The 143,359-nt window shown below is 42.4% G+C and overlaps 11 protein-coding genes across 16 annotated transcripts in view; 5 read left to right on the forward strand and 6 right to left on the reverse strand.

The window, feature by feature from the left end:
* The first annotated feature begins 2,625 nt into the window (after positions 1-2,625).
* Positions 2,626-6,997, forward strand: ncmap (non-compact myelin associated protein). Its single transcript, XM_079286996.1, has 3 exons — positions 2,626-2,717; positions 3,139-3,223; positions 6,433-6,997. Exons 1-3 carry the CDS (start codon positions 2,630-2,632, stop codon positions 6,710-6,712), a joined length of 453 nt encoding a protein of 150 aa, XP_079143122.1. The 5' UTR covers positions 2,626-2,629; the 3' UTR covers positions 6,713-6,997.
* Positions 6,998-7,950: 953 nt separating this feature from the next.
* Positions 7,951-11,432, forward strand: tmem234 (transmembrane protein 234). The gene is made up of 5 exons (XM_079286963.1): positions 7,951-7,982; positions 8,259-8,410; positions 9,902-9,968; positions 10,346-10,438; positions 10,765-11,432. Exons 1-5 carry the CDS (start codon positions 7,970-7,972, stop codon positions 10,872-10,874), a joined length of 435 nt encoding a protein of 144 aa, XP_079143089.1. The 5' UTR covers positions 7,951-7,969; the 3' UTR covers positions 10,875-11,432.
* Positions 11,433-12,156: 724 nt separating this feature from the next.
* dcdc2b (doublecortin domain containing 2B) lies at positions 12,157-16,534 on the reverse strand (the record flags this gene model as incomplete). Its single annotated transcript, XM_079286136.1, has 12 exons — positions 12,157-12,288; positions 12,391-12,462; positions 12,762-12,815; positions 12,955-13,064; positions 13,185-13,353; positions 13,495-13,560; positions 13,687-13,723; positions 13,883-14,017; positions 14,114-14,245; positions 14,685-14,755; positions 16,019-16,070; positions 16,251-16,534. The coding sequence occupies 12 exons, from the start codon at positions 16,532-16,534 to the stop codon at positions 12,157-12,159; spliced, it is 1,314 nt and encodes a 437-aa protein (XP_079142262.1).
* A 1,049-nt stretch (positions 16,535-17,583) lies between these two features.
* Positions 17,584-19,768, reverse strand: iqcc (IQ motif containing C). 2 transcript variants are annotated; one of them, XM_079286506.1, is made up of 5 exons: positions 19,702-19,768; positions 19,340-19,483; positions 19,012-19,264; positions 18,268-18,368; positions 17,584-17,713 (listed from the first exon to the last, which is right to left on the reverse strand). In XM_079286506.1, exons 1-5 carry the CDS (start codon positions 19,741-19,743, stop codon positions 17,678-17,680), a joined length of 576 nt encoding a protein of 191 aa, XP_079142632.1. In that variant the 5' UTR covers positions 19,744-19,768; the 3' UTR covers positions 17,584-17,677. The 2 variants fall into 2 exon arrangements, with proteins under 2 accessions (XP_079142632.1, XP_079142631.1); XM_079286505.1 differs by having other exon boundaries at positions 19,012-19,483.
* A 352-nt stretch (positions 19,769-20,120) lies between these two features.
* On the forward strand, positions 20,121-54,081 carry fancm (FA complementation group M; the record flags this gene model as incomplete). The annotated part of the gene is made up of 24 exons (XM_079287132.1): positions 20,121-20,817; positions 20,905-21,077; positions 22,079-22,156; positions 22,288-22,446; positions 31,629-31,760; positions 32,431-32,563; positions 32,742-32,834; positions 32,995-33,099; positions 33,385-33,557; positions 33,780-33,986; positions 34,117-34,357; positions 34,471-34,619; positions 43,296-43,460; positions 47,937-49,821; positions 49,929-50,017; positions 50,547-50,609; positions 50,797-50,916; positions 51,375-51,537; positions 51,675-51,781; positions 51,885-52,345; positions 52,420-52,513; positions 52,630-52,981; positions 53,133-53,427; positions 53,535-54,081. The coding sequence occupies 24 exons, from the start codon at positions 20,121-20,123 to the stop codon at positions 53,659-53,661; spliced, it is 6,261 nt and encodes a 2,086-aa protein (XP_079143258.1). The 3' UTR covers positions 53,662-54,081.
* On the reverse strand, positions 23,997-28,760 carry soul3 (heme-binding protein soul3). The gene is given in 6 exon segments (XM_079287133.1): positions 23,997-24,875; positions 25,021-25,204; positions 25,342-25,483; positions 26,275-26,369; positions 28,311-28,337; positions 28,340-28,760. Coding segments are annotated over 6 exon segments (819 nt in total). The 5' UTR covers positions 28,539-28,760; the 3' UTR covers positions 23,997-24,703.
* A 211-nt stretch (positions 54,082-54,292) lies between the features above and the next one.
* On the reverse strand, positions 54,293-60,422 carry slc25a29l (solute carrier family 25 member 29-like). 3 transcript variants are annotated; one of them, XM_079286473.1, is made up of 5 exons: positions 60,099-60,422; positions 59,532-59,590; positions 59,133-59,176; positions 57,878-57,961; positions 54,293-56,999 (listed from the first exon to the last, which is right to left on the reverse strand). In XM_079286473.1, exons 2-5 carry the CDS (start codon positions 59,560-59,562, stop codon positions 56,229-56,231), a joined length of 930 nt encoding a protein of 309 aa, XP_079142599.1. In that variant the 5' UTR covers positions 59,563-59,590; positions 60,099-60,422; the 3' UTR covers positions 54,293-56,228. The 3 variants fall into 3 exon arrangements, with proteins under 3 accessions (XP_079142599.1, XP_079142598.1, XP_079142600.1); XM_079286472.1 differs by lacking the exon at positions 59,532-59,590; XM_079286474.1 differs by lacking the exons at positions 59,532-59,590; positions 60,099-60,422 and adding an exon at positions 58,256-58,299 and having other exon boundaries at positions 59,133-59,163.
* A 2,735-nt stretch (positions 60,423-63,157) lies between these two features.
* wars1 (tryptophanyl-tRNA synthetase 1) lies at positions 63,158-67,017 on the reverse strand. 3 transcript variants are annotated; one of them, XM_079286693.1, is made up of 11 exons: positions 66,967-67,017; positions 66,530-66,665; positions 66,073-66,289; positions 65,801-65,909; positions 65,531-65,650; positions 65,249-65,431; positions 64,989-65,089; positions 64,642-64,754; positions 64,378-64,551; positions 64,156-64,296; positions 63,158-63,970 (listed from the first exon to the last, which is right to left on the reverse strand). In XM_079286693.1, exons 2-11 carry the CDS (start codon positions 66,641-66,643, stop codon positions 63,812-63,814), a joined length of 1,431 nt encoding a protein of 476 aa, XP_079142819.1. In that variant the 5' UTR covers positions 66,644-66,665; positions 66,967-67,017; the 3' UTR covers positions 63,158-63,811. The 3 variants fall into 3 exon arrangements, with proteins under 3 accessions (XP_079142819.1, XP_079142818.1, XP_079142817.1); XM_079286692.1 differs by having other exon boundaries at positions 66,865-67,001; XM_079286691.1 differs by lacking the exon at positions 66,967-67,017 and adding an exon at positions 66,750-66,832.
* Positions 67,018-67,951: 934 nt separating this feature from the next.
* On the forward strand, positions 67,952-81,564 carry wdr25 (WD repeat domain 25; the record flags this gene model as incomplete). The annotated part of the gene is made up of 6 exons (XM_079285975.1): positions 67,952-68,644; positions 72,334-72,481; positions 77,749-77,879; positions 79,084-79,254; positions 79,580-79,720; positions 81,025-81,564. The coding sequence occupies 6 exons, from the start codon at positions 67,952-67,954 to the stop codon at positions 81,244-81,246; spliced, it is 1,506 nt and encodes a 501-aa protein (XP_079142101.1). The 3' UTR covers positions 81,247-81,564.
* Positions 81,565-84,946: 3,382 nt separating this feature from the next.
* begain (brain-enriched guanylate kinase-associated) lies at positions 84,947-104,986 on the reverse strand (the record flags this gene model as incomplete). Its single annotated transcript, XM_079286035.1, has 6 exons — positions 84,947-86,485; positions 89,414-89,494; positions 91,601-91,708; positions 101,743-101,809; positions 102,976-103,137; positions 104,916-104,986. 6 exons carry the CDS (start codon positions 104,984-104,986, stop codon positions 84,947-84,949), a joined length of 2,028 nt encoding a protein of 675 aa, XP_079142161.1.
* A 37,523-nt stretch (positions 104,987-142,509) lies between these two features.
* dlk1 (delta like non-canonical Notch ligand 1) overlaps positions 142,510-143,359 on the forward strand; it is a gene marked incomplete at both ends in the record, with an annotated part of 6,544 nt that continues 5,694 nt past the window's right edge. Inside the window, 3 exons of the mRNA XM_079286496.1 lie at positions 142,510-142,561; positions 142,757-142,820; positions 143,315-143,359. The exon at positions 143,315-143,359 is cut by the window's right edge and continues 86 nt beyond it. Of these exons, the coding sequence (XP_079142622.1) occupies positions 142,510-142,561; positions 142,757-142,820; positions 143,315-143,359 (161 nt within the window). The remainder of the gene's footprint in view (positions 142,562-142,756; positions 142,821-143,314) is intronic.

Consider the following 143,359-nt stretch of genomic DNA (forward strand, 5'->3'; position numbering starts at 1 on the left):
GGAGAATGCTGCAGACGGCGATCAGGCTGTAATGTAATTGCTCAGAGCGACTCCTGGCCCTCTATGTACGTCCACTTAAAGTGCTGACAGGCTCAGCATCTTATTATCAGTGTCTGATAACATTATGGAAATAACACGCTTTTCTTTACCTTTCCCTTGATCCGGTCCGTTTGTTGTTGTTTAAAGTGTCGTTCTGATATCTTGCATTGCATCCACATTTTTTCAAAATCCGCTAAACATGTCTGTCATGACATTGAAAATCATTCCCTCTTCCCTCTTCCACTCTGCCACCTATCACTAACTGTCACCTCTGCAAACAGAAAACATGACATATGTCTTTACGAATCTCTACGCCTAATACGCCTAACACTGGGAGAGTTGCTTGAGCAATGCTTACCGTTGAGCAGGAAGCTGGTTCAAATGTACAGTCCACACACAAGTATCGAGTAATAGCGTCAAGTGAAATTCTGACTCATCAAAGCTCAATTCTGTTCTTTTACAAGCTTTCAATGTGTCGGTAGGAGATTTTTTTTTCTCCTCTACACCGAGCCATGCTAGCTGTTTCCCCCTGCTTCCAGTTTTTATGCTAAGCTAAGCCCAACGGCTGCTAGCTTTAGCTTCATATTTACCTCACTGAAGTGAGAGTGGTATCGACCTTCTCTTCTAATTCTCTGCGAGAAAGCGAATAAGCGTATTTTCCAAAATGTTAAATTATTCCCTGAACATAGGCAGTATGTGTGGCAGAAATTAATCAGGCTATTGTAAGTGTGTGTGAGAGAGGGAGGAGAACGTGTGTCGGCTTATCTGTCAGCAGCCAGGTGTTCATTACAAAACCACTGAACTCCCACTTTTTCATTTAGAATAACAGATTCTTTGTAACAGCAGCAGCTATGTATAACATTAAAATGTTACTTGAAAATTACTTGAGTTTTGTACGTGAACTCATGCAGTAAAGCAAAAGCAGGGCTACTGTATCTCCGTCATTTGTTCCTTTTTTTGAATGACAGCAGTCTAAATTTGAACTTAATCAATGGTTAGTCAATCTAACTTTGCTGCGTTTCCTTGTGCCAGGGTTTACAGCTTTTTATAGCCTATACACTGTCGCTGTTGATTGTAAAGCCTGACATTTCTCTGACAGTTTGACGAAATAATAATATGTAAAACACACTGGATGATTTTTCGGATGAGTCATTGAAGCCGTTACACGAGAAACCAAAATGAACCGGACGAAAAGACAACCTCCCGAGCGTTTCACAAGGTTTACAAAACTGCCTAAAGAAATATGGTTTGACAAATCAGGTGATACAATTGCAGAGGATCATTCAAGTAATAATGATCCGCATCTCTGGAATCCTGCTTCAATGACTCAGTGGCCTCGTCATCGGTGAGAAAAGAGGATGAGGAACTCCCTTGATGACGCTTGTTCTGTTCTAGTGCGGTAGATGTGGAACCTGAAGTAGGAGTGAAGAACAAAGGCTCAGTGTAAATTATAATGAACCTACATGTAATCATAATGTATTTCTTCTGGAACTTGAAAGTGTCTGCATGCGTGTTATCCGGACTCAGGAGGGAAGTATCAGTTACAGGGACAGGTCTGACCTACATCTGTTTCCTCAACGGTATCAGGGATCCTGCTAAATATGACAGAGGATCTCTGCGTGACCCATAACAACAGAGATAGACGAGATCAAAATTACAGTTGACATCAATGAAAACACAATGACGCATGCCTTGAAGCAACATAACGTCTCTGAGGATATGCATTGTTGATGACGCATGGCTAAATGAGTCATGATTGACAGAACAGACGTCACATTAGCGCAGCTTTATATTTGGTTCATCGTGACGATTGTGGGTATCATTGTGCGTTAGTCTGTCTTTTAATACTCTGCAACTTCCCTACCCAGCCCGCAGCACTCAGCACCAAATCCATCTGCTTCTCCTAAAGACGCAAATCTTTGAAAAATACTTAACTTAAAGAAATGGTGCATTTGGTGGGGACTATTTTCAGCAATAGTTTGATGGTCAAGTCAATATTTGTGGCTGGGTATGGACTCAATATAAGACATGCAATGAATTCAAGTCCAAAAAAAAGGAACTGCAGCACTATTCGGTACTTATCCGACTTGTTTTAACATGGTTTCCTGGTGTGTTGTGGCTGATGATGCACATCTACAACCACAAATGTTTTCAAAACGCTTTAGCAGAAATGACACGGAAGATTTGAACCTGCTGTGTGACAGCTGATACAGATTAAACACAAAGATGTTCAACCACATTTCCAATCTGTTTTATATTGTTTCATAAAACAATTATTCATCGGTGCACTCCCTCTGCTATGCCACCTGTTCACTGTTTATGAAGAACAATCTATCACACTGGTAATTTAATCATCGAATCCCATCTTCTCTCCTCATTCTATTCCTGTCTCCTCGCTTAATCTGTGGTATTGACGGCAGCAAAAACTGTTTCAACCTTGAAAAATATTGCCCTCACATAAACGTAGCGCTGTGTAGTCATGGTTTCAGAGAATATTCAGTTGACTAAAGTAGTTTTTTATTTTTGTGTGTGTGTGTGTGTGTGTGTGTGTGTGTGTGTGTTTGTCCTTCTGTGCAGGTTATTGCTGAAGATGCAAGCTTCAACTGTCTCACCTGTGACCAACACTACTTCAAACACAACCACCATCACAAAGACCAAAGAACAAATACTCATCCAGAGTAAGTACATGTGTGTGTGCGTGTGTGGGTGTGTGTCCCCGCATGTCTGCTTTGTCTCCTTGTCCTTTTGAATTGGATATTGATAAAACACGCCCTTGTGAATGAATTGTTTGCTGTGGACACCATCAGAATTTAGAGTGTCCCCTATGGCAGTGATTACAACATAAGAAAAAGATAAGACAAGCCTCATTAATACTAACCTATTGCGTCATGCAGTCTAATCTAGATGCTTTGTACAGGAGTGGCCCCCGTGCATTTTATAGGACATATTTGTTCTGTTTGTCTGTCGCTAAGCTACGACAAACTACTTCTGGAGAATACACAGAATGAGTTGCACGGCATGAAGCAATCTTAGAAGAGACGCACTTGACTTGAAAACAGCCTTTCAACATGTTAATTACTCATTCTCACTGTGTCTCAGGTTCGGGGGCAATGATCGCTGTCATCGTTTTAGGAATCATCGTCATTCTCGCCATTCTCCTGATAATCCTGAAGACGTACAACAGGTAGGGTCTCATTTCTGTTTGACAGGACAAGGCAAGGCAAGGCAAGGCAAGGCAAGGCAAGTTTATTTGTATAGCACATTTCAACAACAAGGTAATTCAAAGTGCTTCACATGAAACCATTAAAAGCATCAAAACATAAGGCAAAAGAAAAGGAGATTTAAAAACAATTAAGAACATTCATTAAAACATTAAAAAACAGTGTAAGAAATAAAATGCAGTAGTAAAATGCAGAAATGCAGGAAATTGATTAATATATGAATTGAATGTGGTTCAAGTAAAGGCAGCAGCAAACAGAAAAGTCTTCAATCTTGATTTAAATGAGCTGAGGGTCTCAGCAGACCTGCAGCTTTCTGGGACTTTGTTCCAGATATGTGGAGCAGAAAAACTGAACGCTGCTTCTCCATGTTTAGTTCTGACTCTGGGAACAGAAAGTAGACCGGTCCCAGACGACCTGAGGGGTCGGGATGGTTCATAAGGTAGCAGCAGATCAGAGATGTATTTTGGCCCTAAACCATTCAGTGCTTTGTAAACCAACAGCAGGATTTTAAAGTCAATTCTTTGTTGGACAGGAAGCCAGTGCAAAGACCTCAGAACTGGGGTGATGTGGTCCACCCTCCTGGTCTTAGTGAGGACTCGAGCTGCAGCTTTCTGACGGACTTTTTACAGAGACCTGTAAACACACCGTTACAGTAGTCCAGTCTGCTGAAGATAAATGCATGGACAAGTTTGTTGTTAGTCTGTTGAGACATAAGTCCTCTAATCCTTGATATATTCTTCAGGTGATAGTAGGCTGATTTTGTAATTGTCTTGATATGGCTGTTCAGGTTGAGGTCTGAATCCATAACTACACCTAGATTTCTGGCTTGGTTTGTGGGTTTTAACATCAGTGATTGAAGCTGAGCGGTGATTTTCTATTGTTCGTCCTGGGTACCAAAAACAATTACTTCTGTTTTATCTTTGTTTAATTGAAGAAAATTCTGGCACATCCAGTTGTTGATTTGTTCAATGCAGTTACCCAGCCCTTGTATGGGATTATAGTCCCCTGATGACATAGTTATGTATATTTGTGTGTCGTCTGCATAATTATGATAACACACTTTGTTGTTTTCCATAATCTGAGCTAGTGGAAGCATGTAGATGTTGAACAGAAGAGGCCCCAGTATTGAACCTTGGGGAACACCACATGTCATTTTAGTCAGCTCTGATGTGTAATGAGCTACAGACACAAAGTATTCTCGGCCCTTCAAGTAGGATTCAAACCAGTTAAGTGCTGTGCCAGAGAGTCCCACCCAGATTTTTAGTCTTTCTAGGAGTATGGCATGGTCGACCGTGTCGAATGCAGCACTGAGATCTAGTAAGACTAAGACTGAACTTCTGCCATTGTCTATGTTTAAGTGGATGTCGTTGAAGCAGTGAAGTAAACAATGCTATTTGTATCCACTGCAAGGAGCACTGGGCACTTGCTGCTGTTTCTAATCTTTTCATCAGGCTAATAAAACAATCATACATATCAACATATTTCTACAGTTTTCAAAGGACGCATTCAACCGGTGGCGTTTCCTTCTCCATGATGTTAGATTGCTCTTTCAATTATTTACCCTCAGGAGGTAAAACTACAGCCGCACAAGGCAAGCGGGTAGGGTCGCGTTGGTAGCGGACTTGCCTCTCAGGCCAATGGTGGCTACTGGGGTGAGCTGGCGGCTTGAAGTGGCCTCGGGGGGGGTCAACGTGGGACCCCTAGGGAGCATGTCCCTGCGAAGACCAGAGAACTGCTGCCTGGTCTGACGAGCTTGAACAGTCCGCTGAAGCGCCTGTAGAGCAGCTGAACCGAACAGCTGAACCGAACAGCTCCCCAGGTTCCACTGGGATAGTACGGAGGGTCCACCTACACGTCTACAAGGGTGACTGCGCCGGCAAAACCTGGCTAAACCAGAGTGGACATCAGACGCCCATGTACCCTCGACATGAGCGCAAATGTCTGCAATGACGCATCACTGAGGCTGGTGGAGGAAACGTCGAAAGTAGCCTGCTGGAGAGAAGCTGAGAGGCCAACTTTTGCTGCATCCTGCATGGCTGTCAGGGTTTGGTCATCTGTTGTAAGACAGGAGAGAGCCTTGGTGTCCCTCCATGCATGCAACTCCCTCAGATGTTCTTCAGAGGGAGGAACAGTAAAGGTGGCGGGGGTGGGAAGCCGCCTGAAGAAGGCACCAGCAGGTGGAGGTTCTGGCTGCCGTATATCTTATGCAGGCGTGCCAGTGCCATGCCAATGACAGACCACATGGAGCTGCCAACAAAATGGACTGATTTCAGGGATGACACCGGAACTTATACCCAGCTGGAGTCATCCAAGGTCTCACGTGACTTTGTCGGTATAAAGACTCGACCCGCAAGACGGACGACATTCAGTGTTATGTCATCTGCAGGTCATGTCGATATTATTCATGAAGCTCAATATCATGAATCACATATTTGCCTCAAGAGGCTTTACAATCTATAAAGAAAATGACCCTTTGTTCTTTAACTCAGGCTGCAGATAAGTACAAACTTAAGTGCAAACCGCCCAAAACTAACTTTAACAGGGAAAGAGTGGAAGAAAGCTCAGGAGCAGCAACTTTGGAGGGATTTCTTTCCCTAGACGTACAAACATAATAACCAACATAATACAATTACTGTATAGACAATCCAAATGACAAAAATTATGTAAAGAAAATTAGATTCATTTTGTCTTACCTTTCTACTATTACTCTTTCGGTCATCTTAAAGTTATTAAAATAAAATAATTTAAGAAGAAAAGACTTTGGAAAAACTGCTCACAATTGATAGATATGTCAAACTTGATATGAGGTAAGAAATGATGAATCTACTCTCATGTAGACATTCATTTTAAGGGGACAAAAGCCATAAAGGTTGGGACTCAGTAGTGAAGAGTGGGTTCTTTTATTCAGTTTTCACAAAACAATACCCACACCTTTCTTTCTTATTCGTCTTCTTATTGTCATTTTATATGACCACTGTGTCTGGTTGAAGTAATAGCCCGACTAGCAAAATAAGATTAGAAGGTCCGAGGGAATATCTGCCATATTTCTATGCAACTGCCGAGTACAACTTATGGATAAACAATGACTGAACATCACATGCCACTTTGCTAAATGACAGCTTACTACATAGCATGTGAGTGAAGTAACATCATGGTTTTTATTTGTTGCCAGGCGGACACATGAATCCAGGGTCCTGGGAGCCAGAGGGGGCTCCAAACCCCGTCCGAAGATGTCACAATCCACAGTTAACACCAGCATTCCGCTGACCACCATAGGAATCAGCTCTGTGTCGAGCAGCATCTTCAGTTCAAACCCAGTCTCAGAGAGCGACTTGCAGCTGACCAGAGGGGAGCTGAACAGCGCGGAGGGAAACCACTCAGAGCAGTTACGCACCATCAGTGAATCCACTACGATCACCACAAATGAGTCTCCATCAATAGGAAACACATAGCAACAAGACTGTGCTTTAGTCTCACAACAAGCACCGAGCGATGTGTCATCTTCACCCCTGACCATATACACTGTGTGCTGACTGAATCCAGTGGAAACTCGACCTGGGACGTTACTGTCGTCACTGTCGATCTCCACCAACTGAGCCACTGCTGGTCACGACAACGATACCGAGATGTACTTGTGGTGGGCATGAACAAAATGGTACCTTAAACAGACATGGTGGATTGCATGAAGGATGTTGAATGATGGGAAACTGTGATTGCTTTTTGGCTACAGTCAGTGTTCAGAGTATAGATGCCAGAAGTTTCTCACTGCTTGTAGTCTTTGCAGATCACTACTAATACAATGAAGAAAACGTGTAGTAAAGACTGTAATGCCCTTTAGTGTGTACATTTCTGTATTAACGATGACCACATAGGTTCATGAGTAAATGTAGGATGAGTATAGACTTCAGAGAAGACAAAGACAGTATGAAAGATCTCAGTGTGTAATGGATACCAATATGTTTGAGAAAAATGTGTTGATATTGCATACTTTATTTTGCTTAACCTTGCATTATACTGTCTTTGTCTTCTGGTCACAGATTCTCTCAGATTAATTTTCGTTAAAGAAATCTATAAATTGTCAGTGTGTTTTGTACTTTGTATAACAAAGAGACCATAGAGATATTTTCAGACATCTGGGTGATGTAAAGCCTTTTTTAGTTTGATGCCAAATGGTTTTGCACTTTATTTGCATTGCTCTCTGTATTTGTATTGTTCTTTAAATGAAATGAGATGAAAATAAAATATTATATTTGTAATTGTGGCAGACCTGTTTGTTAAAATGAAGTGTCATTTGTACAGAGGACAAAATCATATGATGAAATCATATGAAACCTCAAAAGAGTGAAAGGAAAAGAGGAGTGAGGTGTATGTTGCATGTTATGGTGTTATTGAGTTATTGTTAGTTTTTGCTCACTCGTTTGGTACATTTTGGTACCATAACATAAAAAACCTTAAGCGGCATTCAAGGTGACAAGAAACGTTGCAAAATGTTGCAGTTAACAAATGAGTCATCAGACCAAATCGTCCGGTGCTTTATTTAATACATTTTTAACTCTGATAAAACTCTATAAATAAATGGTTCCAGGTCTGGTAAGTGAAAGAATGAATATATTTTAAACTGTTGTTTAATCTGGCCATTTACGTAATGTTCACTAAAAACTGAGTTGAAGAGTCTTGAATGCGTCTTGACGGTGAATGTCTACATTACAATGGTGACCGTAGGTGAGTGTCCCAACAATCCGATTTACTCTCTAAAAATCACAACATTTGCCAAGTATGTTTTGTATTTTGAGACCGAATATATAAATACTCTTAAGCATTAATCCCTCTTGAGCTTGAATAATAACAGGACTGAGCCAAACATAGCTAACACATTAGAGCTAACGCTAAGGATGTAAGCTAGCGTTAGCATCATAGGCTGTATATAAGACGTCTGTAGCAAGGGTGCTAACTGCACTACCGGGTGTTCTGCGACGTGGTGATTGTTGTGTATTCCAGTGGAACTGCTGAGCCTTCTGTTGGTGTCGGTGCTGTGGGGCTGCACCAACCCCTTCCTGAAGAGAGGCACGGAGGGGATTGAACACGTGCAACACAACAACAGAGTCTCTCAGCTCCTGGCTGAGGTCAAGTTTCTTTTCCTAAACCTCAAGGTAAACCCTGAGATCAGTTATTGTTGGAACGCTGTTAAGCATTCCAACTATTGTTATCCTGTTTCTTTATTGTTGGAATGCTGTTATCCTGTTTCGTTATTCCTCTATTTCTTCCGTCCCCCCCCTGTTTTTCGTCGCAACGCTTCTTCTTCTTCATTTTTTTAAGCTACAGAAACCGTTCAACTATCAAAATGTTCAGCTCCTTCAGCTCATCGCAGCAATTTAACTTTTATGATTTTTCAGCCCTTTTCTGACTTTATAATGGGTGTGTATTGCGCAGCTTAGAGTGCGTGATGTCACCCCTAGAGTGAAGAGCAGCTTGAGATTCTTGTGAAAAAAACACACAATTTTTACAGGATCTGTTCTTCAACTCATCCTTCCTCGCACTTATTAATATCGGAGCTACGGTTATGGGAGTTTTGAGGATTTGTTTGAGAGGTGTTTCCCTGTTTTATCTCCATGAAATGGCTTCAGGCACACAGGTGTTTCCGATTGAGCCAATTAGTGATGTTGATAAACACACAGACTCACAGACACATGCGCACATACACTCCTCCCTCTCTCTCTCTCTGTGTGTCTCTCTCTCTCATACAGTCATTCAGGTCTTAGGGATGAAGCCTGTCATTTAATAACCTCTGTTTGTGTCAAACATGATGATTATGTCTCCCCTCCCTCACCCAGTCCCACCCTTTCAAAATAAAAGCGTCATGGATTAACTGTATTTAAACGTTTCGCTCAAAATTAGGCTTTTTTGTTGAAATAATGAATGCTCTTACTAATACTGCGACAACTACTACTACTGCTAATATTTCTAGTATTACCACTACTACTACAACTTTTGCTGTTGCTACTATTACTACTACTGCTACTGCTATTACTGCTACCATAAATATTATTACTACCACTACTGCTATTACTACCACTACTATTATTACTGATACCACAACTGCTAATACTGCTATTCCTGCTACTACCAGTACTAATAACCAGTACTAATACTACTACAGCTATTAGTACGACTGCTGATACTACTACTTCTACTACTTCTTCTAATTACAAATACTTCGACAACAACTTCTACTACTACTGCTACTACAAATATCACTACTGCTACAACTCGTACTTATTCAAATGCTACTCATACTTATACTGCGAATAATACTTCTACTACTACTACAACAAATATCACTACTGCTGGAATTCTTTTAAGCTACAGAAACCGTTCGAATATCAAAATGTTCAGCTCTTTCAGGAGAGGGGTGATATAACTTCATATTTGTAATCCTTTTGGATTATTCAGCTTTTTGCAATTTTTTTAAAATTGGATATCTATTTTCAGCAATGTTTTTGAGATTCATTTCAGCTTTCAGCATTCCAACGCATTTTCAGCAGGAAATGCATTTTCTAGTTTAGTTTGCCAGTGTGCATGTTTTGAAATTCTGACTTTTTTCCCCTTACAATTAGTTTAATTGAGCTTCTTTCTCCACACAGTACCTGGTCCCATTTCTCCTGAACCAGAGTGGCTCTTTGGTCTACTATTATACACTTTCCACCACAGGTGAGACACACACACACACACCTCACGACAATCTGATGGTGCCAGTAAATCATCCCAGCGAGCTAGCATGCACAATAACAGCCTACAAAAACAGACAGAGAACGTCAACTCTTACCGAGATAAACTGATAAACATGTTTTCTAAACTAGCACTAAAATATTACCTCTTCGTTCTCCATAACTTCCTAAAATATATCATCATTAATCATCATTGCGGAAGAAAGACAGAGATGCATACATTCTGTGTAAACATTAGTTCACGTGCCATGAAAGTTCAAACGAATCCGTTTAACTGACCCAGTGCTGCAACTAACTAACTTTGCATATTCATTTGGGAGCAGAATATGATACCCAGTTCTCGCCACTTCTCTTCTGCAGAGTTATCGCTGGCTGTTCCTGTGGCCAACTCTCTCACCTTCCTTTGCACTCTGTTCACTGGCAAGTTACTGGGTGAAGAGTTTGGAGGCAAACGTAAGTGACTCATGTTCATACACTAGCTTGTCACACACAGCAAGTGATGCTGATAACCCACAAGGACAAATCTGTGAATGCTACAAGCTTTAGAGTCAAACATTTTGCTTCCGGAACATGTTCGGAGGTATCGCATCAGCAAGACTCTAGTAACATTAGCTCAACGTTACTTGACTGGCATGCCAAGACATCACTGAGCAGTTAATTCCCTCATCTGCTTGAAAAATACTGTACTGGTTGTGTTCTGATGTTTCATTCATGTCCTACCCCACGCTCCTCTCTCGCTCTCTCTCTCTCTCTCTCGCTCTCTCTGTGTGTGTGCGCAGAGGCTGTGGCTGGAATGTTCCTCACCATGGCGGGCATCGCTCTGTGTGTCATAAGCTCCATTGATGGCAAAGACGTTGAGAAGCAGAATATCACGCAGGCTGCACACTAATGGAGATGAAGATTGAAACAAACTCTCCTGTACGTTGAAGTGATTCCTCAGCCAGGGACGGAAGATGGCCGGAGCAGAGTTTGATCAGGGCTAGAGGGGGGCCATTTAGATTCAGACAGTGACTCCTAAGAGTAACGGCTCTGGTGAGAGAATTGTGTCTACATTAAGTCAGCGTGAGCTTCTAAAGACCTGTCCAGAGACCCTCACACCAAGTTGAACGGGAAGTGGGTGCGTGTCGGGTTCACCTCAAGGCCAGACTAGATTTACGGTGCTTGCATAGAAGTTGGTGGCTGTTAACTTTGACTTTTAAGCCCCGCCATGTGACTGGCATCTGCATAAATTATATGGAGGCCACATACAAATAAGGCTGGAGCTTTAAATGGACCAATGTGGTGTAACTTCTTGGTGTAACGGGGATATTTTACTGCGGCTGCCTGTGTTCACCGTAAATATGTCCGAACAAATTGTACAGATTTCAGGAATAACGGAAATGTACATAGTAATATATATATATATTTTTTTTTATTGTCACAGTATTTAATAGACACATAACACTGTACAGACGACTTTGTTATTGTTTCATCTATTCAGCTTGTGATGTGGCTGATATTTTATTAATAAATTGTTGGAAAAAACACGATTATCTCCGTCACTGATTTCTGCAGATCAGAAATACATTCAGGCTTAAAATGTACCAAAAATATTGTATTGTATATGGAATGAACAGCTACACACGATCTGCTTCAGAATGACCCGTGTCCTATAATGTCATAAAAGTACAGTTTTGACTGACTGTATTGAACTACAACTCATGATAGTGTCCATCTTTTGTATTCTTTGTTATAATGTTGTGTGAGCCTCTTTACATTTTTGACTCTTACTTTCTCTAAAAGAAAACTTAAATTAATGATGTTGCTTGTTTCATCGCCACAGTCAAAGTATTACCAATTTAATCAAACTATTCATTCAGCCGCATAAGTCATCTGCTGTTATGATGATGTGACCTCTTTGATGAATCCTCCGTGCTCGTTATTCACTTGTCCTCCTGATGATGGGTCTGTAGGCTCTCCTGTTCAAGCTGATTATTTAAAACGGAGAAAAAGAACAAAAGAAGCAATCAAGCACACGTTCTCATTGGACCCGGTCAATAGGCTGCGAGGTAAGTACACTTGCCTTTCCTTCCCCGCTCTGTGGCTGGGAGGCTGATGACGAAGGCCTTGACTTTGAAGACGTCTGCTTCGGCTCAGGCTCCTTTTGAAATGAGACACGCATTGAATTCTGACTAGTTTCCGTGTCCATGTACGTCTGAATGGAAGCTGACGGCAGTGTGTGTGCATCGGTATACCAGTGTTTCAGCAGCAGACTCCTCAGTCGTAGCAGAATGTGTAACACCATCTTCTTCAGATGACTGAGTCTGTTACAGGAAAATAATATATATTGTTGTGAACCCATTTAGAAAAAAACTAAACGTTTTCCTATTAAGACACGTAAACACCCACTCAATTGTATACTGTACCTGTTTTCCATTGTGTTTGTGTGGGTGTTCGCTCCCATCGTGCTGCTCACTCTCTATAATTTGTGAATGTCTCTTGAGAGAAACAAATAAGGATTTATGTGATTTGTTTTCCCCCCACATGCAGAATACAGTATCACGTGTCACATATTCATATTTTAACTGTCGACTGTAATTTACAAAGGGCACCATAATGCACGGATACATCAATTCATTATCATGGATCCATGTCTTTTCCAATTTATACCCTCAATTTATTTCCACTTTGTAGAGAAATTGTCCTTACATTGTACTTTTAGAGTGAATGTAAACATCTCCACTTAGATAAGAAGCTAACAAATTCACTTGGAACATGAAAGGATTGTTTGGTTTACCTGCTGTGTGTTTCGGCTGTTTGATTCCTCATCCTCCACTATCTCTGCAGCTCTCTTTAGACAAACATGAGAGAGACGGGTGTTTAGAAAAACCTCTGCTTTGAACATATTTTGAACTGATATTTTTGCCATTCAATTCACGCATCGCACTGTGTGGTTATAAGGCCGAAACGACACGTGAGTTACAGCAAACCTGGTCAACAGGCAGCTCTGTAGCTGTGTTTTCATCCTCGTGCACCTCCTCGGCCCCTCGTACCTCCTCTCTTCTCTTCCGTGCTGCTCTTTTAAACACGCTGGGCTGGACTGGAATGAACAGAAATCACAACGCTGCTGATAGAACGATTAACACAAAATGCCTCATACTCATTGTGAATGTGAAGAAATTAGATTTAAAATCAGAAGTATAAAGATGGGGAGTCTAACCAGATCCATGGCTGGGTGGTGGTCTTGGCTGTCCCCTGTAGTTGCGGATCTTGACCGGCCTGGCGAAGAACGCGGAGGTCTCGTCTGCGGCCTCTCTCCTGCTCCTCTGCTGTGCGGCTGCTGGAGCTGCAGCGTCATCTCCCGTCGACTTCACCCTCCGGCCATCTGACTGAAATTCATGGAATGCGACTGAATCAATATAATATCATGGACGGGCACAAAATACCCTCTGCACAGTTTGTCTCAGTGGTGCATTGAACGTGTTGGGCAGAATATGCCAGACAGAGGGGGGGGGGGGGTTGTTTCTCACCTCTGGGGAGTCGAGGAGGGCTGAGTCACTGTACTGGTCTTCTGGACCGCTCCTTGCGTTCCTGTCCTGAGAGAAACACACAAGACACGTATACAAGACAGCATGTTGCTCTCACCTGACACATGTTGCAAATGAACTGCAGACTATTTTAAGACATGGGGGTGGGACAATTACATGATCAACTAAAGGTACCTCTTTTCTCCTGAGCCTTCTCTTTCCTTGGTTATATCTACAAAATAAAGAAAGCCACTTTCATGTGAAAAGATGTTTTTGTTCATGTTCCGTCTTGTCTGACAATCATTTCATGTTAGAGTGCAGAGCAGCCAGCAACGGAGCACACAAACACACGTCTTTACAGACGCTCACAAAGGGCCGTGGACAACAATACCTCTCTGTGGCTTTCGACACCAACAGCTCCACATATGGAAGTTTCTTGAACCGCTCGGTTCCCACAGCAACATAGCAGTGGCCTGTCTCCAGCTCCACAGCTGAGGACACAGTCGCTCCTTCCAAAGAGCACAACCTGATAGAGCACAGGAGTTAGGGGTGAGATTTCACCTCCTCGATTTGTATTCCACAGAGTGCATGTGCATGTGACTGTCTGTCAAGTGTCACTGACCTGCGCACAGCTCCGGTTCGTATGCTGACCTTCTCTGTGATCAGACTCAGGATCTTCTCCAGGTCCTGCTGCATGCTCCGAGGAATGATGAACCGGAATGGAGGACACAGGAGATCTCCATTGCGGAAAACGCTGTACAGAAAGGGTCGTTTTTTTACATTTCAGGCCCATATGTACAATGAAACACCTCCTTCTGTCTATAGTGGCCATGACAAGATACTAATGCCATACCAATGTGAGAGATGGGGAACAAAATCTATAATTGTTCTGAGAAGAAATGCACGCTAAAGTTCAGGCAAAGCTTTGGGACTTCAGTAGGGCATCTTCCAGAGATAAAGTCTTTTTATTGCAAAATTTCGCTGGACAAATAAAAACTTTCATCTCATGTTGTGGCACTAAATGAAAAGGCAGAGTTATTTCCAAAGTTATTCCAATTCATCCTTGCTCCTCTGTCAGTGGACTGACATTGCATCCCAACAGGCATGCAGCTAGCATGGTTAAAAAGGGAAAATTGTACTAAAAACACAGTGATTCATTGTGTGTGTGTGTTTTCATAGTTTGTCCAACTCACTGTAAAATGCAAGGCAGAGGTATAAACTTCCTCCATTTGGCTGAAACATTTGGCCTCTGGGTTACTTTGGCCTGCAGAAGATAATTAAAACAAAATGACATGCGTGGTACTGCAAAACGTTACAATGCTGGCATTTTCTCAGAGACATTTGAAAATCAGTTTTACATCATTCATGTCGTGCACATCAATTACACTGCACGTCCATCACAGAAAAATCAGTCATCCTAATTGTGTAATGACTGACTAACTATTCCGCTCATGTCGGCTCAAGTGCTGCAGCCAAGGAGACAAACGTCGCTCCAAGACTCCTTCAATCGCACATTCACGGCCTGATCTGAAGGCTGCTGTCGAAGCCCATGTCGTCCCATATCAATGGCCTCTGAAGCCGATATCCTTGTCTGCCAGCTGGACTAAATCAATCAAGTCAGAACAAACCAGACATTGATAATCTTCCCTGGGCATTAGGCCTGTCCGGACAAGCACATAGCCCCGATAACACTGCGTGGAAGCGTTACTCTTTGTTCCACCAGCGGGATCAAACACAACTCACTCACGGACACACTTCCTGCATTGCTCCACAGCAACCACAACACAGGCATGTAAGACTTTAAAACCAAAAGAAGCAAAATGGCAGACACCCAAGGCACAATTACTCTCCGCTCCTTTCATGTTCTTCAGAAAAGTAAGACTGATTTCTTAAGACTGAGGGCACACTCTGCGTCTGAAACACCAAGCGCTCACCTCCTGCCAGCTGGTCAGAACACAAAGCCAGCACTTGTCAGCGTGAGTGTTTGTGTGCGTACTTGTTTCAAATCTATTTTTGTGTGAATGTTAAGAGAGCACCTGCCTGCATGATACTACCATCACCATCATCATCAGACAAGCAAAAGAGAAAAGACTTCAGATTCTCGGTGGAAATGATCATAACCTCTGATACTCTGGGAATTCCTGATCGATGACAATATCCAGCTGTAACTACGGAATCTAATGTCACACAAGACCTTTAAAAGGGCCGATGAACAGCACAATCATTATACAATTGTTTCCTGTAATTTACGCAGCAGTGACATCAATGAGACGGTCAGCACAAAGGCTGGTGCTAATCTAACTAGCGCTAACACAACGATGTGTGCTCACATTTAGAGGCAAATGATAGCTTGTCTCGATAATGGGAAGTCCTGTACACATTTTCACATTTCATTTGGCAGAAGTTCAAACAGATGAAAGTGATTTGAGTACAGTGCAGCCTGCACGGTGGTGCATTCCTCCTGGTTAGACTGGGATTAATCAGTGATGGACTTGGAAGCAAGACACATCACAAAATAAAAGCCTACCTGGGTTTCTTCACGGGCAGCAGGCTGCTTTTTCGTTCTGGTGTTCGAGTAACTAAACAGCGAAACAACAGATACGACAAAAGAAAAAATATATATATATATATATTCACACCTCTTTTCCAAACACCAAAAAGTATTCATTCTAAATGAATTTCATCGACGAGACAAAAAGTCTGCGACTAGAGGAACTGTACATCACATTGATTCCACAGTAAGTAGTTCTTGTACTCACTCCAGTTTCTTGAACCTTTCAAAGCCAGCAGCAACATACTGGGCTCCTGTCTGGAGGCCCTGGAGGTCTGTGACCCTGTGGCCCTGTCTGGGGGTGTACAGAGTCCTGACGGCGAGTGGAGCCCCGACGCCCTGGGTCACTTCAGTCAGAAAGGCCTCCATGGTGGCCACATGCCTCTGGTTGACCACGAACCTCCGTCCGCTGTAGAAGGGGTCTCCATTCTTATACACCACCACGCTCTTCACTGGAGGCAGGGGAGTCGTGGCTGCGGTGGTGGCAGCCATCTATGAGCCGGCTGTTAGTCACAGACAGTTTTAAAAAGGCTGTTTTTTTGAATCCACGTACCTTATCATTCTCTCCCACATGCATGTAAGTTCACTCACTGAGCCTGGAGTGGCAGTTACAGACCCTCTTCATGCACCAGGCACATTCACATGCCACATTCTTCAAGTCACACATTAACACAATACTCAGTGACTCACAAGCCTTAGTGGACGACGAAGCGAGGAAATCGTAGAATTTGAAGGCAAAGGTGAAAATCAGTCCCCTGCGTTGTTGTGGTCCGTCTGGACTCCGGCTCACCACGTTCTGCTCTATCTATCCCCCTAACACACACACACACAAACATTCACACACTACTCCACTGACGGTGGTGAGTATTTCCTGGTTGCTATGGCAGCGTGGCCAGCAATGACTGGCTTTGTGGGCCAAACCATCGGCAGCAACCACAACAAAAGAGACGGACGGGAGGAGCAGAGAACGAGTGGGTCACTGTGTTGTGAGCTGAATCAATAAGATAACCTCTTCACCCAGTTGTCTGTATTTTCCCCAAAAAATAATTGCTAAATATGTCATGCGTATTAGAATTATCCAGCAAGTGCAAGAACCAGCAGGCGATAAAACCGTTACTGAAAACCTCTTAAGAACATTGAAATAAGACAGACCTTTTTTTTTTAAAGTGCAATTTTAGGAGCAGGGCTGCAATTTGTATTGTTTTTTTTGTATTTAAAAGCTTCCTCCTGTGGGTGCTCTATAAAGACAACAATACCAAAAGACAACAGCAGCTTCATAGGAGACTTGTGAATATTTGTAGGAAATTTGAGCTTCTTTGAGTCACACCATGCGTTGTCCCGAGCCGAGGATCTCCCCCCCGAATGAGCCGTCCCACACAACAGTAACTACCGTATGACGCAATATCAGCAAACAACAGCAGAAAGGAGACTTTTTTTTCAGAAAAATACAATTTATTAATGTATAAAATTAGCAAATAATATATACAATGTACAGCTTTTTGTCAAACACATGATGAATACCACTGAAAGCAATCTATTTACGGCGTCTTCGCTTATGTGTAAAAGTTCAGTTAACAGACAGCAGTCAGGCCTTCAGTCCCACATTATCGAGTCCAGTTCACATCACTGCTGCTGTCAGGATACGCTCAGCCTGTCCTTCAGTGACAAGTACTGTAGAAGAGAAGACAGAAGGGAAAAACATTCATGAAAACGTTTGAGTAAATCCTGCTTTCTCTGACATCAGCTGCATTCTTTTTTTTTTTTTTACATTAAGTGTTCTTCGTGCACATGAATCCACATCTTGGCACCTTTACACCCCCTGGAGCTGCAGGGTGCTATGTGGGAGCAGTGATGTAGGATTCATGAAAAACATTTTGTTGTAAGACAAATTAAGGGATTCAACTGGTCTGTGTGCAAAGGGTGCAGGCTGCTGAATATGCTAAGGCACAGCATTACAGATGTATGCACTAAATAAAAAGAAAAACAGGCTGAATCATATACATAGCTGTTCAATAAGTAGCGACTGGTGCTGCAGATACACAATGGTTATTATTCACAGATACCTACAATGTAGGTATTTTTTCGGATGCTTCTTGGAACGACAGTACTGACTTCTTTTTGAGGTCACTGAATAAATTCTGTCTTGAAGCAGAGGCAATTTTCTTACAGCAGGAGACCGCCGCTGCTGAATAAATGCAGGGAACCAATCACTTCCTCTGTCTCACCTTCTTCCTGCTGCCAATAGCCTGTTGTAGCCAGACCAGCTCCATGGTCAGGGTGTTTCTGTGCAGACGCAGGGCCTCTGGGGCACAGGACTGCCGGGGAGCTGAAGGAAGGATGGCAAATTCAACATGACTGATAAGGCATCTACTCTACAGGAGGAGAATCGGTTTGCAATCACACGAGTACAACATGTGTTTTACACAAAAGTCCAACTTTTACTTCATCCTGTACACACAGATTCTCTTTTTGGTTATTCTTCATTGAAAACCCTCAAAATGTGGAGAGATTAATTAACTTGTGTGCATTGATATAGCTCCTCTTTAATGCTAATGTAAAGGTTTTGAAGCAGATCCCTGTTTTAAATAAGTAAAACTGTTTTTAAAATCTATTTTAAGCAAACCAGAGCCTCTGTATTCCATCATCAACTAGATGGATATTGTTCACAGTGTTTACACAACAAGACTGGTGCTTGAACAATTCAATGATTCATCACTCAACATTTGCTGTTTCCAGCTTTTCCAATTCTACTTTCCAGTATCATATAATTGCAAATTGCACATTCAAAAAACAATTTTTTTTTTAAAGCATCTCATTGAGTGCTTGGAAATTGTGATTGTGAAACTAATTGTTCGTTGAAGCCCAACATAGCACGCAATCTACCTCTGTTATAAATAAATAATGATAAATGGAGAGTAAGCGATCTCATTTCATTAATAAACTACTACTGTTGTGTGCACAGCTCTCACCTTTGTGAGAGTCACCATAGTTCATGTCCAGCTCCAAACTGCTCCACAAGGTGGTGGAGTCTCCATCGTTCTCCAACTCTGTGCTTTCTTTCTGTCTCACTACAGCAGCTGTAGCATCGCAATCATCTCTCTCTGCTTCTATCCTCTCCTGGAGGACATGAGGATCTCCTCTCTCCGCTGATGATGATGATGAGGGTGATGATGCATTTGAAGGTTTGCTTGCAGAGCTGCTGGTTCGTACAAATGGGCCCTCCTGAAGATGTACGAGCACAGGCATGCGAGAGGCACCGATAAGATGATTTACAAAGTTCCGGTTAAAGCTGCCTACATTGTCTGTGAAGTGGGGGATAGCGATGACCGTCTCCCTCCACTCCACGTGGGTCAAGCCTCCATCAATCTCTCTCACGATGTCCTCAAAGTCTTCTCGCGTACGACGGACTTCGTCTCGCACCAAGTATCCACGCGCAGATGCCTACCGAAGAGAGGAGAGTTAAAAGTAATGTTAACTAACTAACGTGACAGTAACGGCGACGTGTTCGCCCACCTAATGCTAACGTCAATGCTAAAAACAATAGCAACGTTTTACTGTTAGCAGTCGTTTTCCAGAGTTAGAAAACAAGCTAAACAGCCCGAACTAGCAAACAAAAAACAACTTACTTTATTAACTTTAGGTATACATGTATAAATTACCTGAAAGCAGGTGAGTGTCTTCTCCCACTTGCTTCTGTCCATTGCTATGGTAACGTGACAGCCTTTACTCTCGAAGAGCGCGGGAGACGAGCTCAAACGTTTGATGTTGTTCCGGTGTCACACACAACTAAATAAAAGCCTCCTCGTTAAATGTAACAACGCACGTGTGTCCATTGAGCTCTTATCTTGGTATGTTGACGTGAATACAATACAGAGATTGTGTCATCATTGAAACTGTATTTAAATGATCGAAATCACTCTGGAGTAAACGACTCCCTTGTTATATATGTGGTATCTTATTTTGGTAAAACGTGGGCGGAAGTGACCCATTGTTTTTATACCGGCGTTCAGGCTACAATGTTGCTGCTCGTGCCAGGGGCACTTTTTCCTCACATCTCTTCCGCCACAACGAATGGAAAATGAGTAGTGGTTCAAATCAGAGGACGTTGTTCCAGACTTGGGGTGCACCCGTCTCTCAAAACAAAGTTCCTCAACCGAAAAAAGATGTCAAGAAAGCCGCTGCACGGCGCAGAGCAACAACCCCGAGCAGCACTGCGCAGGAAGCTAACGTTACAACTCACCTTCCTCAAAATCCTCTGTGGGCTCACATAGGTCATGGGTCAACAGTGAACCCGGTGAGGACAGAGGACCCTGGACCTTTGTATGAAGATGAAGATGATGATCTGATGTTGGTCGCTGTTTATGAGGCTGAAAAGAGCCTAGGACTTGATAATGCAAACTGTTTTCAACATGACAACCCTGAAGGAACAGAGAGCACTGCCCTCTCTCCCGTACCCTCAGCTGGGCAAACCTATCCAGACTTCCCTGGCTTCGACAGCTCCTCGGCTAAGGTGTGGATTTACCCCACCAACTATCCCATCAGGGAGTACCAGATGAAGATGTCAGAGGCTGCTCTCTTCCAGAACACACTGGTGTGCCTCCCCACGGGTCTGGGAAAGACCTTTATCGCCTCTGTGGTCATGTACAACTTCTACCGCTGGTATCCATCGGGGAAGATCGTATTCATGGCTCCCACCAAACCTCTGGTGGCACAACAGATCGAGGCCTGTTACAACGTGATGGGGATCCCACAGGCACACATGGCCGAGCTGACGGGTAACAATCGCGGCACAACAACTGTGGCACCCATCTTTCTACTTTTTAGCCCTTTTATTAACGAGAGTCGGTCTCTCCTATCTGCAGGCTCCACGGCGGCAAATCGTAGACAGGAGGTGTGGAGGACCAAGCGTGTCCTCTTCCTCACCCCTCAGGTCATGGTCAACGATCTGTCCAGAGACACCTGTCCGGCCCAGCAGGTCAAGTGTGTGGTGATCGACGAAGCCCACAAGGCGCTGGGCAACCATGCCTACTGTCAGGTAGATAAACCTGTCACTAATGATTACAGCGTGTCATGTTTTCAGGTTATATTTGACTTCCAATTCTGCTTGTGAACCTGCAATAAAGTGACTTTTTAAAGTGATACTCCATCCAAAAGATGTTCTCACGAAGTAGCACTCACTCTTGAAACATTGTTGTAGAGAATAGAGGCCGTCTTGACAGCAGTTTGAAACTTTATTCATTTCATATTCATTCATTTCCTTTGAGTTATGTGACAAAATAGCATACCAAGGAAGCTTTCCCTATAGTATGTCTGGTTGTACTAAAAAACCATTGTGGGCAGATATGCTCATGGACATTTTATAGTATATCTTTCTTTAATGTGATGAAGTACCTTTATTTGTCAAGTATTTTATTCACTACCTAAATTGAACGTTCATATCTGGTTATTTTGCCAAACAAGTTACTTAATTTATTTTACAGATCATTGCATCGATAGTAATGAGTGGGGGAAGAAGTACTCATCTTAAGTAAAAGTACTAATACCAGATTGTAGAAATACTCTGAAGTAAAAGTCCTATCTTCAAAATTCAAAAGTACGATATGATATTATAATTATTGATGCATTCAGGTTTTATCACTTTCATGTTGCAGCTGATAAAGCCGGAGCTGATTTATTTACTTCATATACTGCCAGGTAGTTTTATCTGTAACAAAACATTTTTATTTTGTATTAATCTGAATCTGCAAACTAACCAAATAAGTATAGTTCATTAAAAAGTACAATAATTGCTTCCAAAGTGTAGTGGAGTAGAAGTATGAAGTTGCAAAAAATGGAAGACTAAAAGTACAAAGTACCACAAAACTGTACTAAAGTACAGTACGTGAGTAAATGTGCTTTACTAGTTGACGGTTACCGAGGCTTTTAACTTGTCTCTTACTCCTATTTCCGATCACGGGCCTCTTTAGGTTTGCATTCTTACACTTTTAATCACTAAACTGTTCTAACTATGTTGTGTACTATCCTTCTGTTACTCAGGTGATCAGACAGCTCTGCAGCCAGACTGTGCAGCTCCGCATCCTGGCCCTCAGTGCAACTCCAGGAGGGGATTCAAAGGCAAGAACAATAACCTGCGTCTGTGTCTATCCGTTGTCTCTCTAATGTGACCAAATGATGCAAGTCCTCCGTCTCACTATTCTACTGTGAATCCGATTCAAACCGTCTCCTCTCTCACTCCCTCCCTGCAGTCGGTGCAGTCGGTGATCTCTAATTTGCTCATCTCGCACATTGAGCTGCGTTCAGAAGAGAGCCCGGACGTCCGGGCCCATACCCACCAGCGCAGTGTGGACAAAGTGGTGGTTCCTCTGGGAGAGGCCCTCTCTGCTCACCAGGCGCGCTACCTGCAGGTAGGACACAAGCAATCTAGCATCATATTCATCAAAAACTCCTCCCGGTCTGTATTTCACCAACAATGCATTTCTTTCTTGTTGACTGCTAAGTCAATTCATTGCCCGTGAAGTGTTGTGTTTCTGTGGTTGGCTGCCACCTTGTGGTCACAGTGTGCGTGCTCCTCGGCTGTAATCCTTCTCTGAGCATCACACGTCTTTTCTCCGGCCGTACCCGAACATACCCTTCATACTCGTTGGTCTGGCTCCAGTGCCGGACCTCCGTTCCTCTCCTTGTCACGGGTTGGCTCACTGTCTGTGTGTACTGTTCTGTCAATGTGCAGCAACACTTCATCTGTCTCCGCTGGATGGACAGCTGGAATGTGACACCTGCATCCGAGAGTTTAGACCCGGTGAACACGAGCTCCGTTGGGTCTTCTTCGTGTCTTTTTTTTACGCTCCTTTCTGATTTATTTTTGGATTGTTTATAATAATTCATAATTTCGCTTTTCTTGGTTGCTTTAATTGCTTTTGACCGGCTCATTATATTACTCCCCCTGACCGGATGCCGTCTGCAACCTGCTCATTAACCTCCATTTCACTCTGCACTCCCGTGATTTGACCGGACAGTACACAGCATCGAGAGAACGCTGCACTCGGGTGTAAAATGAGCATCGCCGCGGTCATTCAGGCAGAACTTAATGATTGTTGAGCCAATCAGAAAAATGAACCAGTCATGCAGACAGCTTTTTGGGGGCTCAGCTGTATGCGTTTCCCTAGCTTGTGGCACTCTTGTTGTGTTGCAATGGACGTCGATGGTGTAATCTGGAGCTTAAGCATAGAATCATTTCTGTTCTTTACTTAAAACAAATGCGCTGAAGTTTATGAAGAGCAATTTGTACTTAAAAAAATAAATAAAAATGTCTGTTTTCATATTAGAATAGTATCTGACACCTTTGCCTCACCTGCAAACTACAAACTGTCAGATACTACATACAGAGTAATGTATTGTGCAAGAGGCTGCACTCTGATTTACCACAGTGTGAGAACTCATCATGTTCCTGCGCTTCAGTAGCGGAGCAGCAGTTCTTGTGGAATGGTATATGTGGGAGAACAAAGTCAGGTGTGACCCCTTTTGTTTTCTACATTTGAGTGCATAAAAAGGAAGCAATACCGTGAAGGGATATTCTGTAGCACACAGTATATAGTACTTCTTTGGTTGGTATGTATGTATCAGTGTGAAAGCGGACATATTATTTTTTTTTTATCATACAAAGTAGCTCGGTTGTTGCTAAAGTAAGAATATGAATTAACTACATTTATATCCTAAACATCAAAAACTGTGGGGATTTAATTCACTATGAAGAGATTTGATCTCTTTCCCAATAATTCAGATTCTGTTTCCTAAAGGAGATGATGAGCTCCTCTGTACCATTTGGCTTACTATCTATATCAGTAATACTCCCAGAATCATGCAAACTGTGCATAAGAGCCCAATAAAAGTCAGCATCGCTGTACGTTCCACAAGACGGGAGACAAGCTCGTTTTTATTGAACAAAGAAAACCACAGTAGCGCTCGCTTTTGCACTTGAATTTTCACAGAACAGCACACGTTTGCAAAACACTAAAACAATAAGCGTAGAGAAAGGAAAAAGTCACACTTGATGTACCCATATAACCAAAGGGAAAACCAACCCAGCTATAGCATGGCTTTGCAAGTGTTTATGCTACGGTTGTCTGAGAGTATCACATCAACTATACAATCATTTAATGCAAAATACATTCCTTGGATGTCTTGACGTCAACCACTGGGCAACCTTTCCAACCCGATGCTAACTTTATTAACTGTTAATGTCTTTGTTTAACAAGTGTATGTGAATTAAATAAGATGAAACCAACTTCCTCACACTTAAATATCAATTTAAAGTATTAACATTCCTATATCGAGGTGAACTCTCAGAGGAGGGGCCAACTTTTAAACGTTGTGTTTACAAACCGCAACCGACAAAATCCTACTCAGTGTGTCTTTAACATCTGGGTTGTGGGGTTGAAAGGAGGATCTATCTAAATTAATGAGATTTGAGGGTGGAGTAATGGCTTTTATTTCAGGCCCCAAACTGCTCTATAGTGTGGGGGGGGGGGGGGGGGGGGGGCTGGTGGTCTTTTCAGGTAGAGGAGGTGAGTCAAGATGGAGTTGCACCTGAGGCTGAGGCAGTGTTATGGGAGTCTTTATGAGGGTTAGGGTCACAGATAAGATGACGCTCTATCTTGTCGTCGGTCAGGTCCGCTCCAGGAACCAGATCTCATTCTGGCGGTTGATGTGACCGGGGTTGGTGTAGCCGGCCACAATGAACGAGTCAGTGGCTCTCAGGCCGGGGGAGTCCAGCTGCTCGGCCAGGGCGTTGATCTGATTAACGATGGTCACTTCATTGGTGGGGCCAGTAAAGGACCTGAAAGAAGGAGGGAGTGGCGCATGAGCACGTGGAATCACATTTCATTACCTCATCAATCGTTGTTTGCCACCAGTGCTAACAAGAAGAAGGAGCTGATTTAGGAATAGCAAAAGTGTAATTTTGTATTTCGTTCTCTACGGACCTTGTGTATACGGTAGTGGCGGGCCAGATCTCTATGACGATCTCATTGTCGTGAGGTTGCGGGGGCTGGGCCTGATGCTCGACGGGAAGGCTATACGCCACAGTGACGTTGTGGGAGATCACAGAATGGTTCTCGTCCGTGCGCACCACTGTGACGATGGGCACCGTCATGCCCAGGTAGGCACCTAGAGGTGTAGAGGAAATGGTCAGGCTGGCGTGGGGATTATCATCAACCAATGACAATGAAGACAAAGACTGAATTTCAAAAGGTCAGAACCTTTTCTATTTATTTTTTTTAATGGTTGCTTGCTGCTGTACTTACCCAAGGAGTTCTGCTGGCAGATATATCTCATTAGCTTCATGAAACCATAGCAGATGCTCTGTTCGTAAGTCTTCTCGTGCATTGTTACACAAGCCCAGTGGCCCTTCTCGTATTGCCGCTTCTCCCACAGCAGCTCCCCACACTGAAACGGCAAAGACGAGTGAAGACGAAGTTAGGACTGTGGGTACTCGTGATTACTGCGTGAAACAGAATCGAGGCTGATGAAACTGTGTCCTGTAACAGCTGATATTATAGCTGGATGATGGAATTGAGAATGCCGGCAAATGCTCGGACTCGCCGTCAACGAAATGTGTAAAAAATACATTTGTATGTGACTTTTTTTTCCCCCTCACACATTTACCAAGCTCCATTTGAACATTTACATTAACTTTTTTACTTTTAAGGGGAGTTAATGTTACTGATGCACCTCTGATGATCAGTGTGTTTTACAGACCGTCAGTAAATACTCTGTTGTCTGTCGCTTACAGCAAAGCGTCCAATCTCTGAACTTTCCTAATTATCTACATCGATGAATCAGTGATGAAAACCATGCTTTTGTTTCGCACGTACATTTGTATTTGATCGTTGCTTCCCGTCAACATGCTGTCCTTTCACACGGCACGGAGACCTGCTCTAAGAATAGGGTGCCATGATTGTCCTTTGTTTAACCGGAGTCTCCAGCCAAGTTTCAATGAACGAATGAACTCAAGTTAAACCAATTAGCCCTCTTTATTTATACAGCCCCCTGAGGAGTTTAAATGGCTTATTGTATTGGGGGACACAACCTGTCAAAAATAAATATCTGACCCATACTCACCAACCAATCTGTGAGCTTTTCTCTTTTTATATAGACCATAAAAATGTCTAGAAAGGTGTGCGTCCACACCTGTGCAGTATGTGTCGTGGTCAAAGTAGTAAAAGTCTGGTAGATACCTTCTCTTTGCGTTCGAGGAGAGTGAACGGGATGGCTTCTCTGTTGCCGCGTCCTTGGTTGTTGCTGGTTAGCTGTTGGATGGGCTCCGCCATTTCTGTACACAGACAAACGACACTTGATCAGTTTAAACGGCGGTAGAGAAGTAAAGTATTGTCACAACGTACAGACGGTACATAGGCACTTTGAAACCTTTCGTTTTGATAAGTGTCGACATATAAACTCGTATCTAGACTCGCAGCCTCCCCGTCTAATCTGTATCAAACATCCTCTCTTCCTGTAAGCTACCGGCAGGTCATGCTGGTAGTCTCTGTGAGAAAAGGCAGCCAGATGGGCAGACGAGTGTGCCAGGATGTGCCAGGATGTCGCAGAGAGTAACGTTTGTTGGAGCTGATGGAGAGAACACTGAGTAAAGCTGCCCCAGGGCCAGATATATAGACTATTAACAGAGAGGGGACGACAGCAGTTAGCCAATGCTTTTGAAATATTCTGCAGAACTTTGGAGTTTATGTATCAAAGTAGTTTATGGAACTGCGGTTAAGTTACATCTTCTATCCAACCACAGGAATTTAAACTTGTTATAAATCATGTTATTACACGTATGTTGCAGGTGTAATTTAGCCACACATGCTGAAGTTAGTGTGGACCTTATTGCGTAATACTACAAGTGGCCCACGGGAGCAACTCATCTCCTATGTTGTCATTGCTTTCAACTTTAACAGCCGCGACACAGCACACTCTGTTGTGATTGTGCCCATGTTGTCAGATTAAATAATGCCGCTGTGTTCCATTGTTGAACTGTCGAATGCAAGTCACTCAAGGTGAAGCCAATTCAATCAATAGTCAACGTACAGTAGGTGAACATGTGTGTACAAGTAGGAAATTGTGTACAACATTTGAAAATGTGTCACGACTACGGTCTTTTCATGGTTTCTCATTAGATCGGTTCATTGAGTTTCTTCAGTTGAAACCTGGGGTGTGTGTGTGTATTTAGTGTTTATTTTTTTTAACCATCGGGGCACTTTGAACACAAAATTACAGATAATATATTTGTTCTATTTTATCATTTATTTTCTATTGAGGTTATAACTTGCTGGACGCAACACATTCTCGTATTACTATATTATTACCCGTACTATTACTGCTTTAGTGTTAGACCATATTTCTTGTTAAAGGTTTTTTCGGGGGTGAGTGGGTCCACGGATAGAGGACGCCGTCTGTTCTGCAGACTGTAAAGCTCGCTGGCAAATTCGTGATATTTGGGCTTTACAAGTCAAATTTAATTAAATATTCCTACATCAATATCCCCGTCGTATTTATATATTGCCTGTGAGATTGCACTGTCCCAATATAATATTTAAAGCCACAAGAGGAATGTGTATTTGCTATTATTACATGTCTGATAACTTCATCTGAGTGAAAAGCTGACTTAAAAAACACTCCCTGCACTTGTGATCCCTTGTCTTCTGTGCACTAATAAGATCTCCAGATATCCATGCAAATCACAATACACACAAACGTGTTTTTCTTTTTGCAGTTAAGTTTGGCAACTATTTGTAGAAAAAATGGGGTCAGTCTGCAATGTGTTTTCTGACTTTGCAGACTTCTAGCTGCTAAAATGACAGACTTTCTCCTTTTCTGGGACCCAAAAGAACTTCTACAGGTCCAACAATCACACTTGAGGAAATGCAACTTGTTGTTATTGCTGTAGTTTGGCCATTTAAATCACTACCCATCACCATGCAAGCAGTTTTAAGAAACGTACTCATCTGTGTTTGGCCTTGCTTAGTGCATTAACGATACAGGGAAGGTGGTGTCCTGGTTTATCTATAGTCGTGCATCACTGGAAACTAGGTCAATGGGTTGAGGAAGTTGAGCCCAACATGTCTTTAGTTGTTGTTTTGACTTGTCTGTACGCCACGCCTACGTTTATGCGAGGCTAATAGACTATAATCTAGTATTGGGTATTACCGAGTACAACATGAATCAAGACAACGTCAAACAGAGTTGTATGTCTCGTGACGTGTTTATGTTGTACCTTGAGAAAGCTCCACTTGGTGCCCCTCGCTACGTCCTGCCAGTACTGCAGCAGCCGGTCATCGTCTATGGTTTGCTCCTCTTCTTCGGGGTTGCCCGAGTCTGAACGCCCGTCTTCCGAGAAGGACTCCAGGTCCTCCAGTGTGATCATCCCGCTTTGGTCGGGCCCGCCGCCGTCGTCACCACCTCCGCCGCCACCGCCATTCATTTGGCAGCCACCGTGGTCCATCTCTGCTCGTTAGACTAGCAGCGACCTTATCGAGGACAAATAGGACTGAAAATCAAAACAAATGCTCGTTAAAGTAAAGTGTTTTTTCCTCCTTCGGACCTCCGCGAGTTGCTCGTCCAGTCGTTACTTTCTGGTCAACAAACTGCGAAGCTCTCCTCCACACATTAAGCCATATTCATATTCACAATGTTACATCGGACTTAAACGAGACATATCCTTTCGTCCGCGCACTTAATATTCGCTTAAAAAGCAACAACAACAACCCCAAAGGATGAAGTCGACTCCCTCTCTCGCCCTCGCGGAGCAGAGTGACTTCTCTCGGCCGTAACCAGAGGTGAATGCGATGTTTACAGGGGATGAGGGCGGAGCACGTGACACTGCGGGCTCGAGACTATAAAGACCCGAGTGTCCCCCCCCCCACACACACACACACACACACACACACACACACACACACACTCGTGCGCAGACATTTCATCCAATACGAATCCAAGAAAGGGCCAAGATGTGCAACAATAACAAAATCATTGGTCTTGAACAGAAGCATCTTCACATTCATATTTCAGCCTGCTTGTTATATGCCAGCACAGATGTCTATTTATTGTGTGCTGTGGCTGCAACTCTTAATTATTTTCATTATCAATTCATCTTTAGATAATTGTCTTGTCTCCCCAAAAGCACAAGGTAGCGACTTCAAATAGCATTTCGTTTTTTGCACAGTCACAGTGACTGAGGTTGTACATGTAGCTCATTATTATGTAGCCTCACACCCTGTGTAGTGACACCTGCTTGCATCCCGACCCTTTAAGAAATGAATGAATGTCTTAACAATAGGACACCCAGTGTTAGAGGGCAGCAGGGTGTGTTAGAGTGTGTGTGCATATGTACATAGGACAGCCATGACTGTCCTAATCTACAGTTTTTATTTTATTATACTATATTGATCCCGTTGAGGGGGACATTTGTCTCATTTGACCCATCCCTGTATATAGGGAGCAGTGGGCTGCCCATGACAGGTGCACGGGGAGCCGTTAGGGGTTCAGTGTCTTGCTCAGGGACACTTGGACACATGACACGTCCCAGTCAAGGATTGAACCGCCCCCAAAATGTAATAGGAGAGAGAATACAGACTTTAAATACATGATGAGCTATGTGGACACAAAGACCAGAATCGCTAAAAAAAGAGGGATGATAATGCATTTAAAATAATTGCTTCAATGTTTCATTATTTTAATAATGTGTCTTTTATTGTGGCAGATGGTAAACAAACATGTCACCCACCCATGGGAGGATAATAACCAAACTTGAACTTGTGTGCTCGGGGACGTGGTCTACAGGCCACGTCACTTAGCTCCATGCCCCTCAACCAATCAACTGTTTGCCACTGCTGAGCATGCTCTCTTCTCTTCTCCAGATCCCTTCCCTCTGTGGTGGTTCATGGTAGTCTTTCTTTTTTTAAATATGACCTTTTCTCATACTTTATACAGTACAATGCCAGGTATTGTAGGTGGATAAAAGTATGAAATATACATTTTTGTCATCAATCATCAGCAGCCCTAGCTAAAAGCATCAGACGGGGATCAAATCAGGAGTGCAGGAAACATGCAAAAAACACCAGTTATGAAATTGTAGCTGAGCAGTTTGTCTTCTTTGTGCCCTTTGTCCGCATTCCACTCAGACAAAAACAGCAACCTCAGTAATCTGGTGCGGAGAAATCTCATAATCTGGACCTGACCTCTGCCTACGCATTGCCTCATTGAGAGCTCCGTGTGTGTGTGAGAGAGACTTTATATTATCATACAAATAAATATACATTCACATAAGAATTTAATAAAGATAAATCAAGATAATCATATTTTCAGTCCCACATATATTATCCTCGATGTACCTTTTTAAGTGAATAAACTCTTTACACATCTCAACACTTAACAAACAAAAATAGAAAAGTGTCAATACTTTGAATAATGGCATCCTTTATTTGAATTAGGGTTTGTTAAATGTGTTTTAGTCTTGAGCAACCAGCCGTTTATTGATCTGTTATCGAGTTGTAACCGTATCGTATGTGATGACGCCCCATCCGGACCAGATGGGCTGGACGAATGTTTCGGTGTAGGTGATATAGCTGTTGATGTTTTCTGAAAGGTCAGTGGAATTAAGGGTTGTAATTTAACTCTTTGCTTTTTGTTCATATAAGCTCCATAATGCACATTATAGAATCAGGCGGACGTTGAGCAGATATGACACAAGTGGTACGTCTCAGTTTCCACTTTAAGAGGAAAGCCTAATTCAAAATATTTTTCACGTAACAGGGAAAGTAGGTTCTGTGTTACTGTATTACGTGTTGTTCCAGTGTGGCGGTCCGGTTAATATATAACATATAATATATTGACATCGTAAGCACAGCTACTTCTACCTCTATTGGTTCATGGGAAGATCGAGGAGTGGCTGTAAAATACTTTGTACTCGTATGATCCATCACGTTCTATCTATATCTTTGATTTATATATATATTTTTTAAATATTTCTTTCTCTCCTTTCAATGTGAAAAATGTAAGATTTGTATGAATCCCTGCTGACGAATATCATTTGGCCTACCTTGCACATCTTATCATCAGTATTTATAAATAATTACAACTAAATTGCGTCTCATCTGTCCATATTTTTTGACCAATTTATTTCAAAGGGCTGCCCACTTCTTCTTTCAGAGACTTTTTTTTTTTTTTCCAGTTTCTAGAGCAGCCGTTCCACACGGCTGAAATTGAAATTGTAATGACTCAGCCTCCCATCATCTGTGGTCGTGAGGATGAATAGATATTGTTAAAATGTCCTTCTGACAAACTGCTTTCATCTCTCCTCCCATTATAAGGAAATGATGGCAGGAGAAGGAACAAATCCAACATATTTCAGTGTTATTACGTGTATCTTGTTGAAGTAGTACCTCTATTCACGCTGTGAAAGTCTGTTTACCAATCGAGGTGTGTGTGTGTGTGTGTGTGTGTGTGTGTGTCAGAATTATGCACGACCCCTTAGCACAGGAAATGTCTGTGCTGTGCAATTATCGATGATCTGTGATGTTACTCTTCCTGCCAGGTGCTGGAGAAATTCATGTCTCGTCTGTTCCAGAACCGGGTCATGGCACACAAAGACCTGCGGACTCTCACCAAATACCAGATCATCCTCGCCAGGGATCAGTTTCGCAAGAACCCACCGCCATGCATCAAGGCACGGATTGTGCAAATATACTATGTGCAGCACAGTTTTTACATTTTATGATACACAGCCTTGCATAATTACTGGCAAACTGTCATCAAAAGGGTCATCAGACAGGTCAGAAATATAAATGCATATATGAGGAAATCATTTAGTTTGTTAAAGGAACAGTAGTATTATTTTACAGTCCTTTTACTATTTTTATGACTATTTGTTATTATTTCACGAACAATATTAATGAAGCCAGTTATTTCTGATTCGTTTTATTCGTTGTATTAATTGTTACTTGTACTAGTTTAGGGGCTCCATAAAGATGTGCCCAAGGCTGAAGAAAATATTCAACCACACAGTGAGTGCTAGCTTTATGAATATGACCCATCTAGATTATTGGATTTGTATTTTCTTTTAAAGCTTTTAGACCATTGTCTGGTAGTTGGATGAACATTTATGGATTTTCTGTCCAAAGTTGAGATATTCCAGATAAGCATCAAAATATTTATTATACAAGATTTAAATAGCATTTTAGAATTATTTATTCATTTGCAAGTGACAATCATGCAGTCATGTATTTTGAAATACATTAGAAGCAGGATATAATCTGGTATTTATTTTCAAAGCCTTTTTAAATCAAATTCTTCTTCAAGATGAATTTAGGGACTGACGTGCTCTCTCTGCTTTCTAGGGTCCGCAGCAGGGAAGGCTGGAGGGCGACTTTGCCTTTTGCATCAGCCTGTACCACGGCTACGAGCTGCTGATGCAGATGGGGCTCAGATCGCTCTTTTTTTACTTCCAGGGAATCATGGACGGATCCAGAGGTCGGTCACATTAGTTCCACGGCTTGCAGGTGTATTCGGTTGCACATTTACCCGCAGACACAACAGCCTTTCACCCGCCGGATTGATCAGTAACCCCGGGTGTTCTGACTCTCGGTAATGTGTAAATGTCTGTGAATGATGTTTGATATGAGTGCTCGCATTGCCCTGTTTGTTTCAGAGATGCCCAGAGCCAGAAATGAGCTGCAGAGGACCCCCATCTTTTTGGACCTTTACCATGAGATGGAAGCAATGTTTGTGAAGCCATCTGCTGGTACCTGAGAACTCATTCTTACCGTGCCAGTCAAATGCATGAGTTTTTCTTTATTCAATGAGGCATTTTGATGAGAAGTTCTTGATTTGGTTTGTGCAGCTATCACGGTGCTTTGAGATAAAGCTATTTGACGAATATCCGCTATGGTTAATACTTCTAGGTCCAGATGACCCATTCGTTTACAGTCACCCCAAACTGGAGAAACTGGAGGAGGTGGTGGTGCAGCACTTCAGACGGTGGAGTGAGAGCTCGGCAGACAATAATGGTGATATACTGAAATCAAACAAATGTCTTCGGGTTCTAAATACAAAGAGAAAGACACTGGCGCTGTGTTAAAGCTGCTTACCGTAAAGATTTAACGTTGTAGTTGTATCGTGTGATGTTAACAGTGAACCTAGACTTAGCAGCAAATGCAAAAAATAACGTTTACCCTTAACATACAAAGGATCGCAGAACAAAGTCTCGCTGCATCCGAATCAAACGGGCACAATAAACCGACTGATGGCGACTGAAGTCATTATTATTTCTCTTCTGTCTCATTAATGTCCAGGTCCTCAGGAAGTGAGCACGCGTGTGATGATCTTTTCATCGTTCCGGGAGAGCGTACAGGAGATCGCAGACATGTTGACCCACCATGCTCCGTTGATCAGAGTCATGACCTTCATGGGCCAAGCTTCAGCGGGGAAGGGAGTCAAAGGCTTCACACAAAAGGAACAACTGGAGGTAGACTGACTTTATATTCATCAAGTGCAGATTTACAGTAACCTGCGGCATATATGCTAAATTAAGAAGTATAAAAATGTATTATGGTGGTAACATTCTCAAGAACAAACTACTACATTTATATACTGAAGGGTATATATACCCGTCAGTTCAGGATGACAACATAAGATTAAAACGCTTTCACTATTCAAAGCTTTTTTTTTTTCCCCACTTGTGTTGTAGGTGGTGTCCAGGTTCCGTCAGGGAGGCTTCAACACGCTGGTGTCGACCTGTGTCGGGGAGGAGGGGCTGGATATCGGAGAGGTGGACCTCATTGTTTGCTTCGATGCGCAGAAGAGTCCCACCCGCCTGGTGCAGCGCATGGGGCGTACTGGACGCAAGCGGCAGGGACGAATTGTTGTCATCCTGGCTGAGGGACGCGAGGAGAGGGTGAGTGTTTGAGTTACATCTATAAAAGCAAGATGAGCCGCGGCCCCTCGAGTTATATATGTTCTACCAAACGCACATAGCCACACGCATACCCACCTATTCTTAACTTTGAAGCTTTTTTGTTCCTCAGACATACAACCAGAGCCAGACCAACAAGCGCAGCGTAGACAAGTCCATTATCGCCAACAGAAGCAGTTTCCACATGTACCCCAACAGTCCCCGCATGCTGCCCGAGGGGGTGAACCCCACCATGCATAAGATGCACATTACCTGTGGCCAGTTTGACCATCGGGAGAGCAGCAGGAGGTCCGTCAGGGGTCGACGGTCCCGCTCTGAGGGCCGGGCCTCACTCATCCACCCTCAAAACCTGAGTGAGTGATCAGACGGGCAGATTTTGCTCATACAAAATGGAGATGGAGAAGAAAAGCTAACCTTGATTGGAGAAACTGCACATTGCTGAGTTTGTCTGTGCCTAATGTGGTAGTTCGGCAGGGCAGTGCGACGTCGGATGGGTTTCTGAGCAGTGCTGAATATTCCCTGTGGGCGTCCACCATGAGGCTGGAGGACGATGAAGCTCATCCAACCCTGAAACAGTCCCGTTTCCTGTCCCTGCCCAGTGATCGGCCGCCTCAGGTTTCTTTCTTTCTTCTGTCTTTGTTTGTTTCCTGTGCAGGTCTGGAAAAGTACCAGCCAACAGAAGACAATCTAAATGGAGATGATTAAATGATTAAATAAGACAAACTTCTGTTGGGATCTAAAGGAGCGTGTTTGGGTTATCAGCATTTAAGAAACTGAATTCTTGACATCAATAGAATTATTGATGTATGTAACAATTATTAATGATTATTAATATAAACGGGGCACCACCCTGCGAACAGGGACCAATAACCAAACGATAAAACTAAGTCTCATAATTCGTAGTCACTCATAATGTCAATAGTCTGCGTATGACTATACATTCAGTGACAGTGAAGGTTTTAAGTTCGAGCACAGGCTACTACATACAGTCTTATCAAATACATATGCACAAGTAATCACAGACGACTGCTCCTGAAAGTATAACAGAGTTTATTGAATCAAAATAATAAATGATCAAATCAATTAATATTGCAACCAACAAACGTTATCATACAATTTTATATGCCTAAACTAAAGAATGAATAAAATGGATGAGAGTGTATGTCTGTGTGTGTGTGTGTGTATGTGTGTGTGTGGGTCTGTGGGTGAACAGGAAGGAGTCTTACAGCTACGCTAAAGACTACAAAGATGGCGGCGTCGAGTGACGCGGGCCAAAGGGGAGGGGCCTTAAGAACTACAGCTAAAAACTACAAAGATGGCGGAGTCGAGTGACGCGGACCAAAATGGCAGTTAGGCTGCTGTATGTACTCACGTGTGCCTGGGCAGCACGTGATGTGAGGCGCTCGTTTGAACGAGGTTCCCCAGGGGTAGAACTAGGAGCTATGTGTATGTGTGTTTCGTGAAAGGAGGAAAGAGAAAAAAGGTGGGGGCTCATGAATCAGACTTCTGCGTGCGGTCCGCGTTGTAGTGATAATGGGGGTGTCTGGCGTATCGTACATAACGTGCCGTTGTCGGTAGAACTGCCAGCAGTTATGTACGATAGCCGAGATTCCACACTTCACTCACAGAGCTGATTTAATGAGCAGAGAATACTACACGAAGTGTAGTAAAACCAATGAAAAGAAATCAAATAAATCCAAGCAAACAGTCACAGTTAATACACGAATACAGCGGAGCTTCTCTCGTCCGCGAGGAGTTGCGTAATATCTCGATATCACGCAACAGTAATTTAAACAACAAAAACACGGGAATATCAACATATAAATGAATGGCCTGAATTAAACTTAAGTTAATTTAAGCTAAGCTATGCCCAAATGCCAAGAACCTTACTTGTAGATGCTTCGTTGCAACGTGGAAGTGTCCGTGGCAAAGCTGTCCGTTTTCCTCGTCGGGAAGGGGGACAGGGGGGGAGCTTGCGGGTCGGCGCGGCTTTGCAGCGGGCGCTGTGTGTCGCGCGGCGTTGAGCTGGCGCTGTTTCGGTCCGTCGTGGAATGGCTCTGGAGCAAACGCAGACGTGATCTGTCCTCGCTGCAGGGAGGACAGTTTAACTTCGGCTGAGACGACGTGGTCCGTAGGTCTCCCGGTAATCATCGGTCAGGAGAGGAGCCTTACTTCGTCGGGCTCCTCTGTGCCGGTTTGTGCACAAAATAAAAAGAAAGGCGGAGAACGGATCGCTGATGCGGGTTCGTCTCGCGGGCTGGTGGAGCCGTACTCAAAGTGGAACACTGTCGTTTCGTCCAGCAAAACGGCTCGTGACCTGTCAGGGTTTGATGAGGGTTTGAGGGGCTTCCTCGTGGCTTTCACGTGGCCAGCGTTGCGCTGGCGGGGAAAGTTGGTTCTTCTGTGGCCTGGACGGGGGTGTCCGAGCGAAGAGAGCGTGGTGTGCTTCCTAACTCAACCGAGGTCGAAGGGGGAAAAGCTGGATTCTCTGTGGCCTGGACGGGGGGGGGGTCCGGGCGAAGAGAGCGGTTGTGTGCTTCCTAACTCAACCGAGGTCGAAGGGGGAAAGCTATGAGGTGGGGGCAGCAGATAGTTTTATAGAACAGGGGTCGAACCACAGGGGTCCTGGGTTCGCCTGGCCTTCGGCCAATGAGATTGGACCATAGTTTTTTGGGGGGAGGGGGAATTCACACCTGAGTGTGAAATTTCACCCAGAGGAGGCTTGCTCTCATCAAACTACAAGTCAGGATGAGACCTTTGCTTGAAAAAGTTAAGGCCTGATTTTCTTTGTCCACAGCACATGTTTAAGCCATAGGCCAGAGCCCAACATCCCCCCTTTGTTCTGAAGAGCGAGGTGTTGGCTTCGGTCTTTAGAGCAAACCAAGGGCTGGCATGTGCATCCATGTGGTGGGGAAACCTGAAGAGGTGAGACAGTCCAAGTGTTCCTGAGACCAAAAGCAGTGGTTAAAACAGGCAGTGTTCATTGTTCATAGAGTTCAAGGTTCATAGTGGTCAAGTTCATGGTGTTCAAGTTCAGAGTTCATTGGCATCTGGGCAGATGACTAAGGTGGCATCTGGGCAGATGACTTTAACTACTTCTACCTACATCTACTATCATACACAATTCAAATCATAGGTGAGCAAAACATTATTCCCAAATAATTCAATCGCTATTATGATGTTGTGATAATCTAGCATTGCGGCACAGTGTCAAAGAAAGTAACAACCCAAATAAAACAAAACAAAACACAAAGAGAGAGAAGGAAAGAATAGAAAGACAAGAAGCAGGTGAGGGGCAAACAGTGGTTACTGGTTCAACTCCTAGACAGGACTGGAGTCCGTCGGCGGAGCAGTCGTAGGTTGGCTACGTGGTGTTATGAATAGGAGGGAATCCAGTTAGTCTGTTGCTTCTGGATCTATTGGTACATGATATGTGCGTCTATCTCTCTCTCTAATCGGTAGATTTAGAGCGAGTCCTGTGTCTAAGTTTTAGAATCTATCGATATTGGAGTTGCGTTGCCAAGACTATAGGCCAGAGGTACCTGTGAGGGTTGCATAACAGTAGTGGTAGCAGATTTACAGATTTCATTAGCACGGCTAGTGTGACTAGCTAGGCTGGTCTTTCGCTGCTCCCGCTGTTGACAGCTGAGCCTTCTCGGATGAGGTCCTGGGTTAAATCTGACTGCTACGGCAGAGGTGATGTCCTCTTTGGTTACTTCTGGTAGAGTCTATAAAGCATGCAAAGGGTTCTCTATGAGAGTGGAGCATCAGTTTACAGTCGCAATGATTTGTCAGGTCATGCAACTGTTCTGGTTGAAGTAGGCTGTGTTAGCGGTTAGTGCATGTCTACAGGGTGAGTTGAAGCATGCAGTTAAACGTCAGTAGTCAATAGTAAGCTGCCATTCTGCCGGTTGGTTTCGGCACTGGCGAGATTAGAGTGTACTTCCTGTGAAGTGCATCTCTCTAAGTTTCTGTTGTCAGAGATCCACCCCCCTCGCGCTGTTTGAGTGGCGAGGGCAGATATCCCACGTTACCGTCAGCACTCAGGGAAACGTCGCGAACAGTTTCACTCTGGAGTGTGTCATGACGGGCTGGTGATATCTCCCTCCCCCCACCCTCCTAATTAGAGATGGAGACAGGTCCGGCGCACAGGTCAAGTTCAGTTACCTACGGCACTGGCGACTTGACAGGCCCGGGCGATGACTCGGCTGAAAGAAGGCGGTGGCTTCGTTGAACAAGCTGGAGGTGGCTCATGCTGACAGAGCAGGAGAACAAGGCTTAGTTGACGTAAGATTTTACGAGCTAGGGTGCTCGAAGGGCCTCTAAGGTTGTGGCACCCTAGAGGTGTATGCGAAAAGGTGGGGGAACACATGAGGCTCGTTTCTGACCCGGAGTCGGGTAGAGCAAGAGTGTTATGACCCCCCAGTAAGACTGAAAAATATGTATAGATTTATACATACCGGGCATTGCCTTTGCGAGCAAGGTCGCCCAAGAAGGTTGAAGAACGAGGTGCGAAAATGGGAGTGGTCGTTTCCGGAAGTGTGCTGAGTTCTCTTCCCCCCCCCTACCACGTCGACTTGGCAGCAGGGGGAAAGGTCACTTGGCTTAGTCAGGTGGGCTGCGAGTCAGCGTTACCTGATGGGTTGCCCTTGAGGGTGTCTTTCACCCCCCTGGTTCCGTTGGTCTTTCGACCGCCAGGGTCGTCTGTTCCTCGGGGGTGACCAGGGCTCGCTAGGCCAAGTCCTCTCGTCGTCTTCCGACGCTAGGTCGGAGTCGCTCGACTGTTGGATGCCTAAGACTATGGCGGTGTCTTCGTACCGATTTGTCGGCCGTCCGCGTGTCTCCCATGCAAGTTGCGCGTATTTCCTAATCTCTGGCATGGTGAGGTTACTCGTTCTGCAGTGCATAGTAACATCGTATCTCACGTTGTCGTGGAGATTGTGCAAGAAAAGCGACTTGAAGGCATGGTCTTCTTCTAGACCTGGGGCGTTACGTCCTTGGAAGTACGCAGATCTCAAGCGCCTGAAGTAGTCTCTCGGAGACTCTAGCCTTTCCTGGGAAATGGCAAAGGCGAAGAGGGTGGCAGAAGCTGGGTTAGAGTACAGGGAGTACTCCTCCCTAAGGGCGTGACAAAGGGATGAATAGCAGTCGCGGATGCTCGGCTGGAGCGTTTCAATGAAAGCGTGGACGCTTCGCGCAGTGGTTTTCCACACTAGCTTTAGCTTTTCGCGCGATAGGTCGAGGAGGCAGCGATCGATCTCCCTTAGGTAGTCATCGATGCTCGAGTCGTGATTATCGGGATTGAAGCGCTCTACGTCTTTTGCCAGAGACTCGATCTGTCGAGTACGCAGGCCTCCAAGGTTGATGGGGCCTGGGCCGTCCGAGTCTCCATACTCGCGATGGTGGTAACGACTATCATCCTCCCTCCCTGAGGGGGATGGGGTCAGTTCTTGTCGCGCGCGTGAACTGCGTGGAGGATTGCGTTCGCCTGAGGTGGGTTTGAAGCCACCTGGGCCGACTAGGACCTGGTGTTGGTCCTCTCTACTCCTGGTTGGGGAACGCGTTTTCAAGAAATGCAAGGTGGTTCGGGTCTCGGGGAATGAGGGAGCCGAGACCAAGAAATGACTGGGCTGAAAGGCTCGGTAGGGGGTAGCAGTACCTACCGGGGTTGCTGGAACACCTTGAAGCGCTTTCAGTTTGTCATCACTCTCTAATGCTTTAGAGAGTTTTAGGTTGACCTCTCTGAGGTCACTGCGCAGGCTACTATTTTCTGACTGTAGGGCTCTACAGTCACGTGACAACTCCTGAACCTCTGTTCGGAGTGTCCAGATCTCGCGTTGCTGCTCGTCGCTCTGTGCCCGGGTTCGGGCAGCTTGCAGCTGCATTTTCTGATGGTAGGTGAGCAGTATTTCGCCGATTACGTTCTGAATCAGGCGCTCTCTGTTACCTGCTGGGTTATTTACATAAGCCACCAGCTGCTCTAATTGCTCGTCGCATAGGACAGCAGTGTATTTTGCAAAGTACTCTCTTTCCTTTGCTGTGAGTCCGAGGACATCAGCCACCGCATCTCGTAATGCGGTGTCTTCTGGAGCTACAGCTCCAGGAATGGGGAATTTCTCGTCGCTCATTCTCTCTGTTGAGTGCGACTCCCAATGGTTGTTAATTCCCTAGTGTTAGAACGGAAACTGTTAGTGTTTACGGTTCTCAGTGAAATGTCTAGTTCTGTAACTTAGGATTTCTACTGTTAGGTGTTAATTACTGTTAGTGTTACGGTTCATGCAGGCGCACAGTGAAATGTCTAGCTCTGTGACTTACGTTTCTACTGTTGCTGCTCTGAGGTATCACTACTGCTTTGCAGCCAGAGGTGCGAAAATGCTAATGTGGTTTAGCACTTTGGGCCTGTGACAGCTGTGTGTAACTTCTTTGAGGGATTTAAGAAAGCAAGCAAGGTATTACAAATAACGATCAAATCTACTACACAGCTGGCTGTTAGTTTAAGAAATGAAACGAACAATTAAACCTGGAAAGGAAACGAAATAAAATTTCGAGAAGGGAATTAAAGATTAAGATTAAAAATCTGGATTTAAAATCAAAAATTTAATTACAATAAGACAAGATTTTGAAGATCAAAGCCTACCTATTTTGGGAAATAAGTTTCAGGAATTTGGATCATTCAAAAGAAGAAAAAAAATAATTTTTCGAAAAAAATATTTTTTTGGAAAATTAATTATTCAAAAATAATTATGGATTAATGTGCATATATATTGTAACAAAACTGGAATAACGTAGCCTCACACGGGGCACCATTATGTTGGGATCTAAAGGAGCGTGTTTGGGTTATCAGCATTTAAGAAACTGAATTCTTGACATCAATAGAATTATTGATGTATGTAACAATTATTAATGATTATTAATATAAACGGGGCACCACCCTGCGAACAGGGACCAATAACCAAACGATAAAACTAAGTCTCATAATTCGTAGTCACTCATAATGTCAATAGTCTGCGTATGACTATACATTCAGTGACAGTGAAGGTTTTAAGTTCGAGCACAGGCTACTACATACAGTCTTATCAAATACATATGCACAAGTAATCACAGACGACTGCTCCTGAAAGTATAACAGAGTTTATTGAATCAAAATAATAAATGATCAAATCAATTAATATTGCAACCAACAAACGTTATCATACAATTTTATATGCCTAAACTAAAGAATGAATAAAATGGATGAGAGTGTATGTCTGTGTGTGTGTGTGTGTATGTGTGTGTGTGGGTCTGTGGGTGAACAGGAAGGAGTCTTACAGCTACGCTAAAGACTACAAAGATGGCGGCGTCGAGTGACGCGGGCCAAAGGGGAGGGGCCTTAAGAACTACAGCTAAAAACTACAAAGATGGCGGAGTCGAGTGACGCGGACCAAAATGGCAGTTAGGCTGCTGTATGTACTCACGTGTGCCTGGGCAGCACGTGATGTGAGGCGCTCGTTTGAACGAGGTTCCCCAGGGGTAGAACTAGGAGCTATGTGTATGTGTGTTTCGTGAAAGGAGGAAAGAGAAAAAAGGTGGGGGCTCATGAATCAGACTTCTGCGTGCGGTCCGCGTTGTAGTGATAATGGGGGTGTCTGGCGTATCGTACATAACGTGCCGTTGTCGGTAGAACTGCCAGCAGTTATGTACGATAGCCGAGATTCCACACTTCACTCACAGAGCTGATTTAATGAGCAGAGAATACTACACGAAGTGTAGTAAAACCAATGAAAAGAAATCAAATAAATCCAAGCAAACAGTCACAGTTAATACACGAATACAGCGGAGCTTCTCTCGTCCGCGAGGAGTTGCGTAATATCTCGATATCACGCGACAGTAATTTAAACAACAAAAACACGGGAATATCAACATATAAATGAATGGCCTGAATTAAACTTAAGTTAATTTAAGCTAAGCTATGCCCAAATGCCAAGAACCTTACTTGTAGATGCTTCGTTGCAACGTGGAAGTGTCCGTGGCAAAGCTGTCCGTTTTCCTCGTCGGGAAGGGGGACAGGGGGGGAGCTTGCGGATCGGCGCGGCTTTGCAGCGGGCGCTGTGTGTCGCGCGGCGTTGAGCTGGCGCTGTTTCGGTCCGTCGTGGAATGGCTCTGGAGCAAACGCAGACGTGATCTGTCCTCGCTGCAGGGAGGACAGTTTAACTTCGGCTGAGACGACGTGGTCCGTAGGTCTCCCGGTAATCATCGGTCAGGAGAGGAGCCTTACTTCGTCGGGCTCCTCTGTGCCGGTTTGTGCACAAAATAAAAAGAAAGGCGGAGAACGGATCGCTGATGCGGGTTCGTCTCGCGGGCTGGTGGAGCCGTACTCAAAGTGGAACACTGTCGTTTCGTCCAGCAAAACGGCTCGTGGCCTGTCAGGGTTTGATGAGGGTTTGAGGGGCTTCCTCGTGGCTTTCACGTGGCCAGCGTTGCGCTGGCGGGGAAAGTTGGTTCTTCTGTGGCCTGGACGGGGGTGTCCGAGCAAAGAGAGCGTGGTGTGCTTCCTAACTCAACCGAGGTCGAAGGGGGAAAAGCTGGATTCTCTGTGGCCTGGACGGGGGGGGGGTCCGGGCGAAGAGAGCGGTTGTGTGCTTCCTAACTCAACCGAGGTCGAAGGGGGAAAGCTATGAGGTGGGGGCAGCAGATAGTTTTATAGAACAGGGGTCGAACCACAGGGGTCCTGGGTTCGCCTGGCCTTCGGCCAATGAGATTGGACCATAGTTTTTTGGGGGGAGGGGGAATTCACACCTGAGTGTGAAATTTCACCCAGAGGAGGCTTGCTCTCATCAAACTACAAGTCAGGATGAGACCTTTGCTTGAAAAAGTTAAGGCCTGATTTTCTTTGTCCACAGCACATGTTTAAGCCATAGGCCAGAGCCCAACACTTTTTTGTCAGGTTTGCAGTGTAGAGAAAGAGATGACGTCACAGCGCGCTGCCATCTTTAAATATACCGTGAAGGCACATTGAAGGTGGTGAAATTTAAGTGAGACCATAACGTCTTGTAGGAAAACTAAATTTAGATATTTTTAATGGATATCTACACGTTTTTATATTGCTCGGAACCGGTCATTTCACTGCATCTTATGGCTCCCGTCTGTGACAGTGAATGGTGGCAGCTTGCTGTGATTTCAGGTCTGCTGAATCCTAACCCCAAGGTTTAAGTACGTGCAAGAACCTCGCGATACTTTCCTGTCTTCTGTTAAAAGCTTGAATATATTGTTCGTATTTTACTTACCTTCATGATGTAATTTCATGTCCCGTAGGAGGAAGATTCCAAAAGTGGACCCCCGTCCAGGGACCTATCTTTGTGGGAATGGAGACACTGGCAGCACAAAGCGCTTCCTACACATGCCGTTGATCATTCCCCCCGCTGCCACCACTTCATTAAGGTGATGGAGCTCATAGACGGCATGAGAGAGGAAAATGAGGTGAGAAGAACAACAACAAGTTAATGTAGGATGTCTTTGTGTTAAATCTGTGAGCACCAAGATAGAAGCTGATGTAGTCCTACTCTGGCATGAAGGAAGAAAACTGAACTTTAGTGTCTCAACAGCTCGATAAGTTAGTCAGACGAGCACGTAACCACTAATTCAAGGTATGTGCAAATGAATCAAACATCGTGCAAAACATTTGCAAACATTTTTCATATTTTCATTCAAATAAATACAGTAGTCTGTGTCTTAGAAAGGGAGAGCAAACTGGATAAACTCACCAGGCTGAAAGGAGTCAGCTGAGTTTAATGAGAACAGATTGTGGTTTGTGTTTCATCATTTTGAGCTGGCAGACAAATTCCTAACATGATAAACAGGCTCCGTCGTTTAAAAAAATGAATATATTCAACTGGTAGTTTTTGAGCTGCTTGTCTTCTTTCGCTCTAATTATATTTAAGATAAAAACTGATAAAATAAAATATTTATTTTTGGAATGTCAGTCTGAAATCTGACCGTGCAGCACTAGAAATGTAATGATTTACTTTTACTGATGAATGCCAAAATATTCTTTGTCGTCGGGCGAACTAGTCTTTCTCCGTCTGTAATAAAGCTGCTACAAGAGCCTTCTGCTTTCTGCTGGCCTAATAGCAGCGCGGCTCGTGGTCTCAGCTGCTGGTTGAAAGCAATCTTTTCCGCTCGTTTGAATGGATCAGTTGTATGAGCAAGGACATCAGATCTAGTAGAAGTAGTCACACAACAGTCGTCTCATGTTGAATCTTCATAATGTCAGCAGGAAATATGTTTTACAGACTCAAAAAGCATGCCGTTGTGGTTTTATAAGCAGTACCTGTTTTTTTTTTATTTAGCCACCATTACGCTCTTCCTGACTTTGCTACCATTAGTTACTTTTTATATTGTTGAGTTTAATATTTTAGAAACTAATCATTTTCTTATCTGAAGTCTTAATGTGTAAAGTACAGAGTAGCTACAGCTGCCAAATAAATGCAGTCTAGTAAAAAGTACAATATTTGCATTTGAAATGTAGTAAAACTACAAAATGGCAAGAAACACAGTCAAGCACAATTACTTAAGTACAGTACTCGAGACAGTGTACTTAGTCACATGCCTCCACTTCCACCGGATTTAATCACAGTAAATGTTTAGAAATGTTTAATCGCGTTATGCGTAAATATGATGATTGGATACCTGTGTCTGTCATTTTATTTTTATTCTAGTGAGTGCTGCTGTATGAGACAAAATCTTGGAAAAAAAAACCCCGTTCCATTAAATTGAATTAAAATCTGTTTTCAATGTCTGAGATGGAAATGGGACCGAAAACAAACCCTCTTTTGAAGATGTTATTAGTAACAGTAATTGCATCCCTGCGGTGTCTCGTCGTTTTACTCTAATATGGCGATATTACTCATTTTTCCACATGGTTTCCACATTCACTCTCCATTTAGTCATGATGAATTGAGAAGATTGAAGAGGTTGTGCTCGATTGTACTGTATTGTTAGTTTTGCTTTTTCTGATCATGAAGAGTAAAGAAGTCAAATACAGCAGTCATGCACACACGCAGCCTCTCCTCCAGCTACACTCATCTTTACTCGGGGTAACATCAGCCACGGCTCACTTGCTTGGCCTGAATGTGCAGACAGGCCCTCCGATCCTTCGCTTCTAGAAACTAAACAAAAAGATAAAGCACCTGAATGACAATCCAAACTTTATTCTTTTCTTATAACTCTTGCCGACACAAGTGCCCCTCCAGTTAATAGCCTTGCACTCAACAAAATCCATTCATCTAATTTGAGGCTATTTTTCTGTCTGGGTGGGTTCAAAACAATGCTGTGTTTTTCCATGTCCTGCCTCTTGTTCTGCATGAGGAGGAGACACGAGGCAGGCCGGCCTCCTCTCCTGTGATTATGTAACGCTTCTCTGAACTGTTACATGAAGCCAGGGAGCTGAAAGTAGGCTGGGCAGAGACGACCTACATATGTAGCGTACAGGGCTGAGGAGCGGCGAGCAGGAGTTACACTTCAAAGAGAATTAAAGCGACGCTAAATTATAGACTAGACTTCACACATGTTGATATATAATGTAGAATAGTTTAAGTTTGATTATAAGACTTCAAGGACCTCAAAACAGACCATGGCTTTAGGTACATGAGAGCTTTTTATGCAGAGGTTGATATACCATTTTGCACTGTTGCAACAAAGACAGAAGTTTGGGAAATATTACGATGATGAAATCACACTGCAATGCATTTTTTGTGACACAAGTGTTGTGTCTCGTATTTGTTTCACTCTTGCTTGTTGTTGTTGTCTCAACAGCTTGACGTTGTTGCTCGTCTCGTATCTCCAGACGTCAGAAGTAGCTTTTATAAAAGCCTTGAACTCTTCGTCTGCCTTCAGATCATCCTTTTTATCTGAGACTTACTCGGGTGATTCTTGGGTTGTCGTATAACCAGCAACTTCATAGCAACGGATGCCAAAGTCCCTCCAATCAATAGTTTGCAGTGTTTCCCAATCGAGTGCCATTTGAATTAGGGCAGCTGGTGTTGTCAGTTGATCTGCAACTTCCACATTTTGGAACAAAGGAACTCGAGGATTTCTTATTCTGAGCCCGAGCAAGTTTGGTAAACAAAGTCATGCAGACTGATTAATACAGGTGATGCATCATGAGCATCCCATTCCTTTGATCCTTTGAACAGACAGTTCAGAGTTTCCACGAGGCTGCTTCCTTCATCATGCAGTCTGAAAAGTGGACAAAGTGGACAGCTATGAACACACTGTGGCTGTGGGATTCAGCAGTTAAAGATGGATTCCTTTTTATTCATCAGATTTAGGGTAATACTTTCAGAATATTTTACAACAGCAGCTGCAGTACAGTAACACCAATCTGAGCATGTAATATAAATACACCTGTCTGTAGAGGCCTGCAGCTCATAAAAGAAGTTCTGTGTTGATGCTTTTGTTGAAATAAATATTCGTCAATTCAAACAGTAACAAGGTTGTTAATAACTGTCAGAAAACAATATAATTATCATTGAATGGACAAACAAACTTAGTTATTAAAGGCACGATTTCTTTATGCAAAGGTGAACAAAAGCATCCCCACCATCAAAATTCAGAATACACAACTTGAAACCACTTTCTCTCCAAACCTGATGTGCAGCTGTTGTATTACATAAACTAGTTATAGACGAGCACAAAGTTATTTATATTTTCTGACGCTGTTGTAAAAATTCAGATATATTCAACATTGATCATCGATGGAAACTACAATATCCTGATTTTACTTTCTGTGTCAATTTACATGGTCAAAAAGTATCGATTTGGATTTGTCTAAATAAAGGAGGGCGGCAACAGAATAATCAGAAGAAGATGAAATCAGGGCGTTCCTCATTTTAATCAGATCAGCAGGAATGATTTGATTCTACGGATACGTCTGTCTTGGAGTTCATCGAGTTGGTGTTGAAAGAATGTCTAAGAAAAGTAAAACCTCAGTGCTTTGACAATGAGTTGAATGGGTGGTGCAGTAGGCAGGTGACGCCAGGTAATACTTCTACACTTAGTCACCTGTTGGTGTGAAGACACAGCAGAGTCTTACCAGCTCTATCTGCATGAACAAGCATGCGTCACCTGTCCAAGCGGCATACATGGAAGCTTAGTCGTCAGTTACATACATCACAACATCATTAATGTGGAAATGACCAGTTTCTCATTAATAACCATGCTTAGTGCCGTTTGTTTCCATTCAAATCATCCCCACTCTATTGAGTGTGAAGCTTTATTTCATAGAGTCAACTCTAATCTAGTTGTATTGCCTTCTTTTTCGCCCAAAAGCAGTAATTTCCTCTTCTCCCCCTCGCTCCACATTCGGCAGCTTGTTCTTGCTTATCTGTTCAGTGAGCATCTTCGTCCTGCTGGTCACAGGTTCGATTGCACCCCGTCGGCCCAAGCAGGGAACCACTCGAGATGAATCACTTCCAGGTCATGTGGCTCGCAAAGGTGACAGGTGCTGGATGATTAGGATGCGTGCACGTGTGCTTAAGGTACAACAAGGAAGAGATGGAAGAGAATGGGAGGGAGTCTTCATTTGGGGCAGATTCTTAGTGGATTATTCTTTTTAAATGATCAACTTGGGGAACAATGGTTTAATTGCAACAATACTTTCCCGTGTTTGTCAGCAAAACAAATAAATATGAGACGTTACATCAGACTTTTTTGCATGTGCTCCATGTGCTGCAATGTGAGAACTCTTCATAGGACACTTCCTGATTAGATGACTGTATGAGCATGAACCGACACGCTGTTTGTTTGGTGAACTGGCTTGTGTCACATGTCTCGTAAAAGGGTTGGCAAGTCCAGAGGCTGATTACAACTCACTGACCTTGGTTTTCCTGCTGAGGGATATTTCTTATACAATTCTCGTGTGTGTGTGTGTGTGTGTGTGTGTGTGTGTGTGTTCAGGGGGAGTGCCGTTATGAACAGGAGCTTCTCCCTTACTGCCACGAAGCGGATGCTGTTGGCCACGTGAAGAAAGGCCAGAAGAAGCAGAAGGGCACAAAGACCGGCACTAAAACCACCAAAAACAAAGCCAGACCGTCTCACTCTACGTTGTCCGATCTGGAACACTTCGACGACGAAGGAGATTGGGAAGATACACGAGGAAAGACCACAGTTTCCACACTCGCTGTGACAAAACAGAGACTTCTTGTTGCCCATGATACTGAGGAGGCTTATGATGACATCACAGATCACCCAGGACCAGTGTGTCCTCTTCCCTCAAACAATGCCTGTCCCGAAGCTGACACGGATGATGACTGCGTCATTATTAACGAGGATGTCATGAAGCCAGATTCCACGGTTGGTGAGGCTGTAAATTATGAGAAAACTTCACAGTTGATTACAAGGTTTGATGAAGATGAAGATGTCGAACTTCAGGCCATGTTTTACCTTCCTAAATGGGATTCAGCGCCTCCTCTTTCCTTTGCTAAACTCCCAGGAAGAGACCAGAGTCTGAAGCTCATCCTGGCCAACGTGGCGGAGCTCCTGTCCCGATCGCCGCCGGTTTTAGATTTAGTGGCTGACATGGCTGCTCCATCACTTCCTCCCTCTCCTCAGCGGCCTCATCTGCCATTCCAGATCAGCTTTACCCTGGATGTGGACGACAGTGATGATGAAGTGACGATGAGGGACGCTGACGATGCCCCCCTGAGGGCGGACTCCGACGAGCCTCCAGTTGATAAAGAGGACAGTAAACCGTATCGTCATCGGCCTCGTCAGGAGCAGCAGAGTGCCAGCAGGAGCGGCGTGGCGGCAAACAGTCCGACCTGGGATGAAGTTTTTGGGGGAGAGGAAATGAATGATAAACAGGATGTAAGGGATAACCGCACGGAGACAGGCGATGAGATCTACAAGGAGGAAGGGACTGGTGATGAAGCTGAGAAGTACAAAGAAATAGATATTAAGAACGATGGCACGACGGAGGACAAAAAGAGTTGGGACGATGTGAGGAACGAGGAAATGCCCGACTTAACACGTGGTGGTGGTGTGGAAGATGACTTTCAGTGCAGAGCTCAGATGGACGAGAGCATGGATCTGTTTTGGGATGACGAGGCCTTCCTGCAGATGACCATCCCAGACATCTCCACTTCTGGCGTCACGGCCGACACATCCGGAGTCATTGCTGATCGCACAACAAAGACGTCCAACGCTTCACACACATTTACCCCAACAAAGCTATGTCGCACTACGCACGCCGCTGAAAGCACACGCAGATTAAACACCGCACACAGAACTCACCCTCCAAATACCCCGAGCACCACAGCACACACAGCAGCACCAAGTAAATCTGTGCCAGACAATTCAATGACGGACAAGGTAATCGCAGCTCCATGTAAATCTCCGTCATTTGACGGCTCCCATGTCTACTACTCTGTCAACTTTGACCTCGGCTATTCACTGGAGGACTCTGACGAAGCGGAAGAAGAGGCAGTTCCCGCCCCGCGTATATCGACCTCTCCACAGCCGAAGAAGCTGGCTGACCCCGCTGCGCCTTTGCCGGCCGTCTCAAACTCTTCCACTCCCTATAACGGCTTCTTCAGACAGAGAAAGCCTCCACAGTCCAGTGAATCCACGATATTAACGCCAGAGATGCTTTCAGAGCACAGGAGGAGAGAAACGTCGTCTCTTCTAGCTTCGCCTTCTGCAGGTGGTGCACTCCCATCTCCCATCACGTCACCAGGAGTCAGGCGGATCCTAATGCCCGGCTTCACCGGGCCTCGCACTCCGTCTTTGGTCCCCAGCTTAAAGCAGAGACGACCGGAGGAGAACCCCGACCCTCCTCATCCAGGTTTGTTTACCTTTTCAAAAAATGTGATTCCTAACCTTAAAACATCGTCACACTGGTATCATTTGTCCCGCTGGAGAGATTTCTGAATGTTTCACCTTCTTTCTTAGCGGAACGCACCAGTGACAGTGAGGATGAGGTCGTGGTTCATAAAAGAAGACATCAGAATAAAGTCAAACCCTTGTCGTCCCCGGACGTGGTGAGCAAGGCCTGTCGATATTCGAGCTGCAACTGATTTGTGTTATGTTACTAATATGGTAATTGTTTTCTCGATTAATCATTTGGTCCAAAGGATATTGTGAAAAATGCCAAATATATCCAGTTTATTCAAGACAGTTGGTCGGAGAGTTGCACCTCTGATTGATGTAAATTATCTTTTCTTTCTTTTCATAAGATCAATGAGATAAAAATATGGTCACTTGAATTTTAACCTTTTTGGATGTAGAATACAAATACCAAGTACCGGTAAATACAAAAAAAACCATCAACCTCTGTGTTGTGGTGCAAACAAAACAAGGACTAATGCAGGAGACGTCTGACTCGGACGACTCTGGCTGTCCGTCACCTCCGAGGTACCTGCAGTTGTCATGGCAACGAGCCTGCAAGCAGCGAAGAAGCATTTGCAGCTCTTGAAATGTCAAAAACACATCTTGATGAATTGAGATGAGACACCACGTACCTACTGTTTACGAGTGACGTGTGACCCGTTTTGTCTCTGCTCGTCGAAGACGTGCAGCGGCGTGGACTCCCCGGTGGTGGCGAAGAGGAAACGTGCAGTTGCACTTAACACCGTAAGGTTTAATTCATTCGCAGCGATTAAAGCCACATGGTTCAACCTGTTCCGCACAGTCAATGCGATTTAAATGATTTCACTCCACGCGTTACTTACACTCATTTCCTAAATGCTTTTGATGAATATGCAGCTTCATAAAGCGTTTCACAGTATTTGACTCATTTGTTCTCCTCGCTGGTCTCCAGTCAGATGAAATGGAGGGTGAAGCCGTTTCTGATGATGATTTCCGGAAGGAGTCCGTGTTCACACGCAGAAGCACAGCACCCGGAGCCGAGAGGCAAAGCGTCCAACGAGGCCAAGCCAAGGTTTGTGTGACAGATGGGTCTCTGCAGAACGCTGTGATCTGAATCTGAATCGTATCATTTATTCGTCATGTTTTCTTGTCACTGCATGCAATGAATGGCACCGGTGTTGATGCAAACACAGCTCTGGTGCCGTGTTTGTTTCTGGTTGCTGGAAAAATTAGAATTCATGTTACCGTAAGTGCAGAAACGTGAATGTACTGTGTATCATTTTTAGTGTGCGAATGTATTTCTGATGAATATTAGTCAAAGATTTACTTTGTTCTTGGTCTCCACAAACTCCTGAGGGAAGTATCTGGTTATTTAGCTACAAACAAATACAACCATAACATATTTCAGACCAGTTTTTGCCCAAAAATGACACCTTTCCTCCCTCCATGAAAATGTCACGTCTATAAATGTCACTCACAGACGCATGGAGCATCCGTCAAACTTGACATTATCCACTGTTTCTTTCTCAGCATCCCAAACGTCGAAAAGGCCGCCATTTCCTGGACGAAGAAGCAGAGCTGTCGGGGGAGGGGGCGGGCGACGTGTCGTCTGATGAAGAGGATGGAGAAGAACAGGACCACTCTCTTGAAGGCTTTGTGGTCGACAACACACACTTCTCACAGGGACTGAATGGTGCGGCGCCGTGTTTAGTCCAAGAAATGTGATTTGATTGTACCCTCAGTGGATTGTATTTTAAACCTAATTCCCTAAAGTGAGCGGGAGGATTTGTGCCATAACATTGAGGCTTTGTTTGTTCCCCTCTATGGCAGACTCAGAGATGCATGGCGTTTACCTGAAGTCAGTGAAAAGCCCTGCAGTCCAGGGAAAGTTCAAAATGTCCCACAGAAATCATCACAACATGGACATATTTTCTCAGGTATACTGTATATTATATTGTCTTTACTCAATGATAATATGACTTACAAAGAAACCAAATACAAGGCAGTTAAGTTACCTTCTGGTCTTATTCTTGACTCCAGGTGCCTGAGATGGATGAAACGTATGCAGAGGACGGCTTTGTGGTGGGAAATGAGGTGGAGGAGGTGGAGAGCAGCGTGGAGGACGCTGAAGACGTTGAACTTATGCCCGAGGAGTCGTATGTGGGGGGGCGGAGGCAGTACGCCACCAGACGGCGTGTATTCCTGCACAAAGCAAGAGCTGGCGCCAAGCTTACAGCTGGAGCTCCACCAGAGCAGAAAGCCGGGCTGAAAACCAAGCGCGTCCGTGTCATACGCCTTGAGGATTCTAGTGAGGAGGAGACGGAGGAAGTTGGTAAAAAGAAAAGTCTCACAACAGAAGCGGATGTTGCTGTCCCTCTGTGGCCAAAGGCAGTACAGCAGAAACCCTCCTCCTCCTCCTCGTCTTCAACCGCAGCATCCAAGGTCTCAGTACTGAGCAAGGCACAGAGGTGCTCAGTGAGTGAGGACCGGCAAAAGGAAAGGTAAAAGAGATTCTCATATGGTAGCACATAAACTTTCATCAACCACTGGAGCATAATCGTCTTTTATCTTGCAGGTGTCGTCAAAGGATAGAAAATCAGCATTTGCTCTCTGATGAGCTGGACTTTATCGAGACAGAGTTGCCGTTATCCTCCAAGAAGCAACCCCAGGTACGAGCAAAGATGGTCCAGATACACACTTGTCCTACGGTGTGTGTGTGTGTGTGTTGTTGAACATGGCCACTAAAACATACAAAGAAGCTGACTTCATTGAGGTTTTCTTCCAGGCACCTCTTGCCACCTCCTCAGTTCCACAGACGTCCACCGCACAGGGTCCATCATCAGTCAGCGAGGCCCCTGCCCCCCCCGCACCTGTTTGCATTCTGGTGGACAGTCGCTGCCTCAGTAGCGGGGTGGAGCTGATGACCAGCCTCCGTCAGCGCCACGCAGCCACCGTCCACGTCTGCTCGCTGGATGGCAGCTACTTCATCGTCAGCAACCGCACGGCGGTGGAGAGGCACAGCCAGTCGGACTTGGCGGCAATGCAGAACCGCAAGCGACTGGCTGAAAGAGTGAACAGCTTGCAGGGGTTGTTTGAGCGCGTTTGTCTGATAGTGGAGAAGGACCGAACCAAGCCAGGTCAGTAGGGAGGGGCCGCTGATTTGATGACTTAATATGGGTGTTGTGCTGTGTATTTTGATTACAGGATGGTTTAGCAGCTTGCACAGCAAGTTGATATACTTTGAGGTATCACATATGTTTCAGTTCTTTGTAATTGTCGCCGTCACAGGCGAGGCGTCCCGTCCGTTTCAGCGAACACGCTACTACGACAGCACTTTGACGGCGCTGGTGCGCACCGGGATGCGCTTGCTGTGGAGCGATGGCACCGAACAGAGCGCCGGCTTGCTGGCTGACCTGGCACGGCTGGAGCAGCGTAAAGGTCAGGGCATCACCGTACCGATGGAGGTCAGAGGGCAGCACAGGCAGCAGGCTCTGCAGCTCTACTTGAGCCTGCCCTCAGTCAACTACATCCAGGCCCTCAGCATGAGCCACAACTTCAGGTCTATTGGCCAACTCATCAACAGGTAAAGGACGTGTGTGTGTGTGTGTTGTGGCAAAGGAACAGATACTTTCTTTCCCGTTGTTCACACAGTACAAGGTCTCCTCCCGTCTTCTTCTGTTCCTCCCACAGCTCCATTGAAGCCATACAAAGGGGCGGCTGTATGAGTCGGTCCAGAGCCGAGGAGATCTACCGCTTCCTGCGCTACTCCTGCGACTCCTTCTTCTTGAACACATCAAAAGCAGGAAAAACCAGCTAGCGGCGCAGAGGAGCAACCCTGTAGGAAAACAATCTGAAATCTATTCCGCTCTTCCTTTATTTGTCCACTACTTCGTCTTTCTTCACTTCCCCTGCCCTTCTTTTTGTTGCTCTTTGTTTTCACTCACCAGGGACCAAAGGGACGACAGGCACTACATGTACAGTGACTGAGCTATTTGAAGTGCCTCGGGATAATAATCCAACCTTCTTGCACAAGTTGAAAGGGAAACACCACACAACTCAAGTTGTTTGTTATATAATACGATGGGTGTCTTCAGGCATAGGACTTGTTTCATGCAGTGTCTTTGTCACAATTTGGGTGAAGTGTTTCCCTTTAGACTCGAACAGTAATCTAAGTTGAGGCAACACTGTGATCATAATCAATATTTGATTGATACTTAACTTATTTTTGCCAAATCATGTATCCATATATCAAATATCTTGAATAAACTGCTATTGTTTTTATACACAACTGTCAAAGTATTTGTGTGTACAGGAAGTAGAACCTGTGATACCATCTGTCACCACTAGATATCAGTCTTTCATTTCTTTAACGGTCACTTAACACAGCCGTCCATTCTCAGATATTGTGGGAATAGTTGATCTGCACCAAGAACAGTCTTTCAGAAAACAATGATTTTTATTTCACCTTTCTCTCAGAGTACTACAAACGAGCACAGAACATGAAGGCAACAGTAGACGGTTAAATCAGCCCTTTTACAAAGATGTCAACAGTCGTGCATAATCCACCCGTACAGTCAGACAACTTGAGACAAAGAGAACTAAAATCTTGGAACCAAAAAAAACAATACAGGATTGGAACTAAAGAACTAAACTAAGGAACTAAAAAAAAAAAGATTCACAGTATGTACAACATTGTCATTGGACAACCCCAAAGCTCTTTCAGACCAGCCAAACATCTGCCACTCTTTAATAACAAAAACCGCAGCAGCAAGAAAATGTGTGGAAGGAAAGTAATAGCGCCAGCAATTTGAATACTCGTCACCTGCAAGTAGGTTTACAAAGGGATTTTTTTTTTTTGCACGACTGCAGTTTCACTGTTGGATTTGTTGTAGTTTACACTTCAAACCTAGAAAATGTAACGCGTCTGTGAACTCGGGCAGCTGTTCACTGAGTAAAGTACTGAGGTCAAATTCCTCTAGGTCACACTGTGTCCCCCTGTCCTACAATGACTATCCTGGTTAATATTGAGGGACACAGAGCTGTCCAGTGACTTATTCTCGTAACACTTGTGTGGTCTGATGGTCAAGCGTCTGAGAATGTTATCACAGGTGCATAAATGACAGAAGTAATAATGTGCCGTCTGAAACTCGCAAACAGCAGCTACACAATGTTAAACCTGCAGCTGAAAAGTGTTCAAATTGCCGGACCCATTCCTTCCTCTGCCTCTAGGTGGCGCAGGCTAGTGCACAGAACCGTTCTGACAAAACCACACCTCCACCTTGAGGAGGAGGCACAAGTTTTAAAATTACATTTAGATTGTTTAAAAGCCCACTTTCAACGAGCCATCAGCAGCCAACAGAATCTTGCCCTACTTGGAAATACAAAATTAAAAATATTACAAAATGGACAATGTGATGGCAGAAAATGGTTTCTAACCGTGCGTGTACTCACGATACCATAAGGTGCTTTCTTTGGACACTGTCCACGACAAAAAGATTAAAAACGGCATAATGGCTTTGGACAATGATTGTGTCAAATAATTACATTCTTTAAATTAAATGAACACACATGCCTTTGTATCTGCGTTTGTCGTACTGCAACGGTACGACAAACGGTACGACAAACGGAGCCTGTAATATTTCCACCAATTAAAACTTTAAACAGCATCAAGACTTTGGCTCAAATTCTTATGACTTCTCATAGGAAAGCTGAACTATATACACACAATTATAACCTCAGAAAAATAATATTTAGAGGTAAAACGCTTTCTTTGTCTCTGTAACCATTGTGAAAAGATGCTGCGTTCACACTATGTGGGGGTGGACGTGACCTGAATATCATGGAGGTAACAATTGATTGCTTAAAATTATTTAATTGTAAATTGAAAATCACATTAATTTTATCGATTGACGTTTGCAGAATGTAACAGTGAAAATGCATTCATGTTCACAAACATGCTGAACTTTGTAGACTATTTTTGGTAATCAATAACTATGTTTAGGCATGTCTTAATGTCTTATAGTAGAGATACATACTCTATGATTTGAACACAGCATTAAAGACAGTCTCACTTTTAAGAACATCTGTAACTACTGTAATCAGTGACAATTGTAACAGTTTCCTAAATTACTTGAAACTCAAAATGTGTAGAAAAGCCAAGGACTATTAGCCATACTATATTTACAAGTGCAACCATCTTAAAATATATTATTTAAATAATGCACAGGGTCACTTGGCTGTAGCTCCATGGGCTTACCTCGGATCAGTTCACCTCTCTCATAATTGACACCAGTGAACAGATCATAGACCTGCATTAAGCTGCAGCTTCCCTCCAGAGAAACGCTATATAGACTTGCTGATGACTGTAGTCACGCTCTCTGCAGCTCACATGTTGGTTGGCTGTGTCTGGGGCTGCAGAGGCTGCAGCTGGACTGACGGCGGCTCAGAGTCCTGAATGCGACACTCCTCTCCCTCGCGCATGTACAGTAAAAATAGAGTCACGGTGGCAAACGTGGTCGCATTCACTGGAAATGCGCGGAGCAAAGTGGACGTGAGTCCGCGCGTGAACACCCTCCACCCCTCTTTCTTTAAGCTCTGCCTGACACAGTCCATGATGCCGCTGTACTGGTGGACGCCGCCCACCCCGTCCGCCTGGAGGCGCGACTTGATCACGTCCACGGGATAGGTGGAGATCCAGGAAGCGATGCCGGACATCCCGCCGGCAAACAGCAACTTGAGGATCATGTAAGGATCCTCCGGCTCGCAGCCGAGGTAACGTGTCCACATGTCGTAGGCGAGAAAGTACACGCCGAAACCGGGTGTCTCGCGCAGCAGGGTGGTCACCATGCCGCGATTGATACCTCGGATCCCCTCCTTGTTGTAGATTCTCACCAGACAGTCCAGGGAGTTCTTATACAGCTTCCTCGTCGACTTCTTCTCTCCGGTCCCTTGCAGCTGCATGCGCGTCTTCGCCAGCTCCATCGGGCAGCAGATGACACACTGGATGGTTCCTGCGGAGGCGCCGGCCAGGAACTGGTTGAGGGGCGTGTCGCGGCCAAGCTTGCGCATGGCGTTGCCCTGGACCCCAAAAACTATGGCATTGATGAAGGTGAGGCCCATCATTGGAGAGCCGATGCCTTTGTACAGGCCGAGCATCTACAGACACAGAGACAGATTACCGGGACATCAGAATCTCTACAGAGCCCAGCAGCTGTGAACATTATATGATCATTTCTGCACGCAAGTTGAACGAATTAAGCTCGTAAGGATTTATAATGTAGTGTAGCAAACCGAGAGAATACATTTTCAGACAGGAGCAGTGACAGCCAGTGTCAGTGACAAGCTGGCAGCAGTGTCCTCAAAACCTTCAGCTGCTAGGCACACACACACACACACACACACACACACACACACACACACACACACACACACACACACACACACACACACACACACACACACACACACACACACACACACACACACACACACACACACACACACACACACACACACACACACACACACACACACACACACACCAGTGTGATACATAGCAGAATGAAGAAAGTCAACAGGTCAAGGACAATGTAAACAGATCATCAGATTGATTTTGTTTTGTAAATGAATGCCCACATATATGAATGTGTGGGAACAAATTGCTGAGAACAACTTAAGATTTGCATAATGTACTGTAGTAGAAATACAATCCGATGCCTCCATGTGAAAACAGCCACAAGACGTTCACCGAGACCAAGCACACACTTAGCTTAAATGGCCTGATGTGCAAAGCTTTATTTAGCCCACGCAGAAAAAAGATCCTCACTGACCCCCCCCCCTATGTTAGCAACATGCTGGCTGACCATGGGCTGATGCGTGTCTGGAGATGGGACTGTAACTGGACACTTTGATCAGAGCGGTGACCATTCTCACAGTAGGCAGCACACGGTGAAAGACATGCACATTATCTAAGCAGCCATGACGGAGAATATACAAACTAGTAAAAAACATTGAGACATTTACAACAAACTTACCGACTCTTGCCGTATGATTGACTGGAAGCAGTGATATGTCCCGCGGTACAGAGGTCTGTCCACATTTTGAACTTGAAGCCTCACCTGTGGATGACGGCCGTCATGTTAGTCATGTGATAAAGTAACATGGCCGTCAACAGGGCCACAACAACTACAAGCCACATACTGTAACACGGAGTCAAAGGGAAACAAGCAGGCAGAGCTTTGAAATGGTTCTTTGAGGGTAAAATAAATCTATTAAAGGGTGCAACATACAAGGGGAAGAAATTAACCGAGAATGAAGTTGTATGAGAAACTAAAATATCTTCTGTGCTTTATACTTCTATAGAACAAGACATTGAGTGAGAGAAGACAATAAAATACCTCGACCATACTTACTAGGTCACATTTCCATCGAGAGGTTGTTTATTTCTCTCTCTCATCTACAACACAGTGACACTGTTGCTGTTAAGACAACCTCCCCGAGACACGAGCTCAGGGAGAAATGACATTGAGAGCAAAGTAGAAAAGAGCTACAACCAAACCATCAACCACCTCTGTATGCCTCCCATGTGGATGCTGCAATTTCACACAATCGTGTGCTGTATTTAAACCTTCCTCCTCAGTCCTCAAACAAATAATGTGAATGACAACAATGTATTCATTGTAATTCAAAGTTTTACAGAAATGGTGAGATGGGAGGTCAGAAAACCACACCAATGATTATTTTGCCATTAAATTGACTTTAACGAGTAGCTTCAAGCCGAAAGTGAGTACGGTAAGTCTACTAACGACAGTGATAACAATACTTCATGCGACTGTGTGCGGTTAGTTGAAAACAATGACTGTAAAGGATAAGAGAGCACCAGAGTTATTCAGCAAAATGCCAGTAACAGAAGCAAATGTCCCCAAATAGCCTCTGATGAATGACAATTTTATTTTAAGGGGAAATGAGTGTACGTTCTTGTTCTGAAGTTCAGCACAATACTTTATAGCATACACAGAACTTGGTTCTATTAAAACACAATCTGCATCAGATAAAACACAAGTATTTCAATAATAATAATAATAACAATAATAATAATAGCAGCCCTACAGTCATCTAAGATCCCATTAATCGTGCTCAAGTATCTCAGTGTATTGCAGCATGACTAACTTCAGATTATCTGGCTTCATATTCAGAGTGGTCTGATTTACAACACCATAACAGCAAAGTACTGGATCCTACCATTGCCCAACATGAGCAAATAGTGTAGAAGACGGAGCAGACACTCACCTTCACAGTGTCAAACGGATGTCCAACCAAAACACCAGCTGCCCCTGAAAAAAAAAAATCATACTAATTATGAAACTTTGTATTTTTAGAAAATGGCATAGTAATCTTGCGGCTCGTCTCTCAACTGCAAACAGCCTGAGCAGAGTAATCACTGCATTGTATCGGTGTTGAAAGCTCGACGGTGCCCTGTCCTTGACTGAGCAACAAATCCATTATACAGTAACTTGTGACCATGTCATATCAGGACATATTAGCCAAGAGAGGTATTCACTCATCAGAGGTATCTAATCCTCAAATGTGATACATTTATAATGCTGATTATAAACAGTACAAACAGTGTATCTATATTATAATGTACGGTACTTGTTTTGAGGGTCTAGTTACAAATCATGCACATACCTGTTATTACTAAGGTGTGACCAGCTTGCATTGGGATAGGAGTACAGGACAGGACATGTCTGAATCAGTGAATAAACAAAATAAGTCGATAGATGTGTGGGTGTAGCTTTAGGGGAATATATGACCATGAGGAGCACAAATATCACTTCATTTCAGGTACTAGTATCTCTACATAAAGTACCTTACATCTGGCTTTTCTGGACAACACTCTTATCTCACCAGCTCTAAAGTGAGACTATCTGGGGTAGTTTTGGGGAAGACCTGCCTTGGATTTTCGCCTGTGAGTTATCGGTTCGGAATGTCATTTCCTAACTTTAACCTACACCCGGGATTTCCATAGAAGTTCAGAGAAACCAAAAAACAACAACTTGGATTTTGAGTCTCTTAATTGTAGTTTGTTTGTGTATCGTTTCTCGGACGTGGCAGCTGGAGACAAATCACCACGAAGTGTGAGCGGTCCACGCGCTCCTTGAGGAGACAAACTGAAAGCTGGCTAATGCTAACGCTAGCTTCCGCTCGTTAGCTTGGCAAGCTAACATCAGTACCAGCTCATTAACAGTTACTTACCTCCTATACAGCCCGCAGCGAAGTCCAATGCCATTCCTTTAAAGAAATCTAACGGTGGAAATGTGTCAAGCTAACTTGGTGGCTGACAGACGTAATTCACAAGTTATTCAGTAGGTACTTTTGTTATAAATCTCCCCGGAAAAGAAAGTCAGCACTTCGATATTTACAAGCTCAGGCTTGGTGTTCAAGCCAAGCTTGGTTAGCGTTTAGCAATCTCCTCTGTTGGGTTTCTGATGCTGAGCAAAGCGGACGGACCCGGAGCGTGGTTGAAACTGTGACAGGTTTATTTCGCTGATGTCTCCGCACACGCTCACTATTTTAAGTGCCCTTTACTGCCAAAACGTTCTATATATATATATGTACCGCAGGAGGAAGGAGGAGGCGGCACTGGTTCAAAGTAGAGAAGAAGAAACGTGTATGCGCTTATTTAAAGGACACCCAATCGGATTACTTGGAAGTAGACAACTCCCCTAGCCGGGTCTGTCCGCCCCTCGCACCCATTGGCTGCTGCCGGGCCATAGTCTCAGAGCCGCAGAGGCGTGTTAGAAACCATCGCTGCTGATCCTCCGCACCTTCAAAATCAACAGTGTTATCATCATGGAGGTCGTCATCAGCATGTGCGAGCGTCCCAACTGGGATACTTGAACAGAGTGACAGGGGAGCTATGAATAGTGTACTCAAACTAAACTAGTAGTGTGGTGAAATACAACACAACGGCCCTGCAAACAGTTGTGGAAAGTACGCACATGTACTATACTGTTCATGAAGCAATTCTACTTCACTTCAGTATTTCTATTTTTTGCGACTTTATGAAGCCAAATGGGGTTTATTTTTGACAATTTTGCAGAATCAGAATATTAATATAAACTATTTAATCAACTCATAAACTATGATGTAATATATGGATAGAGATACCACCAGGCAGTACATCAAGTAGAGTAGCCCCACCTTTACAAGGTGCAACATTAGTGCTAACACACTAACTAACTAGAATCCATGAAAAGATAATATATTATTCTGAACTCATTATGCCATTCGGCATAATGAGTATTCCTTTTGACACTTTAAGTATATTTTGATGCTGATACCTTGTGCTTGTACTGAAGTAAGATTTTGAATGCACGACTGAGTGTTTTACTCTGTGGTATTATGACTGACTGACTACTTCTTCCATCACTGAGCGTAGGGACAGTCAGAGAAGTGGCGATTTATCTCTATAGTCATTTTGACCACATAGTCTGTAGTATTGTACTGGTTGTAAAGCATACTTTCCCCCATAGAATCTATGGGGACACAAAATATGAACTAATCTAATTAAAGATGGATTACCAGCTAAGCAAAGTGGGCAATCATAGCACTGCAGCGACCCTGAAAGCTTTTTTTTGGTTTGAAGCACGTCCCAAAAAGTCTTCAAATGCTTTTATATGCATCCAAATGATTGGAGGATACAACACACCAAACAACCAAAGCAAAGAGGCAAAAACGTATCCAGACGAAATCTGTCCAGTGGCATCATTGTAGTCTTCAGCCGAGAAGAGCGTGGAATTGCATTGTTGTGCTGATTTGTCATAGTTTAAAATGTCAGTCCATATCTCTATTTGTCAATTACTTCATAAGCTTAATTTCTGTTCTTCAGGTTGTATTGCTGTCTCCAGCTGACATGGTGAAAAGATGTCAGCAGTGTGAGGGGGTTGCCTTCTCAAAATGTACAGTTTTTATAGTATCATTTGAAACATGTTCAAACGTGTCCTCTTCTTACAGAGTGGAAAGTGGTGCTTCTGGCAGGTTTGTCAGGCAATTTGGCACACCCATGGTCTCAATCGGAGCTGGACTCTGGATGGACTGGTTTGTGCAGCGCATACCGAGGCTTTTTTCACTGTATCACACGAACAATATCATCTGAGCAACTCGGGGCCTTCTCAAAGGGCCCGACTCTCAGCCTTCAGTCAACATGTCTCCTCCGTGTATGAAACAGTGATGTGCCTTTGTAAACACTCAACTTACCTCTAGCTTTTCTTTCTCTTACGTGTTAATAATTACTTTGGATGACTTACAATTTGGTCTTCATTTTCACCTTTGATTATTCTCTCATAGTCTGACAGGGGGACACATGGAAAAAAAATCATACTGAAGTTTTTAAATAATGCCATCATGAAGGATTTTCCTTTTTCAATTTTTATGTATAAAGTATGTATTTAAGACGGCTGAATTGTTTTTCTACAGAACATATCCTGTGGCTGTAGGTGTGGAGTTTACAACTGAAGCTGACAGTGTTTCTGTTTCTGCAGCGGTCTTCAGGTACCTTTAGTACCACTTTAAAGTGAATTGTGAATTTTTGGAGAGTTGTAAAACATCAATCTTTTCACTGTGTTATACATATACATATTTGTTTACAATTTTCCATTTCCCCCTCAGTGTTTATACTGTGACACAGTTGAGGATTACTCCCACCCTTGAGAACAGAGTCAGGCAGCCAGTACAAATATGCTGTACTCATAAACACATTTGTTGTCTTAATTCTTTTTTAATCTTATGTCTATGAAAAATGTTTTTTTCTGTATTATAGCAGTTCATTTTTAATTGCAACATCTTGCACCCCCCTCCATGTGACTGATACATATACAGTTCACTGACACAGTTTGTCTTGTGCTCTCAGACACTTGGCCGCCATTTTATCAGTTCAGGAACTTCATATTGTTTTCTCTTATAAATTACGGCTATATTCAAATTACATGTGAATGAAAGACCTGGCCTTTAAAGGAACATTATATCATGTAATATGCATTCATTGTTCAAATCACTTCTATGACAACAGGCATGTTTGACTTGTCATGGCAGGAAAAGCACAGGTGTTACTCAGAACATGAATGATTTAAGTGTCCCAGTAAGCCATGGCAGTGTGAAGCATGTACAATACTAGGACCCTGAAACTGATGGACTTCAATGGAATACAGCCATCGTCAATTATGTATTTACTGTGACATTTTAAAATGTCTGCTGTGAAATAAAAAAGGCTGTGTAACGCAAAAAAAAAGTTTTCAAAAGATGTTTTTGGTTGTTCAAGTAGTTTATTTTTTAGTCGTTGCATAACCTCTCCACGTAGACCATGCTTAGCGAAATAGTTACCTTGAGTCAACTCCCTTTCGCTGATGAGAAATACATTTTACACAGATCGCCTCCTTATTGACATGCTCAAACTCTTCAGAGATTAACGTCTCATAATATATCCCCTGTTATCATACTCTCACATCATTATCATATCTCTTCCAACACATCTGCTTCTGTTTATTACAAAGTGACAGTTATTTTCCCTCAAGTAAAATAAGACTTCTTGACCAACGTTTTTAAAAGGTGGATGTGTAGCTGTGTTGTAAGCAGATTTTGCAACAATGTACACTTGTTAATTTTCATTCATCCTGAACGGTTTTCCAGGTTTGGAGTAGGGCTCATGTGACATTACAGCAGCGCTGCAACCACAAACACTTCATGAGAACAGACGTGTGCATTTAGCGCAGAGAAAAGCTAACACGCAGCATGAAGGTGAGGGTAATGCAATGCTTAGTTTGACACAGAGAAGCACACCGTTGCTCCAGTCCTGATGCAAAATGTCTGTCTTCTCGTTGCAAGTTAAATTGAAAAAGATGGATAATTATTTGCTCTTGCACAGAGATTAGTGACATGATGAACCTTGACATCTCAGTTGCTCAAGGAGGCTAGACGTTGAAATTTAAAGGCCTGGGTGTCATGAACTGCTTGACTGTCTCCTCTGTGACTTGTTTGCGTTGCTCTTGATGCTGTGTAATCATTGGCTGCAGTGTCTCAATCAAAAGCTTCTTCAGTTCTCCCGTTAGCAGAGCTCCACTGGTGTAATCCTGTAGAGGGAAGTTTTAAAGGAATGGGAGGAGTGTGCAGAAAGGAAGTTGAAGGGAGAATGCAGAGAGCAGAACGAGAAGTCGTAGAGAGATTAAGGAAAGCAAAACAAAGAAAAGAACATGATTAGCAAAATAAATAAAGTTTGGAAGGTATAATTTGCGTTCTCTGTCCTCCTCATCCTCACCTGTTTGATCTTCTCCAGCTGTTCATCATCCTCCAAGAAGAAGGTCAAGTACATGAAGGCGACGTCTACATCCGGGTTTCCGCCGTACTTCCTGTGCTCTTCCACTGTGTCTTTTCCTCCCGAAAATGCATGTTTGTTGACCTGTGAGTAACGATAACACTGGCCAGTAAGCAATTATAGGCAATGTCAATTTGAACGAGCAATAACTAGTAAGAGCGGCACCTTGTTTTTGATCTGTTTGGGTGTGTCAGTGAGGAAGATGGAGGAGTTGGCGTCACTGGCGCTCATCTTGGTCTGCGCCCCCTGCAGGGCTGGGAAGAAGGTTGAGTGCAGCAGGGCTGGTTTGTGGTAGCCGATCCTCGGAGCCACATCACGAGTCATCCTGAAGTAGGGGTCCTGGATGAGGGAGAGGATAGATACAGACACATGTCATTGTGAGATAGGACACTATTGTGTTGTCATCGTTTACTGTAATGCTGTCCTGACCTGGTCTATGGCACAGGGGATGAGACATTGTATATCCTTTCTGCCTTTGAAGATCTGTGGGAAAGAGCTACTGAACGATGGGGCTGCCTGGATGGCTGGGAAGCTGATCTTGCCTAGAAAATAATAAACACCATAAACAACCAACAAGGTATTCACACAATTACACTTCAGGGTCAGGAAATCATGTAACAAAACCACAAACACAGGATTACACCGACATGTTTTGTAAATCAAAAGGAAAACGTAAATGTTTCAGCTGCTGGGCTGACTGAAAGCAATCAAAGAATGATCCGTCTTTTTTTAATCATTAAGTATGACTTAGTCATCAGTTGTTTAAGTTGCCTTACCGATGCAGTCGCTGTCTGTAAAGCCAAAGATGCCTTTGACCTGGTTGAATGTCACATGTTTCTGGATCTTCACCACATTTCTGTAGAATGCAGGGGATGCACTGCAGAAGGTAAAATGAAATGAACACATTTAAAAAACAAAATTCTGACCAGATTAAGAAATGATATGCAGTTATGTGAACAAATAATAAATATGGCAGGGCTCGTATGTATCCAAGGAAGCCTCAGCATACGGTCTGCCATGTGGGAATATACGTTACCCCATGTAGTCAAGGTCAGAGAAGATGAAGGTTTTGTTCACATCGAAGCCACAGGCAATGATGTCCTTGGCGTTTTCCACAGCGAAGCGGTGGCAATCTTCAAGTGATAGATCCTTCCACAGGTACTTCTCATCATCAGTCAACTGGATCACCAGAGGAATGTCAAATACATCCTGCAACCACCTGCAACAAGGAAGTAAGTTTGGGTCTCAACTTGATACTTTGAGATGGTGCCTTCAATAGCTCTTTGGTATTAATAAACATTACAGAGGGAGAACTCACTTGGTGAAGATGAAGGGGATGAGGTGACCAACATGCATGGCCTCTGAGGACGGACCTCTGCCAGTGTAAAGGTAGAAGGACTTGTGCTTCTCATACCCATCCAGTACCTGATGCATATCTCTGCCAGGTACAGAGATCAGAGGAAAGTGATAAATTGATTTGTTAACTCTCACCAATGAATGCTTTACTTTGAATGAAAGGTCACAGAGGTTGACGCCACACAATAACTTGTGAAATTTCCATACACAAAAAGTAATGAATGAGGAAAACCTGTGTGAGAAGAAAATTCCTCTTCGTAGAAAGCGATGAGGCTTCTGTCCCGAGACCTTTTCTATTCTGTCCACCAGCTCCTGGTCAATTTTACTGCTGCCAAACCTCACTAAGGAAACACGTGACACAATGTGAGCTGTGTTGCTGTTGTCTAGCATAAATCACACATGGGTGGAAATATATCACTGTCATAAATGTTTATCAGAGTTAATATTATTCCGAAATATATATTTGCCATACAAATCCAGCTCTTTGTGTGACGCTTGTCTTACCTATGAGTTTGTCGTAGTCCACTCCCTTGGCGTTGTTGGTGGAGACGTTCCACGGGTCAACTGTGTCGTCATCATTAGCGCCATCTGTTGATGGCCCGTTCTCGGGGGCCACAGATGTTTCTGAGGGCGGAGAGCCTGCTTTGTAGTCCTGACCCGTCAGCTGTTTGTAGTCTACTTTCAACTTTAGCAGCAACTGGACAGCAGCATCGATTTCAGCCTGAGGAACCCAAATCCCTACTGTCAGATAAAGCAGCTACATCACAACAGAATCAAGGCGCAGTGTAAAATAAATTCTCATGATATTTTGAAGGGTTAGTTCACCCAAAATACAAAGCTATGCAGATAGTTTTTGGCTTCAGCTCAATATTTCTCTTTCCCCCTTAGACAATGTAGGTGAATGGAATATCATGTGTAATAAACCAACACTGTTATTACACATTAGATTTCAACCACCTACTTTCTCTGCTTTAGCTGTTTTCAAGGCCCTGACTTCGTCTCCTTGTGATGCCAAACTCTCGTAGAGCTCCATTGGACTCTTGGCTCCTTCACCGTCTCCTTGACAGTCTGTCATCCTCTTCACACCGACCAGGTAACTGAATAGTAATAAAGACGTTAAAAGGAATCAGCAAATATAATGTAACTGAAAGATACATGTTCTGTATAGCATCTATCTTAACTGCTTAAGCATTACTGTATCTCCTGCCACAGTAGTTGAACATCTTCCCATATGTTAACCATAGCTAACTTGATAAGCTACTGAGCTAGCTCATCTAACGTTACCTCTACATTTACCTCAAGCGTCCATATATCATAAATGATAAAAGCATTAAAATCACATTCAATAATAGAGGGACTAATGTTATTTCTGATTAAATAAGTGACTAGCCGGCAGACCGTATATTCTTCACACACAGCTCATACAACTTGCATCAGCCCGGTAGTGTTTGGGTCAAATACTTCCCCAGGCAAACACGCTTCTTCAAAGTTTCCGCTATTAATTCATGATTAATTAATTACTTTTTTTGATGCGTTAAATGCGAATTAGGTTTTCTTTATTATGTCAGCTTGATTTCATACAAAACCCAGGCGTTAAACTAACTGTAAATACAATCTGTACGGTGTATATCGGAGGAAAACACGGAGCAGGACAGACACTTCGGTTCCTACCTGCAGCTTTCAAAATAAAAGCTTTTACACGTTAGCATGTTGTGACATGAGTGGACGATTCGAAACATTACTTTTATTGCGAAACGCTGCGTAATCTTTATGATTTTGCGGGATTTTGGACCTCATTTTTGACTGTTTTAACCACGGTAATGCTCAGAAGTTATTTTTTTTAGCCATGTTGCAGGCACGACAGTTGAAGGCAGATTCACTGCGTTGTGTTAGCTTTACGCTATATTAGCATTGGAGTCAGAAAGGCTAACGACCAATGTTAGCTAATTTTGCTACATTGGTGGCATTTAAGACACATTAATGTTAGTCCTCTGCGTTAGCCGCAAACTTTGAGATTTAGCGTTAACAGCGTATTGTACCCACGCACGTTAACACTAAAAGTCGTAACGTTAGCGAACTGTTAGATCGACTGTGGATATCCCAAAAATGATATTTCTGTCTTTCCCTTTAAAATAACATGTCTGCTTGGCTGCTGCACTGAGGTGACTGGCTGCTACAAATCGCCCCCCAATAATGACAATACATTCCCAACAAAACATTTGTACATTATAACTTCTGCTGTTCTGAGTCAGTATACTTTGATGTGCAGAAATTCAACACACCACCAGATGTCACCCTTAGGCCTCTTAATGGACGAATTAATACCTCACCTGTTGTCCCTTTATTGTGCCCAGATTCTCAAACAGGGTGTCATCATGTGAACATGTCTTCATTAGTGGCATACGAAGATTCCGAATCAGAGGATGATTGTCTCGATCAAACGGAGGAGTTAACATCAGCCTCTATCCAAACTGGATCTTGTGAACAAAACCAAGAAGTCAGGCTGTGTAGTTTTACACCTGACCCTGACAGCTCAGTGTTGGACTATCATGGAAAAAGAAGCAGCTCTTTACTACACCCACATACACAGCCACAGAGCTGGTTTGACTGGCAAAGCAAATACTGCCGTGACGGGACAGCACAAGAAAAGCATTTAAGAGATGCTGCCGCTCCTCTGAGTTTACCTGCGACTCAGGGGCACATCTCACCACCGCAGGCTCTTCCTAACATGCCACAAAGTTCCGCCGATGGGTTGAACCCAGCAAAAAGAAACCACACTGTCCGGCCTGGTGTCAGACCGTACGTCCCTAAAAGACAGAGACTTGCCACTTCAGTGGCCCTAAAGTACCCAGCAGAGCAAGTCCCAGGCAATGTAACCAGGGAAAGCCAAATTCTTTCAGATGTGTCGGCGAGAGTGAAGCCCTATCTTGCCCACAAGCCCGGCGCTTCGGGGATACCGAGGAGGCTTCTGAATAGCCTGGCAGGCCACCAGGGTCCGGTCAACACGGTGCGATGGTGTCCTGTGCCTCATCTCAGTCATCTGCTGCTGTCCGCCTCCATGGACAAGACTTTCAAGGTAACGAGCTACAGTAAAACGCCCACTGACATGTTGAGACTTAGCCTTGGAACCTAAGAAATCAATAATAGGAGATGTATTGCTTCGGGAGTGAAGTACTGTATGCTTTCTCTATTCAAAACTGAAATGTAATTCAAAGATTTCAATATCGTTGTGATGTATTTGCCATGTGATCAAATTTGGCCTCCTTTTCTCAAGACTGCTCCATATTCTGCCGGGGAGGTCTGAGGGGATAATCACTTCACCGACATTCAGTGTAATTGGCACAGATAACATCAACCCCGCTGCCACAAACTGTACCACAAACCACCTCCGTTAGAATCATATCTGTCACTGTCAGCTGAATGTGTGTCGGTACCCATGGGGCTTCCTATCGCTCTCTTTCTGATTCCCCCTCTTTTTTCCTGTATTTCACACCTGGAAAACAATCCTTCGTTTCCCTACTGTAAAGGTCAAGTCATGCAGGTGCCTCTGCCGGTGACTCAATATTTCTATCCCAGTGCAAAAACCACGTACCCCTCCGATATCCTAAGAGGTTTCTGAATGTTTAATGAATTAGAATATGCATGATATCATTTGCATAACCTCTTCTGGCATCTGGAAAGGTCGGCTTGGAGCAGATGGTGGAGATGAGAAGGGGAGGAGAAGACTCGGTTGTTTGTAGTCAAGGATTTTCTCTTGTTCGTTTTCTGTGACATCAGAGGAGCAAGTGAAATACTCCTGATTATCTGTGCACATGTTTTGCGAGCCTAACTATTGGCAATGCATGCCTGATCTGGAATCAGACGGGACTATCAGGCGATAAGAAAGGAAAGAAATTCTCACGATCATGACGTAATCCTTCTGATTCATGAAGTTAAAAACATACAGGAATGAATTTACTTAAGAAGACGACACATATATAGATGTTTGAAGTGTCATTTGAACACAATAATATTTGTGTTAAAGTAAATAGTTTAGCCAATCTTTTTTTTTTTTTATCTCGGCCTTCCCTCTCACTTGATTTACTCACTTTCATTTTAGTGACATCAAGTTTCCAAAAATGATCCCAATACAATGAAATGGCCACTTAACATATTTACATCATACGATTGGATCCACAAAAGTCTCAGCTTTCCGATGCAATTTTACGAATGTTTATGGAACCCCATTGTGCAGAAATATTCAAATACACCATCTTTAGAATATGTGAATGTATCACATTTATACTTCATGCAAAAAAACTGCATATGTTTCGCCTAGAACTGCATTGGATTAGCATTAAGTAGGTAAATCTGTAAAGGGAGCCACCGTGAGGACTACAGTATGAGTACAGTAATGCACCTGGGGTGTCCTGTTACAGATAATTACAGGCACATGATGCGAAATCTTGCACTCTTTTTACGTGGCGTTGTTCATTTTCTTGTATTGTGACAGCTCATCACATGTTTCTTACTTGACTTACTGCACAGCTATAGCGATTATGTCTTCCAGGCCTCCTTGTTCTGCTCTCTTTGGCTGAAGACAGAGCGAGGACACACTCTATGAAGTCTCAACACTCCTTTCTGTAACTTCACCAACACCCTTAAGGCTCCCGCCTCCTCTTCCGCCGTCCTGTCTGTCGGGTCCTCAGAGGGCAGAGTCAGACTATCATTATTCCAGCCTGTTGTCACCATGGCTACGGCAGGTGTAGCGCCACAGTTTTTAGGTTGATAACACCAATACCCAATTAACTTTTAAATACCCAGAGTCAATGTAGGAAGGGGATTATCCCGACGAGTCATCTGCGAGGATCCACTCTGCGTGTCTGTTAAGTGGCCGGTGAAATTAAACGGGATGCAAATCAACAAGCAACTCGTGTCCAGGTCTCGCGTTGTACAGGATTACTGCAGCTGTGTGTGCATTGAATGGTGCCGTTATGGTCCGGATCAGTGTCTCTGTCATTCATTGGAGACGCGGCTTTAACCCTGATCCGACCAACTGGGGTCTCACGGGTGCTTTATTCTATCTTTCCATATGACTGTTGTTCCTAATGACTCTATTTAATTGTTTTCTGTTTCTGTTTAAATTGGTGCTTTAAAAAAATAATTATTTAAATACTAATGAGTCAAAAGCACCTAATTGCAGCCTATGCGGTTTTAATAGAGGGGGGGGGGGGGGGTAGGAGCCCTCTGTCAATATGCAAATTAACTAACTTTCCTAAAATAATAATCAATTTTTTCCCCTCAGATGTCATAATTTGCATAACTTATAATGTTTTAGAAGTGTTTTTTCTATGAATGTTATTACTGACAGTAGTAGATTACAACCCCACTCGTATGTTAAATATTATGTGGAGTGAGAGTTAAGCAACGTGACACTCTGTCACATTTGTTAGAAGTCCATTTATTTGAGTATTTTGAAGCTCTTGTGACTTTAGATGCGATCCTGTTGTTATTTTTTTGTGTTTACCTTGAGATGGCAGTGTAGCAGCAGAGAAGTAGCAGCATACACCCTGTTGTGCAATGATTTGAACTACGGTATTTCAACGTGTTTCTTTACTTTCTTATGCTGCATAGAGATTTATGCTTTAATAATGAAACGCAGGGAGCGGCGGAGCGGGATCTGCAGTGCCCCACAGATCTTCAAAGCGCCTCTGTGGCCCGGGCAATGCCGGGGAAGCAAAAAGTACTTCATCATCAGTGTAAGATACCTCAGTAGGCGCCAGACCAGACCACCCCCGGCTGGATTTTAGGCTCGGCTTTAAGGAGAAGCTTTTGTCTTCTTTTTTTACAAGACTGACAAAAAATCCTACTTTCAGAAAATCTGATGAAAAGCATGTCACCATGTTGACCAACCTGTTTGCCCAGATTTCTTTGAAACTCAGTGCAAAAACATCACAACAATGACGAAAGACATTGCCAAAATCAACACGAGAGCAATCAGTTGCACCTGACAGAAGGCAGCTGGGTGAGTTTGTCTTCTGCTCGCTGTGTAATCAGAGAAACCTCAAACAATACAAACCCATTAAAGCCAGTGCTCTGATTTAACACTGATTTACAGGCACACTCAAATGTAATTACTTTCATTCATTAATTACAAAGGTTGTCTTGGCTTTTAAATCCAGCAAATAAGCCTGGTTGATATACTTATGCCAATTTATCCAGTGGCACTTGGATGAGTGATTACGTTTTGTTTCGTTACAATATAATGTATTTTGTGGAGGGCTTAGATTAAATCTTTCTCGGCTTCAAACAAGAGACGTTCACCGATCCTCGTTCACACAGGGGCCATGTTTTGCTGCTGGAGGACACATGGAATGCATCGTCTGAGAAGGCGGAGCAATGGCCGCCACACCGGGCCTTGACTATTTGAACTGCATTGAAACCTCGTCGCAAGCAGGAAAGCGCAGTGTGTGAGCGCCCTGTGAGGCCCTCTCTCTGTCACACTGCATGTTATGACATCTGGTCTGGTTTGCAGTGTTAAGGATGCAGGGGGTCAGCGTCAACATTTAGCCTGTTACCACATCTATAGAATCTACAAAGACCGAGCACAGATTACTGATAGCATTAAACTCATTAAAGCTTTCCTGTCCATTCAAATGGACACATTCTGTCTGTGTCATGCAGAAGAGCTACAAAAGCTTGAGCTTGTGCACAGTCTGTAATAAGGACTTTGATGCTGCAGTCGAGGTGTGTTTGTGACTTTTGCGATGTGCCCGTCTCCGGCAGGTGTGGGATGGAGCGGAGAGCGGGCGATGCCTGAGGGTTTACACCTGCCATTCGGGAGCTGTGCGTGACGCCCGTTGGACCCCCTGCGGCCGGCAGCTTCTCTCTGGCTCCTTTGACAACATGGCTGTGATCACAGACGTAGAGACAGGTGAGAAGCAACACTTCCATCTGTAGGTCTGACGGACACGATGACACTGTGAATGACTGTGGTGTAGCTTTTCTATGTTTCTAAATAATGAATGAAGTTACCTTCGAACTGTATTACATTTACTTTTTTTTAGGTTTCAGTTTTAGCTGCATTTGGGTTTAACGTTTCTCTCCAAGTATATTTCTGGTATTGTGGGAAAACAAAACATCTTACAGAATATTTTACTTCTTTTGAGTTTCGTTTTTTTTAATCAAAATTGAACGTTAGTTTAGTCATTTATGTGTAGAGTGATTCTGAATTGCCTTTGGGCCCAAAACTTGCTATAAACTCATTGTTTCAATTCTCTCTCTAGTCGTGAGACATTTCGGTGATTCATTTAAAATTTCCAGAGCGAACATCACAACATTTTTTTTACATTTCCTTTGTCTACCTATAACTAAATCCACTTAATAAATTGGCTCATTGTGTTCGGCAGCCCTTTTGCGTGATCATACAAACCATTCAAGGTGACATTTACAGCTGATCCATAATTTGGTTTGCTTTGGAAATGCGCTTCCTTCTGGCCAAGCTTAACATCCTGGCAGAGAGGATAAGAGCCGATCGCACAAAAAATCTACAATAGGGACGCTGCTTGTTCAGCACCTCACTCATTTCCTTCACCTGAAGCCATTCATCAATTCCTACACAGCTGAAGTAAAAAAATGTTAGTAAGAATTCATCGAAAAACTCAGATTGAAGAGTCACAGAGAATGATCTAAGCCCTTGCTGTTCCTTCATCAACATTTAGCATGTTGCCGTGTTCATAATATGTAGAAGAAGAATGAGCCAACATGTGATACACATTGCTTTGAAGCCCCTGTGGCATCTGCATCTCTAGGGTCAACACATTGCTTCGATGACTTGCACTTCCCCGCTCAGCATGTCTGTTAATACTGCCAATAAAGCCCACGGATAATAGCTTGGCCAGCCCTATTAAACACACAGGCAGTTCCAGGAAGGGGATCAATGATGGCTACATCACCACAGGAGCAGCCACCGTGACCTTACACCGGAACGGCACAAACCACAACCATCAACAGCCATAAATAAACCAATATCTTGGGTCTTTTATTTTGGTAGCCACTGTTGCTTTGCTCAGCACTGTAGGATGTCCTAGTGGGGTCAAACTAACGGCTTTGAAGTAATGCCAGACAAGAGAGCCCGTACACATCAATCCTGCACCAACCTTTCTGTGTGTTATGATATTATCGATTTATTTATTTACAGATTTGTATAAGAATTGAATAAACCATATTGTTCTGAGGACAAGAGTCTGCAATAAGCCTTCCTACGGCAGCACGAAATAAAGAAAATTGTGTTTTGTTGCATATAAATATGGGAGTTAGGAATTCCTGCCCTTGTGCACAACCTCGGCACTGACAGTTTTAAAATCATATTCACGCAGTGAAAAGAACACAGAGGCCAAGCTGCGTAATATGCCTCCATAATCATTGATACACAGACGTAACTGTGAGGTTCTCATCCCATCTTTCCAGAGGATGACACACATGACTCACCAAGGGGCTGGCGTCGCTACGACGGTGATATTTGAAAAATTAATGAAGCTCCCAACATTGTGTTAACACTCGATCTTACCGAGAGCGATGGGACACTGAGGGAGCTGAGTGTTTACCACATCCCACTGTGATCAGGATGAATGTGATCTTTACACTCTTCACAGTCATGCAAAGCGTCTCAACTCTAATAAGGAAGGCAGCTGGGCCTGGTCTGCTCAATTGTGCTCTATTTTTGAGATGTGTGCAGGCACTTTAATCATCAGCGAGAGTCTTATTGGACACCGTATTTTACGGCAGCATACTTGGAGGAGGGGAAGAGTGAGAGAGAAAGAAATCAAAAGAGGCAGAATAAATTCAGAGACAGAGAGTAGGAGTTTGGGAGTGGAATACATTTATTTCATCTGGAGGGCATTAGTGTGAAGTGGCAGGTGTTGTCCGGGGCTTTCATCGTGTCACGGTGGAAGTGTCAGTCTGTGTATGTTGTTGTCTGCAGAACTTGAGTCTTTTGTCCAGATCCCTTCAGGCATTGGCAGAAAAGAGTTCGTCCTTGCGTTCCAAAAAAAACAATAATCCACGAGACAGTGCCAGTACAAGAGGGGGCTTGTGTGTTTCTCTTTCGCCTCCTGTTGGTTTTTTTGCACAATTGTATTTCGGTGAATGTAGCTAAAGGCCTCAACAATAGTTTAGCTGTGAATTATTGTCTGCATTATTTTAGAATGAGTTACAAGCTACATGTGGCAGAAGTGCATCCCACTGAAAATAGCATGTTTAAAAACATGACATACCAGTCCATATCCAATCCATGTGAGAAAGTGCTCATTGTATTTCAAAACAACATGTACTCGATGTTTATCTTGTACACCCTCAGTTTCTAGCTCAATATTTTGACATGGGACAGGATTTGGCTGCAGTTACTTTCATCATTTTTGGAAAAAAAGCCACATCATTTTAATAGTAATTGCACCAATATTAAGTATTGTTGACTTGCAGGAACTAAACAAAGAGAAACAAAAGTAAAATACATAATTGTAATGTTCTTAACAGTGGATCTCAGCTACTTTCTGGACAACATTTGATATGTTTACCAGGGAAACTGGTATACTGATGATATGATTTAAAAACGTCCAACATAAGGCGGGATCTGTTTCAACTGTGCCCGCCAGAAATAACGTCTTATTAAAATCCAAGTATACAGACGTTGCACTCTGTTATGCCGCGTTATCAATGTGAGAGTGCTTATTGAACACTTGATCATTGAAACTGATTAAAGCCTTAATGATCAAGGTACATTTCCTGTTACGATGCGTAACCACCTCTTATATGTAGCTGCAGGTTAGTCTGTGTTTATCAGTGTTTCAGACTACCGGTGGTTACAATATAACCCGTCAGCCTATTTTAGGACTATTACTTGGACATGACTTGTCAAAACCAAGTAATGTGTTTCTAACCTTTGCCTGTGGTGCAGGGACAGCACCCTGCTCTGATGGATTCGATAATGAGGCAGAATATCCATTTCATCCCCGCTTCCCTCTGCTCTAAGCAGCTCGTCCCAATCACCCCTAGTGTCAGCTCACTGTAGTCATCCAGTGTGTGTGTGTGTGTGTGTGTGTGTGTGTGTGTGTGTGTGTGTGTGTGTGTGTCAGCTCTTCAGCATGATCACAGTTCTTTTAGGACTACAAAGTAAACCATGGTGAGTGGAGGGACATATCTCTGCAGACTTCCCTTATCTACCACCTCAAGCAAGCTCATTAATCTTGCTTAACTAAACAGCACGAGGCCCCTATTTATTTAGAGTGTTGATAACTCATTCTCTTGCCAAACTTGAGTTTCAAATTGCGATGACAGGTCTCCGTATCGCTATGGGTAAGCCTATTAGGCAGGAAGTGTGAGTTTGACGAAATTGCCTGTTAAAGCTTCGGATCAATGCACTTGAATTTGGGAGCATGCTGGATCGCCATTAAGAGAAAGAAGGTATGTTTTTTGCTGCGGTTTATTAGCGGTGACTCGTGCCCCTTCTAAAAAGACTTGGTAGGAACATACTGGAAACGTGTGTGTAATGAAGTGCATTTTGTTGTGGGCTTAGACTGTTTTGGATGGGTTTATGTTGTTTGTTCTATGAATTAATGAGGAGCTGTTGAACCTCGAGGTGTTCTACTTTGCATAGCCTTTGACGGGAGCTACTGGCTCATAGTCTGGCTTGGCTCGTTATGTAGCCCTCTTCATTGTTTTCCCTGGAAAATAATTTTCCGCCGCACAATGACGGGCTTAATTGTATCTAAGCCCCGTCAGTGTTTTTCTTTTGTTTTAAAGACATTTTTAAATAGATCTTTAGATCAAACCACCTCAAGCCAAAACAGTGTTCATTGTGATGGTTTCTCATCGCTACGTGTCTTTGTATTCTTTTCTTCTCTTGAGCAATATTTAATCAAGTAGCGTTTTAGATCCGTATGATGTGCTGCTGTCTGGAAATATCCCAGACACGCTCCTGCCAACGTGCTGCAACCCCGCACACACAACCCCGCCATCATCAGAAGGAGTTAGAGACATACAGTTTAGTTGTTGAACTGCTCTGGGGGCATCCAATGATAAAAATAATTTCATTGTATCATAAGAAACTAGCCATGGTCGAGAAGAACACACACAGGATGTACTTGCTTCTCTTTCTTCACAATCACAGTGTTCTGAACACATCAAAGAAGCTGAACAACACTTACAAACGCGTTCCTGTAGAGTATATTGGTTTGTTCAGACAGATGTGTGCGGCAGCAGCAGGAGGGATGCTCCTTTGGGCAGAGATTAAACAACAATAAGGTGATTGCTTTGGCCGCCCCGGCAACTCAGGGAGACGTCGTGGGCCCAGAGAAGACAGAAACCAGCCAGAGGTCAGAGGTCAGCTGGAAACGAGTACCTCGGAGCCGAGTAGGCAACGCGCTCAGGTGCAAACACTGCATGCTCTCTCATATACACACCATCAGGATGTTGAACCGAAAAGCATCACTGTTTCTTTACAAGGTGCATCGTGTGGAAAGCAGTGCGTTTTACACCACATGAAAGGCTTCATGTTCTTACTGCAAAGGTCAAAATATCGACGTTTTGTTTCAGAAGACTATGAAAGAAATATCTTTAATTGCAATCTACCTCTGGAAAAGATGACTTTATATCTACAGGATAAAAGATAAATATTTGGTCTTTGAAGACATTTAGGGTCTTTATTTTGTACAATATAAGGACAATGTGTTGTTGATTTAAGTGCCACCCTGCTTCAGAGGATCCTGCTGTAAAATGGTGTGTTCTGTCCTACTAACGGTTAACTATCGGTTAACTATCGCACATGGCAAAGTAAATCATCAAATCCTCACACAAATATCTTCCATTTTTCCATAAAATTATCACTAAAAGGATTGGTAATCAATAAGTTGCAGATAGATTTTTTTTAATCAATGAAACAACTATTCGTAGCAGCTTTACTTGTTAAAATCCCTCATCCTGGATCTTAATATATTTTGCCTCCCTACTTTTGGAGGTTATTTGAAAATCTTTATCATCAATTAAAACTTAATATATGAGTGCAAGATGTTCTTATCATAGGAATCTTAGCTGTTAGCACACATTCTAATATATTTACAGATCCGAGTGTGTAATCCAAGAGTTCGCTGCTGACGAAATGATGGAGCTTCTTTTCTCTCTCTGTCTCTGTCTTCTTGTCTGTAGGGCAGCAGGTCGTGAAATTGGACAACCAGTTCAAAGTGATGCGCGTGGTCCCGCATCCCAGCAGCCCGGAGGTATTCCTGTGCGGTGGCCACAGTTCAACGGTCAAGGCCTGGGACTCTCGCAGCTGCAAGGTCAACCTTATTACCTCCCCCCCCCCCCCCACACACAGTAGATTTATCATTTTTATTGACTCTGGTTCACAGACCGTATAAATCTAAGGCGGGTAGATTTTAAACACATGCTCCTCATCTACAGCTCCCTCCGGCACACCAGTTACACACACTAGTACAAACAGCGCAGTCTTCATTTGGCTGTGCACCCATGTTTTATCTCACTAAACGGACAATAATGCTGTATGCATAGAAGCAACAGCGTGAGCTATCGCACTAATTGTTCAAAGCAAATTTTTATTTCATTTTGGACTCATAAGTTGTTCCTGTGAAGCTGCAACCTAGTCTTGCTGTTAAGCTTAATGGACTGTTTTATATGATAATCCCATTCACCTCCTTCAGAAACGGAGTTTCTGACTGAACAGTTTCCCTGCAGGGTTGTTTAGATTTAATACAGCAGGGATTGCTTCTGCCAGTAGGTGTCAATGTGAGTTACAGAGTGAGTGTCGACCAGTCCTCAGCAAGTCGGTTTGCTGAAGCTGTAGCGCCCTGGCATCCTGTCGGTCTCAGTCTTGGGCTGTGTGCTTCTTGCTTTTGGGGTGAAATGATCCCACCAGATAAAACGGCTCACAGGAGCAACATTAAACGATCAATCTGAAGTCTTTCCAAAAGGTCTACAATGTTATGTTAAAACTCAAGTTTCAAAGCAGTTTCAAGTTACAAAGCAGAAGGAAAGTGATCAGCGGTGAAGTTGTCCGATGTTGAGTGTAGCTACAAGCTGTTCGCTCTGCAGCTCTGAAATTAAACCTAATCCGAAAAAGAAAAAAAGCTGCTGCCATCACACAGCAGTAAGACCGGTACAGGTGTCTCCAAATAGAGAGAGGGGCGTGTTCAATGTATGCATGTGGCACGACAGTGGTAACTTCAATTCAATGTTTTCCACTGCAGATGAAAGTTTTTTTAGAGTGAGTTTTATATTACACTGCTGTTATGATACTGCTTTAACCTGACAGCAGCGTCACTTACTGTATTTGTTATACTGCAACAGTGCAGCATTATTAGAAGCACCGCAATCAACTGTCACGAACATTTTGTCACGACTCGAGTTGACAAAGGATAAGTCGGCTGAATTTTTCACACAGTAACGCTTCCCACCGTACCATAGATTGAAGAGGATTCCTCCTCGTCTTCAATAAGAATTTGGTGCCAATCTGTGTGTTTCCAGGTGGTGAAAGTGTACAAGGCAGGGATCCAGCAGACCCTGGACATCCTGTTTCTGAGAGGTGGTGGGGACTTCATAACGAGCTCTGACTGCGTGAGCAGAGACTCTGCCGACCGCACCCTCATCGCCTGGGACTACCAGACCACAGCCAAGGTCTCCAACCAGATCTACCAGGTAAAGGAATGTGTGTGTGAATGAGGAAAAAAAAAAATCTGCATTTCTAGAGTTGAATTAAGGATTTATTGAACAGTACAAGAAGTCCCCGGAGTCTTGTAAATTGTTCATAATATTTAATATGTAGGATGGACAAAATAACAGGAACAGCATACAATGCCATTTAATACAACACAAACTGTCGCCTCAGAAATAACCATAGTAGACGAATTTCATGATATGATAAAGCGTCAAGTAACAGAATCTGAACATAACGCTTTTTCCAAATAATGATCTAGTTGACATGCAGCTGATTCCCCCCCCCCCCCACTCATTTGGCCACCAGGAGCGATACACGTGCCCCAGCCTGGCTCTCCACCCACTAGAGGAGTCTTTTGTTGCCCAGACTAATGGGGACTACATGGCAGTGTTCTCCTCCCAGCAGCCCTACAGAATGAACAAGAGGCGGCGATACGAAGGACACAAGGTCAGTAACGACTGTGGCCTCAGGATGGGGTGGGGTGGGGGGGGGGGGGGTGTTGACGCAGGCCTGATCAATACAGAATGTACACTCACACAACCAACTTCAGCAGCATCCCACAAAACTGTAGAAAGGCAGTAGAGTAAACCTACACGCACAGATGCAACGTACACAACTGACATGTGCCGTAGATCCATAACCTGCTTCCTCCGCAACACCCTCCCCCAAAGCAAACACACTAAGTGCAACACAATATTTCCACTGAGGAAGGCAAACAGTGCAGATTATTGCTGGCAAATATAAGTGAAAGCATGATGAGCTGCTACAGTGGTGTGTGGTTTGTTGATTCAAGAACAATGGAGAGGAAACAAAGTGGTGTCTCACATTCTAGGTCCTGTTTTTTCTCTGGTGGCCCTGAGGTGCAAAACACAACATTTCAAATCAGCAAAACAGAAAAATTCAACATTCCAGAAACGCAAAGACATTTCATTAATGAACCTTTTTCATGTTTTCTTACTACTTTAAAGCAAATACTTCGAGTATAACTGTTGGCAGCCAGTGTGTCTCCAGTGTGATTGTAAATACTTCATTACAGACTTTACTGATCAAAAGTACCTACAAATAATGGATTTTTAACACAATGCTGTGTCCAGATGAAGATTAAAAGTTATCTGTTGCTCTAAACATGTATCCTGATCATACTGATCCTGAAGAAATTCGTCCTAATTCATTTCTAGGGTAAGAGAAAAGGGACAAAATATGAGGCCTCAGTATTGTGAGTTAGACAAACCAAGTGGTTATCTTCTAGAGTTACATTCTCTGTTTTACATATGTACAGTACACACCACACGGGGGCATGCAAGTGTTAAATATATAACATAGACTGATATAGTATTGTAGAGCTCATGGTCATTGTCCTTTTATGTCATAATGCTCGTTTCATCTGCAGCCACTTGTATTATTATACTACTGGTGATCATTACACACAGTAAAGGAGATTACATTTATTTCTATACAACGATACTTAACAGTGCGGCAGACTGATGAGCATTTCATTATTTCAATTTCACTTTGTTATGTTATTTGTTTATTGATTTGTGATATAGTATACTTCCTGGAAATTCAATTGAGAAACTAAAGATCAGAATGTCTGTTAATCTAATGAATGAAATGAAAGTGTCTACTCTGATACAACCAGAGATGTTAAAAACATGCATGCTATTTCAGCATTTAGGCTGCCCGAGTCTGGATCACAATCCAGTCGTTAAGCAGACTAATGCATTGTGATGGACAGTATACTCTCGTTCTAGGTTGAGGGATACGCGGTGCAGTGTGAGTTTTCTCTGGATGGAACTATCCTGGCCTCAGGGAGCTCCACCGGCTCCGCTCACTTCTACGATTACCACAATGCTCGTATTCTGCACACTCTCCACGCCCACAGCCAGCCCTGCCTGTGCGTTTCTCAGCATCCCATCCTGCCCGCGACTGCGGCCACCTGCGACTGGGCCGGTGAGATCAAGGTCTGGCACTGAGGACTGTGAATGAACACGTAAATATGGACTGAAAAAGACCAAGAGAAGATTATATGGAAGTAAAACCTTGTGTGCACATCCATCGAGACCTTATCTCCCATAATCTCTGTGCATAAGATGATAAGAACTGAGCAAAGAAAACCCTCTCTATGATGTAAATGTTTTTGTAAGCATGTTCTTATTTGTCTAATGGTTTTAACATCCTGACATCAGCGAAAGATACACTGCGTGAGATAAACGGAAGTATGATTACAGTTCAAAGAGTGAACTATTGTGAAGTGGTAGGCGGTAGCAGTCTAGGTGCGCACACACACACACACACACAAATAACTTTAATGAGTTTTATAATCAACTTTCACTCTAAAAACAGCATGGGACTTCAACATCATGCTCTTGAAGTTTTTGTCAAAACAAAAATAAAAAATCTCTTCAGGCATTTTCTAATCAGTCGTGTTCTTCATTCCGCATACACATCACTTCACTCTGTGCCTTTTTGTTCTCACTGCTCTGATAATGACATTTTATTTTCACACTGACAGCTTAAAATATGACAGCGAGACGACCACAGAACTACAGAAAATACGCATCTGTCAAAACATTGCCACATTCTTCCAGAATCCTGCCAGTCAACAACAGAGCAGTGAAGTGCAGACAGATGCTTATGATCTGTATTCCAGCAAAACAGTCCACTTGGCACAGGGGAATTGTAATGGCTCAGTACTTTTTCCAGCCCCTGCGGTTGTTTATACTGTAGTCAGCAATAGTTCAACAGTGTTGTCTTAAAGGACCACTAAGTAATTTGTGAAGCCAAATGCTAATTTGAATGTTTTTAATGGCGAAAGCTTCTGCTGTTTGTTGTGATTCTTATGTGTTTTTCAGCTGGCTAGCACTTCCAATGTGGAAGATCATTAACGTTAAAACAAATTAAAGAGGCTAATAAAATAATAAGGCTTCAAAACAGCAAAGAATAAAGTAAAAGGACCAGCATAGGCAGAACACCATGGTGAACATTGGAGGGCCTTTTCAGGACAGACATCTTTGAAGATGGTGTTGCCTCTTCGATGTTTAACAGGTAAGTAACCAAACTGTTAACTGAACCACGTTAATCTTCACGTTAACCATCATAGTGATAGATGTCTGATTATTAATCTATTAACTGTCGCATTGTGTGTTTAAGACAGTGGGGAAACATCTTTAGCGAAAATTCATTCCATATTCATGAAGGTTTTTCTAGGAATTGACAACCTCCAAAATGGATCCTGAATTTCCGATCAGGCGATCATAAATGCTTATCCTGTGTTCGGCCTAAACATCTGTAAATCTGGCAATTTTGGAAAAATCCTCTCCCTGTCACTTTTGTCAGGATAACATAAAGCTTAATTGTGGCATCTCAAAGCTAAATAACAAATAATTAGTACACAGAGGAGTTTCTACAATCAGGTCAGGGAGTCAATTGGAATCTTCAGAAATAATTAGTGCAAAAATAATTTCCCTGGAAGCCAATGATGTATTTCCCAACATTCATCTTTATTAAGTAAATCAACATACATCAAAAATATATAACCATGCATTAGACAGACAAACATTTAGACATCCTGTTGTTCCTGGAACAGGGCTGGAGGTAGAACAGGACAGAACCACTTCAGCCTCTTCATTCAGGGTCAAAACATTCAATAAATACACCAACAACTAAAACTGGATCAAAAATAGTCAGTGTAATAACAACTGCGGAAGTAGTTTCTATACCTCATTTTATACATTATGTCCACAACAAAAATAACCACATATCCTCTCAATCCTGCTGTACATTCGTTACATTTAGTTCCTAACCTTTTCAATCCTTTATTTAGATACCTACACATTGTATGAAATACGGCTATAATTGGAGACTTTTTGTGCACTTTCACCTTCGTAACATGGTTAAAAAGAAGGGATGTAGTTTTTAAAATCTTTAATAAACAGCCTGAAGCCAGTTCCCAAATCTGCAGGAATGGGAGAGGTAGAGGCATGTCCTTCCAGAAGGATCTATACGCGACTGCTCGAGGGCAAAGCTGAGACTATTTGGCTTTTCCCTTTCACCGTTCCTCTCAGATCTATAGAGCTACGCAGACAGGAAGAACATCCTTCGAAGAACTATCATGCCAAAGGGTGCTACTAACTGTAGCAGACGTTAGCCTGATTGTGGGGCAGCAGGACAACCTCACTGCAATTCTTTCTTTAACATAAGGCTCATTATCATCGTTGAAATTATCCAACGGGACAGCATGTCTTTGCACTTTGTTTATCTTCACAGTGTTCTCTCAAAACTAGTCTAATTCAGCATGCTGGTTTAAAAACAAAACAGACTGTACAGGTTTGTCGTTTCTTAGTCCCGTCTCAGTACACTTTTTGTGCATTCATTGCAGAATTGCCAGTTTGTCCGGAGAATGATCTCATTAATCTCTCCTAAAAAGTCGTGCAACAGTGTTTAAGAGTTTGTCTCGGGGTATACATTTGGCTGCGTGGGCCAGATTATCAGACGGGGATTAAGCTTCCTTCGTCCTTCACTAAAAACTCATTTCAATGGAGATCTCCTCTGAAAAATATCCCCAGTCTAAGAACGGACTTAATCCTTTCCCAAGAAACTGGCCTTGTGTGTGTTACGTCTAACAGGAAGAACATACGCTGTAACAGTAGGTTATACGTACAGTAACAATACATCAGATAATACAGTATGTACACAGTTGTTGTATTGGAGACAATGGAGACAAGTGTCCTGGTATGAGGGCAATTACTGTGCAGCCTTCATTTTGATACAAAAATAAGAAAAATTCCAGCAAAACAAATCCTACCGTTCTATTTAACAATTTCTACCGTGTCTTTTGTTTTTGTTCACCTGGCAACGTATTGTAATTTTATTTATTCATATTTATATATAGGGATTTGAAGTTTCCAATAAACAAGTGAGAAATCTAGCATCAGGAAGGAACTCTCGCCATTTAAGTTCAGTGTATTGCCATATAGGTTACGCAGCTTTTACATCAAATACAATCGCTTGTCTAGCCAATTTAGAAGTGGAAATAAAACGTCCTTTTTAGTTCGTGGCGATTACAGATAATGTCGCCATGATAAATAATTCAGCTGGAAATTAGTTTTTCCACCTTGTTTCTGCATTATACAGCATGCATATTGTTTAAGACAAAACAGAATGAATAAATCTTAAAAAACACAGCTTGCAGTCAGCGGGATCCACGAAACGTAATCCCCAAAAATGTGTGATGAATGCACACCCCAATGCACACGCTCTAGTCCATTATCTATACGGTGTATATTCGAGCAGAATTAATGGACTTCTGCTGATTTTACTAACAGTTCTTAACACTAAAAAAAGAGCAAATTGCACAGTCTGTTCATGTAGCTCGGTCTGCATTGATGTTCTTCCCCCGTTCCCGCTGGCTCTAATAATCATCGAACGAAAACATAGTGAATAGCTGGTCTCGGGTAGCTACACCGTATCATGATACAACAGAAAACGTGTTGCAGACTGCTTGAAACGTGCCTTGGCTAAAAGATACATAAAACGACAACATCTTAACACCCAATCACACCACGTATGTGTTTTGTGCGGTGATCTTTTGAGACATACGGTACAGAACAGTACAGTAAGTTCATCATCATCTTCATGCATAAAATGAAAGCCTCTCTCTCTCCCTCTCTCTGCTCAGTTCAGCAGTGTACCGTATAGCTGAGCCTTGGTCAAACTGTCCTTCCTTGTCAATCCCGTGCTGCCAAATTTTTGATATCTTGGAGAGGACTTCTTTGGGAGTGCGGGGCCAACACTGAGAGCGGAGCTGGAGCTCGGGCGAGGCCGAACACTCGGCCTGGGGCTGGGGTAGTGTTGAAGACTCGAGGCTTCGAGGGAGCTTTGGTGTAAGGACTCGGCGGAGCTGTCTGCACTCAGATTTACGTGGTCCTTCTTGGCATTGCTCGCTGCCGTTGCTCCTCCGCCAGCCTCCTTCTCTTTAGAGCTCCCTGAGAGGAACAAACTGCACTCGGAGTCCTGACTGTCCTCATTGGCTCTATACAGCACAGACGTTTTCTCCTGCTTCCGATGCTCCATAGCTTTCTGACTGCGGCTGGGTGACAGGGGAGCCACAGCAAAACCCTGGTCCAGCACACGGCTGTGGAAGATGTCATCTCCTTCTTGGAAGCTGCTGTAGAGAGAGCCCTTGGCCTTTCTAGAAGGGCCCATGTCAAATTGGCGCTCGGAGAAACTGTACGGAGAGACGCGCCCTGTGATGTCACGGTAGGAAGCGGAGAACGCGTTGATGTCTTCTACACTGAGCTGTCTCCAGCGGTTGCTTAGGTCGTCCTCGGGGACCGGGATGTCACCGCGGCTGTCCAGAGCTCCTCCACGAGCCTGGCCCAGTCCAATTGTGGACCCCATGCTGTGGGAGGAGGCCAGGCGAGGGGTGCTGGAATGGTATGGTTCGCTGAAGCATGAAGCAGTCCTCGTGTACGCTGCTGAATTGCCCTTCTGCGGGCTCCTGGGGGTCACCATATGCTGGATGCTGAGAGACTTGGGGAAGCTTGGAATATCTTTATCGTAAGAGGACATGCTTTTGCGCTCATAGTCCGCACTGCCACCGTCTCTCCAGTCCATATAGAGACCCTGGTGGGAAGAGGATAAGGTGCTGCTGGCAGTGCGCCCGCAACCGCCACCAACTCCTCCCTTCTCATCCGATGCGAGGCTGAAGCTAGAGTAGGAACAAGAGGCAGGGAGGCTACCAGTGCCAAAGTCATCGTGGTGGAAGGAGGATGGAGGCTCATGGTGGGAGAAGCTTCCAGATTGGTAGGCCTCTTCATCTGGGTTGCTGTCAGTGGAGTTCTGGGCGTGCAGTTGGTGCAAAGCGGTGCCGTGGAGGTCAACGCTCTGCCTGCGCTCTGTATCTTGCCATCGTTCAGGACAGTAGAGGGCTGTATCGCTGCAGTACAGGTCAGATGTTTTATGTGAAAGGCGACGGTTCAGCTGATCAGTGCTTCCTGTTACTGTAAGAAAGCCTCCATCCTGTGGCTGCGGGCTGGGTGAGCGTGTTACAGGGCAACTGCTTCCAGGTCCAGCCTTCGCCAGGACCTTGGCAATTGTGTCTGTGGGCACAGCGTCAGAGTATTTTGAGTGGCACATTGCTGTGGTGGCTCCGCTACCCCGATTGTGTTTCTCCATGTGGGAACTGATGCGTTCCTGGAAATCCAGCGGCAGCTACAACAGACATACAAAGAGACAAAAGAAGCTCCATGAAGCTGGGAAATAAAAACACAAATATATACAGATGTTTTTAGCCAGTCTTTAAATTTAGCCAAAAAAGGGAAGAATTTCTCAACAGCTTTTCCTTAATTATTTAAATCAACTTGACTCTCTTCCTTAAACATCCTTTCTGCGTTTGCACAGAAGGTATTTTTAGAGCCATTCCTCAAGGACTTTAATCCATAGTTCTGGTTTAGAAAGTAATTTGTTCTCGCAAAGCTCACACAGTTCACACCAGTGTGTGAACCTCAGAGGAATTGCACTACTTGGCCCCTCTAATGAACTTGTCAGAAAATTGCTGAACACAAGCTTCATGTATTTATTTGTTTGTCTGCTTTCCTTTTCCCAAAATAAAATCTTTTTCAACATTTTTTTCCCTGTTGTTTTCTTACCTCAACTTTTGTCATTCCATAAAAAAATTGTAATAGGAAAATTAATGAAATATTTCTTGGACAACATTTTTGTCTCCAAATAATTATCTGTTCTCTCTTCCATCTGTTTCTCTGTCTCTCTCTCTCTCTTCCTCTCTCGTCTCACTCTCGCACACACAGACAGACACGTTATCTGTAGGATTGGCTAATGTTTGAGAAAAGTGTTCCTGTCAATTACGGACTGGTTTCTTTGTGCCTATTAAAGCTGGTCAGGATCAGTAGGAACTGTTCCTGCCACACTGAGTTCTCTCTTTTCTCATCCCTTTCTTTATCCTTTCATCTTTCTCCTCTCGCTCCAACACCTTCATTGACCAAGAGGCCCTTATTCCTGCTCTCTCTCTTGCCCTCTTTCTTCTGTCTACCATCAAACGCGTATCATTTCCACAGGGAACGGCTTAGATTCAAATTAAACTCGAGCTCCAGGTCTCCAGCTGGGAATAGAAACAAAAAAGATAAAATACTGACTTGGCTTTGTTAAGAAATAGAAACTTGCCTCGGCATAAAATAACTGGCATCTTTTAAGTCTGAGCTATTTTTAGCAGCCACTGCCATTGGAGATGGAAAGTAGGTGAGGCTGTGGGGGGGGGGGGGGGGGGCACACAAAATGATATACAGTTTGTGCTTCAAGTGACCTAGCTCAGCATTAGCTGCTATCTGAAGCTAATCTTAATTAACAGCCACACAGTGTTAATCCACGTGACGGCATGCAGGTCTTGTTCCATTCATGAAAATACGTGGTTTAATGGTGGTGGAACTGGCACTTATTATTTTAGTCATTCTAGCAATTCACTGTTTAAAGGCTGTTTCTATAAAATACTCAATGGAGTAGGATTTACACTTCCTTGTTTTATAACCAAATTATTTTAATAAAAGTGAGATTATTAAAAGAGATCTTCAATTGGCTTTTTGCTGAGCCTCTGCCCCGTTAATTACTGCTACTGCCCGTTAAATGTTCTTACACAGCACATATGCAGTGTACAATAATAACAATGGCAAATTACAAACTCCCAAATTTGCAGTCGTCTTTTAAAAATGTGTCATCGATTTCACATACAAGTTAGAAAAAGCGGAGCTCATTTCTAGCCTTCATTTGCGGACTTTTGTCAGTTGAAAAGATAACGATCAATAGCAAATGTTATGAGGGGTAGCTGGCTGGCACAAGCTAATGCTATAGCCAAAACTACAAGAGTAGTTTAAAAGGTGACTTTTTAATGTTTCCAGGTGACTTGTTTTACAACTACAAGCCTATAAAAGGGTCTTAAATATGCACAAGATGGCTATAATGCTACAGCTACATGTCCCAGTCAGTGTGTAAACACCCTCACCTGTAGATGTGAAGACATGGCGAAGCAGCATTGTTTGTGTATTGTAGGGTAGATAGTTGCCATAGTATTATAGTAAAGTATTATTTATTTCAGGGTTTGCACTGCAACAATTGTACTTGGCCTTGTATGACCAATAGCTTATGTTGGCAATCTTAAGACAGATATTGCTGTATAACAGACATGCCTGAGTCAGTTTGCTAACTTTTTACAGTTTTCTTCTTGTGCTACAATATGTTTTTAGTTTTTAGTGTTATCCCATAATTGTCACTTATTGTCGCAGTGGCTGCTGCTCTTCTAAAGTTATATAGACTTCTTATAAGCTAGTACAATTAACCTCCAGCCTGCTTTCGTGTCCATCACTGTGTTTATTGAAGTAGAATCAGAATTATAAGAAAAATGGAAAACATAATCTTTTTAGAGGTTTTTGAAGGTGAATTGTCCCATTTCTTATATAAAATAATAAATGAGAACTGATGAATATATAATTATCTAAATAGTCAATGTATTTGTGTAGAGTAATTATCAGCCCTTTTCAAAAGTACAACTTTTGTTCTTTTGTGCATCAGGTGTCACCTCAGCTTTCATTCATTCATTCATTCATTCATTCATTCATTCATTCATTATGCAGAGCCAGTGTGCAGACAGACGGCACTTCAGACCTTCATCAGTCCGATGCTGAAGAGGCCATGAGCACTGCGCTTCAGTCTGATTGTGAAAACCACTCACCAAGGCTTAAAGGTATACACTTACACAACATCGAGAACATTACAGAAATAATGCACCAAGAATAGTTCATTAGCACTAATTATATACAGCTAAACTGTACATACTGTTCACTTATGGATGATGTAGTTTTATCCATCAATCTGATGAATTCCAGTAGTGAATACAGAGGATTTGACCTCAGTGTCCTGAATGCTATACAGCTCTAATCAAGCTGCTTATTCTGGACCGTTTTCTGCTATTGTGGAGGAGTCTAGTCTAATTTGGTAAATCAAGGAAATCAATTCAAGTAATTTCTTTAAATGGTTTAAACACATGTTTACGTCCAAAGGTTTGCAAACATTGTTTTTTTATTGCAGCACAGCATTGAATTTATGCAGTTGTAGCAGTGTTGGGGAGCTCACCTCAGACAACTTGTGTGCTCTGTAGTCAGACTTGCACTGCAGCAGCTGGGCTGCCAGGTTGCAGTCTTTTCTGTACAGGTCCTGTAGGAGGCAGAAAGATTATCTCCTGTCACTAAATTCATTCTTGTTAACTTTGGCAGCCAGGGTGGTTCAAGTAAGCTTTTCACCAACAGGGATTGTGTTTTCACTTTACAATACAGCCTTCTAATTGTGGTTCAATTATTCTGTAATTGTGGGAGCCTTTCGGAGGAAATAATTTCAGGACAAAGTAATGTATTGTTACCTTGTTACTATAACAAATCAAAAAATAAATATATACTGTATATGTGTCTACATATTTATATTTAAATGACTAATAAACAAAAACAAAATGCCTGGCATGACTGGATTTTTCAATAATAAGAAATGTATAGCATAGCATAGCATACAATATTTAGCACACAGTGTATTTGTATTCCATTGGAAAATTGGGATAAGTAGCCTACTGCATTAGGCAATTAATTGATTTAGCGAACGGTCCAATAAAAGGAACACATTCTTCAATTGAAGCTGGTAGAGTTTAGTTAGTTAGCTCGTATTTATCACCGTTACCATATTTTTTCACTAGGTTTCACATCATGTGATTGCAGGATCTTAATAACACCACGAACCTTTTTCATGTATAATATGTCTGCCCAGGACAGTCTATGCTAATTTTATTATGTATTCACATATCTGCACATTCCAACCTACGTGAAGAAGCTATGCTGCATTATGTTCTTTCTTTAACGGATGATTTTTTGATTTTTGCTGAAAAAGAGCAAAGCGAGGGTGATCCATTGCACAGCAGTTGCTCAGTTGAACCGTTTCCCGCATTTTCTGAATACATGTGTTTGTGTTGGTGGTTATCTGATTTAGTTCACTTTCTTTTCCTCTCCCTCCTCTGTGAAATCCATCCTCTTATAAAGGTCAGTTCTTGCTGCACTGTAGCCTCCCTGTGCCTCTATCACTACACCGCCCTGTCAATGCTTCCCATAACATCAGAGCCCTCTCTTTGACAGTTTCAACTCCCTCACCAGTTAACACTGACTGCTTTTTGAATCACGGTTTCTTTTCTTTTTGTCGCCAGGCGACATTTGGGCTCCCGGTAGTTTCTGTGGACGTGTCAAATAAACCGTTGGGACCGTGGTGATGTCTTCGTTAACATGAGTTGTGTGTTTTGCTACGTATGTCAGCCAGCTGCTGTCGAGACCGTTTTTGGGAGGTCTTGAGATGAGGTCATGGTATATATTTTAGATGACTATGTGAATAGAGTAATGAAAGTTTCTTGTGGCTTTGTTCGTGCGGTCAGATTGCCTTTAACAAGCATGGAAGAATTATGGGACTGTCCCTAAAACAAGGTAGACTCTTTATGGCCTTTTCTTTTAGTCTATCCCATGTTATGAGTAGTACGTTTGAAGCTTGCTCTCTGGAGGAAAGGCCTGCCCTGCTGCTGGTTCTTATGGAACAAATGATCCTCCCACTCTAAATGAACCTTGACTCCAATCAGCCTGGCCCAATCTGGGAGGATCGTCAAAATACTCTATCGCGCAGAAGTGCTAAAAACTGCCACATGGACGAAGAGAGAAAATCTAACCTGACCTGGAGCCCCCAGTAGGAAAACCCAGTTAAATCACTTCACAGAAAGTGAGGCACCAGATTGCCACATGCCCCAGAGCTCAGATCCCCGCAGCCCCGGCTCCAAATTCTAGCAAGCCCTGAGGATGCCCATTGATTTCAGTATAATCACTATAAAACACCCAGTGGCTTAGAGTTAATTCCTCTATCTGCTGTGGCACCTTGAAGCACAAATATCCAGAATATTTGCAAAAATGTTGTGAATATGAGACTTAAAGCAACAGTGAGTTCTCAGCGAAAGCTGGAAATGTGACAAGAGAAAGTTTCCGTCAGCTTTTTGAAGAGTTGTCAGAGTTGAAGAGGTGCTAAGAATGCCGGATTACTGACCAGGCAAGTACAGCAAATCTCTGTGGCCCTTAATGCCGCATACTACTGCTTAATTTGTGGGCCTGAAGGTGGAATATGATTTGGGCGTGACTTCAACTGAACTTTCATCGCTCAAAAAAAGTTCACATTTTGTACAAGTGAGCACGATGCTGACGGAGATGTCAGTTGGAGCTCATATTCCATGATGCAGCTCTGGGTACTCACGTTGTCCTCTCTGAGTTTATTGGTTGTGATCTTCGCATCCATGAGGTGGTTGTTGAGGAGGATGATTTCCCGGCTGAGGGCTCTCTTTTCCTCTTTATGGTGCTGGGACTGCAGTGTAAGAGAGAGAATTGACAAGGGAGAAGAGAAATTGAAAAACAAAGCAACATAAAACTAAAAAAGGATGTTAGAGGTTGACCGAATAGATGATGAGTGGGCGGCAGGAAGCAAAAGGTTAGACCAAAGAGTTGAGAGAGAAAGATGAGGAAGCCAAAGTTGGAGGAGCAATGGAAGAAAAATAAGATGATAGAAGAGGGGGAGAAAAATGAGAGGAAGAGAGCCGTAAATCACTATCAGTCTGAAGACGGCGCCAGCTGCAGGTCTTAATTAAAAGAAGATTACACTTGCCAGCGCTCATATCAATTACTCTGGAAGATAGACAAATAGAGGGGGGGAGAAGAAGCAGAGAGAAAAACAAAGAGGGAGAGTGAGAAAGACAAATGAAACACTCGTTCCAATTTCATTACTGTCAAAGAAATGCAAAATGACTGCGCTGGAGTGACATTTCAGCCCCAGTGACAGTGGAGTCCAATGATGGCGTCTCGTCTTTCCGTCTGCCCACTTTAATCTCGACAACTGTCTGCCACATTGTCCTGCAATTTGGCACACATTCGTGGTGCCCTGAGGATTATTCCTCATGATTCTGGTGGCCCAGACCTCATCTAGCCTCATCCGCCTAAAATGTATACACATGAAATTAACAGTTGATTGAGTAACATGGTCTTGCTCATAGAGGATGAACCATTTCCGTTTTCGACATACTATGAGCTTTCCTCTAGCATCATCCTCGGTTCAAAGTCCTTTGCAAGCACAATATCTTAACAGACTCTCAAATCTACTGAGCACATGCATGTTCCCAGAGGGATGAGCCCTTTTGATTTCAATTACACTGTGACTTAAGTTCAGAGGGTGTCATCAGTGTGTTAATTGTTCTGCTTCTGTACCACATCTTTACATTGTAAACTGCAGTTGACATTGCAGCTTCTAGGAGCCAGTGGTGGGTTCTGTTGGCTAAAAAAAACTATTTTCTTTTTTATTCTCTCTCTGACACACACACACACACACACACACACACACACACACACACACACACACACACACACACACACACTCACAAAAATAACTGTGAAAGCTGCCACACAGCGCCGGCTGACAAATGATACAGCTCTAAACACTCGTTTGGCCTCCTACCCTTCTGTCTTTTAATCTCTATGGCGGTGATTGTTTTGATGTACAGGGGTGCAGAGCCAATTTAATAGGTCATTAATGTCAGTTTCAGCAATAGGCCAGAATTGATATTTAAATTCTGTTAGGATCTCATTCATCAGCTGTCGAGACATGCAGCTGCCTGGCACGCTTTCTCCAGCTCATTACTCTGGACTTCTTTTCACATTTTCTGATGCTGATTGTGCGGGTGACCACATCGGAGCACTTTAAAGCTCAGATATCTAATTGCTCCCTGTTCTGTCTTTGTTAAAATGATGTTTTATTGGATCAAAGACAATTTCTCACTCAGATGTTATTGTACATAACAGTTTTGTAATGTAATATATTGCCGTAAATACAAGAGTGACGCAATAGATCTTCTGGTTCCAACAGAATAGTGCAACAAGTCGTTTTAAGTGATATTCTGCTCCTTTTTTGAGTAAAAGTAAAAATACCACAATGTACAAATACTACAATACAATTAAAGGACCTGAATAAAAATCTTAGTTAAAACTGTATTACGTATTTTTTTGGCCACATGGGGGCAGCAAAACAAGTTGTTAAAACAAATTCACATATTATCACCTTATTAAATTGGTAGAGCTCATTTGTCAGCAAATAGTTGACTATACACCTCCGGCAGGCTTTATCATTCATTTGGAGTCTTGTTTATGTCCACCTGGTGAATGCAAGTCCAATATTCAATCTTATTTTAGTGTGGTTTAGTTTCCACTAAATTCTGTGTGAACCATCTGTCTCTTGAGCTGCTAAATGCTCCACTATGCTCACCAAACAGCTGTTTGCTGCATTTACAAATGACGCTGATGAGATTGAATCAACAAATTAACGTTGTGGGCCGTAAAAACAAAGCAAGGAGCTAAAAGACACCTAATGCTCTGTAGTGCTGAGTTCATGAAGCAAGTCGTTTTACATTACACATCGTCATTTGATCCATTGTTAATGTAAAGATATTAATTTAATGTCGCTTTAAAAAGTGTGTGCAGACAAAAATGTTTGTGAGGGGATAAGTTGGGAATGTAAAAATATTTAACAGTGCAGCTTTTATATTAGTAAAGATCAAAGAATGCTTATTAATCCCCCAAAAAACATCAAGCAGGTTCAGCTTTAATATCTGTTCCTTCTTATCTCTAAAATTCCTCTGGAAAAAAGAGTAATGTATAATGTACTCACAGTAAAATTGACCTTAGAAGGGCAAAAAATGTTTGAAAACCGTGTTGCATATTTTCAAAAATAATTTGCCACTTTGAAGCCAGAAGAAACCTTTTTCCTCACTGTAGCTGCTGACTTTGAACGCTTTCATATGGACTCTTTCCAGCCTATCAGCCTTCAAGACCTGATGGACTTAATTAACAAAACAAAGCCATCATCTTGCCCTCTGGATATAATTCCATCCTCTCTATTTAAGAAAGTTCTGCTAACTATTGGCCCTGCAGTAACATCTATTGTCAATACCTCATTATCTACAGGAATTGTCCCTTCCTATTTCAAACATGCCACTATCCAGCCCATATTAAAGAAACCAAACTTAGATCCAGCTTTGCCCATGAACTACAGGCCCATATCAAACCTGCCTTTCTTGTCCAAAATTTTAGAGAAAGTGGTGGCCAAACAACTTACTGCTGCACTGGAGAGGCACAATATGTACGACAAGTTCCAGTCTGGGTTTCGTAAGCAACACTCTACTGAAACCGCTCTCCTGAGGGTTTCAAATGACATTCTCATGTGTGCTGATGCAGGTGACTGCTCTGTGTTAGTTCTTCTGGACCTAAGTTCTGCGTTTGACACTGTAGACCAGCGGTTCCCAAACTTTTTAGGCCGCGCACCCCCTTCTACATCCCGACCGGGTTCGCGCACCCCCCCCCCCCCCGCCCCTTAATAAAAAAAATAAAAAAAAGAAGCAGCAGAGCCTTTTAAGCCTTCATAGCCGCATAAGAATCGGACCAATGAGAGAACAGTTTGCTCGCGCGTGGCATTTGTTTACAAGATGTAGTCCGCTGTTAAATGTTGCAGTGTGAACACAAACCGAACAAAGGAGCAACTGCAACAAAGCAAATGAACTGAAGGTGTGAAAACGCCCTGAAACACTGTAACAAAGTTTCAATAACTTTCAGTGACACAAGGCGTCACTTTTAAAGAGCAATCAGGATGCGAGGACACACGCACAGGCTCAGAGGCAGATTATCACATTTAATTTACAATTAATGAGCGACTAATGTAGCCAGGATGTCTTCGGACAAAGCATCGATGCGGCGCGACACAGTGTTGTTGGACACCGGGATCATGCACAACTTTTTTGCTTCTTTCTCCCCAATCATACATTCCACCATCTCTCTGGCAGCTGGCAAGCTCACATCTTCGGCGATTGTGTGCGGTAGCCCCTTTCTCGCTATTCTGTAACCAGATATGAAGCCCGTAGTGCGTCATTTATAGACCCAACACATGAATGAGACTCCAGTTGTTTTTGGCTGTTTTGTAACTCCTCCAATTTCGATATAAACAATGTAAGGGGCTTTTGACTTGCACTGGCGTGATTGGTGTTCAGGTGGCGACGTAAATAAGAGCTTCAGACTGTTAGCCAGAACCTCACTGCACACCACGCACTGTGGCTTTGGGGAATCTGCGTTGCCAATACAAGTGAAGCCCAGACACAGATACTTTTCATCATATTTCCTCTTTTTTTCCCAGTCTGCGCCGTCTCATCTTCCTCTGACTCTGGCTCGATTTCTTCTCCCGGTCTCTCCCAACGCATCTCTCCGTTCCCCTCGCCTCCGATTCCTCTCTCTCTGTCTGTCCCTCTCCTCTTTTACGACTGATAGCTTCAGATGTCCCACCTGACAGTTTTTAACTTAAAATTACATTTTTTTTTTATATTTAATATTATTACACCATCAGACCGCCATTACACTTTTCCTCTCGCGCACCCCCTAGAGGCAGCTCGCGCACCCCCAGGGGTGCGCGCACCCCACTTTGGGAATCCCTGCTGTAGACCATGACATCCTGATTAAGCGGCTACGTGATTGGGTGGGCATAACTGGCATAGCGTTAGACTGGTTTACATCTTACCTCAATGACAGAAGTTTCAATGTCTCTGTGGGTGATTTTGTGTCTGTTACCTCTCCACTGTCTTGTGGTGTACCGCAGGGCTCGGTTCTGGGGCCTCTGTTATTTTCCCTTTATCTGTTACCTTTGGGACCGATCATAAAAAGCTATAATGTGTCCTATCACTTATATGCAGACGACATCCAACTCCATCTGTCATTCAAACCCAGCAAGGCATTCACATTAACTAGGCTCCTGGACTGTGGCAATGCCATCAGAGACTGGACGGCAGAAAACTACCTGCAACTCAACGACTCTAAGACGGAGGTCCTAGTTATTGCTCCAGAGGAGTTTGTCCCCATGATCAGGCAGATTATTAGTCCACTCTCCTCTGCTGCCCATTGCAACCTGCGCAATCTTGGGATTTTCTTTGATCGATCCATGTCGTTTGACCCTCATGTTAAGCAGCTGTCCAGGTCATGTTTCTTCCATCTAAGAAATATCAGTAAACTGAGATCTGTAGTATCAACACCTGAATTAGAAATGATCATACACACATTTATCTCTTCAGGCATTGACTACTGCAACTCACTTTTCACATCACTCAGTGTATCTGCTCTTAACCGCCTGCAGGTCATCCAAAACGCTGCCGCCAGATTACTCACCAGGACAAATTGACGGTCTCACATCACCCCCGTACTCCGATCTCTCCACTGGCTTCCTGTAGCATCTAGGATACACTTTAAAATTCTCACCATCACTTACAGAGCACTTCACGGTCAGGCTCCGGCTTATGTAGCTGATCTACTTCGCCCCTATTCACCCGCCCGCACTCTCAGGTCAAATGCTCTAGGTCTTCTGTCAGTCCCACGCACACGATTTAAGACCCGTGGTGACCGAGCTTTTGAGGCAGTGGCCTTTATTTTTTAATTTTCTCTGTGTAGATCATTTATTGACCCTTGGGTCACATTGTGTTTTTTATGCTTTTAAATGTCTGCTCTATTAAGCACTTTGTGATACTACTGTCTGTGAAAAGCGCTATATAAATAAAATTCATTCATTCATTCATTCATTCAAATTCATTCATGTATCCAGTAATCGCTCGGATCTTCTTACAAACATACTTCACTTACACACGTTTAAAGGCAAAATTGGAAACGGAGTCTACTTATAGATAAAAAATGAAACATAGAACAATCTTAATAGCCCTAATATGATGAACATGATCTTGTACTGTACTTCGGAGAGAGGGGGGGGGGGGAGTGAAATTGTAATTACAGTGTCATGGCCAGCGGAAGAATCACTGCTGTGCACACTGAGTTTTTCTATCTCCTCGAGTCACACTGTGTTGGATACACAGGCGGTCACCAAGACGTTCTTATCAGTTGCTGCCAAACATAAAACAGAACCGCATCAAGGAAAATGTATATGCAAATTTTGACTATCTTATCTTACGGAGATTGACCCAGTTGAGGTGGAGGGATGCCGATCTGTTTTTGTCTTTTGATCATAAATATATTTAAGTTTTTTTTTTACTCATCAACGAGATGACTGTGACATTTGAACACACATTTAAATCCTGACTCAGCGAACAAATAGACCAGTTTTCTCCTCTGTCATGCAGATGGAATAAAACAATATTAACGAAACAAAACTTTTAGAGCTTGTTCCAATTATTAATTCAAAGGATTTGTTGAATTGGGAGCACAGTGTATAAAAAGCGAAAACTATGTCTTTTCTGAGACACTCCCAATTTGATTTAAGTATTCTGCTGGAGATTCGGCCGTTTCACTGGACAACAAATGAAGCCTGAATCCAATGAGATGCAATTACTGAAGACTGCGGTTTATGGAGGAGAGCAGAAAACTCCACTCCAGTTAAATACAATCTTACTTTAAACTTATTTACTTTAAACAAATCACATTTTCTAACCAAGATGATTTTTAAGTGCTGATGACCATTTTCCTGAATAAAACATTCTAAATAGTGTGAGTAAATAGTTTGTGACTTACTGTTTGCCAAGTAAGGACTTACTTGGCAAACAGTTAATATACAAACAGTGGTTCCGAACCCTTAATCCGGTCAAGGATCTGGAGCCAGGGTGAGGAACCACTGTTTGTATATTAAATGTTTGCCAAGTAAGTTGCCAAACTTAAGATCACTTACAAGTAATTAGTGGATTAAAAATTATTCAGATCCTTCACTACAGTAAAAGTACTAATACCATACTGATGAAACAATCCACGACGAGTATAAGTCCTGCATTGAAAACCTTAGTCAAGTATGTTATAATCAGCAAGGTGTACTTAAAGTACTACGTACGTAAAGTTGTACTACGGTCATGTTTAATATGTTAATGTGTAAAATACATTTTGATGTATGAATTCAGGGACAATCACTGATGAGTTCTCATTTGCACCCGACAGCCTGAAAGTATACAGTAAGTTGGCTCAACTGATTTGACATGTTGGCCCAAATATAGTGTCTATTATCTCTTGGTCATCTAAAGAGAAGAATTAAATTAAAAACACCTGAACATGACTTTCTGCAATATTTTGCTGGTTTAGTATGAGTCTAAAGTGGCTTGAGAACTTAAGGCAAGAAGGTTAATTTAATGTCACAGCACCTTTCAAACACAGCTGCAATTCAAGGTTTTATGGCAAGGAAATGCATTAGAAAGGTTAATATATCCAGCATCCAGCAGCAGATGTGAGCAGAGGGCTGTAAAGACCCGCTGATGACATCATCAACTGTCTGAAGAGACCTGAAGCCCCGCCCACGCTGCTGCGCAGAGCGCCAACGCTTGTATGGTATTAATTATCGTTAATATTATTTATTTATTCAGATGCATCGATACCGAAACATATTTCTGATATCAGTCCAAAACTGACTCAAATAGCTGAATCAGCTATCGTGACGACATGCAGATCCGGTATTGGATACCAATATTTAAAGAAATAACAATTCAGTACATTTTCATCCATGTATTTATTTGTCTAATTTTGTTTTTCAAAGTTAGGAAAGCAATGTTTAAGAGGGATCTATAAGATGATCGAGCACTGCATCTCCTGATTTTTTTTATTTGATATATTAGAATATTAACAATACTTCCTGAATATTTATAAGTGATTTACAGCAGGATTGTGTTTAGTGTTGACACTCCCTGTTGAAGTGGACATTACCCTTATTAGTTATTAGGAGGTCAGTCATTGAGTGAGACTTTAATTTCCCGGCAGTTCCAGGGCCAGCACCGCTCATGACAGCTCATGAATCACTACAGTCCAACATCTTTTAAAAGAATTACGTAAACAACAAGAGAAACTATCATAAAATAACCCATATCATGTAGAATAGCCTATTACATAATTAGAAGTATGAGTAGTAATTATAGCGTCATTACTTGAAGTTTATTACAGTCTGAATCTTTAAAATTGCGTCTATTCTTATGCGGTCTGAATAGTATATTTTGGGCAACACAGACAAAAAGACTACCTGACTAAACATTATATGCAAATACGTCTTTCCTGCTTGCACAATCGCTACTTCAGAAGAGGCTCCAAGTTGAATTTCATCTCTTACGAAACAGTCTCACGGGCACCAAGCTATAACTAATCAGTAACCGACATTGCCAGTTATATTTCAGCAATGTTATCACTTCATCTTTACAAACAGGTTCATCTGCAGCACTGTTTATCTGGAGATCAAAATGTAGACAGTTACTCCAATGTCATCACAATGTGCATCTGTCAGTTCTTTCAGGTGCTAATCACTTGCTTGGCTGTTCATGAAATAGTTTTATTCTTCGCTGTTTGTCAGTTGGCCTTGTAAGTCCGGGCCTTTCAGAACTAATTACTGATTTGATTTGAGCTGCCTTTGTCACCGCTTGCCTTCCTGGACTGTCTTCTACAAAGGAACATATTTCCCCCTTGAAATGCCATTGCATGACATGGCATCAAAAGAAATGGCAAGTCACCAAGTCTCTCTGTTAGACAGACAATCCTTTTAAATGCCAATAGTTTCCATAATGATTTTCACATGACCAGAATACGATGATGTGTGATCCATTTTAGGCTTTCAGTGTATTCATGATATGACAAAGCAGGACGGATTACTCTGGAGCATCACAAATAATTAGGACTGCAAATACTGCGAGACAAATGTTGTTCTGAATGGCTGTCTTCTGAACATACAGAACTATATTTCATGTCTTGATTGATTTATTACAATTGGCACGCCTCACTGATCCCCCGCCATGCATGAGTAGACAGAGAAATTCATCCAGCAAATCTCCATTATCCACTGCAAGTCAAAATATAGCTGTTCACAATAGCATATGCTCACGTTAAAGGGTCAGTTCACCCAAATGACAAATTACTCAAAGTGGTATCTTGTAGTAATAAAATCTCAAGTAAAACATTCATCAATTACCTATATGGGATGCATACCTATACCTTTTTTCCTAGTAATATCTATGAATTGTGAACATGCGCATGTGTATAGGAACTAAATGTGGATGTACAGTAGATGTGCATCCAGTCTTCATGCTAAGCTAAGCTAGTCATCTTCTGGCTCAGACTCAACAATTGCAAATACAAATTTATACAAACGTGAGTGAAATCAATCTTCGAATCTAATTCTTAGCATCACAGTGAATAAGCATTCATATCCTAAAATATCAAATGATTGTTAAATGAACGAACACCTTTTGCCATTCTTAATAGAAATGGACGGTAAAGTAGAATGCACCATGAAAATCAGCTGATGCTCTTTCATATCAGCTTTGCCATCAATATTCTAGCAACTTGCTGCTGGTTCACCGACAACTTCACGCAGTCCTCTTACATTAGTGTGTGTGCGGGGCAGACAAGCCCTGTGGATCAAACTTCTGATGAGGTTACAATCCACTTTAATCATGATACTGTAAATCACAAGGATTGGACCACCCCGTTAAGCCGACTCATATTTTGCTCTGATAAATACTAAAGCAGAGGCTGTGGGAGGAGAACACACAGGGAACCTGCCTGATGTGCTGCTGCTGAGGTGACCAGAACAGCAGTTAGCTATAATAGTTTTCTAACAGGGGTTGCATGGCAGGCACAGCCAGACAACACTCTGAACTGACAAAAAAGGACTTTAACCATCTTCTGGAGTTTCTTGGAAAATCAGGAAAGGAAGTGTTTCTATCTGGCCCCATTCCGACTCTTGGCCGCGGGTCCGTTCTAGCAGGATCCGCACACTCAACACCTGGCTCCAGGCCGCTTGCAGGGCTCACAATGTGGGTTTAATCGATAACTTTAACTCGTTTTGGAATCGTCCCAGCCTCTACGCAAGAGACGGTTTACACTTGAACAAAGCCGGCGCTGAAGTACTACCAGCCAATATTCAATACACTGTTCACTCATATCCACATGATTGACCGTTTACACCTGGCACACATGATCCTGGATCCTGCCATAAAACGTAAAAAAAATAATGTATCCAAAAGATGTGTAGTAATAGTATGCCATGAAAATGTCATAAATAATGTCATGGAATAGGGTGTCAAAAGATTGTCATAGTTGTATGTCATATGCAATTTCATACTCAAATTTCATAGTATAGCATCTCTTAAAAGTCTCCACGGTTCCTGGATGTTTCAGAAAAAAAGAGAAACATCTGGTAATATCAAGACTTTGGTATTTGATGTACCTTCAATGTTTTCTTACGCCGACTTTTACATAACAAGGTATGATTTTGGTTGAGATAGTTTTACAGATTTTTGGGTTAGTTTTAGAAAATGTGAAGTTAAAACTGCAAACGCCTCAGGATTAGTGTCTCACCGTCCTGTGCATCTTGTCCTCCAAATCCTGGTTGATCCTCTGAAGAGCTGCATAGCTACTCTGGATCCTAAAAGAACAGACAATAATCGTTATGGCCTGATTTGAATACAAACCACAACACATGAAAACTACTGAGTATTTTACTGTTCATCGTTAAATAAGCACCTGTAATCTCCACATCATTTCAGACCGAGAAATAAGTAAATTAATACATCAAGGTGCCGACAGAGAATCGCGTAGGTGTGGCTTTGCAGGACATTTTAAGAACTGTCTCAGATTTGGAGATCACTCAGGATAAAATCTACTGAGCCATATGTTTAAGGAACACAGCATAAAATACGAAGAAATATTCATATTGTAGGATTGGATGTCAGTAAACACACATAAGCAGACTCTATTAGACTAACATGTTTATTTGTCTCTTGTATTTCTCCTATTAATTCTCTCATCACGATTGCTTTTTGGTAGGCGTCCAGCCCATTAGTCAGCTTAATGGAACAGGAAGTCTACTCTATTTGTTAACTTGTTCCCAACGTTTTTACCATGTCACCTCTCAGTTCAGTATCATATTTTCAAATTAGCTAGCAGGCCTGAGAGAGTGTTGATAAACCAGCATTAATGGCTCCATTAACCAGACAGACATGGAGAGTGGGCAGTGGAGACAAGAAGCACAGACAAATAATAAAACAAAGACCTGAAAGAGATTTGAGCTGGCACAGAGGTAACGTAAATGAAAATGAAAGAGTGGCACTGGAAGAAAATGGTTCACTGATTAACGGAGAGCATAAGACCCGAGTTTGTCATGCACCACTCTTTGTCTTCAACAAGCTCTGCCTATCAAGCAGATATTTAAAATTGGGACAAGAGGGTTGGGATTAGGTTGTGCCGATCACAACAAAAAAAGATGGAATTTGTGCATAGCTTAAGACGATTGCACTCGGGTCATGACAGTCCCCTTGTCTGGCAGGTCAGATGCCCTCCAAGGTGCACGCTACTTCCTGCACTGAATGTCAGCATTAGGTGGAGGTGTGCACTCTACCAATATAGACTTAATTACTTAGGATACTGGGTTGCAAATGAGCTACAGCATGTGAAAACCCTCTTCATCTATCACCTAATTTCCTCTTCGACGCAACACAACTTTGCTGGGTTTCTTCCTGATGGAGAAGTTACAGTTCTGCATTACGTAAAAAGGCAAGCTGCCCCCAGAGTCATGCACATGTGCTCACACACCTGCGTAGTTTCTCTGTAAATTTCTCCAGTTCCTCCTGGGCCCGTCGCAGCTCTGTCTCGAGGTACTGCCGAGTGGAATCAAACTCCGTCTCCACCATCTCTAGTTTGTGGGTTGTGTACGACAGTCGCTTACGGAGGTCATCCTTGTGGTCGTGGAAAGAGCTGAACGTGCAGCAGAGAGAGAAAAAACGGGAGGACACAGTCACAAAACGACTGTTATTGCGGAGAAAAAACACACAGACAGAGAGGAAAGCCACAGACTATAAAGTAAAGAGCATATGTGTTTGTGTGAGAGGGAGGTATCGGCATGAAGTGCAGCTGGAATGTAATCCAGTTTGAAGCGAGAGACGTCCCAGGCAGGGGTAAAGCAGTGAGTCTAATGGGGAGGAGGAGATGGATGGAGAAGGAACACTAATCATGTTCCATTCACAGGGAGGGAGCAAAGCTGGGAAAGGAGCTCCCATAGCTGTGCTGGTGAATTCAATTACACAACTATTGAAGCTCCTGAAAGAATAGCAAAAGATGTTTTGCCCCCAGACACAGACCATGGGTGATTCATAGAAGAAGAGAATATCGAATGGATTGTGTGTGCGAGTGAGCTTTAAAAGAGGATGAAAGAGACAGAAAGAGCATTAGAGAAAGTGAGTGAGAGACCACAAAAGCACTGATTCAACAGCACCACCCTCATCAACAGCAACAACATACCAGTCAGGGAGCAATATTTTCATTCATTTGATGCAGGTTTGAGCGTGGGGGATGAAAACACACAGAGTGGGACTGACTGAGGGAATGGATGGGGAGGTTGGAAGGCTAGAGATGGGGAGCAGTGGCTGTGTGAGCTCTGGGGGATTTAGCATTTTGCTAGACTGATGGATACTTGGCTCACGGAGAAGTTGTATGGCTCAGCGCTGCCAACCAGCAGCAGGCGCAATGAATGCACCTCCAAGTCCACCTCGGCACAGAGCCTCAATTAGGAAGCTGGCAGTAAAGAAGGAGAATATGGTGTCCACAGAAAGACTTATAGACTGTGTTGTGTCAATACGAGGGATGGACTACCTTTAATATCTGGGATGGTTGAAGATCTCCACAAATCAAGTCTTCATCAAGCGTTAAGAAGTCTGAATATAAGTAGCCAAGCAAAAATAAGCACATTAACGTAAACCCTGACATTGGAATAGTAAATAATCATCCAGCGGTGTGCAAAAACAGCACAACAATTCACCAAACTTTAAAGGAACAGGAAAATTATTTGAAAAATATGCAAATCTCTTTGTGAAAGTGGAGTGTAGTGACTGATACCACTTTCATCATGTGTTTGCTTGGAATATTTGTCTTCAAATCTCTCTCTCGCAAAGAAAACACATTCCCCAAAAATGTGGAATTGTGCCTTTATAAATGTTTGACAGACAGACAGATGGATGAGTCATTGAAGAGTTTATACATCCAACAGACACTATGCTTGCCTGACGCTACAACGAAAAAAGTCTTTACAACGTCTCCGCTGTCTAACACCTGCAAGTGATGTTGTGAAATCACATGGCAAAGAGCCAGAGAGTTATTATAAGTCGCTAACATGCAAAAATTGCCCTGGGCTCTTATCACTATGTCATGCCAGTTTAATTAAGCCTGACTGCACAGCCATTGACTATTTTTTTAGGGTGTTACTACAATGGATTTGTGTCCAGATGTATTACACTGTTGTTGGTTAAGTGCAGTAGAGCGTCAACGTGGATGTAGATGTCAGCTAATACAAGAGAATAAAGATATAAGATACAAGAGATGTAAAGATGAATGATGGGGATGAATAGATGCAACATTATGCTTTTAATGGCTTTTTAATGGTCACGACCTCCCGATGAGAATCCATTTCCATTAGTCAAAATGAATGAATGAGGCTGATGTTTAGAGTTTAAAACACTCCCCAGACTGACTCATCTTACCTTCTTTTCTGATGTTTGCAACCATTTCTCTGTGTTTTGAGGGCAGTTTTGCCAATGTATATCTTTTTCATATTTTCCTCTCTGCCTCGGCTCTCATGTGTGTATAGTTGCCTCTGCTGCTGCTGCTGCTGGTCGGCTGGATGTTGAAGCCAAGTTTGAACTCTAACCACAAACCAACAGTGAAAGCTCTAAGTCTTGCCTGGGGAGGCAGATAGGAGTTGGCTATCTGTGATGACCCTGGCAAGAGAGCAGAGAAAAACAGCTTTGAAGTCACACAGATTTAGCAGCACATTTTGGTCTGTTGACTGCAGACAAAAACAGAGATTTTTGGGTGCATTGAGAAAATGAGCCAGTTTGGTATGAAGAAGCACAGCAGGGGGCTGTGCTTCAGGACTTTGAATTATTGAACTCTGGACTCTGCTCTTCCTATTGAAGGATAAATGCACAAAGATCTTCTTCCTGTAATTCTGCAATCCATCCAAGTATGTGCACACATTTTTAAAAATACAACCAACACTAGTTACACTGCGAAACCTACAACTAAATATTTTCATCAGTTGAGCCACCTTTTCTCTCTTGTTGCAGTCACCATAAACTACAGGACCTTATGGAATAGTGAGTTATTGACCAGCTGACCAGAGAGGTTACTCCTCAATGAATCAGTGTTATGATGAATTTGTGTGTGATTTCCATCCTTCATCATCTCTAGGTGTAGGACTTGAACTCCGGTCTCCTGCACCGTAAGAACTTAATTACCTGCTACTAGCAAGCATTTGATGCCAGAATGATAATAATTTCTTCATGCAGGTGCATGTAATGGGTCTTGTTTATATCAAAGCCCATTAGCTATTATTTTGGTGTTACAAATCATAAAAGGTCAAATAATTGCACCTGAAACTATAAGATCTATTTAAAGAAAAAGATTTCTCCGCATGTTGAAGCAGCCGGTAGCGAGCTGTAAGAGCATTAAGAGTTTGGAGGGTGGTGTATCTGTTTTAACCTTGGATTAAACACTGTGCTTATCTGCTCCCATGTGAGCTGCAAACAATAGCACGTCCAGCTAACTAGTTTACTGCAGTAACCTAATCGTGCATTGCTTACAAGGAGCATTTCATTAGCTGACTACATTTAGTGGGGTGAGGGTACATTAAAAGGTCCATGCACAACTAGCACTGTGTGGAAGCAGGTCCTGGATGATATCAGAGTTTAGGCTAACGTGAGTGGCTCTGAGGTGCTCTTTGTTGGATTTGGGCAAGTTTTCACCCCAGCAGCCAAACCAGTTATGTTTGCCAAACACATCTGTTAGTCCTCACCCCTGAGGCCTTACCTATGGTAATGTTTGAAGTGAAACTTAATGTTTTAAATACAAACAACAAAGAACAAATGACGGGGGTGATGCTTAGCGAACTGTCAATTTACCACCAAAAATACAGAACATAACTGGAACACAATATTTCCATAAGTGCATATATTTGCCTTTTAAACACCAATATGTCTTGTCCTTAAAAGCCAAGTAAGCATGAATGCATAAATAGAGACCAGCAGCACAACTTATCAGTCCGTGCAGAGTGGCAGGGTAGCAGTTCAACAACAAACTGGAACAAATGTTTTGTCGCCTGCCGCAATTTCTAATGGCACCACTACTTATTATTTGTAATCTCCCTTCAACACTGGCTCAGGAAACAATGGCAGTTTCTGGAAACAGTGTTAATATGGTGGCAGTAGCCATTTTCTTATCTGCAAGTCACAGAGGGAAGGAGAAAGTGTTGTTGTATAGAACCCATCCTCACATGTACAGACATTACCACACCTTCCTGCGGTGCATACCAAACACTGTACCCTCACTGTATCTTAACACCTCACCCAGGGGATAAACAGCAGATCTCAGGGCCCAGGTTTTGTTTGGCAAGGAAAACACAACATAAAGTAACAAATCTAAATCCTCAGAGAACCTCGTGATAGACTTACTGCTGTCTCTACACTGTCAGAGGAACTCAAAATAGGAACAGATATGTAAATCAAGCACACTCTCCTCTCAACAGTGTTCCCTCATAATTGTTAAAGTGTGGACGTATACACGAGAAAACCCTGTTTCCCTGAAAAACCTTTCCCAATGTGTTGCACCGTGTCATAATAATCAGACTACAGGGATTACAACAAATGTTTGCTGTATTGCTGCAGACTATAACCTACTTCAGGCAGTTCCCACCACCACTCTGCCTGTAGACTTTCTCTCTTTCATGGTACGGACGTCAAATGACTCCAGTTTAATTTAGGAAAAGACGTAATGTGGAACCCGCTAAAGGTCACAACAAGCAAGCATCCATCTTGGATCTACAATGGGGAGCCCCTAATGGTTCCCGCAGGTTGATTTACTAGAATTGAGCTACGGGAGGTGGGCGAAGTAGCCACTGCCTACCAGATATACTATTCACAATGACCAAATGAGGACATTGAACTTTAATGGCCTCTGTGCCATCCCTCCTGAAGTCTGCTATTAAGTGAGCAGCTCACAGAGACACGATCACCGTCTCCACTGTAAACAGTAAGTCTTCATGTTCCAGCTTAGAGCAGTGTTTCCCAAACGTTTCTGGGAATCCACTTTCAAAAAAAATGACAAACCATCATTACTCAATTCCTAATAGGTTTTATCTTTAAATCATGAGATAAGTGAATTTCTGCATAAATGACCGTTTCACTTCCATTTCCGCATCACCTCACATTATCTAGAATAGGTAAACCAGGCATTTCAAAGATACACATTAGATAAATCACAACCTTATTTATACATGTGTTATTAAAAAGATTTGCACACGTTAAATACTTTATAAATGAGACTAAATGCATTTAGGCGGAATAAAAATGCAACTCATTTTTAACAATGACTTGTAAGGCAACCCATGGACACGTTGGGTTGTTACTGAGTCTGGTCAAGATAAATACGTGCCATTTTAACACTTATTATTCCCTAAAACTATGCTTTATGGTTTGGTAACGCACACTGCTACTTGACGGGAAGGAAAGATTGTGATCAAGTTGGAAAGTGACCAACAATGACCGCGAAACTAGACGGTATCAAAGTCAAATACAATACAGCGGCAATGTCTCACCAGCTTATTCGTAGGGAAAACTGAAAACACTCATAATGTTGGTAATACTGCCTCATTGCAAAGGACACCTTCAGTAAGTTTGGGGAGTTCAGTAAGCTGTGATGATTTTACCATTTCCCTTCTGTTCTCTTCCAAAGAAGTTTGGCTAACTGACTTGCCTTGCTTGTTTTATTGCAGCAATGTCACTGCCTTCCCAGCAATTAACTTAAAGTAATAAAGTAATGCAGTCGGAAAGATAAGACCCGAGTTTCAACAAACCAGAATTATTCCTCAAAATGCATCTCAAATGCTGCGTAACTCAAAAGGAGGACTCAAACAGCCGCAAAGCCACAAGAGACCAACCAAGAGCAGAAGTGGTGATAATTAGCAACATTATTTAACAATTCGTTTCCCGTGGTATGGTCTACCACAGCGGTTGAGGCGTTACTTGAGTTGTGTATTTCTTCTGATGCAAGACTCCAGAAATACAACAGTCTCTTGTGCATGCTCCACTACCAGCGGCCAGAAAAACAGCTCTGTGGATGAAGTCACCAGAGCAATGATGATGACTAGTCAACACAGTTTGCTGCCTGAAGACAAGAGCTGCAACTGAGGAGCAATCCCCATGCAGTTTATCTCTCCTGTAGTTTCTATCTACATATCAAAAGAGACTCAACCCGAAGCGTGCAGAAGGAAGAAGTTATTTGCCTTGAAACTAATACAACTTTTAAAGCACTCTAACTTCTTATAATAAACGCCTGAAGTATCAGTTTTTATTTGCAGTTCTATCAAATCATATGTCATTGATAACGTTTGCATTGATTCACTGCATGAGGGTTTAAATTAGGAACTTGATGTACAGTAACAGACAGAAGTATCGGACCTGACCATGATGTCAAACACAGTTCAGAACCACGCAGCAAATATGTTTGAATTCACTGTCGGGCTGTGTGACCATAATCCTGTTTTCCAACACAAAATTGCTCCGGGGGATAAATTAAATGATAAAGCATTGTTTTCCCTTGCTGCACTCCCTCCAGCTCCTGCATGTATCCTTGGCCCTGTTATTGGCACCGTCAGTCATAGCATTACAGTTGTATTTGTGTAGAGCAGAAGCTTATGTGTGCGTGTATCTAACATGCTTCAGAGGAAACAGCAAGCGTTCAATAAACTTTGACAATTTGTGAGCATATTTCACACTATTCCTGATTAGATCAGATCAGGGAGCCTACAGGGAGAGCTTTACCACATCGTACTGTGGTGTGTGTCTGTTTTGCAGTTCAGGGCTGGGTAGCCTCTGTTTGACTCATTCAGAATTAATAATTCAGAAAGTGGAAGCCTCACATTGTAGACTTTGTCTACCATCACTTTGTTCAGTATGTAACAGCACGTTCGATGCTACATGCAAAAATGTATATGGGCTTCTGACTATTGTTTAAAGACAGACTTCAAACAAATGTGAATCTATCCTTTATGATTTTAAGAATGGTAGGAGCTAATTGAAACCTCTGATGAGGATACTCTATTTCAGTCCCCAATAAGTGCCATTTTCACCACAGTGTCTTTAAGCTAAGTGGCATAAAAGCCATTTTGCCTCGATGGAAAAGCTTCATGTGGCAGTAGACTCAATGATAGAGAAGCTTTAGTAAATTGCAACCCCATCTGTAACTTACTGCTGCCGAACCATACTTACTACAGTGTGCTCCTGTCAGCTCACAGCTCCTCGTAGTCTAATTTAAAACTACTTTATTATGCTGCATAGTGCAAGATATATTTGCATTCACTGGATCACCATCTGTCACAGCACAACATGAGATACTGGATACGGCTGGTTAATCGTGACATGCAACAGGTTTAACTGTCAACTTTAGACATTATTTTGGTAGCAATTAATAATACTGCATTTACTTCTTCTGATTTTACATGTCAAAGACAATTTACTGGTCAAGGCCAATTAAATAATGTCTTGTGGCTCTGGAGAGAGTTTGGGTTGTTTATTGTTTCCTGAGCAAGGACGATGCAAAGTTGCAGTATGGAAAGTCTGGGATCTACCTTGACCCATACTAGAAACTAAAAGTCCTATCTTTTATCTGCATCGTGCAGGTTACCCGACTTTATGGACATGTAATACTAAATTGCTGAAGTACTCCATAAAATAATCGATTCTTCTCAACATAGAAATTGGTTCCTGAATGTTTTTTAAAGCCCCATATTAATTAAAGGGGTCCTTGTAAAAGCTCTTTTCAGCGTTCTGTCTCTGTAAGGTTCTGACAAACATTCAAATTCATGCAATGTGTGAAATTTTGATGCCTGGTCGAGGTTATGTTTTAAGTTATTAAGACATTTCTCGATTGTCTCTTTGAATTTGTCGATCATATTTGTTAATGCAAGTAAATATAAAATGTCCAACAATGGAGGGAGACACTCAGTAATGGATGAAATAAAGACAAAATGTAGCTTCAGATTGTGGGTTGTGTTTCCCTGTGAAGAGTCACTGAATCAGACTGAGGCCTTGTGCTTAACACAAACTTCATCTTTTTTCAGTCCTGCTCGCAACAACGGTGTATGAAATAAAATATAATCAACTAGAAATGTTTTGACTGCATGCCCCAGAGAAAGAGGTTTGAATCACAATTCCCCTTCAATTCAACAAGCTTTTTTTAAGAATTCTGAATAATGTAGACAATAAACAGCTGAACCATTTGGCTGTCTTGAGTTTCACTTTTATCTACACATGACGTTATGTTCTCAAAAGATTTCTCTTGACATTGTGCAAGTTTCTTTATGTGTAAAGGATGAAAATAATCCTTCCTTCAACGTCGTCTGAAGATTGACAAAGATTCACCGGGTCAAATTCAGTTCAAGTCCCCTGTTACTTTAAAGATGTTTCCCTTCTCGTCGAGTAAAACAACTCCAGCTGTCCGAAATTCAATTCTCTTTTTAGCCCGGGGCACAATTGTCGTTTTAACAATAGCTGCCCTGGCAGTAAAAAAGGTGACATGAATTAAGTAAACTTGATAAAGATTTTATGTTTCGTATTGCTGTACCTGTATGTAATAACAAAATGTGTGACCGCCGAAGGCCAGCAGTTCAGTGCACTCTTCACCCCTTCAAACAATAGTGAGACACAGAGAGAGAGATGCATCCATACATTGTGTGTGTGGATATTTCTCCATTGTTAAATTTCTCTCAAAGTGAATGAGTTCAGTCCTCACTGGGGTTGCCACGACAACACAGTCGTGACATGCCCCGTGCTCGCAGAGAAACGAGACCGTCACAGACCGTGGAGAGCGAGATGCAGCATACGTAGACAGAGAAGTGATTTAATTTAAAGTTGTAAGCCGTAAGGCAACTGCGGCTGCTGGTTTTACCGGTTCACATTCATGCTCGCTACATGTTGTATTTAGTTCTATCTTCATTCTTTATGCTTCACTTTAGACGTGGTAAATGCTCACACTGGAGTATTCTAGCTTTTAGCCATGCTTAGCGGCATACGGATGGCCGTGTTGGTCACTCAGACCACCGCTGTTCTACTCTATTAGATGGTTAGCCATGCAACTTAGTACTGACATTCATGTCCCCCTCAGGATATAATGACTTTCATCCCTTAACTCTTCTTCTATAGGACTATCATCCTGCGGCATGATGTTAATTTGTCCTGCTTTATGACCAAACACCTGTCAAACTAATGGCACCCCCATCAGCCTCAGTTTTACTTGCACTAGTTGTACTCTTCAATTTCCCTGTTCGAGATCAATAAAAAGCATCTTATCTTATTTGTAGTTGGCCAATAGCTTTATTCAAAATGTACAGTAATTTAAATCTGCAGTAACACACATTGACATATACCTTTTATACTAATAAGGCAATCAGTTGCCAATCTATGCATTCAGCAGGCACAGAGTAACATCCATTTGAAGTTTTGTTTTTCCTTGTACAATATTGGCTCTCCTTTTAGCTCTTGTTTTTAGTCTCTGCCAATTATTGAAATAAACATTTGTCTCTTCAGTTGCTAAATGCTCCACTATGTTCACCAGCTAGTTGGTAACTGCCTGTATGTTGTTTGCTTCCCGGGCAGAGAGTGCACCGTGTGTTTTCAGAGCTTTTTTTCCGCTGACGATGAAAGTGGTGAGACTGAACCAAAACAGTAAAGTTGCAGGCTGGAAAAACAAAACAATGAAGGACAATACAAATCTCTATAGAGCTGAGGGGAACTGCAGGTCAGGCAGTGATCATTCTCAGGGGGTTCTTCACTACAAGCAACTCCTTTGCCATACAAGTTGTTCTGTGATCAATTGTTCAAATGAAAATGTTGATTATAGTGACTGCAAAACAGCAAATTAACACCATACTCTTATATATCTGCAAACCAAAGTGTTGCACTATAACAAAACATTACAGAGGACTGAATAAACTACGAAACACAACTTCTGAATCTGAATTCAGAGACTTCAGTTTCCAGCACCTTGCCACTTCACTGCATCCTCAGCACTGCTTAGCACAAAGAAGTACAAAGGGCCATGATGACCAAATTTTGCCTTTGAAGAAAGGACCCTGCGCTTTTCACCTTCAAGGCTTTTTTTTCCTCTTTATCGTCCCAGCCCAGGGTGGACATCTGGAAATCCACCATGCATTACACTGCAGGAGGCTGCCAGGGGTTGGTGAGCTGTGTGTGCATGTAGGCTGAACATACAGCAGCATGCACAGCACTCCAGGGTGCAATCAAGCATTTATTGAGGTAATATTGCAATAGGTGCTCGGTTTGTTCAACATGTAGCTCTTAACGTGCAGTGGGGTGTTTGTTTGTTTGACGAAATGCTTCTTGTCCGGTGAAAGGGCATGTTTTATTGCATCCTGACACACACAACAGAGGCCGGAGAACAAATCGTGTAATAGGAGCAGTATCTGAACCATGACCCTGAACAAGAGGGATCAAAACTAAAGCTGATGCATTAATAAGCTGCAAGAACAAAGAAAGAATAATGAACCAGAGCTAAAATAGCCTGTGTGGAGACAGTGAGATTACATTTAAACCCATGTGTTGAAGTGCTCTATCCTCTGTATGTTATATGTGACGATAAAAAAACACAGATTTGACTCTTTTGACGCACATAGACTTTGTGTCCACTGTATGGGCGCTCCAGAGGCTTACGTTGCTCCACTGACCCTGTCCTGTTGGTTTTGACAGAACCTCGTGAATGCTCTGTGGCAGACAGGCGTATCTCCAATAGTCCAGGGAGCGAGGAGGCTGGTGAGGTGGGAAGTCAACGAAAGAAGGAGCCTTAAGACTTAGACATGTGACTGAATCAGAGAATACAGATACACGTGCACACTCAAAGACAAAGGCAACCCCTTGGGTACCCTCCGAGGCAGATCCCTCATCAACCATTTCCAGATGCTACAGTAGTCCACCCTCACAAATTACTCCCGCATAAATCTTTGATCTCGTCGTCTTAGAAATAATTAGACAGAAGAATGAGAGAGCGGGGAGGTGGTAAACTGCCCCGGGCTAACCTAAAGGGAGCCGTCGTATAGCATCTGCTGTTGGATGCTACGTACGTAGCTTAGGGGAAATACGAGAAAGACGAACAAATAAAAAAGCCTCTTTCGGTATATTCCTCAAAGTCCGAGAAAGGCCCAGTAGGCAAAGCGGATCATGGGTAGATACAGCTGATGAAGGTCAGTGGAAACATTTGTAGAGACCTAATTAAAAGTCAAAGCAAGTCAAGTGAAACCAAAACTTTTTTCCGTCATGCTTTTTAATGAGCTGGCTGTTTTTAATCTTTTAATCACTGTCCCCAGTTTATCCAAAGCTAAACTTAGCAGCTATAGTATGTGCTCCTATACAAAGAAACCCTGAGACTCATGGAAGTGCATTGACATTCTTTGGACAGCGAGAATCATTTTTTTCTTAATAAGAGAAACTATAAGAAATTTTCAGTAAGCATCTTTTGACTCAAGCGGCACAGTATCCATTTTTAAGATCATAACGCACTCCTTTGCGCATCACCAATTTCAGCTTTCAATTTCAGTTTGACAGTGACATTTGTTTTAAATTTGTGCCTAAAGTTCAAAGCACATTTTCATTAAGAAAGCAGAACACAAAAATCCCCTCATTCGAAGAATATTGACATCTAAAAAAAGGAATTACAGCAATCTACCAAATATAATAATTAGCACAAGATGGGAAATATGACGTACGACAAAATGTAGTTGGCATCAATCTCCATAAACGTACAAGTAAAGAACAAGTTAAGATAAGTTGTGGCTTATTATCTATTACAATAATTACTCCAGAAAACTGAGGAGGAGCTGCTGCATGAGTTTGGTGGAGCATTCAAGACTTGTTCTTCTAATCCTGGATTAATTTCTGTATTTGGCTGTTAGAATGACCAAATATTCATGTGGAGTTTGGTTGTGAAACCGGGTTCTGTTATGAATTATGCTTAAAAGCGTATTTGTAAACTAGCATTGCCTCTCATGCCATGTACAGTACTGTAGCAAAACTTAAAGATACTTTAATTGTACTGCCATCGTTGAAGTAATGATACATTAATTACTTCCTATTATACTGCAAAAAAAAAGTGCTGAAAGGGTTAACCCTCATTGCTTGTTTTATTTTTTCCATCAGATCATTTAAGCTCTTCCTATTACACAGGAAGTCTGAAACTCACTTCAAAGATCTAAAGTTTCCCTCTGCCCCTTATTCAAGGTCCTGTTTGCTTTAATTATGTAACAGGACGCCGGGATCATCTCCACAAATCAATGTTTCCTCACTTGCTGGGGGTGAAAGCAATTGACTTCTGGATGTCATGATGAAGTTATGCTGACATGCAGATTATAAAGACACTTAACATATGGAAGAAGACTTCATGATTCACTCCGTGAAATATTGTGTCATCAAATCTATGAAGTAAAATACAACAGGATTTAGCTTCTCCTTCTCTTAATCTATACAAGGTGAGGTTTAATGAGAACAACTTTCTCTTATGACGCGCTTGTTCAGCCATAATTGCCTCTCTGTGGTATCATCATGCCCAGTGAATGCATATGAGAGTTAATTGAGGGCTGTGAAAACATGTGCCGCCTCATTATTCTCACGCCAATAAAATCTAAATGACAGCTGAATCGACTGAGCAAAAAGAAAATGCAGATTTACTTCAGCCAAACCAAACAGTCTTCAGTAGCCTCAGTTCTTAAGCTGCAGTTCTTTTTGTCATTACTGTGACAAAAAGCTTCAGTTTACTCGAACACACTGCACAACATGTATTGATATTCTCCAACATACTGCACTGTTGAATGCACAACAGTGTACCCAACCCTTCTGTGAAAGCACTTAGACTATGCAACACATGGACAGGATGGCAGAGCTACTTCCAACAACCATTGTTTTTTTACAAGTGTGACAAATCAACTACACATACTTATCTTAGAGCAGCGAATAAAACCAGGCATGCACTTCTCCTCTTTCTCGCCTTACCATTTATATGCTTTTCGCCTCATTTTCTTCAGATAAGATCGCAATATTCACGCTCCTGTGCATCCCCTCAGAGCGGCATGCATTTAGAAAAAGCCTCTTATAATTCTGACTGGAGACAGGCTGGTAGGCAGAGGCAGAGAGAGAGAGAGAGAGAGAGAGAGAGAGAGAGAGAGCTGAGCATTGAATGGAGCAGGAGGAGGTGTTATTGGAGTGATGGAGAGAAGAAAAAGAAGGAGAGAGAGGTGTGGTGGTGTCACTGCCAATAGGACAGGAGGTAAAAGTGAAAGTGGCTAACCTCGTGTCATGCTGCATCTCTCCATCAGATTCCTGGTGGAGAAGATGAGAGGGTAAATGATTCGATTTATTTATCAAGCAGATTTATCTGGCGCCGTTGCTGCCACTACATGCTGAGGAGTACCTCTTATCTGGTGTTTAACGAGCTCTCAGAGCGGCTACGTCTCAGCAAACAAATATATCTGTTATTTCGCACTCTCTCACATACACACATACCGGTATATTAGTGCCGATAGCATTAAGTGACAGAGGAAGGAGGGGAGAGAGACAGACCAAGAAATGACAGATTAACAGCGCAAAAGAAAAATGCTGTGTGCTGCAGAAATGAAAGGAAAGTGCCTGAGGGTTAGAAGCAGTCTTACACACAGTGAGAAAACCCAAAATGATGAATGATAGAAAATAGAAAGTTCTAGGAGGAAAAGAAGGAAGGCAAACAAAACTGTATGTCAGTCAATTTAAAAAGAATATGTAACCATTTTTTGGGGAAAAGAAACACCTGCCGAAAGATAAGAAAGATTCAGTCAACGGGCTTCCCTAAACCTTACCAATGAATAAAAACGTAAAAGAAAAGAAACAGTGTATCCCCAAAAGTGTATACCTAAAACTATTCCTTTATTAAGACAACATGTAAAATGTCAGACAAGATGGAGGTGACACTCTACTCAGTATATGCTCCATGATGTCCTCATAAGTGTATTCTCTTCTAGAGATAATTGTGAGAACAGCTCCTTGTTTGCACACATTTGTTTGTTACAAATGAATTATGCATGACATGGATTGCGCAAGAGCATTTACCGTTTACATTTTCACTTCAGCTTAATTCTTTGGTGCAGAACCAATTACTCAACGCATCCCCTGGACCAGAGTTGACCTGGCAGAGCATATATCTGCAGCCAAGGTCCAGAAAAAAAACACATTTTATATATATTTTACTCTTATACTACAGTGCTAAAATAAGCCCCAATGTATGCTCACTCTCTGGAGCTCAGGAAGTCAGATACTGTTTGTATGTGTGTTGTGTTGTTAATGCTGCAGAGGGTTAGTTTGTGTCCAGGTGTGCCAAGTTACATGCAGTTCCAGCCTTAGGATTTATAGTGGAGGGTTCAGTGAGGTGTAATGATTGTTACAGGCACACAGCTTCAACATACGGGTTGTGTGAGTGCAGTGTGTGTTTGTGAGCACGTGTATGCTGTGCTTCACGATGTTGTGTGGGTGTTACAAACAGCGCGAGTTCAACAGCAGGATGACTCATACAGCTATTGAATGAGACAACGCTCAGTAATCCCCTCTGTCCATCCCTCCATCCCTCTGTGCGGGGAGGGCACGCCTAGAGAGAGAGAGGGAGGAGAGGGAGGAGAGAGAGAGAGGGAGGAGAGGGAGGAGCGGATCGACTTTCCTGGAAGGCATCACTGAATGATAATCGGCAGCTCCAGCTATGGATGTACATTCATTCAGGATTATTTGTAAAGGTCAGCCTTTATTTTTGCTGTTGCTATATTACAGGTACAATCTGTGTGTAAATATTAAAAAAGTGTGACCACTACCACAACCATGAAATGCTGGTTATGGTTATATTACATCAGTAATGGTAGTGGACACTGCAATAAAACATGGTCACGTTCTAGATATGATCAGCTGACGGACACACAAAAATGCAAATTTTGTTCTCCAGGGTGTGTCGGTACACTGTGACATCACTGATGGGTGTGGTTACAGTTACTGGTTCCTATCTAATGGCCACCACTCTGCACTGCACTCATACAGCTGTTACTGCTGATAACGGTGTCCTGACACATGGCACTGACGCCAAAAGGTAACGCCCACCCTCCAGTTCCAATACAATTGTGCACTGCACATTTACAATTTCATTGTACTACTTTTGTATGTGTATACTTTACTTCATCACATGCAGTATATTACAGAGGAAACATGTTTTTCAACCTTGCTTGCACATGTGAAATGAGCACAGAGTACACACTCCTTTTCTGCCCAAGTCACTAACTGTGTGAAAAGCTGAAATACAGCAGTTTTCTCTCTTGATACCAAATGTATTCCTTTTAATGCGTATACACCCACTCAACGGCTGAACAGTAGGGAGCTGACCTTCAGTGAAAAAAATCGAATCAGGAAGCTACATCCGAAACATCCACCTGCTTCGTCGCTGTTGGACATTGGTCTAGGTCCACCCATTTAGCAACAGAGCAATAGTACAACAGTGCAGCAGGGTGTGAGAGGCCATATACTGAGTGGCGTTTCTAAGCCGGAGGCTCAAAAGCACAAAAAAAAGAGTATTTCAATTATTAATGTATTAGCTACCTTCACACAGGCAGCCAAGCAGGATCGTGAAATGCGTTTTTAATATTACATCCCAAAGGGGCCGATATTTTCCCTTTGCTATCATTTTTGTTGGATGTTTGGAGGGCAGAGAGATGCTAATGCGTTTAAATAAGAAGTAACATCGACCTTTACCGGAGCACTCCTTTGAGAACATCTTGGATGTGAAAATGTACATTCAGTGAGGAAAGATTCAATCCAGCTGCAGGTCATGCTTTCTTTTCCAGTTATGTTTTGAAAAGAACAAGTGAGGAGATATATTCTGTTTACATTACATTCCAGTGCATGTACAGCACAACATAGTTCACATTTTCTCCCTGACACCACATCACAACTGATAGAACCGTGTAAACTGGAAAGAGATCCCTTTAGTATCAAAGGAGAGGATTGGCGGCGTAGTGGTGGGTCTTCTTCGTGGTCACTGTATGGTCCAGAGAAGACAGGGCAAGACACGGTGGAAGAGCAGGAGCCACGGTCCTGCCGAGTTCCTGCTGTTCTGGCTCTTGGTTGCCACCGCAGAGTAGCCATATCAATCGATTTATTTTCCCTACTCCGCACAGTCTTTGGTGATCCTTTCTGTACAGACTCGAGCCGGAGACCATCGTCTGAAATGGACACACACAAGTGAACCATGTCAGGCTCAGTACAACAGATTTCCAATGGTTTTCTGTCCTCTGGCTTTGCCAAATTTCAATTGTCCAGGCCACCGACAGGGCACCCAAGATGTTGCAGTGTGACACACTTTTACTGCCTAAGCTCAGTACACAATGAGATCCCAACGAGGTCAGAGTCTGATAGTCATTTGGATGTGAACCAACCTACTTTCATTACCATTCAAACGCTGACACTGTCAATTCTATTTTTTTTCTTTTTTAAATAGCATTATGGATCAGCAGCTGCATCACCAGGGCTTTGTTTATAGGCATCTGTAATGAATTTGTGTATCGACAAGGATGGTGTTGGAAAGCAGCTGGGTATCCAGGTCAGAGATATTGACCACAGTTACCACGTGAGATCTGCTTTGTGGGCAGCAGGCAAGCAAAGGGGCCCCAGATTGATTGGTGGTATTTATAGTGTTTTGTTGTGGAGTTTATTATGCTGCGGTGCAGACGTGAACTTACAGGAGTACGTTAATTAACTTTAACGAACTTGTCCCGCAAGACACACTTTTATATTATTAATTTGTCACTACCACAATCTATTTAATCTCAAGACAGAACATCTCCATGGAGGTGGTTTGGTGTGGAGGCAGCATCTGTTGCCTCTCGCTCGGATGAAAAGGAGCCATCCAGCAGATACTTTGTCCAGACACCCGTCCGTTGAAGATGCAACTCCTTTTGCAAACATCAGCTCTACATTGCAGATTGTGGAACCACTGGACAAACAGAACACCTCTCCAACAGCTGTACCCTCTTAATAAAATCTAAAAAGGAGTGTTTGAAGGAGGAGTGATGGAGAGACAGAGCTCTGGGAAGACCAAAGTAAACCTTGGGTGGAAACTGGAAAGATGAGGTGCAGCAAACCGTGTGCACATTTTCACATAGAGTATGTCATCAGAGCCTCTGATGAAGACATACTTTATGTTTTGTATGTCATCTGAAACATATGGCGGTACAGCCAGATGTCAGTCAAAAAATATAATCGTTCTCCACCAGAAAACAGTGTGAATAATGGAATTAAGACAATAAATATTCAGCCTGAATATAAGTTTATAGCTGAATGCATTTTTAGGAGGGACAACTTAACTATCCTTTTTTCAACCTTAAGCATGCATTAAGGTTCGATTTGAATGCTGATCTTCCCATTAAGAGTCTAATAATGGAGGCAAGGTTTCACCTTTGCACCAACAATGCAGTTGGCTGCTGTGGTTACATAAGATTGGAGCACCGCTTACGATGCAAATGATGCCCCACTGCCAAAACCTGCAATTGCTGAAGACATGTCGAAACGATATTGCTGCACCTCATTTAAAGCTCTTACTATAACTCTGCTCCATATCTCATCTTTCCACATCCTGCCTCAGAGACTCCTTCACCCTTAACCCTTGAAGGGTGTTAACTTGTTGGAATATATAATTTCCCTATTGGACAACTGAGTGCATAAAATGAAGTTGCTAAATAGATACGATAGGTAGATAAGTCCAAATCTGTTACTGTGACCGTGATGCTGTTAAACACTATCTCTGAGGGGCTCTATCAGTGATCTTGACTTTGTGCTAAATGTAAGGACATTTCCTTCAGGCTTCCTGAGATATCGCTTTCACAAGACCGGGACAGAAAGACGGACGGACGGACAACCCGAAAACAAGTCATCAGCCACGGCTGTCACCAGCACGGAGGCATGAGAAGCTATATTATGTTGTGTGTCCCATCATTGGAGTACAGTAATGAGAGGGGTCTTTCACTCAGAAAAGTGCTTACCCTTCAGAAATAGGTTCTTTATATAATCTAGAAAAGGTGACCAAACCTTCAAAAACAGCTCATCTTTTTTTGCTTTAAGACAGCGTGTAATATTTCTTGGAGAAGGGTGTTGAAAACCTCTCCATTTTTGCAGGAAGCATTTTCGAGCAATTACAACGAGCTTCTCAATTAGTGTGTAGTGTGATACAGACGGATCTAATTCCCTGGAGGGAAAAACCAGGGTCTTTTTAATTTGTATTTTAAATATTATGTAATTTCCTTAGAAATACATGCCCACAATCTGGAAATTATGTTACACTCCCAGAAGCAATGGAAATATGTCCTCCTATCAGAATGGCACTTAAAAGGGCTAGTGTGTAGCATTTAACACAGCAACATGTGAATAATGGAGGTTCTCTTTTTTTCACTCCAAGCACTGGTCCTAAGCAAACGACAGCATGAATAATTAGAAAATGTTAGGATGCTTAACAAAGGTGGTGAACACAGCTAAACATCAGCATGTTAGCATGTAGTGTATTGATGTTAGCATTTAGCTACAATCTCACAGAGCGACTAGCATGGTTATAAGCTCATAATGTTGTTTCTATACATGTTTTCTTTTACTTCATTGGTTACTCTTCACCACTCTGTATCTAGCAGACAATTTGTCTCAAGTTAAGAAATAAACATGTTCAGGTTTATTTCTGTTCTTTCACTGTGTCCCGACATTTAACAGCCATCGCCCGAGAGAATCTCTGGTTGCTGAAACTAAAAAAAACTAATTCAACAGGATAATAATAATCGAATCAGATGCAGCAGCGCAAGCACCCCCCAGCTCTGAGAATAATACACACTGGTTTTGCTAATAATATCTCTGCCGACTCATCATATCCTCTTAGTACGGTCTGATTCCCCAAAGCCTCCATAACTGAAGCAAAAAAGATCAGATGCCTCATTTCAAGCCTGATGAATTCTTCAGAGATACGCTTTGACATCTTGCTAACACTTTAGATTCACAAATAGGGAAACACTGCTTAGTACTTGGTTCATGCTATGCATTTTAACCTTGTTGATTTCTGTACCATAAATCAAACTTATTGACATAAAACACATATTTCCTTCGGGATGGTGAACAGTGAACTCCTCAGGAATATGTTATTCGCCAGCTAAAATCTAGAGAAGGCTATTTGCTTTGTATTTCTGGACTACGACCCACTGTGAACATTCCCTTTGCAAACACATTAACTGTTAGTCTGTGTGCATTAATACTTGCAAGTCCGGCTCAACTCAGCATGAGAATATTCATCCCAATTGCTGCTGAAGAAAAACAGCCAACTGTAGGCGGAGCCACCCTCACTCATTCAACTTTAATGGAATTTTAACCACTTTCATTCAATACCCTAATGCTGTTTTTTTATCTTCTTATTAATGGGCACTCAAACAAATTACAGATCCATCTGTTTCCCCCCATGTGTCCAAATTGATTTTGTCATGGAAACAGTGATTGTGATCTGGATCCATCTTCTTCTTTTTTTGGGACCAAAACATATGCGCCAGGAAGATCCATATAGCTCTCCCTCTAAATGCCAAGGCAATAAAACAGACACTTAAAGGAAATGTCAGCAGCACTGTCTGACCAAGGATATGGAGTCTGACAGCCATGACAAGCAATATTTTTCATTTCCATGTCAAGGGGAGCCCTGTAGTGGTGCATCTTTTACATTTAAGAAAGAAAAAGACAGTAAGTAGCAGCAATTGAAACAAATTGCACTGCTGTACACTGAAAGCTTTGGACATATGAGGTTAGGCGGCAGGTCACTTTAATTAACTTAAAGGAAACACACCAACTATTACACACACTTGTATGTGAGCACATGCTCACTGACATGCATGTATGCTTACCCACATACTCAAATTCCATGCAGAATAATTTGTCAGTGAAACTACACACCTCCACTGTTTATGTATGCAACAGTGCTCTCCAGTGGTCATACAAAGTAAGACAACATACATTAGATCAATTTTTCTCAGCTGCTGTATTTCATAGTGAGGAATCGATCACCTACAACCCCATGTTGACACGGACAAAATCAGATGGGTGCAAAATTATTGTTTGATGACACACTCATCCCTCAGATGCCGGAAATTGAATTGGTTCAAAAATATTACTGCTGTTGAAAGAAATTGGAGTCTTTTGGAGGTCAGTGAGATGCTTTTAAACATTAACGGTTCCAGACCAGCATTTTGCTTTTATGCTGCTGAATGTTGGGGTGACAGCATTACTGCCAACAATATCAACAAGTATATTTAAATGTGCAAGATCCGACATTGGGAGCATTTTAATTGCCTCTCAACAGCTCTCAACATGTCAACATCTCAACGAAGGGTGTGTGCTATGCCTCAGTAATGACGCTGTCCGTCGGGACAACGTCAGCTGTGCAGTGGCGGCTGGTGGAAAATGTTCTAGGTAGGGCCATCCTATCAATTTCAGCAAACATCCCAGTATGATTTAATGCAAAAAAATGTAAGTATCAAACACGCATTATTACTTGGCAGTTAAATATTTAACATGTATTCCAACACGAAAACAATCAGTAAATAACACTTATATAATATAATATAACATGTTCATTTATTGAGATGCCCCTATGGACCTTGTTATAGGAGGTAAAGATCAGGAGAAGTAAACATGAAGTGTAATTATGAATACTGATGTTAAATTAAGCTATGATGAGTTTTCACTGTTAATTTAACATCTCTATTACATGTTGATGCCTCCATGACCAAGTTAAGCAGATGAGACTGAGGACAACTGTGTAGAATAAAAGATGTTCACTTTGTCTAATATGTAGCTTGACAGAGTTCTCATGTGTGTCCTGGTGTTCTCATGTTTCCTTACCTCCTCATCCCTCACTCCCTACCCTGGTGTTCTCATGTTTCCTTACCTCCTCATCCCTCACTCCCTACCCTGGTGTTCTCATGTTTCCTTACCTCCTCATCCCTCACTCCCGTAACTGTCCGTGCTGGATCCGTCCCCGTTGTTTTAAAAAGCTAAATAAATGATTAGCATGACGTCATGCAGCTAGCCAAACCTGTCTGGTGTACAGCTAGTACAGAAGCTTCGCATGTACTGCTTCCCTTTCCCGCGAGTCTGCTGTCTGATTGTGAGGTCAGGCTGATCTGATATCAGCTCTTTGGCTGCAGAATCTCCTCAAAGTTCTCCTCTCAAACGGGTCTTGGAGGAGGAGTGCTCGCGCTGGCGCTGGCGCCTGTAGAGACTTCTCCTGACGAGAACGCGCAGCGAGGGGGGCCTGATCGTTCTGGCCCACAGCTGAATCTATTTGAGGGCGCTGAATGGCTAAATTGTATGTCACTCATTTATATCTTGAATCAGCAATTGGCTAAACTGCTTCATAGACCCGTCTCTTTTGGGCCAAAACGATCAGGCCCCCCAAGCTGCGCGTTCTCAGAGTGTCGTGCACACAGACAGAGGACGAGCAGAGAGCAGACAGACAGAGAGCACACAGGCTGAGAGGACGAGCAGGAAAAGCATATATTTTGCGCAGATATCAGATTTTACACACATTACTGGATACATTCCACAGTTCAAAAACACAAATGTTGACAATTTGTATAATTTATGATTATTATAATTATTATAATTTTTTTTTTGTGTGGCTCATGGTGGGGCCATGCCCCATGACCCTCTATTGACCAGCCGCCACTGCAGCTGTGACAGCCGTATGAGAGCAGTGCAGAGCGGCAGTCATGAGATAACAGTGGGGGACGCTCACAAGCAGGAACATGCACTAAAAGCACACGGCCGGCCCGGCGATGTAAACAAAGCAAGGAGAAGCTCGGATAGCAGCAGGAGGGAGAACGACTTCATTCTCTGCTCAGGTAGACATTACTCCACTATAAATATGGAGGAAAAAAAGGCTGTTTCTGTAATAGGTTTGACTAGAAAGATTTTAAAAGAAAAAAGAACCAGAAGCAGAGTTTAAACCATAACTCAGTTTGAATTACCACCAGTTTGGTGTTTTCCTGACAAGTGTATTGAGTGACTGGGTGTGGATGCCCACATGCATCCCTGATGTGTATTGTCTATTTCCTCTGTCTTGTTTTTATCTGGATCTTTTGCATGTCTGTAATCCTCCTTTAGTTGATCACTTGTATTTATAGTTTGGCTAAGCAGGCATGAGCTACACTAAAGTCATCATGGAATATTTGTTAGTTTTTGTATTGGTAAGTAAGTAAGATTTATTTATAAAGTGCTTTTTACAGACATAAGTCACAAAGTGCTAAACAGGGGCAGAATTAGAGACATAAAAAAACACAATGTGACCATATAAGGGCCAATAATGTACACACAGAAAGAACACAATTTAAAAGCAGGCCTACATGAGTTTTTAGTCAAATGCCAGTCTAAACAGGTGTGTCTTGAGCTGATTCTGGAATGAATTCACAGAATCTGCAAAGCCTAGGGGTGCAGGCAGAGCATTCCACAACCTTGGTGCTACTGCCTCAAAAGCTCGGTCACCACGGTCGCCACTTCTCATAGTGGCCGTATGTCTTTCATATGCTGTCTAATGGGACTCTATAGCACTTTCGTCACTGTGTACGGGTGCGCAAACACACGCTCTGAGATGATTTACCCATTCCAAAATAATGGTCAAACTAAGACATGGAGGTGCAACTATTCACCTGTTTGTGTGCGTTTGTGTGTGATTTATCTGCAGTACAGAGATGTTGTGGAAAGTGACACAGTACATAAAGCATAAAGCGTTTGATACATATTCTTCTGATGTGAAGGTATATGTGTGCATGTGTGTATACGAGGAATGGATGTAGGAGGATATATGTGCTTCTACAGAAATGTCTTTCTATTCGAATAAATCTTTCTTGCAATAAAGTGCTGAGGAAAGAAAACACAGACATGCACTACTAAGTAAGGCAACCGAGAGAAGATGGAGATATAAATGTGGAAAATGTAGAAAAACCAGCTGCCATCGGTGTTTAGTGCTGTGTCTTACAGCTGCTAATAGTTAATTTACATGTCTGAGCAGGATTCATGAATATCAATAAGGAAATCACAGGCAGCGCATTCACATGAGAGATATAAGTGGCATAGATGGAAATGATAAAGATGTGACGAGAATCTAAAGAAGACAGACCAACGCAGTTCAGGCTGAATGCAAATGGGCGGTTTGAGATTAAGGATGTTTTCGTTGGTCTGCACAAGCTCTCAGGTGCACCAGGACCTCAAAGGTCTGGCATACAAATTATACATGACAAAATAATTGTTCATTGAAGACATTTCAATGTGTGTTTGTCCTTTATACAACATCAGCCAACAGCAACAAGCTGTCAATTGAAGGAGATGCTGTTTATTTGTATGAAATACTGCACAACCTCATTCTATACTACTGTGCCATGTTTAATTCTTTCTGAGATGATTCTAAATATCCAACCATACTGAAGAGAAAGTAATGCAATGCTGAGCATTAAAAAATAAATACATACCTCAGTATTACAATTCAAAACTAGGTGTCCAATGCTAGAACTCGGAAATGTTCAAATACCACACCATCGACTCAATTACAAACTCCGCGAAGAGAGTTTTGACATTTCATCCTTTAATTTCACAGTTAAATGACAGTTTGGTGGATTTAAACATGATGACAAAATCCATTTTGTAAATGAGGCCTAAGAGCATTCATTTTTTCCCCGGCACAAGCACGTAGAGTTAAATACACACCAGGGGGAAAGGAAAGGTTACCGTGTGTTTATCGCTAATTACCTATATAATTACAATAACCACCTCTGAGGTACTAAGTTCTATCATCATAATCTGCACTAAAGAGACTAAATGGATAAGTGATAGTAAAGCAGCAGCAGCAGCTGATATGAAACTGCACTTTTCCTCAACAAGTGAAAATGAGTTCTCTACAGCCCACACAACACAGTTCAGTGTTTCACAGACTGTTATTCATCTGTTTTGAGCTCAAGACATCCAGTGTCCCTTGAGCTTACAATGGTCAATATAATACTAACTCCTACAATATCCATCATGATACATTTAACTAAAACAGTATATAAAGTAACTGCTAGTAGCCTCACCTCCAGCTACGACATGACAATGCTCCTTACGCAGTAATGCAGCAGTAATAACAACACAACATAACAGTTCATTTTACAATACATATTGTTGTCCCATGCACAACCTGTTGTCTTGCTGCTGCTGTTTTGGTTTGCCCGTCCGTCTCACTGCTTGTGTGCTACTCCAGTTATGTTGTGGTACTGCCTGATGCTGTTGTCTGACCTGCCGTGGTGCTAGACCGCATGACATTTACGTAATCGCTTGTTTTGATTGTATGTAAGTAGTGTTGGAAATGTTTGGATGTGTGCTGCTGTCAATTCTATACAAGCACTGTGGTGCTGTACTCACCAAATGTTATACTGCAGCTGAGGCTTCCTATTTGTTTTCTATAAACTACCGTTTTGGAAAATGACTCAGCCTTTTTTAATGTTGATGTTTGAGACATATGTTTTAACATTTTCAGTTGCAACGAATGGGCTTGCGGCTGAGTACTACAGACAAGCTGGGGAAGTTGGATAGTCGTGGGAGATGGACAAACACATGCAGTCAGGTTTCCACTAATATTCCTTGTAATTGATTTAAAATGATGCCGTCATCACTCACCATGACAGTGGATCAAACGGGCTGTTTCTCCAGACGGCCCACAAATAAATAAACACCTGAGTCTGACAGTGTTGCTTTGAGCTGTGTGGTTATAAATAACACAGGTATTATGAATCAGGAAGAACTGGGATGCTTTTACAAACATTGTACAAACAGAGAGCTCACTGAAACTGCTAGATTGTTCTTTCTTCTTTGAATTTGACAGGTGGCAACCATTTGCATGTCATTATTACCACAGGTAGGCGACATTGGTATTCCTACTTTATTTTCCTAAAGAAGAATTAAGTGCAGTAACTTAATCAGCTCAGTGCTGGAGTGAGCGGGGCTGGAACTGAGTCTCATCTTGCTTTGGCTTGAGAGGATTTTTCTCAGCAGTGACCACAGTCAGAGCAACTTGCAGAGATTACCGGAAAGTCAATGTATTAACCCTTATTAATCAGGGACATTTTGGCTTTATAATTTATATACAAAAAAATGTTTAGGCTTTTGTTCATTTCTTTACATTTTTTCAATCATTTGGGCTCATGATTGTGTTCATGAGATTTATTTTTCAACCTCAGCTCTGATAATAAGTCTATAATACACTGTGAAGACAAAAATGTTCCCACTGAATCCCATTAATCCCACAGCCATTACTGAATACCATTATGTATTCTATTATATCAGACTTTCAATCTAAAGCTTTAAAATTGTAGGTTTTGCTATTTTCCAGCAGATTGAGCCATTTTCTCATTGTTGCCCGACAAATACATGCTGTTTTCCTAATCTCCACTAGGGGCATTGCTGCTGTATTATGGAGCATTGCGGTGTTTTATGCAATGCATCATAATCAATGTTGTTGCTATACAAACTGGCATAGGTAGTGATGATCAAGACAGATGTTGGTTAAAAATGTAACTCAGTGAAAATGGAAAATAATGTTTCATGTAAATAAATGTTATGGCAGTTTCAGGAAAAGGACATTTTTGTCATCTAAGGTATCAAGTGGAGTTTCTTTTTTCTGAAAACAAATACATATTTTGTGGTTATGACTAGGACTGAAGATGTTTAAAATATTTAACTGAAAAAGTGAAAGTGGGGGAAAATGTTATTTTATAATTCTGTCCTCTCAGGACATTAGATCAACTTTTTTTAAAACAATGGCACAAGGGTTGATATCCAGAATTAATGTCAAATCGACATATTACATATTTTGTTGGCCTATTGTTGGCATATTTTGTTGTCTATCTGCAAGAGTGCATATGTTTTTATGTTAAAAGAGAAGAAGAAAACAGATGGACAAAATGAGAGTGTGGGAGAGAGAGAGGCAGAGACAGAGAGGGACACAGAGAGATCTGGTAGATCTATGGTTTTATTGATGTTTGCGCAAATAAAATTGGGATATCAATGCAACTCTCAGTTACCATGGCTACAGCAGAGCCTCTTATGCATAGCACAAAGACTGGTGTGCAGACGCAGAGGGACCAATCAGAGCTATATGCCGTATTGTCTCAGTGCATACATGGATGCATCTTTGTGAAGTCCATACATTGTAATTTGACAGATTATGAGAACATCTGTGGAAAGAGAGTGCCGCGGAGAATACACGGAAAACAATATTTTGAGATTTCAGGCAGTCTTTTTGTGAATGAACAGTGCGTTGTGTGTATTATCCTTAAAGTGAGGTTTGATATGTGAGAAAATAATCATCAGTTCAGTTGTTCTAAAATGATTTCCATTTCCAGAAAATCGTTGAAAAATGTGTGAAAATGGTCAAATGTTCTCAGGTTCCTGATATAATAAAGTAAAAAAAGAATGAATAGCTGTACATTAATACGTTTATGTTATCATTACCTACCACAACTTAGAACACACAACAAACCCACTCATCAACACTTATTAAACACTGGTTAAAACATAATACGTGGAAACATTTACAGGGAGAATGTTTAGTCATCTCGATCAGCATTTTATGGAAATTGCATGTCATAATTTGACAGCTGTACTATAAAAAGCTGTTGAAACATGACAATAATTTAGAGGAGCAGCTTCAATTTTCCTCTCAGTTGCTTGTGTCGTGAATTGTGGTTGTTTATATCTCTTAGAAATAGCAAAGCTCTGCTGGAATACCTGCTGGACTGTAAACATATAATACAGCTTTAGGTTATGCTGAGTCAGGTTTGTTTTACATTTAGGACTCTCAGCTGTACTCTTTCCCTCACTCTCTGTATGGCGATTAGAAGCCGTTTGAATTTTAACTTGTTGATTCATATATTTATATTGTAGACATATTTATGATAATATATATACATGTGGGAGTTGAGGGGACTCTACCTGTAAAAAAACAACACAGAGAAAAACATAATCCAAGCAACATAAATGTTTGTACGAAATTTCATGTGGCAACCCATCCAATAGTTGTCAAAAACAAAAAAATCCAAATATAAATGCTGAAATACAACAATAAGGATATAAATGATGACTGAAATGTTGTTGATAACCTGTAACCTTCCGCAAAAAACAAGCCCTGCAACAAAACAAGCACTTCTAAGTCCCTCCTGCTTTTGACAACTTGATATTTAACGGAAGGCGAAGCTATTTAATTGAAGGCAAACATTCACAGACTCGGTATAGCTGAACACTGATAACTGCATCTCCTGCTGTGAAACTGTCAGCATAGATTTAAAACGCGTAACCGATCAACACCACACACAAGCCTGTCTGACTGTGGACCATCAAAGCTCCCAGCTGAATTGGGAGCTTTGATGAAAGGTGAAAGGATGGCGAGCTGCCATCCTTCCCTTCTACAGATCCTTCCTTCCTTGCCGTGATTTTAACAGCAGGAGCTGGATCAGGAAACAAGAAACATACAGCAGCTTTTCCTTCCGCTGTTAATAGAGCGATGGACACACGATGAACACTGAAAACATCATTACAGTTTTGTCGGAGGGCATCTGGAGAAACCAGTTGCGTCAACCAAAGACTTTTGACTGCTGTCACTGAGAGAAATTAAAATGTTACAGTATTGTCTTCCACTCTGCATTAAGGCTACAACTTCCAAACGTACTTGCAGGACCAGTATCGGTGGGTTTCCTGCTGCAGATCAGCAATCTTCCACTCAACTCTGATGAAATAAAGGACATAAGAAAGAACTCTAACCTGTCAGCGATGGTCAGCTTTGGGCAGACCATCGCTGCAGACTTTGATGGATCAGAGAACATTGGCACCTCCAGGCTGTGAGGTCCTTTGCAGAGGCAGTTGGTACTTCAAGTAGATGTGGCAGCCTGATGTCAGTAGTCTCCAACTTCATCAGTTCGGCTAGGACTTCCCAACTGTAATAGAGAGGCACATAATCATAGAAATAGAATATGAAGTTACGTTTTGATTGGATGTGACTTTCTCTCGACTGATCCGAGTCATTTCTCAGCTCAGAAATGTAACGCTCAATACAAAATGACCTGTGAGCGAGCACTTATGAATAATGCTGGATTCTCTGTCCATGACCGAGAGGATGACACACTAATCAGATGACTGTGTGATATTTTGTCTGTGTTTGTGTTTGTTTGTGTTGACAGTTGAATTTCCTCTTTTTGGAAAGACAGAATCTAATCTCTGGTCTACTTTGGGTGGCGGTTTTATTGGTGGCATTTCTGTCCGGAGGCGACAGAGTTTGTGTATATAGGCAAGATGTAATGAGAAAATCCTCTCAGCCATCACAAAACACTACATGGCATGTCATCACACTGTAGCAATTACACAGAGGTGACATTCTGTTGGCTGACTTTTACGATTTTCTTTAATATGAAAGCTCTGATGACTTCTATTTTCATTGAAGAGAAGCAGTTTCACTGTATGTTTAAAGGAGACGCATCATGAAAAAACTCACTTCTTCAGAGCTTGTGCACAAACATTTTGGTATCTGGAGTGCCTACGAACGAGGCATGCGCTAGAACAAAGCGTTTTCTACTAATTGGAAATACAGGTATATATTCAGACAGGTAATATAAGAAAAAATGTTTTTTGAACATTATAGCACGTAAACATGTTCTAGAAGAAACCCAGAGCACAAGTCTGAAAATGAGCATCATATGTCCCCGTCAAGGGTTGTGATGCAGCCCCGCCACCACACTTTTTCCTTTCACGCAACCTTTATAATTATCTCTCTGACTGTATGATATTGGAGTTGACAAGGTGCTGTAAAGCTGGCTGTTTCTAAGCAACAGGATATTTTCCACTCTACAGGGATAATAATTAAGTTGCATGTCAATCAACCAGTCCTTTCTACTCATAAGACATCGCCGTCACAAAGGAAATGACACTCTCAGGAAATATCATTTTCTACTTCGGCGTGAAGCGTCTTATAAAGACAATGACATCAAGTTCATCATATTGTGAAGTATGTGATTATAACGTCATTGTAGAACTGCAATTGAAGTCAGTACGGGGGTTCAGTGTGTTACTGCATAAGTGGCTGCCATGTCATTTGGCTTAATAAATGCATTTAATCACCTGAACTCAAGTGCACCTTTGTAGTAAGGATTGCATGTTTGCCTTCAAGGAATAAGGACGGTATTGCTCCCTCCATAGCTGCATGTTACTGAGTGTGCAGCGTGTAATATAAACAGAAGTTCATCTCACTTGGACTGCCTTTTTCCTGTTGGTCACAGCTGTTGTTGTGTCGACATGTACGGTAGTGTTCCTTTTTAGGTTGAAACTGTGCCGGAAGATAAATATGCTTTTGTGATATTGCCCTGCTTTACTGACCTACAAAGTAAGTACACTTAGCCGTTTAGTGTCAAAATGTAATGATAGGAATGATCATTTCAGTATCTCAGTAACTCTGCCATATTTTTGTCAATCAGAGCAGCAACAATTATAATAGTGTCTGGTTTTAGCCTGTTATTTATAGGGAACTGTTTTCATTGTAATTGAATATCTTTTGGTTTCGGACTGTTGATCAGACATGTGGAAGATGACCAACTGGATAGGACATTTAAAAAATAAAACTTTTGTGATTAATTGAGGAAAAAAATCGTTAGTTGCAGCTCAATTGTAAATTGCCAGACATTATTTCTTGTCATAAGACACATGTTTATACAGTCATGATCTATTCTAATCTTTACACTACATGACTATTTCTCCCTCAGCTGTGACTGAGGGGGAAAGAGCCAAAACCAGTTTGAATTGTGCTATTATTGCAATATGTTGCATTCCATCCAGTGTCAGAATTGTGCAATAGTATTTGACCAAGCACAAACAGAAAAGTGTACGCGTTACTGAATAAAGTTGTTACTGTTGCAATGGTGCGACACAGATTTAATGCAATTCCATCCTATCACAACTAATAAAATAAATCTCATAAATGTTCAGTAAAATCGGAACATTTAAAGAGTATGTTTACAAGCAGAGGTGTCGTTGTTTATTCTCTTCACATCTCGTCTTCCTGTCTCACACTGTGGCCATGCTGGAGAAGCCTTCTGCACTGTTGCCCTTGATTGTTGGATTTTTTTCCAGTCTTGTCTCTGCAGTTCATAGGGTCCGACCACTTTACTATCTTTCTGTGTCCTTTCTGCCTGTCCCTGCTCTCTCATTCATCTCCTTCTTATTTTTTTTATCAACACCCCTTCCCTCTGCAGTGTTATGGAACAACCGCTTCTTCCTGTACCTTCCCACCTCCTTTTCTCAGCCTCCGTCTATTCATCAAGCCATTTTCTTTCACTTCTTCCAATTCCAGCAGAGGTGAAAGAAATCGTCAATGAAAAAAAACCAGAGAGAGACAGACAGCAAGTGATAAAAGCAGAATAAGACGAGCAAGGTCAGCCTGTACCTGTGCTATTAAACACATATCTCTCGCCCTCTTTGTCAGTTCCTTTCAATTTAGTGCAGTTTGTGCTTTGGATTTGCACTTTATTTTAAAGGCCTTTTCCCAAAGAAAGACACTCTCTTCTAAAGTTAAATACATCTGCTCCATATCGTAGTATGTGGATGTGCTGTTGCACACCTACTGTACTCCAATATGTTATTTGCAATGCAACTAAAATGGTCAGTTTAAGCATTTTACTCTTTTTAGCACAAAGTATATCTTCCATACAAAGGGGATGTTGAACAATGAATTCAGGTGTCGCTGCTATTCCACAATATTGCTGTTTGTATCATTTCATTTTAAATGTGGCTGACAGAATGGTTGGCTAGTTGCATCATGGGAGATGGGGGAAAACGAGCGAGGAAATTAGGTCCATCATGTTGGTTACAGTTGGAGGAGCAGTGCCACTCTCATTATTTGGTTCCAGTCTCGCATGATGGAGAAATTGATGTCACATTTTCAGGAAACTCATGACTACAATCTGCGACCCTAAGCAGCATGGGGAGTAAAACGGTCTGAACCGGACATCATCTCATTCATAAGTATGTTGTGGATTTGATAGAGAGGGCTCATAAAACACAAAATACACCTGATGAAAAGTGCTACGGACGAAAGTGCTTTTCTGAAGAATGTTTTATATACAGTAGCTTGATCCAAGAGGCTGAGTTTATCTCCTCCTGCGTTAGCCTCTTTTCAGCTGTGACCGTGCATGTGAATAATTCACAGTGAGGGATTGTAATGAGTGAGAGCGAGCAGAGAGGCAATATCTACACTGCCTTACCCTTGGGCTGGCAGCCACAGGTTCCTACTGAAAGGTGAGATTCAATTAGATGAGGGTAGGAATATCTTATCTTCTGCTTGACTCCTCCTCCCCTGCAGCTCAACAGAATCATTTGGAGGTGAGGTTTACAATGGCAGCAGATAATCAACAATAAATAATGAAACACACCATTTCATGAACACAAGTGGATTTGGAATTGTGTAAATATTTTAAGTGGAGGGGTGGTAAAAATCAATTGAAAAAAATCAATTCTTATTTTTCCTGATAATTAGAAGGTGAAGATCTTAATGTCCCACATTGAGATGTTTTACTGCGTAATGCTGAAACCTGACTTTGTATCGTAATGTTTAAATTAGCCAGTGAGGAAGGGAGATGAGGAAAAGCCCTTTATTTATTCTACTAATCAGTGAATACTTTATTGGTACATTTGTCATATAAATATGTGATTTCAAAGCAAAAGTACATCAATTATGTTGGAAGTGGAACTGATGCTGTTTTCGGGTTTTCTATGGTATATTACTAGAACATGCATGTTTTATTTTTTTGATGTTTGGTAAATAGCGGTGTTGCAATCCCATGAAAAAAAAATCTGCCGACCATTAACTTTAATAAACTATAAACATGTTGTATATGGTTTGTTTCCAAAAATGCATTTCAGCCACTGACAAAAGATGTAGGACAGCGCAAGCAGTCTGCATCCACGCAGCAGAAAAGATCCTCAGTGAAACCAGTCGGCCGAGCTCTTCCTCTTCGAAAAGCTGGAAATCTTCGAAGACACTAAACATTTGATTGACACTGATGAACAACACTCTTGAACCCCTGGTGATAAATTACCCCTGGTCAATTTGTGCAAAGAACCTATAAAATGCTTTACTGATTACTGATTGCACCTTTAGGCACCGACAGTTAGGGTTTAAATGGCTTAGTAAAGAGACGTTATAAGGGAAGCTGTGTGAATGTGTGTAAAAGATATTTTACGGTCATTTGGATAACTACAACTATTCCACTCCTCATTTTGGGTACTATTTTGGTCGAACAGAAATCGTTTATTTTCTTCTTCTTTTGTTGTCCTGAATTTTCATGTGCACTTCGTTCTGACACTTTCAGCTGCTGTTGATCAGCTTCACAGAAAACAACTGGTGATCTTGAAGCAATCACAAGCCATCACTAAAGCAGATGGCCCAGTTTTTTCCAGATTGCCCGTACACATCGCCTGCTTCTTCAACACCTGCAGGTGGCTTTAGGGATGCCGTTACGTCAGCCTCAGCAAAGAGGATGATGCTTAAACTTGTTTGGCTCCTCGGGATGTGTGACAGATGCTCAGACTTGTCTTTGATCAGGTGACACAGGGAGGAGGGCAGGGGGCATTTCTTTCCTTAAGGCAGGGGTCTCAAACTCCCGGCCCGCGGTCTGAATTCGGCCCGCCACGTAATTTTATGTGGCCCGCGAATCCGCCAGCAAAAAAAAAAAAAGTTTAAATCTTTTTTTTTTTTTTTTAAGTTAGACTAATAATAATAAAAATATCCCCATAGTCGAAATTATGAGATAGAAAGTCGAAGTTATTAGATAGCAAGTCATAACTCTGAGATAGAAAGTCAAAATGATGAGATACTTAAACACAGTCATAGAAGCAGCTCTTTGGCTTACTGTACATTTAACATGGAAATGTATTGTGAGCACATTGAAGACTACTTTAAACTGTGAATGCACGAGTAGTTACATTTACAACCGGCCCTTTGCGGGCGACCATGATGCTGATGTGGCCCGGAGTGAAAATGAGTTTGAGACCCCTGCCTTAAGGAGAAGTAAAAGCAGCAGTACATTATAGCTTTAAATAGCTTCTAACGCCTGTGCCAAACAACATTATGGATTTTGTCTCGAGGATTTCTTTTGTAAACTGTGTGAGAGAAGGACTCGGATTATTTAAGATGAGTCACGCAGGAGAAAGGGCCAAAGAGGTTGGATGAGTGATCACTTTAAGTACCATTGTAGGCGCCCTGTTATTGTTGTGTGAGATCAGGTCCGTCGGCTCCCACTCTGTCTTTGAATTGGATGCAGGCTGATAATGGATAGAAGTTGAAGACTTTAATGGGGGGAGGAGACAGACACAGAGCGCCACAACAACACCATTAATCTCTATGATATTAGGAGACAAACATATGTGGTGGTTTTCACACACTTTTTTTTCTTTTAGGGTTCAAAAGGCCATCCCTTTCTTGATACGATACAGTGGCATTATCCTCCTGTTACCATGGTAACGAGACAAAAAAAAATCATTCCTCTACGTCTGCCATTTTACCCTCATTCTCTCCCTTCTCGCGATCTTTCTCTGAGGCTGCTCCCTTTCTCTCACCAACTATCAGTCTTCTCCATCCTCTTCCTCCTCTTCCTCACCACCTCAGTGCCTTGCTGACAATGAGAGGCTACAGTTGCTATGGAGATAACGACTGCACTTTCTCTATTGATGACATTTAGTTAAAATCTCCACACACAGACTCGCATCTGAGCAGATGGCAAATTCCACAAATATCCTCATTTAGTTTCCGCCTCCTGCCGATCACAGTTAGTATTTATAGCTGCTTTTTGTCCAGCCACAAACGCAGGGCACTGCTTTCTTGCAATAATCTGATGTAATGCATGTGTTAACATAGGTATTTTGCTTTTAACATGATTAAAACAATGGGAAAAACTATGAGATCAATGTTTGAATGTTTCTCCTCAAATATGGCAATATTAGAGCTCCAGCGTCATCACCAAACAGAACGGTATTGTGTGCAATTCATTACACTCTTGACAGAATATATTAAGTGACACAGCACCGGTCAATGGACTTATCGAATTCCTTGACATCTTATATGGCTCCTCAAAAAGCCAGAGAACCATCCGGTTGTATTCGAAGCGTGAGGGTGATTTGGGGTTTAAATGTCCGCAGATAAAGGGAGGTGTTGCAGCAGAAAATCAAAGCAAGTTTGGGATCCACTTTATATGGCTGGAGGAGCAGTTTGTTGTGGGCGAAGCTAAAAAGGACATGACGAAACAAAATCCCTTCATTTAAAATAAAAAAGATTAATTACACCCTGTTATGCACAGAGTTAACTTCTAAGTGATGTAACACCAGTGCAAGAGGGGCTTAATAGAAGTGACTTCACAGCTCATGTGTGTATAATCGATGACAGGGCATAACCATTAACAAGGCAAAGGAACTGACATTCCAGGACATTAATCATCCTGTTTGAACCCTGCAGATCGATATGCAACAACCAAACGACTCATTGCCTTTAAACCGCAACTGTTGCATACCAATGTAGGAATGTGGACCTACTAACACAAGGCAACAACAGATGCCATAGATTTACAAGACATGAAAGGACACATCAGTGACAGGGCATGTGTGTAAAAAGTAAAATACTGTTGATGAGTCTCGATCAGTTTGCTGACAGACGCTTTAATTGCTAATTCACGCAGGAACTGGAAATAATATTAAGGCAAATGGTTTGCCCCACACATTTTCTTACATGAGAATATTCTGGGGCAGATTCTGCGCAGGCATGAAAGCCGAAGCTGAAGGTGCTTGAAGTTCCGCCGAAATCCCAGAGGCCGAGGCAACAGAGTTAGCCCTGAGGATAGTGCCAGGAAAACGTACGGTATATATACAGAGGGAGAGAGACCGGCTCTACTCCACCTTCCAGATAATTGGTATATTTGAAAGAGAGAAATGTGCTCTCCGTTTCCAGCAACTATCCCAGATTTCTGCAGGGGAACTCAAGCTTTTTTAAGAAAGTGATGCATTATCCAAGTGCACCTTGACTGTGGCGTGTATACTGTCGTTGTTTGGCACTAAAAGCATCTTTTCCGGAGCTGAGGGGTTTTGTACTTGTGAGTAATGTAGCGTTTGTAGAACTACCTTATTGAAGGAGATACAATGTCCCCCTGTATCCTTTCTGGTAATCACAGGTATCTGTTGAAGTGCATGTCACACTGCAGAGTTGAGGATAAATGAGGAGCCAAATCACAGAGGAAGTGACAGCAATTCTATCTTTCACCTTTCACCGAGCTGTGGAATTAAATAAGCCTGTCATCCCCAAAGGCAGACACAGTTCTGTCCTTTGTGACTAATTACTGCATGTATTTAGAAGTCGGGAAGGCAAAATATAGAATTAGCCAACATATCACACACATCTCCTCTCTCTCTCTCTCTCTCTCTTGGCCTGTTACCAACAGAGACTGAAGCTGACAGTGTCCCGCGATCATGGGGAATTATGAAATTGTCAAGACAATGAAAAATTGGTATCAAGAGACCAAAAGTGGCTGAAGAAATTGCCTCTGTCTATCAACTTTAAGAGACTCTCCCGTGTGATTCCGAGTCCCCTGAAGTGACAAGGCACTAAACACACTGGCAGTACAGTCGTTTCAGGTCTTTGGCACAATTGACTGTCTCTCTAGTTCTTATCAAGGGGAAGATCCTCAAATCAGTCGTAAGACAGTAGACAGATGTTTGATAATGCGTCACGTGACTGCAAAATACAGTTACTAGGCTACATAGGCGGTACCAACTAAGTCAAATAGCTGGATCGGGTATCGGCAATAACAGGCCGATCTGGTATCGGATACCATTATTTTAATAAATACAATTCAGTTCATTAATATCTATGTATTCATTTGTTCAATTTAGTTTTAAAGTCAAGACTGATGTTGCCTTGAACGTATAATAATGATCACAGTCTCCTCCATATTGTGAGTCATGCAGCTTATGCTGGGGAACAAAACAGTAGATACGCTTGGAGAGACGGATGAACCTCCACAGCTGCAGCAGTTATGTTGTGATAAACTGATGATGATGAACTGATGATGTAGTTTTGGGCTTTCACTCAGATACAAACTTTATCGGGAGACAGTATGAAGAATAGTGCAGTGAACTCCTCAAAAGAAGTTAATGTCTCGTATTTTTATCAACTTTGAATAACGATTTTGTTTACCAAGTGAAACACTCATGCATCATGAGCAGAACTATTCATAAGTCATACAGACAACAATCGGTTCCCTGTCTGCACCTGTGATGACTCAATATGCACTGGGTAATTCAAAAAGTAATCACGTTGTAATTTGTCTCTATCCTCCCGAACAACTTTATACCCATCGCTATGTACCCAGTGAGCATCCCACCGGTGTTCGGTTTCTGCAAAGTACTTAATTTGTGGGCTGTAATCCAAAACATAACCAGATGCTCCAACCAATATGAAACTCAATTGTGTCCTCCTTTATATGCACTTGTGTTTGTTTCTGGGGTATATATATAAATATATATATTTATTGTGTACTGGCAGATTTACTGTTGTGCATCATGTGCGTAAGTGAGCCCTGTTGAGCTCCACCTGGCTAATGAGCTGCCTGACAGCCAGTAGACAGGGAGAACTGGGCAGTCACACCACATGTTATTATCGAGCTAATTGTGTTTAGAATTCAGTATCCCAAGATCCATTTCCTGCAAGCTAACGCGGCCGTCTGAGAGTTTGAATGAAAGGATGTGTATCAAAACCCTGGCTGGTATATGTGGACTGAATGGGGATTTTTTAAATCAGATTTTAGAGAGAGCTGATAGACTTTTCCACATTTTGCATCTGCGTGTGAAGAATTCCAATGAGTACATTTCCAATCCCTGGTGGACTTGAAATGAAACAATCTACACTGGTAGCAGATCCAACTGTGCCCCTATGGCATGTAATGTTTCCTCACCTGTGTGGAGAAAAGTGCTCAGTGTGGGACTGACCTTCACAGAAATTAGAAATAAGACTCCTGTATTATTGAGTGAACCCCCGTTCCCTGCAGATGCATAATTACTGGAAATGAGATCAGACGGCAGTTGGATCTAAATCACATCAATACACACACAGACTCAAGCTGCAATTCATGATTATTTTCCTCATCGATTAATCTGTTCATTACGTTCTTGTTTAATTAATTGTTTGGCCTATAATATGTCAGAAAATAGTCAACGATCCCAGAGCCCAGGTTGATATATTAACATTGCTTGTTTTGTACAAACAATATCCAGTTTACTGTAACGGAAGAATAAGAAATCCTGCATATATTCATATTTGAGAAGGCGCAAACATCGATTATTTTTGTTGATACTATAACCTTTCAACTATACCTCCATTATCAGGTGAACATTTTTATTTGTCCAATACTTTCATTTCCCATAAGTCTCGGGTGTTCTTTATGTTTCGTGCTAAATATCAAATTTTAGCGAAGATGGCGAACATGGTAAACTTTATATTGCTAAACATCAGCATGTTAGCAGTGCCATGGTGAGCATGAATGCTGATTTTAGCATTTAGCTCAAATGAGCAGCTTATATAAATAGAGCGGGTCCTCTTCACGGAGCCGGCTGAGATGTTTCTACAGCAGCCCAGAACGGACACACCAAACACTGGCTCTTGATAGGGCCAACCTCACATATAGATGCTGCCAAATCCAACACACTGCACCTTTAAGGCCTCTAAGAGCCGCTATCTTGAATGTAGACTCTTGTTGGTTAAGAAATTACCAAAACTATTTATTGTCAACCAACTAATCAATAAACTAATCATCTCAGCAATAATGGGCACATTCAGACCAACATATACAGTATGTTAACACAAATACAATAGAGTTTCTCTAAGTGTGGGAACCAAATATAACCTGAAACTATCATAACAGACCCAAAGAAACACACACACACACGCACACACATCCATGATGTCATGGAGTAAACCTGGACTGGAGCAGATAAAAGCTCAGATACCAGATGACATCAGTGTTAGGAAGAGAAAAAAAATCAATGGCTGACTCCTTCAGTTTAATGAAGCAAATACAAACCTCAGACATTTCATTTAAAAAGGGCTGACTGATATGGATCAGGTTGGTGTGGCAGGGAATCACATCGCAGCTCCAATGTCACGACCCAGCTATGAGCTCCGTCTCTGGGGGTTTGAAAAAAAGACACACAAGCCAAATTAAAGCGGGAGGTAATGAGACTGGAGACCTCCAGATGATATCAAATCTGAGGAAACTCTTCCGTTTCTCCTCTTCTCACAGTGGTGTTTATGACGTGTGTCTTTGTTTCTGTCTTCTGCCAAATGCAGATTGATTCTGTGTGAGAAGGAAAGGGGGGTTCTCTCTTTACCCCCATTTAATTGAAAAAATAAAATTGATTTGCTTACTCATTGGCATTCATATGTATCCCCTGTGCTCTCGCTGTCTAGACGCCAAACTCGCACACCTGTTTCATCAAGAACTGTCTGCTCAAGGTGACATATTTGTAACATTAAGCCGGGAAAAGTGGTAATGTCTGGAATTGTGAGGTTTCATCTGTGCCGTCATTTATCATACACCAAACACGGAAACACATTCATCCTGGTTTTATTTCACAAACACCAACAAAACCTCTACAAGACACAGGTTGCATCTCACGCTTGTAAAATCAAAGAGATAAACAGTGTTAGATTTCCCCCGATGCCTTCTCGGCCACCATTTTCCAGATCTTCATTGCTGATCTCATAATGTCTGAAACTCATAATACCATTCCCTGCACATGGGAAGAACGAGGGGGCATTGTGGACAGCAATAAGTGGACTAAGAATAGAATGGGCATTATTATGACAGGTAGGTGCTGTGTAAGGGAAGTCATTCAATTCAAAATGGGGGCTGACATTACGGTGTTTTCACATTGCAGTATTGCTTCTTTTACTGAAGAAAAGGATCTGAATACTTCATCCACTCATTGCAGAGTCAGAGGAACAGAGGGATTGGATCGTCTTTTAATAAAGAATTTAAAACGATTGGAAAATAAAAAAGAAATAAACTGTGATGGAAACGTTAATAACTTGCTGGGATCACTTCCCTGAAATACTTTTCCAAATGTATCAAGTAATGCTTTATAGCATACAGGCACCTAATGTTCTCTACAAAGACAGCGCTTCCCTCTCGGGGGTCAGACATGGTGCGCACATTCTCCCTCATTAGGTGGGAGGAGCGTGTTGCACTGGGACGCAGCACGATGCAGCAGTCCGGTTAAAACCTCCAGGTCCTCCTCCAGCGAGCTGGAGCTCTCGATCACCTGTAGTGTCACTTTAAACAGCGCGACGCTTGGATAAAAAAAAAAGTCAAATCAGTGAAATATGACTGAAGCCACTTGGAAACAGAGCGGAGGCGCGACATAGGTAAGGCAATGATGCGAATGCCACGAGATTCTTGAAGTTAAAAAGGTTTTCGACATGAAAATGTTAATTTTGAAATGAAACGGGGTTTCTCTTCTTTTCTGCCCGTGCGTAATGGATGCCGTTTGGGTGCAGACGCATATGGTTCAGGTGCGTCAATTAGGCCTTTTTTTCTAGAAGAAAAGGATAACACAAAATGATTCCAAAAATATATTTAGATTTGCAGTGTGATTTACACTATAATAACCTACATTTTAAAGGCATTCATAAATAACTGCACATGATCTCTTCAAGGAATTTGCCATTTCCTCTGAATTCTCAATTTATGGTTTCTTTTCTTTTCCTAAAACGAACTTTTGAGTAATGTCATTATGTAACGTGTAAAAACATCGCTTCTTCACACAAAGAGAGCTCTTTTTGCAACTTCCCATTTCATATTTCGCAGGACAAAGGGGGGTCGTGCTGGATATTACGATGCATCTCACAGCGGTGGTCTTGATTGTGGTCGTGACGGGAATTGCCAAAGGTAATCTCAGATTTCGATCAATCCACTGAGACAACTGTTAGAGACGCACATTTGAGTCGTGGAAAAAAACAGTTTTTCAGAACCGATTTACTCTGTGCGTGGAATGAAAGTATAACGGATAAATATTTTATTGCTGTGAATGTTTTATGTGTGTTTTTTTATGGAAACAGATGTCCCTTTCTTTCCGTCTCAAAGGTTGGGAATGCAGAGCAGGGTGCAAAACACAAAATGGGTTTTGTGAGAAGCCAGGGAAGTGCAGGTACTAAAACGACTCCAGATGAAAGCGTATGCCCAGTGGGCTTTTGTGACCTTATTTCCATAAATCGCTGGAGCTGTAAATGTCCCTTAGAGAAATGCAATCACAATCCAAATGGATCCTTCTGCTGTTTTTTTTAGATTTGTTTGTCACTTATGTTGTGTTAAATCAACTGCCAAATCAGCCCTTTGTTTGAACAGTAAAAAACATTGTAATCCGAACCGACAGCACAAACGCTTCTGGTTGCAAAGCATGCCCAGTTTAAAATGTTATTCTGCCAAATGCTACTGGATCTACTCTTGAGCCAAAATAAGAATTAATCTCTGCTAGTATTTTGGGAATTTAACCAATTATTGCATGATGCAGATAACGCAAACACAACTGTCATTTCACTTTCAGGGAAAAGCATGCAGACACATGGGGACAAGAGCAGGACTGCAAAGCTCTGTGAGTGGTATCGTTATAGTTCAGGATTGTTCCCGTTTTCCCTCTTTCAGGTGCAAACCAGGATGGGAAGGAGAGAATTGTGACCAGTGCCTGCC

The sequence above is a fragment of the Melanostigma gelatinosum genome, assembly GCF_949748355.1.
Source record: "Melanostigma gelatinosum genome assembly, chromosome: 16".
Taxonomy (NCBI): domain Eukaryota; kingdom Metazoa; phylum Chordata; class Actinopteri; order Perciformes; family Zoarcidae; genus Melanostigma; species Melanostigma gelatinosum.

What these genes read in the sequence shown, in the direction of transcription:
- ncmap (XM_079286996.1), top strand. Translation starts at nt 2,630, where the DNA reads ATGCAAGCTTCAACTGTCTCACCTGTGACCAACACTACTTCAAACACA. An exon ending in AGAACAAATACTCATCCAGA is followed by an intron (nt 2,718 to 3,138) that starts GTAAGTACATGT and finishes ACTGTGTCTCAG; the next exon opens with GTTCGGGGGCAATGATCGCT. An exon ending in ATCCTGAAGACGTACAACAG is followed by an intron (nt 3,224 to 6,432) that starts GTAGGGTCTCAT and finishes ATTTGTTGCCAG; the next exon opens with GCGGACACATGAATCCAGGG.
- tmem234 (XM_079286963.1), top strand. An exon ending in TTCTTTTCCTAAACCTCAAG is followed by an intron (nt 8,411 to 9,901) that starts GTAAACCCTGAG and finishes TTCTCCACACAG; the next exon opens with TACCTGGTCCCATTTCTCCT. An exon ending in TTATACACTTTCCACCACAG is followed by an intron (nt 9,969 to 10,345) that starts GTGAGACACACA and finishes TCTCTTCTGCAG; the next exon opens with AGTTATCGCTGGCTGTTCCT.
- iqcc (XM_079286505.1), bottom strand. Translation starts at nt 19,743, where the DNA reads ATGGACAGAAGCAAGTGGGAGAAGACACTCACCTGCTTTCAG. An exon ending in AGACACTCACCTGCTTTCAG is followed by an intron (nt 19,484 to 19,701) that starts GTAATTTATACA and finishes TCTCTTCGGTAG; the next exon opens with GCATCTGCGCGTGGATACTT. An exon ending in CTATGGTGACTCTCACAAAG is followed by an intron (nt 18,369 to 19,011) that starts GTGAGAGCTGTG and finishes TCCTTCCTTCAG; the next exon opens with CTCCCCGGCAGTCCTGTGCC.
- slc25a29l (XM_079286472.1), bottom strand. Translation starts at nt 60,132, where the DNA reads ATGGCATTGGACTTCGCTGCGGGCTGTATAGGAG. An exon ending in CGCTGCGGGCTGTATAGGAG is followed by an intron (nt 59,177 to 60,098) that starts GTAAGTAACTGT and finishes TTTTTTTTTCAG; the next exon opens with GGGCAGCTGGTGTTTTGGTT. An exon ending in CAATCATACGGCAAGAGTCG is followed by an intron (nt 57,000 to 57,877) that starts GTAAGTTTGTTG and finishes CTGTGTCTGTAG; the next exon opens with ATGCTCGGCCTGTACAAAGG.
- wars1 (XM_079286691.1), bottom strand. Translation starts at nt 66,799, where the DNA reads ATGGGAAGATGTTCAACTACTGTGGCAGGAGATACAGTAATGCTTAAG. An exon ending in GGAATTTTCTTCTCACACAG is followed by an intron (nt 65,651 to 65,800) that starts GTTTTCCTCATT and finishes TGTACCTGGCAG; the next exon opens with AGATATGCATCAGGTACTGG. An exon ending in CCAAACAGATCAAAAACAAG is followed by an intron (nt 64,297 to 64,377) that starts GTGCCGCTCTTA and finishes CGTTACTCACAG; the next exon opens with GTCAACAAACATGCATTTTC.